Source organism: Canis lupus, chromosome 32 (genome assembly GCF_048164855.1).
Source record: "Canis lupus baileyi chromosome 32, mCanLup2.hap1, whole genome shotgun sequence".
Lineage (NCBI taxonomy): Eukaryota > Metazoa > Chordata > Mammalia > Carnivora > Canidae > Canis > Canis lupus.
Window position 1 is genome coordinate 6,720,310 of NC_132869.1, and position 144,179 is coordinate 6,864,488.

General features: G+C 37.3%; 1 long non-coding RNA gene across 1 annotated transcript; it reads right to left on the reverse strand.

Moving 5' to 3' along the window:
* Nucleotides 1-56,193: 56,193 nt before the first annotated feature.
* On the reverse strand, nt 56,194-57,920 carry LOC140622865 (uncharacterized). Its single transcript, XR_012022546.1, has 2 exons — nt 57,667-57,920; nt 56,194-56,364 (listed from the first exon to the last, which is right to left on the reverse strand). It is a non-coding gene; the product is annotated as an uncharacterized lncRNA (long non-coding RNA).
* Between the last annotated feature and the right edge of the window lie 86,259 nt (nt 57,921-144,179).

Below are 144,179 nucleotides of genomic sequence, written 5' to 3' on the forward strand. Positions count from 1 at the left end.
GGTTATTTTTCAGTTCCTCATTTCCAGTGTCTTAAGATCTTTCTGTCTAGACATCAGCTTTGAATTTTCTGAGTTCTAAAAAAACCAAAACCAAAAACAAAAGCAAAAGAATTTCCTGAGTTCTATGAGCTATAGGATATACAAACTATTAGGTAAAGTATTAGAATTTAGACATGACATAGTATTCACAGATTTTCATGGTGAGATTTTCACTCGACTTCATTTTGGATTTTAATAATTAACCTACTGCATGTAATGAACATTTGTGCTAAAGATTGCACAAAGATTGCACAGGTGTTGGTCCTCATTTTATGAAGAAAATGTGAAGAAATTAAGAGTCAATAAATTTAAGAACTTACCCAAGGTCATTTGGCCACTGAGTCATGGAACTCTTGTCCTCATGAGTCCAAATAATTGCTCTTTTAATTTTGCTATAACATTACAAGAATTAACTGTTTACTGTTTTTTCATTTTTGATTTTATTGCTTTAGAACATTTCAAATTTATTTTGTTCCCATACTGTCTCTCTTTTCCCAATGTGTTTTTGTATTTCTCCAGAACAAGAGGAATGTTTTATACTTTTTAAAGTTTTTTTTTTTTTTTTTGAAGCAATGGTACCTTGCCCCCAAGACTTTAGCAAAGATTTAAGTAGGTTATAATGTTTCTTCTAGTTCTTTCATGGCCTTCTCTCTACTTCTCTTTTCTTGGTCAGCCGGTCAGTACTTATTTGTTTGGTGATTGTCTCATTCTTTTTATCATGTCTGTTGGCTTGTTTTGTGTAAGACTATTATCTTGAAAGTGGTCCAGGGACACAAAAGATTGTCTTTATAGATGCATGTTAATTATGCAAACCTTTAATATAAATATCTATGTAGCTTTGCCAGCCAGTTCATACTTGTAGGCATGGTCCTTCTACATAGTGTAGTAGAAAACAGAAAGAGGAGGAGCAACACATGAACTTGCTATTGGTGGACTTAAAAAATCTAAAAAGAAAAATCTGAGGTTGCTAGAATCATATTTTGTCTATGTCAGCATTTTCTCTTGAGTCCAGAAGCTGATCTTTCAGGCAGCCCGATGGATTTTGCTACATTGTGAATACGAATCCCACGGTTTTCCGACCCCTAAAGTGCTGAGCAGTCAAACACAAAGTGTATGAAATCCCTCTTATCTATTTGACTAGCAGTATGCAGGTATGTGAACTATTAAGCACTATGTCTCTGTTTCCCATAATTTCATTAACATGTGCCACCTAGCTTTGCTAATGTTTGCTACTCCTTTTTTTTTTAGCAGACTGTGAAGCAGTCTTGTGAACTGTGTGAGTACTATTACTATTTTACAAATGAGACACTGAGGGAAAGAATGGCCATACTGCTAGAGCTTCTGATGCTCTTTTCTTGCTAGTTTTTATTCTTCTATTTACACATGGTATGAATTTATGTGCTTACATTTTCGTGTGTAGTTTGGTAAAACTAGAAAAAAAAGTTTTATTGAATGTATTATTATCATGGGGGGCTTGCACTTTTCATCACTACCCTTCATATTTAGGGTTTACAACTAGCTTATAAAATACTTGCCCCAGACTGAAGCTTGGAGGATGAATTCTCAGTATGTCTTGAAATGTGAATTTAGTGCAAATTTTCAAAACCTGTAGAGTACCACATTTACTATGAACAGGGCCTAAATTATAGCAAAGTATAGTACAAAATAGTTTACTTCCATGTCGAAGCAAATGGTGGGTATTTGTCATTTCTAATGGTTGAGTAATATTCCATTGTATACATAAACCACATCTTCTTTATCCATTCATCTTTCGATGGACACCGAGGCTCCTTCCACAGTTTGGCTATTGTGGACATTGCTGCTATAAACATTGGGGTGCAGGTGTCCCAGCATTTCATTGCATCTGTATTTTTGGGGTAAATCCCCAGCAGTGCAATTGCTGGGTCGTAGGGCAGGTCTATTTTTAACTCTTCAAGGAACCTCCACACAGTTTTCCAGAGTGGCTGCACCAGTTCACATTCCCACCAACAGTGCAGGAGGGTTCCCCTTTCTCCGCATCCTCTCCAACATTTGTGGTTTCCTGTCTTGTTAATTTTCCCCATTCTCACTGGTGTGAGGTGGTATCTCATTGTGGTTTTGATTTGTATTTCCCTGATGGCAAGTGATGCAGAGCATTTTCTCATGTGCTTGTTGGCCATGTCTATGTCTTCCTCTGTGAGATTTCTGTTCATGTCCTTTGCCCATTTCATGATTGGATTGTTTGTTTCTTTGCTGAGGGTATTATGCTGAGTGAAATAAGTCAATCGGAGAAGGACAAACATTATATGGTCTCATTCATTTGGGGAATATAAAAAATAGTGAAAAGGAATAAAGGGGAAAGGAGAAAAAATGACTGGGAAATATCAGAAAGGGAGACAGAACATAAAAACTCCTAACTCTGGGAAATGAACTAGGGGTGGTGGAAGGGGAGGAGGGCGGGGGGTGGGGGTGACTGGGTGATGGGTACTGAGGGGTCACTTGATGGGATGAGCACTGGGTGTTATTCTATATGTTGGCAAATTGAACACCAATAAAAAATAAATTTGTAAAAAATAATAAATAAATAAATAAATAAATAAATAAAGTCAGAGAAAGACAAAAAAAAAAAAAAAAGTAGTTTACTTTAGCCTAACAGGTTATGACAATAGCTTTACAAGTAAATTCTACTGGGTAGATGGCATCACTTCTATTAGGAGGGCATAGCAGGCTTTCTAATCATGCTGGCTTTTATTCAATTACACAGGTTTATCACCATTTTCAGCCTTATTATATGCCTGGATGGTTTAACTACGAGTAAATATATATTTACCTGAAGTGGGGGAATAAGAACAACTTCATTTTATTTTTGGGAGGACATACATTTTTAGGAATTGTGTCTCCTTTCTTGGAGTAGTGTAAGGACGCTAACCCTATATTCTGGATTGCTCTATTTACTAATTTTGCTGCATGAAATTTGATTCAGGTTAAAATAGTACTTTGCTCTAGGTTGGCAAGATATCTTTTTGAGGATCTCTGGATGCTTCAAAGCATCAGTGTCATCAAGGGAGTCATTTTTGGTCCATTTTATAGAGGAGAAAGGAGTAGAATCTAAAGATTTAGGAAGCCACTTGATCCAGAGGACTTGTTTAAATGCCAGTGTTCATATCAGGTATGGAAACACATCATCTTCTGGGTATATGTTTACAATTTGTTTTCTAGTTACAAGGATTAAAAACAAAACCTCCCTGTGAAAAGAGGTTGCAGATTGAAGATTTGGCTCGTTCCTCCTCAAAGAAGGTAAATAAATTACATGTTGCTGCAGGCTGGGGTCCTTGCTGACAGTTTTTTTCTGATGCGATATTTAGTCCCATTGGGAGAAAAGAAACAGGATGAAGGACAAAAGATAAAGAAGGGAAACTCAAAAAAAAAAAAAAAAAAAAAAAAGATGAGGAGAATGGGGGCAAGAGCATTTGGGCACTTGTTACCCCATCCCTGAAAGTTATCCCCTGGGCAGCCTGTGGCCAAAAGATGCTATGAGGCTCAATACTCAAGTACTCAGGAGCTTCATAGACCAGTGAATTAAACCTGTCTCAAAATAGAGGCCAAGGGGGATGCATCCTACCAGCATATTGTCAAGTCATTACCACAAGGGAATCAGTATTATCATTTGGGAGTTGAGTATATGCTTGCCTGGTCCCAGGAGACCTAGGATCCCTAGTGGGACATTGGATCCAGCAAAATAGAGGAAGGGCAGCTCCTGTCCTTATGCTTTATGGCCGGACTCAGGCACTTCAAAGCATCCCCATCAGGAAGTGGATATCCCTGGCACACATTTCTTAATTTAAAATATAGGAATGTTGTAAATGAAATTTCCAGTTTATTTTGTTGATCTTACATTAATGCATGCTTTTTCTTTGTCCATGTTTTATTTGGTTATGTATTAAGGTTATTATTGAAATTTATGTTCACAAAAATCATATTAATTTTGGTACTCTCCCCTTCTATTTTACAACATTAAAATCATAATTGGAAATATTAATCATTCAGTTCTCATAATCATCTCTGTCAAGTAGAATATTGACTATCATTCTCTTTTTTTTCCTTAGAAGTTATCAACCAATGGTTGTTTTATTTTTTTCTGCAAGGATGTTAAGAGGAATTTAACATCCAAAGTAATGTCTTTGTTGTCATTTACCTACTTTTGGTTGCATTCTTAATCTTTGCCATGCATTCTAAATCTGTGTTTACTAGATGTTAACACATTTAGAATTACATCAGAGTCCTGAACACTCTTGTTTCATAAACAATATCAATAGGAGAATGAAGAGGAATGTAATGGCTGCCTTTGTCACAAAGATAAAATATCACTGAAAAGTGATTTTTAATTTTTAATAATTTGGTATCTACTGGAATATCCATCTTCAAGTCAACTAGGAAGCCTGGAAGACAGCATTTCATCTTAGAACTGGAAGACACCCAAAGTCCTTTCCATTCTCCTGCTATGCTCCTTTCTCCAGTTTCCATTATCCTTAAGCCACTGCTCCTTGCACAGGCACTATCATTCTTGGACTTCTGCACAGTCTTCCTTCTCTAGTCTTTCTACCACGGTTCATATCCTCAGGCCTCCTTCAGTAACGGGGACTAACACACTGCTGATGGTATCATGTTACCTCTGATGCTCCTTCCTGTCCCACATGTCCCTGTTGCTACAGTTGGCATGGAGGGATTGTAAAGTGGGAATCAAAGAGTAAAATCCTATAGCATCATCTTTCAATTAAATGCAGCAGAAAGCCTTACTGATCCATGAGTTCTTCTGTATAGTATATTTAGGGCTTGGAATTATTTGAGAAAATTGTTTTCGGCATGTTCAGAAAACTGGTCTAAAAAAATGAAGAGCTGAATGTTCATCCTCCTTCATGAGCTGTTATTTGTATCTTATGGTGCTGCCGTCTAATCAAGCCAGGATATCTGCTAAAAAGATGTTTGTTTCTGTTAATAGATGTAGTTGTTTCTTTCCTTAAACTGGCCTTTTGAGGAGGAATACCAGACCTGAAGCAAACCCAAATGTGTTGCCAGAAAATTAGGTCTGGCTCAGGATGATTGAATGCATCCAGTTTGAATTCATGATCCTACCTCCAGATCTATCTTCCTTTAACTTCTCCTTTCCTGCCATCTCATATATAATAAATATATATATGAATGTATATATATTTTTCATATATATATGAATGGTTCTTAATTTCTTACTTTCCTTTCTCTCCAGATTCAATCCATCAGCAAGTTGAAATTATATCACAAAAATCATCCACTTTTCCTCCATCTCTAATACTGCCATTCTAGTCCAATACAAAACCATGTCTTTCAGATTTCTGAATTGGTTCCTAATTCATCTTCTTACTTCTATTATTATTTTTCTTCAGTTGTATTCTTCATACAACAATAGCCAGCATGATTTTTGCCCCCTTGGTTAGATTTCCCCAAAAGCTTCCCATTACATTTGGAATAAAAATCCCAACTCCTCACTGTGGATGGAAGGTCTATGGATGACTTGACCTCTGCATACTTCTCTAACCCTTTCTATTTAATTGAGTATCTGCTATATGCTGGGTACTAAGTGAGACACTTGGTTGGGATAGTGTCTAGGATAGACAAATAGTGTATGTTTCAGGAGATGAAGATGTGCCATAAACAGAAAGTTCAAAAGAATAAATATGATGTGTCAGAGTGACTGGGTCCCATCTTAGATTGAGCCCTGAAGGAAGGCCTCATTTTGAAGGTGCATTGAAGTGAAAATCTAAAAGACAAGATGAAATGCATCATATGGCTATCAGAAGGGAAGAAGTGCAAAGGGAAGCTATTGAAGGATTTTATGCATGTTAGTGATGTGAACTCTTTTATATTTTTAAAAGACTGCTCTGGCTCCCGTGAGGAGAATGGAATTGAAGGAGGCCAAGGAGAAGCAGGCAGCTCAGTTAGGAAGCTATGGCAGTGGTTTAAGCAAGAGATGATTATAATCTGGACTAATATGATGAATAGAAAAAGGCAGATACATTCAGGATAATGTGTCCAAACTAACAGGACTTGCTGATTGATTGGTTGTGAGGTAAGATTTTCTAGGCTTAGGCCCTTTGCATGGGATACCCTTCCCATGTATCCGCTTGATGAATCCTCATTCTTCAAGTCCCAGCTTCAGTGTACTCTATTTAGAGATATCTTCTGACCTCCTGCCTAAATTCCATTATTCTCTATTCGGTTTAATTTTTAATTATTTTGAGATTTAAGTAATTATTTGACCTTCTTACTACTGTAAAGTCTCCTTATGGGCAGAGAACCCTTTATCTGGCTCACTACTAAATTCAAATACCTCGTAGTAGAGATGGTACACACTAGGTATTCAATAGGTACTTTTTGATGATTGGATTATGTAGATTATTGTGCTAGCTTATTACTTCTGTGTAAGTACCCCAAACTTGTCTGATTTCAATTGAGTAGATTTAAAATAAATCAAATTTGATGTGTCCCCCTTGGTTTATACACTGACAGAAAGTTTTGATGAATAGATTACTGGTTTCTTCAGGAAATAGACTGTTCTTTACCTGTGAATGCCAGTGCCTACCTCAGGGTGACGTGGACCAGGTGCTTTATTTTCCTCTCTAAGTCTCAGTTCTGTAATCTGTACATCAGATAAAAAAAAAAATCATCTCTGTTTTAAAGAGTTGCTGTTAGAATTAAATGTGATAATTCATATAAAATGCATAGCATGGTTCTGAATTTCTTACAAGCAATTAATCAATGTGACCATTATTACTGTTATTATTATCGATATTCATTGCTGAAAAAACAGGAAGTTTGTGACATCTAAGGACCTTATAGAGCAGTAAGCATGCTGCTTATTATTCTTATTGTCTGTAAATAGAAGTTGTTATGTTAATATTCAAAATCTGCTTTCCAAACAATATTTTACAGTTGTATATTCTTCCAAGATAATTCTTAGAACTGGCTAAAGTGATTAACTTTATGATTCTTTCTATGATTTGAATGGATTTGATTAAAGGCCAGCTTTTTTTTCCTTAAAGATTTATTTATTTATTTATTTATTTATTTATTTATTTATTTATTTATTCATGAGAGACACAGAGAGAGAGAGAGCAAGAGACAGGCAGAGGGAGAAGCAGGCTCCATGCAGGGAGCCCGACAGGGGACTCGACCCACGTCTCCGGGATCACAGCCTGGGCTGAAGGCGGCGCTAAACCGCTGAGCCACCCAGGCTGCCCAAAGGCCAGCTTTCTTAAGCTTCATCCTTAAAAAAGGTCTTCATGGTATTAGGCTTTTAGAAATTCTAAAATATAAGACGAGAAATAAAAGAAAAAACAGTCGACTCCTTACATATGTACAAACAGTAGCAAACAATTATGTCTACTAAGTAGATTAAAAGTACCATTAAACATCAGCTAATTATCCTTTTATTTTTAATATAAAAAACGTATCCGGGGGCACCTGGGTGGCTCAGCGGGTTAAGCATCTGCCTTTGGCTCAGGTAATGATCCCAGAGTCCTACAATCCGGTGGAGCCCTAGTCGAGCTCCCTGCTCGGCGGGGAGTCTGCTTCTCCCTCTCAGTCCCTTTCCCTCTGCAGCTCCCCTACTTGTGCTCTCTCCCTCTGTGTCAAATAAATAAGTAAAATCTTAAGAAGAAAAAAAAAAAAAAAAGAAAAGAAAAACATCAGAATTCCACATAGCAAGTTACAATTAAGAATCCTTTCTTTTACTCCTAACTCTGGGAAACGAACTAGGGGTGGTGGAAGGGGAGGAGGGCGGGGGTGGGGGTGAGTGGGTGACGGGCACTGAGGGGGGCACTTGACGGGATGAGCACTGGGTGTTATTCTGTATGTTGGCAAATTGAACACCAATAAAAAATAAGTTTATTTTTAAAAAAAGAATCCTTTCTTTTTCCTTGGTAAACATCTATAGTTTTGATGATATGGTGTCATGATGAGATAAAATATCAATATGCTTAAGGACCTAGCACTGTGAAAACACAGATTTTTAATATTTAAAAGGTTTGTGCAATTGTAAATAAGACAGTGCACCCAATATCAGAGCATGCTTCATGAGAAAAAGATGCTAAATTTCCTTGACCTACTTTCATCTTCATGTTTAGGAAACAGTGTCTAAGAAGTAAACAAAGTAGTTGTGCCTCACGTAGGAGATGATTATTGTTTGAATTTATGATTCATGCCTTGAGCAAAATTTTGTTTGTGGCCTCATTTGCAACTATAATTTACAACTTTACCAGGGATATGCTGTGTATTTGGGAGGTAATATATCAGACTTGCTTTGTACTGGAACAATTTTCTAGCTCTGGGTATAGTATTTTCTGTGTTTCTGTTAGCTATAAAATTTCTAGGCATAACATTTATTGTAGCAAATATGGAAATTTTTTAAAAATTGTATTCCCCTTAGGAATGTCTTATTGTATTTATATTCTTATTATAGCTAAATCCAACTAGTGTTTAAAGGAGTTGTTAATCCTACAAATATCTGGTTGCACAAGTAGGAAGAATTAACCTTTTCAGATTCTTTGATATAAAAATTGCCTCATTTTTGCATTTTGTGTACCTCTCATCTCAGAAACTAATAAACACCATGTGACTCAGATACAGTATTTGTGTGCACCCTTAAAATCCAGACTTTTTTTTTTCTATTGCAAATAATAAGTAGGCTGTAATACTGAAAAACGATTTTTGTCTTATTCTCTTTGATCTGTGAGTTAGTGAAGAATTTCCCACAGCACTCACTGGAAGTTTTGTTGTCTGTTCTAGTTTCAGTTGTCTTAAGCAATACATCCTGAAATACTGGGGATTTTTAAAATAAATAAGCAAATAAATAAATAAATAAATAAATAATAAATAAAACTACTCCAAGTTGCCAAGATCCCCAACTGAATGTAAGGTTCTTCCTAATGTTGAATTATTTCTTTGCATATTCCTATTTTGTCACTTATATTAGCATGATCTTTTATTACGGCTAGTATTTATCCCTCCAACTAAACATTTAAAAGTTAACTTCAAACTTCCGTTGGAAAATCTGAGGTAGCTTAACAAATATAATCCCAACCTATCTTTTAAAGTACTAAAATTATAATTTTTCTATCTGTTTATATACATTTAAAGCACAGTTCCGACAAGAAAGTACTGCCCATCTTTCCTGTTTGCTGATACAATCAGTGAGAAATGAAGCTAAAAGCCTGAAGGAAATTTTAAAGTTTAAGGAAAAATGCTTGATAATGAACGTTGGTCCAATATGCTTCCTTCTACATGTGCTTGCATCATAAAACATGGATCAAACTAGAATCAGACTCTTCCACAAGTTTTTCCCTCTTCGGGTTATCAGAGTTTTTCTTGACATAAAGACAATTAGATGGGATAGTACACTGAGAAGGGAAATGGTCATTTTTATTGATGGGCACAGTAGGGAAGAGAGAAATAGGAATATGCCTTTTGCCTGGATGCTGTGACTTCAAAAACAGAATTAAAGCTGTTTAGTAGTATGTAGGCTTGAGTCATTTCAGCACTATTACATATTTCTTTTCTTCCCCCAGTAATTACTCATTCAGCTATTATAACTAACCACAGTAATTTTCTTAGAACAAAGGAGAGCATGGCAACAATAGCTTTAAAAATGACCAAGTTTAAACGCCCAAGGTCAGAGTGTAACATTTTGATTTCCGTAAGTATTTCAAATGCTACAGGCTTTATGTAATAATTTTAATGTGAAAAATATGCAGGCCACGCTTCACTGCTCTTTGCATATACTGCAAAGAGGGGGAAAAAAACCTTAAAAATTGCTTAGCTTTAATTGAGCAAAAGGATTCACATGTGATCTGAACTTGTGGCTCATAATTCCTCCAGACAGCTTCGGTTGCCGTGTGATGATCCTAATTAAATTATGTAACGGCACTGAACTAGCTAAGCCAAAGGGCCTGTTCTGTTCGTATCACCTGGCCATTTAACTCTTTGCAGGATCTTGAGTTTTGGGCTCTGGCCTTCCACCCGAGATTTTGTAAGTTTTTCATTGTTGAGGGTAGGAAAACACAATATTGACGGTATCCGCCTTGGAAGTTTCGACCTGTAGGTGGCAGCATTGTAAGGTTTTGGAAAGCTTGAGCTCTGAGGTCTCGCCCGTTCTGGCTGCCTCCCCCCAGGCCTCCGCCTCCGCCTCCGCCTCCGCCTCCGCCGCCTACTCCCCCGCCCCCACCCCCACCCCATCAGGCCCCGCTAACATCATTACACACTCATGTCAGGTAAAACTAAAATGGAGAGAAATGTCATGGCCAAAAAATTAGGCTTTGTTCACTTAGGTCTGTGTTTCATTATATCTCTGATAATATGGTACATTTGTAATTCTGACCTGAGACTCAGCTAAAGGAGGCTCCTCAGTTGGTCCCGTTAACCCGTTGCAAATCAGACACCTTCCAGATAGGTGTTTTACCAAATACAGGAAGGGAAATTATACGTTGGGTGAATAATTTAACTTAAGCCTATCTGTTTTAATCACTTGGGAACAAGTCAGAAGGCTTCATGAATACACATCGAGATCGCCTTCTGAGGTCCCACAGCAACCTCAGCATCTTCATAAAGGTTGCTTGCTCTTTACTTTCTCTCTCTCTTTCTTTTCTTTCCTTCCTTTTTTATTTTGCTTTCCTCTGTACATGGCCACCTGTTTCAGTCAAGTTACCTGATTGCTTCTCTGATTTGGGCAGAGTAGAAAAGAAACAAAAGATTTACCAAATTTGATATATCTGATTAAAAAGTCATGATTTCTATGGCTTTTGAGAATGCATTAATTTGTGCAATACTAATATTGTTTAAGATTATACAAATCAAAGCATAATAAATAATACATACATATGTACAGATACTGGCATATATTTCACGGACTGTGATATTTTCCACAAGACCCACAGAGATCTTACAGTTTCATCTTGTATATGCTTCTCATCTATGAAAGTTGTACTTGAAAAATTTCCCTAGGTGATAATGGAAACAGTGTAGTGTAAGGACATTGGTATCGGGTCTCATATGAAGTCTCTCGTTAACTGAATCCTTGGGGAAATCGTTTCTGAGGTCAAGATTGACAAAATTATTTAAGTATTATTGAAAATATAAAACAAAATTGTTTCCTCAATAAATATAATTAGCTGTATATACTGCAGTTTCAAGAACAAGCACTGATATTGGGACCAGCTCTTTAAATAAAATAGGACCTCTGTGGTCTCTGGAGGGAACATGCATAAAGCAAAGTAAATGATTTTCTGTCAACACTAAGTAGACAGGTGCTTACATTGAACAGCATTCTAATATGTCTCTGAATATTTATGTCTTCTTTTTCAAATGCATTGCCCATGAATGTCACAGCTGTCAAATGTCTGTACACAAGAAGATAAAAAATGAAATTAATAAAAGGCAGATCAACATTTCATTTGTTTGGAATACTTTTACCCCCTGTTCCTTTCTCTTTCCTTCCTTCCTTTATTTTTTCCTTTCTTCCTTCCTTTCCTCCTTCCTCCCTTCCTTTTCTCTTTTCTCTTTTTTTTAAACTCAGCCTTTTTTTAGGATTTGGGCACATCTGCATTTTCTAAAAGGCCAAGGGAAATGTGAGTTGACTTGTATTTTAGGCTGGCACCAGGGTCTGTCTCAGTATTTAAATACCAAAATAATCAATGGAATTAATTACCAAGAGCACCAGGGTCTGAGGATTTTTCTAGCCATTTCCGCTGTCCATGTGCTTGGTTTGCTTGGGTGCCACAAACGAGATTCTGACAGGTTGTCACTGCCCCAACCTGAGACTCAAGTTTGTGAGGTGAGAGGCTCTTAAATCTTTCTGCTTCTGTAGCCCAGAGTTTTAGCTCTACAGAGTTAGTGCCAAAACAAGCCATCGTGTGCCCTGAGAGTTATGAAGGAATTTGGTTTTCGGAGCAGAGATGACTAAATAGAATTGGTGGTGGATCAAAGCAATGGAAAAAGGGCCATTTAGTTGACAGATCCTGCCTCTCTGCTTCTTATGGTTACTGAAAGGGCCGTGTGTACAAAGAGCGCATATTGGGATGAACTCAGCAGTCACTTGATAAGCATCTATTTATTAAGAAGCAGCAAATTTTGAGGTGTTTGGTTATCATTGTTACTAACTAGTTCTCAGCCAGAATATCCCCCCACCTACTTCTGTATCTACTCTGAATTGTCTGAACCAACCATGGCCAAAGGAAAGAATGTAATTTAAATCCTGAACCAGGATTTAGGAACCTTACATCCCCAAGCTTAGGGACTCTGTGCCCTTGTTTGGTCCTTGAGAATTTTTCTCTGAAGAACTCTCTAAATCATCCAATAGTTGTTGTAAATGCTTCTGTTTATTAAAACTTAAAATTTGTGGTCCAGATTTTGGTGACTTAATTGGTATTTCATTGATAACCACAAATATTAACCAGGCATAATGAATATTAGTTTAGCTCAGATTTGATTTGGAGGACATGCTGATTGCCCCTATTTTGTTGTATTTATAAAAGTTAAGAAAAAGTCACCCATTATGTAAACTACGGACTTTGGGTGATTATGATGTGTCAGGGTAGGTTCAACAATTGTAACAAATGTACCACTGGTGAGAGACATTGACAATAGGGGCAGCTATGGAAATATGAGGGCAGGGGATAGATGGAAAATCTCTGTTCCTTACCCTTCATTTTGCTATGGACCTAAAGCTTCTCTAAAAAAAAATCAAGTCCATGATAATAATTTAAAAAACCCACCCACATAGATTCAATTCTAATTTGAAGATTTTCACTTGGCTCTTTTTTTTTTTTTTTTAAAGAAAATTTCAGTTGAGTTGGCAGTCTGATTAAACAAATATTTGAGTATATTTATATTTGGAGTTCTATAGTTTGCTACATGGCTTAGTTTAAGTCCCTTTGATTAGCATTGTGCTATTGATATGAATCACTTCAATATAATATAACCTATTTCAGATCATTAATTTAACCTCTTATCAGTAAAATTGTGGGTGATCCAATTGGCATGACTTGTAAGCATTTTTGAAGGTTGCTGTTGATCCTTGGCTCCAGCCTAGAATTTTGCTGCATCTCTGCCCATTGAAACCCTACTTCTTTATCAAGATCCAACAAAAACTCTAAAATTTCCATCAAGCCCTCCCTGATCCTCCATAGATAGAAGTATTTTTTTCTGTCCTTTTTTTTTTTTGTCCCTTTTTCATACCACATTGTGTGTATTTTAATTAAAGTGTCATATTTATGCTTTGGGTTATAAATGGTCATTTATGTGTTTACTTTTTCCAATATGTCATAAATTCTTTGAGAGCAGGGAATTTGTCTGTTTTAAAATTTGTACTATCACAGTTCTAGTACTCTTTTTTGCAGATTGCTTATAAACATTCTGGCTTTTGATGTTGGTTGAATCTTTGTTGTTACCTGTTTTGTTTGTCAGTTTGTCTTGGTGGGAATGGGTCACTTGGAAGGGAAAAAAACCTTATAGCTATAAAATATCATCTAAATGCTTACCATTGAAAATCTTCTAGGGCATTTCACAACACAGACACAGAATATCTAAAAAATATGCAACCATTATGAGCAGTTCACTCGTAAGTTCACATTTCAAATAGGTTGCATCTGTTTCTAATCAGGTAACTGAATGATTAGCAGGAGAAAACATATGATTAGAAAGCATGCAACCCTTGCTGATATGTATTATTTTTAAAGCTCTCCAAAGCTAAGGTCAATAAAGAAATGGTACATGCAGCAAGAAGAGCTAGATTAGAGGAAGAGTTTCAGCTGTAAACCCGTTTGTGAGCTGTTGTAAAAACAGAACTAATTTAAATGATGAGTTGAGGCATTTGGGACTGACATGCAAACTAAGGAATGTGCAAATAGATGAGAAGAATGGCGACTAGAAAAATTATGAGAGTTGTATGTGAAGAAAATAAAAATAAAAAGTTTACTGAGTAGAAAGTTAATGAACAGATGATTTCATTCCTTTTTATAGTGCCATACTTTAACTCAAAGAAAGCTAGTAAGAATAATGGGGAAAAGCCCCAAGTTTGAAAAAAAAAATAAAGAGAGGCTATTACAAACAAAAAAATGTTGGAAAGCTCTTTGTTTACTTTCATTATTAATGGGGCAAAAATAACTTTCTTGAGGTAGTTTATCATTTTAAGATCATACTTATCTCTTAGCTTAATCCATCACACTGAACTACCTCTCTTTTAAACAGTTTTTACACTGCTGATCTTGAAGTTCACAAAAGGAATGAACAAAAACTCTGTTCTCTACTCCTGATTTGAGCCAGACACAGCTCACTTCAACACTGCATGCTATCCTTCAGTTAATTACCCTCCTGAATTCTATCAGATGTCCCCCTCTCTGCAAGCTACAGTCTGCAAGGGTGGAAAGATATGGTGAAATTTGCTCTTGGTAACTTGTTTTTTTAATTGACTTGGTAATATTTTTCCAGAGTTTGTTGCAGAAACTGGCTACACTTTTCTGCAGACCATCCTTACTCAGTGTAGTTGAGACTCTCATTGGTTTAACAGAACTTAATGTCTGCGAACACTAGTGTACCTACACAGCTATCCCCCCCCCGCCCCCCCCCCCACAGCTATTCTGATAAGAAGGGAAGTTTGGTCTGATGTGAAAGTCCATTATGCATACAATGCCTTAATGCACTGGGTTTATTATCATTATTACCATTATTTTTAATTGGATTTTGAGACTCAAGTTCCAAGTTCAAATGAACTTGAAGCCATGGGAAATACTCAGAAATATTGGAAGGCGTAGACCCTCCGAAGAACATGCAGCAGGGACCTTGACCCAATTTTAGCTAAATGTAAAGGACCAAATAACTTCACCTGACACTGGATTTACTTTTTTTGGTTTTGTTTTGTTTTTTAAAGATTTTATTTATTTATTCATGAGAGACACACACAGAGAGGCAGGGACAGGCAGAGGGAGAAGCAGGCTCCCTGTGAGGAGCCTGACATGGGACTCGATCCCAGGACGAGCCAAACGCAGATACTCAACCGCTAAACCACCCAGGCATCCCTGGATTTACTTTTTGCCATTATTTTTTCTCTTCTTGGTATTTATACGCTTATAGCTTAATTACATGCTGTAGTTAACTAACATAATTTGAGCAATTGTTTTTCTGAACGCTATCCTTCTGATCAAATTCAAAGGCTTAATAGCCAAAATATACAGGAATTTTTAATATAAAATTTGAAATACAGGTCCATTTTCTTTATGAAATGCCACAACGTCATTTATAGAATCCTAGTACCTACTTTAAAAAAAAAAGCAAAGCAAAACTTTAAGAAAGGACATTTATTGATTCTTATTATTTCCATCCCAAATTATTTCTATTGTGCCGTTTACCAATTAAGCTTTGTGTTAATGTTCGAATAGAATAGTTGGTGTCTGTTTCCTGTATGGTTTTCATAGGCTTGAAGATCATTTATATTAGTCTTTAACCTTCCTAGCTCCAGTGCAAATAATTCCATATTCCTTCATCTTTTCCCAGGGATCTTATTTCCCATAAATAACCACAAAGTCTCTAGACTCATAAAATCTTATAATCTGGGATCTGTTTTGTTTTTCTTCCCCACCCCTTTCCTTTTCTTTTCTTACTAATAAGAATAAAGAGGCTAAGAAATGCTTCTTCAAAAGTTGTGGTAAGACAAAGCATTTAATATTTTTCATTTTACCATTAAAGTTGTAGATTTCTTCATAGTTTATCTTTTGCTTAATAAGACATTCAATAAAACCTCTTTTCTAAAATCCAGACTACACATTTATGCCAATCAATTTACACCCTGCAAAACAGACCAGCTCACCACTCGGATCAATCTCCAAGCACATAGGAATCTAGGCAAGCACTTGTCTTTATAGAACAACTTAGTTTAAGCAATTAACAATCAAGCCCTATACACATAAACACACTATAATTAACTGTTTAATAGTAGAAGCTTGTTTTTCACATTTCTCCCTTTGAGTGTAGTCAAGGTGAATTACTTGGTTTTTCCATCACTAAATGCTACAGCAGCTCAGTCTTTTGCAAGTCTCCAGTCTCCACATATTTTCCTATACCCACTATATTTGACAGTAAAACTGCCAAGCTCCATTATTTCCAACTGGCAGCAATTTAATACATAGTTGAGTCAGTTATTTAGCTAAATAAATTGCTTAAAGTTAACTCTATTTGTAAGACCACAAGGTGTTTCTAAAATGTGCTGCCCTTTTATATCATAAACCTGGATTAGGTTTACAACCCCATTTCCCCTCAGCAGTTTATAAATCAAACAAAGAACATAGAACAATGCATAAAAATCCCTGTGAAACCACCCTCAGAGTTTTTGTTAATGACAAAAGCATACTAGGAGCTGGATTTACTCTGTATGGTGAAGAATAAAAGTTTGGTTTAAAGTAACCAGAGTTTATAAGGGTTACCCAAGCTCCTTTAAGAGTGATCAACTTTGGAAGAAGAATTTTGTGAGGAGCTACAAGCCATCTGTTCCATGTTTTATCTCAAAGAATGTCAGGTCATGCTAAAAAGCTTTGAGCATGCCCTTCCATCTCCTTTGCTCCTACCTATTAACAAATGTGCCAAATGTTCTTAAAAGTGCATGGGAGAATAAATATTGACTTACTTATGATGTCTCACCACAGGTGCTCATTAAATATAAATGTACAAATACACATACACACAAACACACACAAACCCACAATGCCTACAGTGAGCATCACATAATCTGGCTCAGATGTAATGTTTTCCTTTTCCAGTTAATCGGGATAGGTTTCTGAGCAAGATTAAATATAGCCACTGCTTTCACCGAAAGTATATTTAAAAGCATAGAAGGAAGCTAAAGATTAGGGTATTTTTCTCTAATAGCCCCAATGACTAACTCTCTCCAAAAGTGAACATACCTCATTTTTATGACTTACTTCAAGATCTATGTTTAGATGTTTAGATAGAAACAAATCCAAAAATCTGTAATGGTTCTATCTGCAAAGAGTACAAATCCAGAGATTAGAAATCCAGGTTGTATTTAAATGTGTAACATTTCGTTTAGATTTAGAAATGGTGGTATGGTGATATTTTTAGGTAACAGTGTTATGTGCCAAGTGACATCCTTAGTGCTCCATAGAAAAAAAGCCTGGAATTTCTTGGTTAGTCATTTTCTGAAAGGATAAGGACTGCAAGGTAGGTAGCCCTATCTAGCAAAGTACTGTCAACTTCTCCTTATCTACATTAACAAGAGGGAGATAATACCTAAAGCATTTACTTTTGTCTCTGGAGGGACAATTTTATATTCATTACATTTGAATATGGACATATTGCACTACTGAGAGACTTGAAGGTTTTCATTCTGTCTCTACTCACCAGGGTATATAAAATCTACCACTTTCTCAACTTGCCTGCCTCCCACCTCACTTCCCTATCCTCTTCCACATTTTTCAAGGGGAGACTATTGTCTGGTAAACTGAGCTCCAGTTTGTAAAGATCTGCATGATTTATTTCTTAAGTTTAAATTCAGGAGCACAGACTTTGAGAAATGAAGACTGACTAGGCAAAAATAGTGGTACGAAGGCAGGATAAATTCCTCAGCAGAAAGAAGCCTGGAAGACCAGCCTCAAGCTTTGTTTCCTTGGCGGTTATAAACTCCTCTGTTCTGTTTTAGGCCACCACTGACTGTAAGTTAGGCTCTTCAGTAAGTCCAAAGACGATGAAAATTTCCCTGGAGAGGTTAAGACCAAAGTGCTACTTAGGTTGTTTGACTTTCAGCTTTTATTGGTGAGAACTGAGACGTTTGCAAAAGACAACAAAGCAGAGAAACACCCATAGCTAATCAAGGGTATACAGACCAGGAATAAAAGCAATTATTTACTAAGCCAAATTTACTTACAGAAGATAAAAAAAAAAATAAATACAATATTAATAATGAAATACACAAAATACAAAAACCTAGGGGAAATTATCTCAGTTTTTCAGTATGCCTACCAAACTGCCAATAAATAAGCCAAAGAGAGCACTCTGTGATTTATCCTCTTTTTGCCTACCTTGACTCTTCAAGGAGAGATAAAGAAAGGCAAAATTTCCAGAAATCAAGCAGAAAAGAAGGAATAAATGATCTGAAGAATCCATGAATTTATTCTAACAAAAAAGCTTGGAAGCAGTGGTTAAGATAAAAGTAGAAACAAAGCAATACGACTCCCCCAAAACTGCATAAAAATTTTGATGTTAGTTATCTTTAAGAATTATTTCATTGCCTGGAGAGAATGAACTGCAAAGGAAGGGAAATACCACACAAAGACACATTCAAGAGACAGATTTGGCTGAAAGAACTGGACACGTTATATTTGGGATCTCAGAATAGTTGGATCACCATTCTTTTAAGTTTATTAACCACGGATTGCAGAATATTTATATACAGTAGACCAATCTCCTAAGACAATATGCGTGGGAATCTTAACTAGGAGCTAGAACTGGAGGTGACTGTGTCTTGCTTCTGATCTGAGTTCTGCTACTCTTTGGTCTCCTATCTCTGGATCACTTCCTGATTCTCACCTGTTAGGCAACTCTCCATCATTGCCTATATTGTTTCATGTCATACCCACTATTGTTTTTTATTTGCCATGATGTGCCAGTTACATAGAATTCTTCACCTTTGTAATTGTTCAAAGTCCATAGTTTACAGCACAAATAACTTCAGTGTTTGCGTTTGTTTCTGTAGGTTATTTCTCGCACTTCTAATTTGTTATTATGTATTTGTTATTTATTGTTATTTGTTATTTATTTGTTATCTAATTTGTTATGTATGTATTTGTTATTATGTAACTTCTTGCACATAATTAAACTTTTAGAAGTGTTGAAATACTCTAATTTCTACAAATATGCCTACACCATTGCCTTTAAATGCTTTCCCCTCTCTCTGTGCTGTTTTAGCGGGAAGGGATGTGTTGCCTCCTGCACAAAGCAAAACAAAAACTCTCTAGAAGGGATTCCTTAGTTAAAAGTTATTTATATGGGGACACCTGGATGGCTCAGTGGTTGGACTTCTGCCTTTGGCTCAGGGCGTGATCCCAGTCTGGGGATCAGGGATCAAGTTCCGTGTTCAGCTCCCTGCAGGGAGCCTGCTTCTCCCTCCATCTATGTCTCTGCCTCTCTCTCTGGGTCTCTCATGAATAAATAAACAAAATCTTAAAAAAATAAAATAAAAGTCCTTTATATCGTATTTGCCACAAGGTAAATTTTCTTCTTTCTTCCCTGTACCATTATTTTGGTTAAAGGTGCTTGCCATTTAACTATTTTATGGACTCATGAGCATGTCACCATAATTTAATAACATTTTTTTTAGAACCATCTACACTGGTGGTTAGCCAAACCATCAACTCAGGTTTCTGACACTGAGGCCATCCACTAGACCACAAGTCTTGCTTGCCATGGATTTACACTATAGAGTATAGGATATACACCCCATTCAAAATAGAAGATAATCCTTTATGGAAGAATTTACCCATATTGTTTCAACAGATTCTAGGCATTTTAATTTTATACCCAAGATCCACCAATTTGCTGAAGTATATGCTCCAAGGAACTCATTGATGATACAGGGAAGTTAGTTTTAAAAGATGATGTTAGTTTTAAGAATGGGTTGATATTTGTTTTATTGTTTTTTTGTCTTGCCAATCACTTGTATGACATATTTTGATATAATTGTGTTAAGAATTTCTTTCTTTTTAAAAAAATCTGCCTAAGGGCACTAGGGATGGGTTCATTGAGATACACAAATTGAAAAATAATAAATTAAGAACATATTTGGTTTGTTACTGCCCTTTGGAAAATAGACAAAGGAATATCTTACTTTCTAATATCATTTACATATTAGAAATGACATTGATCTGTAGAAACAAATACTCCATACATTGAAGCTGTAATTGATAGAAGAACTAACTACCAAGAGGCGCTAATGTTCTACTATACTGAAAATACTGCATTCCTAAGATCTTAAAGGACTTTGCAAAACAACTTTGAAGATTCATCACTCAGTTACATATACATAGTCCTGAAGTTTGATGCCAACTCAAAGTCATCTCTCCCTCCTGGAAGTAGTTTGAATCTATCTAAACCATTTGCAAATTCTTGTTAGTAAACCTCTATTTCTTAAAACTTTGCATGCAAGAGATTTTATGGCACATATTCAAAGTTTGAGTTCCTACCTGGAAATGTTGGTAAGCTTTATATTAGTACTTATTATTTAAGAAAGACATTCTGGAGAGGTGAGGTATATGCTTTAATTAGAATTTACTATGTGCCTGTCACTGTGGTAGGCAGTTTACATTTATTATCCCATGTAGTCTTCACAATAACCTTTCCCTTTTAAAATGAATTTGCTATTATGTGGAATATTATAGATATTTTTGATCTTAAGAAAATATGTCCTTAGACTTAAATACTTTGGAGAGTCATAATCTTATTCATGCTATTCATTATATGAGCTTACAAAACTGTTAGACAATTAGAGGTATGCTTGTGAATGAGTCCTGCCCCTAAATGAGATTATGTTTTTAAGTTCTAACCTTGTTTTTAGTAGTGTCAAGATTTAGTTTGCTGAGCCAATGAAGTCAAGCTACTTCATTGTTCAAAATTTATAATGCATAAGCAATGATAAAATAATTCTACCTGCAACAATTTATGGGCAGAGGTTCTCAAAGTGTGGCTCAGGGACTCCCTATAGGTCCTTGAGATCTTTTCAGGATATTTTCAACGATAAAGCTATTTTCATAATAATACTAAAATGTTATTTGCCTTTTCACTCTCATTCTCTCATGAGTGCATACTAAAGCTTTCCAGATGCCACATGACTTCTGCCACTGTTATTGATTTGACAACTAATAGATTTTGGAGGGAGCTGGTGAATTCTTGTTTAGTAGAATTTTCTAAGGTAGTGGTTTGAGTGTATAAATATATGTGGGATTTTAGAAATTAACTCAGTTCTCAATTATTTCTACCTTGCTTTAACCAGTTTTTTTTGGTTATGCCTTCTGTAATATAACTCATTATTTATTACTCTCTAAATTGTTAATCTTATTTATTTTATTTTTTAAAAATATTTTATTCATGTGTGGCTTGATCCCAGAAGTTCGGGACCATGACCTGAGCCAAGGCAGACACTTATCCAACTGAGCCATCCCGGTGCTCCAACAGCGAGCTCTTTAAAAGACACATACTGTTCATTACATTTTTTTCAAACTACAAATGGAAAAAGAATCATTTTGAAGGTAAGTTAATACACTGCTTTGACACAATAGCTCGTATAGTTGATATTCTTGAATTTCTGCTGGACAGAAAACAGTATAAAAGAAAAATTATAGAGGATCCCTGGGTGGTTCAGCGGTTTAGCGCCTGCCTTGGGCTTAGGGCGTGATCCTGGAGTCCCAGGAATGAGTCCCACATCGGGCTCCTTGCATGGAGCCTGCTTCTCCCTCTTCCTGTGTCTCTGCTCTCTCTCTCTCTCTCTCTCTCTCTCTCTGTGTGTGTGTTTGTGTCTGTCATGAATAAATAAATAAAATCTTAAAGAAAAAAAAAGAAAAATCATAGAAGTGCCAACTAACTCATTGAATTAAAGATGTAGCTGTAAACTGAGGTTACAGGCTGGGTAAATACCTTGTGGGCAGAATTGCACTTTTGCCTTACAAAAGAGTGACTCTATAGTCATGGCTGGACTTGCTGTTTCACTTCTATTTTCCTGGTCTCGCACCAACAAATAAGCAATGAAGACTTTTCTGGTGAGTACTTGGCAAACAAACAAACAAGTACTGCTGAAATAGTCAAAGTACTTTGAAGTATTGAATAAGTATTCTGAATCTCCTTGTTTATACCAGACTTTTTTGTTTTGTTTTGTTTTGTTTTTCCCATTTACACTGATGGTGCAAAAACATTGCTGAGTAAAACTGCTGGTGCCTTAACAGGAATCAAGGCAGTGCCATCCAAGTGTCCTAGTAGTCACTGTATTCATCACCAACATGCACTCATAGTAAAATAAATACCAGTCTCATTCAGAATATCCTTCATGAAGCAATAGCAATTATTAATTTTATTAAATCTCATTTCTTGAGTGTTATCTTTCTTAGTAATCTGTGGGAACTATGCATAAAGCACATCTGCTGTATTCAGAAGTAGAATGGCTCTCTGAAGGAAAAGAACCTGTATAGTAGTTGTATGATTGGGGAAACTTGTATCTTCTACATTGAGCTTAATAGTTTTCCAATACTTCAGAAAACTTTTTCATAAGATTGGTGGTGATATAATTAAGTGTAATTTTTTGATATGCAATAAAATGTTTCAACATTTGGAAGATCTGTGTGATTTGATGAAACAATATTTTCTAAATGACCAGTTTATGATGTTACACAGTCATATATGGGTAAAAGCTCCATGGAAATGCAAGATATACCAGTGAATTTTAATGTAAGAGAATATGAAGAGCTTATTCAAAATTTCACATTCCATAGTGCCACTAACCTGTAATTACCAATTGTCCAATTTTGACATATTATCAACTAAGAATAATGATGATTATCTGAAAAGACTGTTAGCTATCTGAAAAGACTGTTGTTAGTCCTTCCATTTCCATCTACATGTTTATGTAAGGTTGGATTTTCTTTATGTACTATAGCAAAATGAATATATGAAAACAGTGCAGAGCAAATGCAGAAGCAAATATGACAATCTAGTCATATTTTATTAAGCCAGATATCAAAAAATAAGCAAAATGCCCCTCTTCTCACTAAAGTATTTGAGAATTGGTGCTATAATAGAAGCAAATTGATACTTTTTTTTTTTTTTGCTAGAGAGATGAACATATCCTCTTCCTCATCATATAACTCAAGGACTCTTTAGGAAATAGATGGTACTGAAGTGGGATGACAGAAGAGAGTTTAACAAATGGACCATTTCAACAAATATGGACAGAATAACGGAAACCAACAAGAGATGGTGAAGCAGATTGGGTCTACTGGAGGCAAAGTTGCCATTACTATTAAGCTTGAAGGGGCAAGAAGATGGAGTATTTCCCAGAACCTAGGGGGAGAAGAATAGCAGTAGCTGTAGACCCGTCAGCAGGAACTATAAACTTTGTTGGAGAAACGTAGTCTCTGCCAGTCTGCAGTCTATCAGGAAGAGATCCTGAGCAATAAATACTCTAATCTCTTTCTGCTTTGGATCAACTGCTGATGCCTCCCACTGTCTGAGCTAACAGGGCACTAAGCTGGTGCAGTCTGCAGAGGACAGGACATAGAGAAGGTAGAGAAGGATGGAAGGTAAATCTAGAAGAAGGACAAAGAATATCCAAGCTAATCATTGTTGGCAGAAACAGCAGCAGGCAATATTGAATATTTATTATAGAATTATGAGATATAAAACACATTCCTTGCCTTCAAAGAGCTTGCACTTTTTATATTTTGCCTATATTAGTTACTTTTTTGACTAAAACTATAGTCTATACTGTATTCAGATTTCACTAGTATTTCCACTGATGATACATAAATGAATGGGGGATGAGAGGGTATATGAAAACAACACTGAACAGTGAGAGTGAAATGCATGAATGGGTGGTGGAAAGTGAGAATTGGGGAGGCTTTTAATATTTTTGTTTTATTAAATCCTTTTATTTTATACTCCATAATTGGATGTCTTCAATCTTTAAAATAATTTTTTTCATACACAAAAGCTACAGATAATTTATGTATACAGCTTAATGAGATTCGTGGTAAGGTGTATTAGTTTCTAATTTGGGTAAATTTGCCAAGAACGATAAATGCTGGGAAGTCAGCTAAAGATGAGGAGAGATGAGAAATCAAGGTGAGTTTGTGTTATTACGAAATATTTCATGGCAAGTATAGACACAAGCAGGACTGGAACCCAAAGAGAAGAGAATCTTTCTAGGTGGCATGGACTAATCTATGAGGTGGGAATCATGTGAATAATAGACATAGGGCTGACTGTACTCAGTCAGGGTTGAGAGGATACAGAGAGAAGAAACAGATGTTTATACATTAAGGCTGGCTCAAATGCTTTGAATGATAGAAGATTATACATGATTTAAGTGGCAAGAAACAGAGCCATTGGCCAGCCAACCTGCCATGGGCCTGCCAACACAGTGTGTAATAGGATCAGATGGATGTACACAGTAGTCCCTCGCTTATCCATGCAGGATACGTTCCAAGACCCCAGTGGATGCCTGAAACCATGGAAAGTGCCAGACCCTATATAGCTTTTTCCTATGTATACATACCTATGATAAAGTTTAATTTATAGTCACTATAAGAGATTAATAGCAATAACTAAGAATAAAATAAAACAAACAGCAATATCCTGTAGTAAAAGTCATGTGAATGTGGTTTTTACCTCTCTCTCAAAATATCTTACTGTACTGTACTCACCCTTCTTATAATGATGTAGAATGATGAAATTCTTGTGTGAGAAATGAAATGAGGTGAATGATGTAGGCATCGTGAAATAGCCTTGGGCAACTCTTGACCTTCTAAGACACATCAGAAGGAATATCACCTGCCTCCAGACCATTGTTAACTGCAGATAAGTGAAACTATGCATAGAGAAACCACAGGTAAGGGGGCAACTACTATAATTACAGCAAGATATCTTTACATGGTTGTCGTGTGGACTGACCACTTTTTGTGTGAGGGCATGGCCACTCATAGAAAGGGCAGTAAACTCAATTTCTCCAGAAAAGTTTTTTACTGTGTGTTGTCTGTATTGATGACAACTTTTAAGGGGTTTCTGTGAGGAGCCTGAAAGGCATCAGTGAGTTGTGTGCATTTGTGCATCTCCTTTCATTTACCTTTCACAGTACTTACTGGCTGGCTCAGTAGTGAATCAGAGGAAAAGCAAAGTTCATCTGAGTCTTCATTGTCCTTCCTACTGGTCCTCAAGCTCAGAACTGACTTTGGGTCTACCCGGGTCCACTCAGTCATCTGGAAAGAGATGGCTTAGAAGTGTTTTCAATCCTGGTGTCTGGGAACGGGAATTCTTGAAAGTGAAATGCATTGAGAATCTCTTATAAATTGGAAACATAAAATCCCTTAATAGATTTGGCAAAACTAATCTTGTGATGCAGGAGCAGTTTGCTTATTCATCATTGACAAACAATGGGGATGTGGCATTATTTACATGAGTTGCAAATAAAAATCCAGTGTGAGTGACGCTGGATTTTACATGAGGAAAGAAGTGAAAAGCATGTGAGAATAGAAGGAATACAGGCTATGACCTTATTCTCAGTAGTGAAAACTTCTTTTCTTTTTTAACATAATATCTCTGCAACAAAGCACGGTTCTTTGTAGACTCTAAAAGAAATTGATAGCTCATTGGAAAGGGTCAATGATACTATAATTACAAGGAAGCCATGCTTTTAACTGAATAACAAAAAATGTTTATTGATGAGATATCTGCCTCCCCTTGGCCCATGAAAAGAAATGAAATGACTAATTTTGTCAAATGTTTTTATTAATGCATGTAAATAAACATAAATTGCATTTTCAATCACTTCTTTTTTTCACCTTAGAGAAGAAAGACAAAATGAAAACAATGTCATCCTTTCTTTTTTTTTTTTTTTTTTTTGTAACATTGTGGATTTTAATGTGAGGAGTTAATGATCTTCTGAAATCTCTGTCCTCTTTTCCACTGAGATAAAATATTCTTTATTAAGGAGATTTTTTTTCTTTGTTTTGGAGACCACATGTTCTGTGTTCTCAGAATCTGCACTTAAGAGAAAGCTGGCATTAATTGGGAGAGATAGATCTCCTCTGTAGGATCCTCTTCTATTTTGGGCAATACAGCATGCCTGTAGGGAGAAGCTTGGGCATGTCATTTTATAGTGATGAATAAAACTAATGGAAATTAATTACATGACATCAAAAAGGAAATGTAAGAGGAATGAACAGAAGTTAATTAGTAGGCTATGAGAATTAATGTAACATAGATATCTTCCTATGCATGAAACTAGTGATTGAAGTAGCAGACCAATGGAAGGCACAGACCCTAACTAGAGTGGCTTTGAGGCTGATAAATAACTAAATCATACAGAAATTTGTAAGAGACCTGATCTGTGCTGGGAGGAAAGATAAGACAGGTAAAATTTGCCTCTTGTTACCAAAGAAACTGCATTTGATGATACTTTGCAAACCATTTGAGGATCATAAGAAACTCTTACTGGTGTTTGAACGACACTCAGTGGGGGCTTTCTAGACAGCATTGCAGATGGTATTCCTATGTTATGCAGATTTCATAAGTCTCACAGAAGTTAGACTTTACCCAAGTGTCTAGTTTGTTAGCTCCAAACATTGCATCTCAGACCTTATAAAGATGCTTCAAATCTTTTTTTTTATGGTTACAAAGACTTTTTAAAACTCGATAAACTAACAGAACTTGTTTTGAGAGCCCTCATAGGTAATTTAAAATTTCTATTTCCATGATGCATTTCTAAAGGTGGAAGCAATTGAAGAAATGACTAGGGCAACATTCTAGATTGTAAATATTTCTCTTTCATTTGTGGCTTACTTTTCCCCAATTAGGAGAGCTAAAGGTGTTTCTGCTTGCTAACCGTTAGTTATGTAAGACAAAAAGTAACTTATAAGCATATCATTGTCTCCTTTCCAAACTTAAGAATCATGCATTTGATGTGCTAATAAACCATAAGACACAGTATCAATTAGTTAAGTAATACGTGGTGGGAAAAAAAAGTGACAATCTGAAATTATTTTGCTGATAAATTGATGCTGTTGGATATTCGCTAGTTGAAAAACTGGTCAGAGCAAGGATTATACATGTTTGAGATTACTTTAAGTAGATGTATTTTACAGAGATTTAGATCCATTAAATTGAGAAAAAGGAGGGGGACTTAATTAATTAAGGTCATAGAACTATTTTATTGTGTCTGAAAAATACTCAAACTAAAAAAAGGTAGGAGCTGTTACAATAACAATAAACATTCATTGAGTGATTCTTATGTGGCAGACACTTAGCAGACAGATTAACTCCTTTAATCTTCAGAACAACCTGTTGGGATAGGGATTATTATTATAATTCTCACTTGCAGAAGAGAAATCCTCAGCATAGAGTGTAAAGTCTCTTATCCAAAGGTCAGATAGTACGTGGCTGAGCAGAGATTTGAACTCAGGCAGGATAGCCTTGAAGCCCACTCATAGCCGCTATGCTGAGATTATTAGAAGACACATGTAACTGAGAAAAAGATATTAACATATCCCAATTGTGCTGATTTCTAGAAACCCAAACTAAGAGAGGACTAGAAGAGATAAATTGTAGAAATTTTAAACATGTGTTTGAGTGCCATTATTAGTTGTAGACATTCTTATGGCCTGGAAAAGATCAAGGTGAAGAAGAGAAAAGAAAAGCAAGTAAATGATAAAGGTGAGATGCCATAGCTAAGAAGATACTGCTGTGTATGGAAACACTGCTCTTAAATTCAGTCTTTCAATCTAATTACTTGTGAGACTTATTTCTTTTTTCTTTTTTTCCCCTTAGAAAACAATAAAAAAATGAAAGTTATATAAATTTGCTTAAGTAATTTTTACTCAATAGCCCTCTTCTGTAAGATATAAACTAAGGGTTAATTCTACATACATTAATGTACTTATTTGAATAATATGAGTATATTATAACTGGACAGAGCAATTTGAATATTTAATGTTTAAGAATAAAAGTAGACAAGATTGCTGCTGAAAAAAAATGCCTTATTATCAAAGGTAACTCTGAAGTTTAACTTCAAATAATCTTTATTGCCAGTGATACAATCCTTTCGTTTCTCACAAGGGCTATAAATAACTGGAATAATTGCATAAATTATTATTAATTATAACAATAGTGGCTAACTACTTAGGATTGTCTACCAGTCTCAGGCACTACACTAAGTGATTTACATAAATGTTCATGTACAACTTACAATAACCCCATGTGTTAGGTATATTCAAATCGTTTTACAGATGAGGAAACTAAGATTCAGTGGAACAAACTACCTTGTCCATAGCTGCATGCATCAAGCATGTATCATTTGCTTTCAATCTACTCGGGCAACATTGTTGAATTCATTGTACTTAGATATTTCACAGGCCTATAATGAAGTCATTGTAGTGATATATAGTTTTTAAATTTCAAAGCAGGATTTACAGAGATAAATTGAATAAAATGAATTATAATTATTCTAAAAGAATTACCCAGGATAAGCAGTGATGATCTGGTGAAATTACATTCTCCACCGAAGAGCTGTATTAAGTTAACTTTACTTTCATAATGGTATAGTTACTGGTACATACATATTATGCTCTGTTTTTCTTTTTTCTCTAGATTCTAGCTATAGATGGGAAAGGAGGGACTCCATCTACTGTTTTAGCTACTTGAGCTCAAAGATAAATACCTGGACAAAAATAGTAGTCCTTTCAAGGAGAAATGGGCAATGATAGGATTTAAAAAAAAAATAATTGTCCTTTATTAACAAAAACTGTTCCATAAGTGAAAGTTCTCTTCAATACCTACACACAAAGGAGACTGCTTTCAATAAGGCAGCACTGAAGCACAAACACACATACTATTTTTCTCACTGTTTTGACTCTGTCAGCAGATGATGTGACATGCTGTGGTAAAGGGCTGATGTTTTTCTTGTGGGTGGAGACCCAGCCAGCTGTGACTGGAGTGATGGGTGGGGAGCATCATGCTTGGCCTTCTGTGAATGTTGATAACTTAACACTGACAAATGATCACATTATCATTAATCGGGGTGTTTGATATGAAGACCTGCATATTCATCATGTAGACACTAGCTTTAAACTCAAAACATTCCTAAATAATCGTATATATCAGGTTTAGAGGAGGAGTAGAAATGACATGGATATATGGACAGCAAATTTAAATTACCCTTCTAACTTAAAATCATTTCATTGATTTGGAAAGAAGACCATGAACTCTATCCAGTTATTCCTGAGCTGAAGTCAAATAACGAGACTGGGAATATAGAAGTACCTCTGCCCCCTAGCGCTCCATGCCTGGCTCTGTGGCATCTACAATTAATATTCATACTTAAAAAAATTATTTATTCCAGTGCCCTTTACTGCTTATTGGACATATAAGAGATATCAGCTTATATTACATATGTGATGATGGGCTGTCTAGAAATACAAAATCAAATAATTTAATGTAGCTCTTTTAGTATTGCCCAAATATAGTTGATGGCTTCAGTGTATTCTCACAGCATAAATAAATGGTGCAGGGTGATGTTAAAAGAATGAAACAGACTGCCTGTGTTTGTGTCCTGGAACTACCATTTGCTGATGCCGAGACCTTGAGCAGGTTTCTCATCTTTAAATAATAGTAGCTACCTCAGAGGTTTAAACAAGTCAATACATGTAAACACCCTTGCTTGCATATTATAAGGGATTAGTAAAGATAGCCTGTTTTCTTTCACATATGTCTTTCATAATGGGAATAATTCTTTGACACTTCCTTTGGAGTAAGTAAATAGGATGATGTCTTATTCATGTTTGTATCCCTAATACTTAATGCCCAACCAAGTAAGGTCTACAATTATCTATATATCCATATCTACTTCTGTATCTCTCTCTTTCGTTGTCATCATCATCATCATCATCATCATCACCACCACCATCACCATCTTGAGTTCTCTATTTGCTGAAAGGCCAAATAGAATCCTGTATACTGTGTTTTTAATATTATTGTTATTATTATTTATTTTTATTTTTTTTGGAGAGAGAATGCGAGTGGGGATGAGGGGCAGAGGGAGAGGAATTATCTTAAACAGGCTCTATGCTGGGCATGGAGCTCAATACAGGGCTTGATCTCATGACCCTGAGATCTCATTACCCTGAGATCATGACCTAAGCTGAAATTGAAAGTTGGTGCTTAGCCAACTGAGTCACCCACGTGCCCCCTGTGTACTGTGTTTTTAAGGGTTTTACTAAAGGTATTTTAATAGCATGAAAAGTCCCCAAACTATTTGTTAGTTATAAGGACCTATTCTGCTTCTCATTTGAAGCCTGGTAGGTGGCTGGTATTTGGGGTGGTAAGGTGTGTTATGGATTTATTAGGTCAGGACATATTTATTGAGCACTAACTATATGCTAGGCACAGTTCTAGGACTTTAGGGATATGCAGGTGAACAAGACTCATGAAGTCTCTTCTTGTAGAGACTGAGGGTGAGAAAGGGTAGACAATAATTTTCAAAAATGAATAAATAAGAAAATGCCACAAAGTAATAATTCTCTACTATTGAGAATGAAAGAATGTCCTAAGATACAAGGTGATTGAGTGGCCATCTATATCAGGTAGACTGGGAGAACCTTTCTGAGGGGCACTTGAATTAAAAGAAAGACCCAGGCAAGTGAAGACAGAGGGCAAGGCATTTCCAGAAAAGGAAATACCTTGTGCAAACATTGTGAACAGGAGATTTAAACTGCTTGACTGGTTAGAAAGGGCTGGGAACAAAGGGGAGAGTGGACCAGGGTGGAGTTAAAGATGAATGCAGAGGCTCCATCTTAAGGAGTTTGGATTTTATTCTAAATGCAGATGACTACTAAAGTTTATTGGCATATTGACTTATAGGTGTTGGGGATGCAGCAGCAAACAAGACAGATTAAAATCCCTGTGCTCATGAGGGTTCCATTCTAGATCCAATGTTTAAAGAATGCTATTTATGGTACTAAACAGTGCTCTGTGCTATTCTAGCAGCCAGGAACACTCCAAGGAAGCAAAAGAGAAACCTTTCTGCCTTGATGGAGCTTAGAGTCCACTGTGAAATATAAAGGGACAGAGGACAAGCCCGGGGTGATCCTACTTTCTGTTTTCAGGGATGCAAATGAAGAGGAAGGAGATTGTAGAAGTTGATTTATCTCCCTGTCATTCCCAGGCCCTCATCATCACTGCAAATAATGAGGAGGAAGAGGTTTCCTGGACAGAAGCTGCCAGGGTTATGGCACCTTCCCTGTGCCTTGCTGCCAGCCTCTCTTCTGTAGGCTTTATATTCCAAATACTATGGTGGAGGAAGCCACTGTGCTGCGGTCCCATTAGTCTAAGTGTTGCATTTATTAAACCACACATTCTGGGTTTAATGCACAGGGATGTTCACTGCCACATCTGTCAATCAGTCACTTGCCAATCAGGTAACAGAGCCAGAAGCCAAGAATCTGCCCAGGGCAGAAAAAGACCTAATGGGTTTGTCTATCAAATGCTTCTTGATCCTCTTTTTTTAGTGAAATGTTTTGAGTCAACTGATAACCACAGAATGAATAACTCACTTTTTTTTCTTTCAGAAAAGAAGAAAAGAAACTGTTAGAGATAGAAATACACTCTAATTGAATAAATGGCAGGGTATCAGATTGACAGAGCTTCATATTCTAGGTATATTTATTAGACTAATTGCAGGAAGACAATTGGGCTTAAGGCTGTATTTATTGTGGTCAAGAAAACTGTGTGTTAGAGCTCTAGACTTATGCTGACTACACTTGGATGGGAACCAGAATGACCAACTAATGTTTTTATTTATTTATTTTTTAAGAGATTTTATTTTTAAGTCTCCCTACACCCAAAGTAGGACTTGACCTCACAACTGCGAGATCAAGAGCTGCTTGCTCTACGAGCTGAGCCAATCAGGGGCCCCCTGACTAATGTTTTTAAGTGTCATTTTTTTCTTGGCAAAAAAGTAAATAGAGAAATAAATGTTAATGAGGTCAAATTTGGATTTGAGTTCTGTATGGGCCAATGACTTCACCCTATTCCAATCCTATTGATCTTCGTGGAAGTTATCAATTTATTTCTCCAGTTTCAAATCTACCCACTATTGGCTGATTTCTAAAAATAGAGATGAGCCATTCAGATAGTCTCCTTTTTCCTTCCTGTATCATGTTAAGCTATATCCATAAAGGGCACTGAAAAGACACTGCAGGAGGATGGAGTTTTCCTTCCTATCTCTCAGCTGGCTCCTAAAGCACAAGGGTCTTCTCTAGTGCCCAGTTTCTACATTTAGAGCCACTTTTATGGGCATGCAACCCATGCAGTCATCCAGGGTCCGCAATTAATTTGTGTTCTACTGCCACCATCTTGAATTTTTTTTTTTTTTTTTTTTGAGAGAGAGAGTGAAAGAGTGAGAGAAAGTGCAAGTGTAGATGATAGGGAGGCAGAGGTAGAGGGGCAGAGAGAAACTTAAGTCACAGGGCTCAATCACACAACCCTGAGATCATGACCTGAGCTGAAATTAAGAGTCAGATGCTTAACTGAATGAGCCATCCAGGCACCCCATCTTGAGATTCTTAATAAGGAACAGGAAACCTCACATTTTTGTGTTGAACTGGGCCTTACAAATGATATAGCCATTTCGGGGTTGCTTCCCCAGTGCCAGTCTCCTGCAGCATGGGCAACTCTCCAGCACCCAGGTATGGGGCAGGGCCCTAATGGTCAGCAGCACCCAGTGTCTCACAACTTCTTCCAGTAACCACATAGGCAGTTTACCAGCAGATTCCTCTCTGTGAATGGCTTTCCCCAACACCCCAGATTTGAAGCATTTCTTGGTCCCATCTTTCCTGACCTTAGTTTTGCCTGAGCATACTGAGTTCTGTTTTAGCCTTGGGCTTGACAAACCAGGAGGCAGCACTCTTCCTGGGCAGCATTCCTCCGGCTTTGAGGCAGGGGGCCCTGAGGGCTGCAATGGACATCAATCAGTCCTTGAAAGGAAGGCAACATAGTAAACAGGAGAACAAGGAAAGGAAGCAGAGAGAATGCTCTAGGGATCCGGAGTGGTCAGGAATTGATAGTAGGAAAGGCTGGGGAAGCCATCCAGGCTGTGTGAGAGCCTGTTGGACACCACTTCTGATGATATCAGCTGTGCCGAGGCTTTGATATCCTAACTTTAAAGGCCAGAACAGACCCACGTGACTGTCTTAGTAGTAACACATTCATGCTCAGACACTATGAGAGACTCTTCTTACTTGTTCTGTCCTTCTCTCTGTCCTTCCTTTCTTCCTTCATGCCATGAGCAACCCCATGCTGCTTTGTTCTCCCTTCAGGGATAAATAACAGCATCAGATAAAAACTCCAGACCAACTCTGTGCTTGATATTTTTAATTGTTCTCTGTCTCCAATCCTGGAATATTTCCAAGCACCATCTTTTTAAATTTTGCTTTTCTGCCATTCCACCAATGTCTTCTGCTGGAATTGATATTAAATGTGCAGAGAAGCCTCATATATTAATTTCCTTGTCTCTTAAGTACTATTTCATATTGTTTAATCATTTTATCTGTTGGAGCTGCATTCTGGGGCAATTTCTCTGTACTTTCTTTCCATTTACCCATATTCTTTTCAATTATGTTCAGTTTAGAGTTTAATTTGTGAGATTTTAAATTTCAATTATTTTGTGTACTTTTTTCCCTCTGGAGTTTTATTTGATTTTTGTCCCATCTCACTTACTTTATTTAATTTTGTTTTCTTTTATGAGATAATTTCTTTTTAAAAAAGTGATAGTTGGGTTTTTTTTTTTTTTAATTTTCTTCTTTGAAGACTAAACATATCTATTTTTAAAAGTCATTTTCAGATTGTGGCATTATTTTCATCTTATCTGTAGTGATTTAATCTCCCAACTATAGATTTTGTTTCCTATAGACTTCTTCCCTCCCCTTTTCCTATTTTCCTTCCTCCTCCCCTTCCATCTTCATTCATGTCCTCTTTTGCTCTCCCTTCCTTCCTTCCTTCCTTCCTTCCTTCCTTCCTTCCTTCCTTCCTTCCTTCCTTCTCCCCTTATGGTACCTTTGTTATCTTTGTCTTACAGTTGTCTCCACTTTGTCTCCCAAGTCCTCCAGTTCAAATCCAGGTCTTAAACTTGCAACTCAGGGCTAATAATCCACAGTGCCGTTAGACACTCGTCTTATTTGATACCCAAGCCACTTGGTGAGTTGGGTAGATTAGGCTGCAAGACTGTTTTCTCCTTACTCCCTATAAGATGTAGCCCTTGTTTGTAGTCAATAGTGGTATGATTCTGATTCTTCTTTTGAATGGGGGTTTGGTAATATTGGAAGGGAAGGTAAGGACAGTGCCCAACTATGTATCTGTTCTTAAGTACTTATTTAAAGTACTTGTTCTTTTTTTTTCTTTCAGATTTTATTTATTTATTCATGAGAGACAGAGAGAGAGAGAGAGAGAGAAAGAGAGGCAGAGACACAGACAGAGGGAGAAGCAGGCTCCATGCAGGGAGCCTGATGTGGGACTCAATTCTGGGACACCAGAATCACGCCGTGGGCCAAAGGCAGGCACTAAACTGCTGAGCCACCCAGGGATCCCAAAGTACTTGTTCTTAATTTTAGTTCCTGTTTCTCTGTAGAAGTTCAAGTAAATCTTGTGTCTGGAGGATCTGAAGGATCTACCTTCAGGCATGGATCTGAGTGTAGTCTTGACCAGTAATCTCAAAGTCTTATATTTTTCTAGCATGGTGTGTGTATGTATCTGTGTGAGTGTGTATATATTTTTCATCCAAGGTTGGGGCTAAGTGGTATATTATGTTAATGGCTCTGAAATAGAATTTCATCCAGAAGAGGTATAATCCTCTGTTGGAGGAGGTCATCGAGAGGATGTGACCACCAATTTACCTGTAGGCTAGACCCGGAGGCTCCTCACCCCTCTCCCCTGTCCTTGGAATGCAAACTCTGTCTATTGTTTCCACAGTGGGAACTGTTCCAGTGACATAACCTTGAGAGAGTAAGGTGTTGTTGATACCTATCTGGACTGTGAATGTGATTGAACCCAGTTAGGGCCTCTATATAAACTTTTAAGATTATGGCAGGCAGGTTCAAAGGTCTGCTTATCTTGTGGTCACCCAAGACAAATCATGTAAATAAGTTCCCTTGCTTAATAAACTTGCTACCTAACAATGTGGAGTAGTGGTCTACCTCCTTCTTTGACCTCTCCTTGCCCTCTGTGAATATGGGGCCAGTTTCAGAAGCTCCCAAGGTTCTGAGCTAACATCCTATCACCCAAGGACCATTTTAGTGAACACATACTGTGAACTAAGTATAACCCTACTTCTTGTGGGAATAGGGAAGAATAAAGTAGAGGCTTCCCCTCAATGCTCTCTCAGGCTAATGGAAGAATAAGAATAGAAAAATTCCTTTGTCCCTGCCTTTGCTGCAAGTTTGACCTATGCCATTTCTGCTTAATTTTGAAATTTCAAAGATTATTATGGACAACGTGGCTCAATAAATAAACACATCGCATTGGAAATTTATGACAAATTCTCACCAGGTCTGTGATGTCTGAAGAACACGAAAGGGTAAGGAAGGCCACCTGTGCATGTCAAAGGATTGCATTGGTCAGCACACCTGAAAAAGTTCAGCTTTTTCTCATCTGCTCAAAAAAAAAAAAAAAAAATCAGCACAGCTTTTGATGTACTTACAAAAATAACTGAAACTTTGAAACTCTAGTTTTTATTTAAAGAAATCAGGCCTAACCAGGATTAGTAAGCAGTGCCCAGATTAGCTTTATTAGTAATAAATAGTGAGTCAGAAGGGAGAAGCACCATCAGGAGAACCAGCAGCTGTGCCCAACATGTGGCGTTTTTACCCATTTTTATCTTTCGTTCATGTTGTTTTTGTAAAGAGGCAAGCAAGAAGGGAAAGACAGATGAGGTAGAGCTAAAGAATTGAAGAAGGAGGATGGTCTAAGAGGGAGGAAATATTCCATAAAACAAAGAGCAGAGAGGTTTATTTGGGATAAGACAGAAAATGAGACTGGAGGTCAGGAAGAAAATAAAATCAGAACAGGGACAAATGAACTGTCCTTTCCTTTACATGCACAGAATATTTTATATGCAACATCCTTCTTTAACTCGCTAGACACCATCGTATATATTCAAGAGAAAGCTTACCACAAAGACATCCTACTTTTCAATACAAGCAGGAGGATAGCTCCTAAATAAACTCATCTCTTATTCTCCCTGTTCCCACAAGTCTTAAACGGATTCATTCTCTTAGGAATAGAAATTATGGAATCTAAGTGTAAGACAATAATCTGGAAAAAGAGAAATGAGAGAAAGGGCAAAATTTTCTTTTGTTTGCAAATCTAGTGTATTAATTGCATTCCTGGGAGACTTTCTGGACAGAGCCTCTGGTAAACAAATTAGATATAAACCGAAGGCGAGGGCACCAAGGTCACTGTGGTGAGGGAACATCAAGTGACAGGCGCTGGGACCCCCGATGCATGGCTTGCAGAGCAGATGTTCGCAAGGATGCAGTGATTATTGAACTGGTAATAAAAAAGCATCAGCTTACAGGCAGCCACGATGGATGCTGGTAATTATAAAGCATCCCCTGGGAGGAAAATGACACAAGTCAGCCACAACTCCGCAATCACCAGGGCATAATTAAAGCTCCAGTAACAGTTGTTAATAGGGTGCAAATAAAACAGGGGAAAAATTTGAACACAACCTTTTTTTTTTCTTTCTTTCTTTCTTTCTTTCTTTCTTTCTTTCTTTCTTTCTTTCTTTCTTTCTCTTCTTTCTTCTTTCTTTTTTAAGAGAACGGCAAAGGGCAATGTAATTACAGGGATAGCAGATTTTATAATTTTGCTGCACATCACAAAACAAAGGGTTGGGGCTATTAGGTGGTCATAGATATTTAAAGCATGGAAACCTATATATATATATATGTATACATATATATATATATGTATACACACATACATATATTATATATATTATATATATATTTACACACACCAAAGGGAAAAATTGTGTTTGCTCTTTGAATATGTAGTATGTGGGGGAGAACAGATTTTTAAACAGAATGTTTATATTCTAATTTTCAAAATGGTAGAAATACAAATATGTAAAGAAAACGGAATACATGTAAATATTTGGCCATTTCATCCTTTCCGGAAGATCTGTAGTGGTATAATGTGCCAAGCTATATGATACTGTTGGTTAAAATGGTTTAGATATTGTTAAATAAAGTCAGCAAATCACTTATAGTGTTGAAAGTGTCACTTTTTCACAGAACGCTGCCAGCCACTCCCTAACCTAAAACATTAAGCAAAACAAGGCTCATTTTTCCATGGGCTAAATCACGGAAGCTATTTGCCAGTACAGTTCCTAAGAAAAATCATCTCCACCCATTGCAACCCAGTTGCTTGGGCGATTGGGCAACTAACTATGCATCAGCGTATGCATTATCAATTAGGCCTATGTATAGATCTATTTTAAGAGGCACACGGGTAGTGCAATGAGAAGGAAAGGAACCTCTTGAGCTCCTATCTAACCAGTTTTCTATTCATGGATATTTGAAGGATTTAGTTTAAAGAGCTGACAAATGTAGAAAACAAACTCTATATCCTTACACTAAACTTAATGTGAGAAGTACATTGCATACCCATGTGTTTATATTTCAATAAATTGTAAGAATTAAAGGCAAAGGGAATAGCTATTTTCAGTAGAACTTAGAACTTCTTAGAACTTAGAACTTCTAAGTTTTAACATGATCATAATTAAATACCAGAAAGCATTCTATTGCTTCCTTGTGATATTTGGAGAGCTGGCCAGTTAAAACATAACTACGCATTGATGTATTTGGTATGGAATGCATGAAGAATAAATTATATTTCCAATATGAACATAGATTCATACAGCTGGAAAGGACCTGCAAGTTTATAACCATAATTACTCTTGAATACCTACTGTTTGCAAAGCACTGGTAAACATGAAATGTACTAAGAGACAATATCTGCCCCCGTAGAAGCCTCAACATAGACACAGGAAAAGTTAGCAAATGATAAAAGGTGAAGTCCTTGGCTTCTTTTGGGTCCTCAGTCTGCAGAAAAATAGTAAAAGCTTAACGAGCAACTTCTGTTATTCTAAGAAAGATTCAGAGGCACAAGATGTACTGTCCCAGGACTAAGATATAACAAATGTGGATATTTTGACTCTGGTGAGGGATAGGGCTTTCTTTAATTGGGAATTATGTCCTAAAGGAGCATAAAATATGCAACCATAGGGTCCATCCTGAAGAGTAGAACAAAGGGGAGGGGGAGAGAAGAATGATATCCTATTTTCACCTAAGGGAGAGAACAGGAAAGAGTTTTCTGCAGGTGGCTCAGGAATCTATAAGGAAAAGGGGGGTTATAATCAAATAAGTGGGAAATGCTGTTTATTGCATTTCCCTCTTGGAGATTCACAATCACATTAGCCTATTAAATGCTCTGATAAAATCCTGCAGGGAGACTATATATCAAACTGGTGAAACATACAGCTTGGCTTTGGAGCTAAAGGGTCTTAGTTTGAACCTCAGCTCTGCCAAAAACTAAGCAAGTTACTTACCCTATCAAAATAATAATTAAGATAACCCTACCCTCGGTTTCCTCTGGGTTGTGAAGATTAAATAACTCATGCCATGTAAAGTATTTAGCAAGGTTCCAAGTGAATAGGGAATACTTGAAATAGCTTAGATGTTATTAAAATTAATTTTATATTACATAATAAGCCAACCTGTGTACTTTTGTTGACATTGTTATTTTTCTAGTCTTTGAGTATGGACAAATACCTACAAAAATCTGAAGATACATTGCTAAGTGTTTTACGATAAACAGATTTAAAGCATTGGCCCTGTGAGGGAATCATATGGTCCAAGGGAGATGCTTATGATTTCTCCCTCCACCCTGAAGTTATTCAAGTTTGATATAGGAAATGGGGCTCAAGATGGGAAGAAGAGTAGCTTCGGGGATCAGGATGAATAGAAGAAGTCAAGTGGACAAAGGGGTTTAATAAGGAAGCAGTAGACCTTTTAGTATATTTCTGTTTTTGTAATTGTTGGCAATAATTGAACAACAATCATCTTATGTTTCATTTGTAAAGTTACCACTGTCTGTTTACATCTCTCTCTTAAAACTTAATTACTACATTGTCTAAAGACATTCCATTACTTATCTTTATATTCTTAATAACTTCCCAAGGCTTCAAATAGAGCTTTCAAACTAATTCCCTAGATGGGGAAGCAAAGATTTGTCTCCAATACATTTTCCTTCTGTCTCATCTTGGGCTTCAAGCACCTCCCGCTTTTACTCTTATTTCTCTGTTCTCTTATTTATTTTTCTTTCCTTTTTTCGCCTAAAGTATGGAAATATAGAAGGATGAAAAATGTGAACAGTGAAGTGTTCACAATTGGAGTGAAGGCACAAGGGTAGGTGAGGAGGTTTGCCAAGATAAGTGAAATACTATTTTCACTTATCTTCACTTCATTATCTTTCATTTCATTATGGTCTTTCATTTTCCCTGATCCCAAACCAAATTAAAATATAAAAAGTCTAATGTAACTTCTTCCAAAACTTTCTAAAAGGGTAATAGAATCTAGGAACAAACCAGAATGAATGTGCTAATGTGTAAAAGAAAATTTCCTTGGAAGATTATTGTCATTTTTAGTATGTAAATTCAGGATTTTGTGTCTCTTTTTACAAAGCAAGTTTTCTTCTAAGGACATTATAAAGTGTTTGTTAACAGTAGTTTTCAACTATTATATAAATTGTACTTAATATCTGTTTTAGATTTCACATAGTCCTACGATAAAATATATTAATTTTAGGGAAGGCTTTGGATAAATTACAACATTTATAGCTTATCCCAAATAATAGACTATTCTATAAAATTTGTTTCCACAGTGGTTCAACATAGAGCATACTATTTTGACATCAGAGAAACAAGAGCTAGACACAAAAGAAGAGGAAATACAGATCAGATTATTTAAAATTTTTTAAAGTGGTTCAAGAAGTGGTCTTATTTTCTTTTTCTCTCATTCCCTACAATTTTAACTCCTCAATGTGCTTAGGATTCTTGCCAAGAAATTTAGCCAAATTTGTTTTAGGTTTCTGATAGGACATCTTTATAGTAGACTTATTTTTAATTCTTCCTCTAGGGAATTGGTGCTTTATTTATTTTTAATTGCATATACCTCCCTGAGATATTACTAATCTCTAGGTTCCTCATATGAAAAAAAAATAACTCACAACAAAACCTTCTTGGCTTATCCTTGAACAAAGCCAAAAGAAAACTGATAACTAATTCATTCAATGAAACTTTATTTATTTTTTATTTTTTTTAAATATTTATTTATTTATGATAGACATAGAGAGAGAGAGGCAGAGACACAGGAGGAGGGAGAAGCAGGCTCCATGCAGGGAGCCCGACGTGGGACTCAATCCCGGGACTCCAGGATCGTGCCGTGGGCCAAAGGCAGGCACTAAACCGCTGAGCCACCCAGGGATCCTCTCAATGAAACTTTAAATAATATTTTAACCAATGGGGTAATAAATGTTCAGTCATTAATTTTGGTCAACAAAATTAGTGGTTGTGTTTTATATTTCAGTGGCTACAGAAAATATTGACGATCCAATGACAATTAAGACTGTCCCAGCTTCAAGAAGCTTTCAGTCTACTGGCATGTTAAAAACAAAACAAAACAATCCTGGGGCACCTGGGTGGCTCAGTCAGTTAAGTGTCTGCCTTGGGCTCAGGTCATGATCATCTCAGGGTCTTGGGATGGAGCCCCATGTCACACTCCCTGCTCAGTGGGGACTCTGCTTCTCCTTCTCCCTCTCCCCCTCCCCCCTGCTCATTTTCTCTCTCTCTCTCTCTCTCTCTCTCTCTTTCTCTCTCAAAGAAATAAATAAAATTTAAAAAAAAGAAAACCCCAAACTGTGCCTTTTGGGCTATTGCTATGGGTGCTATCACATGGTTAGAGTAGGGAGGGCCTGATGGCCGTTAAGGAGGGCATGTGATGTAATGAGCACTGGGTATTATATAAGACCTATGAATCACTGGCCTCTACTTCTGAAGCCAGTAATACATTATATGTTAATTAATTGAATTTAAATTAAGAAAAAAAGAAAAGAAAAGCTACAATTTAAATTGAATCTTAAAGGATAAACTGCAAATACAGAAGGAGTGGGTTGTGTGTGGGAATGATAAGGTTACTTCCTAGCTCTTTCCTTGGTTCTTTTTCTAGAAATTCTCACTTCCTAAGACGACATCAATTCCTTGTACGTTCATGTGATTACTACATTTGTTTCTTTAGCTCTGACTTTTCTCCTAAATTCTAGATTTATATCAAATTGCTTATTTAATATTGCACTCTAATATGTAGCATCACATTTTACATATTTAAAATAAACCTGCTTTTAACCACCTGCTCACCAATTTGTTCCCTGTCTCCTAAAATGGCACCACTTTTCACCTCATTCCTAGATCTCTCTTGTACTATATTATATCCAATCTCTCAGCAAATTCCATTGGTTTTACCTTCAAATTATATCCTGAATGTGATCACTTGCTGCTGCTGCTCTCCCCAAGTAATTTCTTCTCTGCATCACTGCAATACTCTCCCAAAGTTTCCCTTGCTTCTCTTCTCATCACATTCCTGCAGCAGGCCCATTGCTTCTTTTGACTTATAAACCAAATCATGTCACTCCCTGGCTAAAAACCTCCAATGCCTTCCTATTAAAGAATAAAACCCAAAGTTCTGAGGCTTCAGAGGCTATGTAAATTTTTTATCATATATATGTATATCATATATATATATAAATTTTTATCATTATATATGATCCATAGTTGCAGCAGCTCACCTTGTTATATTTGCTGTTCTATCCTCAACAAACAAAAGAGGACCTAGAATAGAGGAAGTGCTCAATAAATACTATTTTTTTCCAATAAATATTATTGAAGGAGTTTTGAGTTTGATATTGTCTTGGCAGGAATGAACAGTCATATACATGAGTATGAAATTAGAAAGATTTGGTTTGGAATCAGAAATACCCAACATAGAGTAAGTTATTTAATTCAGACAAAAGTTGAATGTAGGTTGTGCAGTTAAATTCCTAAAAGATGAGAAAGAAAGTAGACATAAAAGTCTACCTTCTTCATTTAATAGGTGGTGTGTGTAGAAGCAAAGCTTGCGTTAACAAAGTTGTAAATTCCTTCCTGCCTTTGTGACTGGTGAAGTTGCTCCTTCCCTCCTTCCCTGCCTCCTCCTGCTACTCCTCCCAGAATGTGCTTCATTTCAGTGTGTCTCATCTAGCATAGGAAGGATACTCTACTTCAGCAGTTTATTCAAAAATGAAAGATATGCATGTGTTATATATGTATCTACACACATATGCAAAATATAATATTAATATAAGTTAGAAGGTACTACATGACTTCATTGTAATGATCAAATACCAGGAAAATTTGCAAGATGAATCTAAGCTGGAGATTCAAGGAAGGGAAAAAGCATTCAAGAAGGCATTCGACTCCTAAATTGAAAGGCAGGCTCTATTGAGGCAGAGAAGGGACAGTTTGGACAAATGCATGGAGCTAGGAGTGTATAGAATATATTTGAGGAAACATATTCTCAGCCGGCCAAATCATAATCTAAGAGTTCTTAATTTAACAATTGAAGTTATACAGCATTCTTTCTCTTGCTTTTTTCTCACATGTCAAAGAAAATAAAATAACAGTCATTTTCATTGTACCTTATAGCATCATTATGTGTCAAAAGGCTATGGTTTTATTTAGCCCATATGTGTTTGAATGTCAGTGTTGCACTCTACTTTGAAGGAGATAAACCAGCGGTAGTTTATTAATAATGTTGCCAATCTCACCCAGACTCAAGGCACACCCAAGACATCGACTTCTGGTATGGTTTGAAAAGTCTCCTTTCAGGAAATAACCTTCCCCCACCTTTGTTTTTTTTTTTTGTTTTTTTTTTTTCAATTCCAGTCCAGTCTTTTGAATTCTTTATGCTTTCTTTAACAATGATTCCTCACATCACTGCCATAACAATAACCTGGGAAATGGCTTAATTAATATTCAGCACTTCTGATTTAATAATGGGCCCAGAAATATGAATGTTTAGCATGGTATGTGATCCAAGAATCGGACTTTGAGAAACACTGCTTTAGAGGGCAAACAACCTGTGAGGCTAGCGATTCATACCTTAGTGTGATTTCCTTTAGCTAAGCTGTTTTAATTTTAGTAACAGTTTAGTGTCAACTAGTATGTATGTATATATGTATGTATGTATGTATGTATTTATTTATTTATTTACTTTTAAAGGTTTAATTTATTTATTCATGAGAGACACACAGAGAGAAAGAGAGAAGGCAGAGACAGAGGCAGAGGGAGAGGCAGGCCCCATGCAGGGAACCCAATGTGGGACTGGATCCCAGGACCCCGGGATCACCATCTAAGCCAAAGGCAGACACTCAACCGCTGAGCCATCCAGGCGTCCCTCAACTAGCATTTAATAACTAAGGATAAGAAATGAGAAATAGAGCTTCATCCTTTGTAGGTGTTCACTGAGTGAGAGCACTGGCCACCTGCAAACAAAAGTATGCATGGGCTATTTTTATTGTGGAGCAGGAGAGAGATGCCCACAAGTGAAATAAACATTGAGAGATTCTCTGGTTACTTTATGGCTACATTTTTTTTCTAATTTCTGCCAATATTATACTTTGAACTGTTTCATATGACTTCCATCTTCTTTCCACTGGGCATTTCTTCTATATAGTTTAAACCATTAGGGAATCTACTGAAGAAACATTTGTTTGAAAATTGAACGACAGAATTTTGGTATGAGAAAACTATAATGTGTAAATATTTCTGTTCAGTTTACTAAGAGCCAAGTGGATTTGGAAAAGAAAACTGTTTCCACACAATATTTTTTTTCTGGTCAGTTCTCTATAATTGTCAAAAATTTCTTTAAAAACAGGTCATATTCTATTCTTTATTTTTTATGATACTGCTATTTCTCTCTGCTTGGGGCTTATCAACTATATGAACACATGCATGCCTCTTAAGACCAAATTGCTACTCTTTGGCAGCCCCACTTGTCAAAAAGACTTATTCACTAGTCTCCATCAGTTTAAGCATTAAGAATAATGTCTTTGGCTTGACCAGCAAGCTATTTTATTGTCTAACTAAATGTTTAATCTTGGCAGAAGCTCTTCATAACTCCTACTTCATAGCGGCACCAGTGACACTTCTTATTTTAACAGTGTCAAATTATGCCCAATTTATTTTGTTTGATTTCCTTGTTGTGAACTGTTATGTGTTCTCCAAACCTTCTTTCTGGAAGTTAACCCACAGCAGGGAGACACTTGTCACAAGGTGACTTTACTAGCAGTACTTTCTCCTTCGTGATAGAATTGGTTCACCTGCCAGCTTCAAATGGCTTCCCCCAAACACAGAATGGCTGCCTCCCACTGAGATCTGAGGCAACCTCCTACATCTTGGAATCCGGCCAAAGTGACACCGCTGAGATACACAACTAGGAACTTTGTTATGTTTTCTGATGTGGAAATGGGACAACGGAACAGTGAACAAATCTCTTTAATTTGAGACTCTCCTTGGTGGATACGTGTTATAATCTTAAATTTTAAATAGGAAAAAAAGTTCTATGTTTTGAGGTTTAAAAGTAGGGATATAATCTTGTGAAGGGAGATTTGAACAAATGAGCAGTCCTTAAAATATAGGATACATAGTGTTACCACCTAGAAGCTTATAGCTATTTTTGTAGCATTGGAATTTTTGTTCAGTTGTGTTATGAAATATTCAGCTATTTCTGTATTACACTTGAAAAAAGGTAATTTATTATCTTCAGAAAGATACCAAGCCCTAAAATATAGTATCTTTAAGTATCGTATTTTGACTTATTATAGTTTACTGTGTTGGAATCACTACAGATTAATTCTCCAGGAGTGGAATTTCTTGTGACAAGAGATTCTAGAATCTGAGGTTTAAGGAGTCAGTTGTTCTCTTTGTTTGGTTACTTTGGTTCTCATCTCAATAGTGATGATTTTCAGTTTGTTTGAGGCCAAATTATAGAGATATGCATGCATAGTTCCCATTAGTGTCAATAGGAATTACGCACAGTGACGGAAGAATAGACCCCATATGTTTATGAGAAATGAATGATTTGAAGCATCTGTGAAACATTCTTAAAGGCATCTCTATCACTGCATGCAATCACAGCAAGGTTTTTTTAAAAAACAAAACAAAACAAAACAAAAAGATTTCCCTCATTACGTAGGCTTTGAGGAACTCATCGCTATGACTAAAGTATGCATAAAAAACTATAGCTTTAAAAAACACAGTACCTAGAACACTTCTATAGGTATCAAAGTAACTTTAAAACATAAACATTCTTTTAAACAAGGAATGTTTCTTTTGTGCTATTTCGTGTGTGTGTGTGCATGCATGTGCGTGTGTGTTTGATACCATTTTTATTATAAAACTCTACTCAGATTATAGAATCATGCTTGGCACATAGATTTTAAAACTTTTTGTTTTGGAATAAGTTTAGATTTACAGAAAAGTTGCAAAGATAGTACAGAGAATATATGCTCTGTATATGCCGTATATGTTCCTGTATATGCTCCATCCGTTATCCCCTACTGCTAACTTTTTATATAATCATGATGCATTTGTCAAAAGTAAGAAAGGTACATAGGTTTGGTATAATTAGTACCAAACTAATTTTGGTACAATCAGGATTTGCCATTCCTTTTTCTATTCTAGCATCAAATCTAGGGTATCATGGTGCATTTAATCCTCATGTCTCTTCATTTGATCCTCATAGTAGTTTCTCAAATCTTATTTTTCATGACATTGACAGATTGGGGAAGTACTGGTCTGATATTTTGTAAAATATCCCTCAATTTGAATTTGTCAATTTTTTTTTAATGATTAGACTGGAGTTATGATTCTTTTAGAAGAATATCACAGAGGTGAAGTGCTCCTCTCATCACAACAGGGAGTACATGCTATCAACATGACTTACCAAGGGTGATATTAGCCTTGATCACCTGGTTAAGGTAATGCCTGGTAAGGTTTCTCTGCTGTAAAACTATAGTTGATCCTTGAACAACATGGGTGTGAACTGCATGGGTCTACTTATACATGGATTTTTTTCAATGAATATGATACAGTACTGTAAATTACTTTTGTAAATGTATCTACTTTTCCTTTTGATTTTCTTAATAACATTTTCTTTTCTGTAGCTTTATTGTAAGAATACAGTATATAATACATATAACAATCAAACATGTTAATTGACTATGTTATGAGTAAGACTTCTGGTCAACAGTAGGCTATTAGTAGTTATGTTTTATGGGAGTTGAAAGTTACATCCATATTATTGACTATGTGGTACTAACCCCTGTGTTGTTTAAGGGTAAACTGTACTATTTTTTTCTTTTCTATACTCAAATAATTGGCAGTGATGGGTGCAACTTACTCTTAAGAGGAGAGAAACTATGCTCCATCTCCTGGAGGGAAGACTATCTCCATATGTTATTTAACTTTCTTCTATAAAGATGTCACTTTTAATTTATCTATCTATTTATTCATTCAATCATGTATTTATATCAGTCTTGATTCAAGGGTATTCATTTATTTTTTGGTTATAACTCAACACTATGGTTATTAATTTTGATGCTCAAACAATAGCTTTGACCAATGGAAGTTCTTTTAGTTTGGCTCCTACATCCTTTTTTTGTCTTTTTAAAGATTTTATTTATTTATTTATTTATTTATTTATTTATTTATTTATTTATTTACTTCCTTATTTATTTATTTATTTATTTATTTAAGAGAGGGAGAGAGGTAGAGAGAAAGAGGAGAGAGAATCTCAAGCAGACTGTGTGGAGACCAGAGCCCAACAAAGGCTCGATTCTACCACCCTGAGATCATGACCTGAGCTGAAATTACTTCCTTATTTATTTATTTATTTATTTATTTATTTATTTATTTATTTATTTATTTAAGAGAGGGAGAGAGGTAGAGAGAAAGAGGAGAGAGAATCTCAAGCAGACTGTGTGGAGACCAGAGCCCAACAAAGGCTCGATTCTACCACCCTGAGATCATGACCTGAGCTGAAATTAACTGACCAATTCACCCAGGCACCCCAGTTCTTACATCCTTTTGATATGCTTCCATCCTTTTTTATTTTTTAATTTTTGAGTGCTTCCTTATTTGGCAGTATAAGATACTACACAGGTCCATCTTGTATTTTCTCTGTCCCAGTTCTGGAATCAGCCTTCCTTGAAGGGGAAATGAATCCTCTGATTGGAAAGTGATATTTAGAAAACAAGATCTGGGTGTTGGGTGTTCTCATTGCTGTTGGGATGTCAGTGCATATATACCCCCTCAGTAGGCAATGTTAGAAAATATTTCATGTAAATTTACATACATTCAAATATATCTATCTATCATCTATCATCTATGTATCTCTAGCCATCATCCACCCATCCATCAGTATCTTAAAATAAATATTTTATACTGACATCTGACTATAATCCATAGTAGCATAATAGAGTTCATTCAAATTTGCTCCCTCCACCTCTTTAACTGTATTCTCTTTCTCTTACAACAAGAACTCTATCTCCCATTGTCATTGATTTATTTACTTATTTGTTCAGATCTGGTACATGTATAGCTTCAGAATTGCTAACTCATTGCCTTGTGAGAAAATAAATGGACCATTTAAAGTACAGTGTTTATGTGCAGTTCTTTTTGTTTTTCCAATGCCAAGTAGAATTAGCATTTCTAAAGTTATTTAGATTAGCTCATTCTTGCCCCATCACTCCCTTCAGTGAGTTTATATCATAGACATTTGTAATACAGTTAGATTCACTTGTTACCATCTGTATTCCATCTTGAGTCCTTCAAAATCCTAGTTGATTTTTTAAAACATTTAAATATAAGTATGCAATTTTACATCCTCCTTTCTTTTATCTTCTGTAGGATTAGCTTGCTGTTCTTTTTCTAGTTTCTTAAATTGGAAGATTATTCATTTTAGATCTTAATTCTTTTCTAATATGAGAATTTAATGCTATAAATTTCCCTCAAAACATTGTTGGCTGTTCACAATATTTTAATTTTCCTTTAGTTTGTTTTATCCAAAATTTATATAGTTACTCCAGCTTTCTCTTGGTTAGTGTTTACATGCTATACTTTTCTCTATCCTTTTACTTGGACCAATCTGTGTCTCTCTACTTAAAGTGGGTTGCTTTGAGAAAGCTTATAGTTGGGTCTTACCTTTTCATCCATCTAACAATATTTTAAAGGGTGTGTTTAGTTTAGATCATTCAAATATAAAGTGATTATCAATATGGTTGAATTAAACTCTACCACTTTGTTAGCCTTTTACGATTTTATTTTATTAGTTCTTTCTTTTCTCCTTATTTTCTGTATTCCAGGATTTATGTGAACATTTTTTTTTATAATTCCATCTTCTCTCCTTTATTTATTTACTATTTAGACACCTTTTACAAATTTTAATGGTTTCAATAGGATTTGTAATATGAATTATAAATTATATAAGCCTATCTTTAAATAATTTTATACTGTCTCATGTTTACTTCTAGATCCTCGGAATATTTTCCCAATTCCCCCTTCCTGTTCTTTGTGCCATTTTTTGTTACTCATTTTATTTTTACATGTGATATAGACACAAAACATTTTACATATGATATAGACACAAAATCATTAGTATTGATTTTAATAGTCATTTAACTTCTATAGAAATTAAAAATAAGAATGAAGAAAACCAATATTTTACCTTTACTTATTCTGTTTCCACAGCCTACATTTATTTGTGTAGATCTAACTTTCTGTCCTTTATCATATTCCTTCTGCCTGAACAACTTCTTTAAACATTTCCTTTAAACATCAGAGAAGGTCTGATGACAATGAATTCCCTCAGTGTTCTTTTTTCTGAGAAATTTCTTTAGTTACCATTAACTGTTGGAGGATAGTTTCCTGCGCATAGAATTTTAGGATGAGAGTTTTTTCTATCTTAAGCACTTCAAATGCAAAACTCCATTGTCTCCTTCTTGTGTGTGTCTTTCTCTCTTCTTTTTTCCCTAATAAGAGGTTTGCTCTAATTCTTATCCTAGTTACTTTAAAGGTAATGTTGTTTCTCTCTCTCTCTCTCTCATTGCCTTCAAGATTTTCTTTTTCTTTTGGTTTTTAGCAGCTTGAGTACCATATGCTTACGTGTGTTTTTATTTTAAATTTTTTATTCTCTTTGGTGTTCTTTGAGCTTCTTAGATCTGTGGTTTGATGTCATTACTAATTTTGGAAAATTCTTGTGCATTATATCTTCATATTTTTCCTTTGTCCTATTTACTGTCTTGCTTCTTCCTTCTGGGATTTTAATTACACATATGTTACACCATTTGAAATTATTCCACAGACCTTGGATTCTTAGTTTTGTATTCTTTCCTCCACCTTTTGTTTTTAATTTGTATTTCTGTTTGGGTAATTTCTACTGACGTATCTTTAAGTTCACCGATTTTTTTTTTCCGTTGACTATATCAAGTTTAGTTTTGAGACCATCAAAGAAATTCTTTATTTCTGTTACTATGCATTTGATTATCAGCATTTTTACTGATTATCTCTTATAGTTTCCACCTCTTTGCTGAAATTACCTATCCAAATGCATGTTGTTTGTCTTTTCCTTTAGAGTTTTAACATTTTACTCATAAATATTTTATATTCCTTATCTAACATCTGGTCATATCTGAGTCTGGTTCTTAGTATTTTATTCTCTTTTGTTTTTCACGGTCTTTTTTCTTTATGCTTCATAATTTCTTTTTGAAAGACAAATGTTTTGTATAGGACCATTAATATTGATGTACATTTTTTTTATGCTTAGAGGTGAGCATGGCTTTCCTTTCGCTAGGCCTTTAGTGTGGGTGTTTGTGTTAAACCAGTTAGGGTTTAGAGTGGGTTTGGAGTTTCTTATTGCTATGTTTACCCTCAACTGTACCAATTTTTCTATGTGATTCCTGTACTTGTTCTGCCTTTGGCTTTGGGTGTCCCTTTGTGCCACATCAGAGGACACTCTGTCTCCGGCTGCCCCCACAGCAATATTCGAGCTGAACACTTAGCGTGATGGTTGTGGTTGAGGAAAGGAGACATTCTTATGTTTCGATTAAACCTTAGTATTAGAGAGGCCCAGATGTAATGCTGTGTGGGTCTAGCAAATCTTCATACATATTCCCCAAGGAGAGAGCTTATCTCTGCTCCTTGTCTTATCTCATTTGCAGTGGGCTTCTACCAGTGTCTTTGCGTTATAGTTCTGATGTCTTCCCTATGCAAATTGAAGTTTTTTTTTAAGGAAGATGCCTTTGGGATGAGTTTCACAGTGGCTTCTGTTCTTTCCCCTGGTCATCTCCGTGAGACAAAATTACTTAGGATTCTTTTTTATTTTCTTTTTGGGCTTCTTGGAGTGAAAACCCGCAAGAAGGTGCAAAGCCCCTATATCCATGGCCTCCCCAGGGTTTTTTACTTTCACATCAGTCCACACTAAGCTTTTAGCACTTGTTAGACATTTCTTTTGAAGATTTTATTTTTAAGTAATCTCGACGCCCAATGCGGAGCTTGAAATTACAACTCCAAGATCAAGAGTTGCATCCTCTACTCAATGAGCCAACCAATTGCTCCTCCTTAGACAATTTCTAGCTTACTCTTCTTAATAGCTTATTTGGTGTTTGGGAATGTTTTTCCCAGGTAATCAAAAGCTCTGTTTCTGTTTCTTCCTGCAAGTGCTTGTCTTCCTCTAGGTTTGATGTTAGTTGTCTGTCCTGCAAACTTAGTGCTCTGATGAGTTCAAGAAAAGACATTTATACAGTTTGTTCATCTTTCTCTTAATGTAAAGGTGAAAACAACTCTTTTTAGCTTTCCACATTCCTGTTTGAACCTGGAAGGCTTGTTTTTTTTAAAGCTCTATTCACATGTGATTTTGAATGATCAAAACAAGTCAAACTGTTTGATGGGTTAGACTATTTCTTTGACTGATTTAATAATTCATGTCCAATTAGTCAAACAATATTGTGCATGTAGTTAAAACTGGAGTATAGGACAAAAATATAATACATGTATAGAGCATTTTACCCCTAGAGTCAATTAGTTTTGTGCTGTGTGTGCTCTTTTTAACTGGCTACTTCTTTTAACTTTACTTCCATGTTTTAAAGACAGTGAAATCAAGCTCTCTCTCCTCTTTCAATTTCTCCTTCATTTTATTTTACACAATGCTGAGAATAAAAAATACAGAGAGGAATGTCATGAGGGTTAATAAAAAATATAGAGAGGAACAGAATCGGGCTGGGCTACTACAGATTCCAAGACAAAGTGGCTTTATGTGGGCTGGGGAAGGGGACAGGGGCCATGTGCTATCCTGGCCTTAATCTCTTTTGCACTATCTTTTGCTAAGGAAATATGATATCTAATGTTGATGTATTTATTAGAAATGTGGACACAAGGCTAAGAGCATTAAACATCTTTCTTTATATATTCCCTTCCTTTCTTCCCTGCTTCTACTCTCTCTCCTTTCTTCCTTTCTTCCTGTTTTCCTCTTCCTCTTTTCTTCTTTCCGTCTCTCTCTCTTTCTCTCCCTTTCTTTTTCTCTCCCTTCCTTTCTTCCTCTTCTCCTTTTCTTTCTTTCTTTCTTTCTTTCTTTCTTTCTTTCTTTCTTTCTTTCTTTCTTTCTTTCTTTCTTTTTTTTCTCTTCTGTCTTAACTAATTGTGCAGATAGTCACCAGAGCCTTGAGCTATATTATAGATAGAATTGGACCTAAATGCATCATAGAGACAGTTCTTTTAGTTCGTAAGTCATTTTTGGGGCTTGCTCGTGGTGACTGTCCTCAAGTGTGCTGTTGAATATGGATGTTCTACGTATTGTTTATAGTAGAATTCCTCTTACTGGTTTATTTGTTCATGGATATTATACTTGTTACTTCTATTTTCACCTCCAGTTGACTACCTCCAGGGATTATTTTGTACTATTTGCCTTAGATTTCATGTTTTCCTTGATAGAAGATTCCATGTCCTCTGTGGCAGAGATTGCTAGCTACTTGCTAAAATCTATGCTTTTTCTTCTTTCCAATCACTCAACTATAGTACATTTTCCATCCCTCTTTCAGTTAGGTGAAGCCATTTGATTGAGTCCTAGTGAGTAAAAAGTGAAAAGTGATCTATGCCATTTCTAAGACAAGGCTTTTAAGAAGCAGATATACGTCCTCCTTGTTCTCCTCCCTTTTCTGCTTTTAGATGCAAATGACCAAGAAGACTAAAAGTAGAAGGAGAGAGTCTTGGCCCTGAATCATCACATGGCAGGAAGTCACCTGTCTTAAATTCATGTGATTAAGAAATAAACACTTATTTTATATGAGCTTTTTTTTTTTTTTATTTGTGGTTTTTTTCTCCTTCTATTTTAGTCTACCTTAATATATATTTTTAAGGTTCTTGATGCCTGGTTGGTCATACTCTTGTGCTCCTCCAAGCCAAAATTCTTAGAAACGCCACTCTGAGATTATTCTTTACCATTCCAAGCACTGGAAAAAAAAGACAGACTAAAATATTTCAATTTTTTGTTGGTGGCATGTATTATGGGGATTTGGCTTTCTCTGTCTTTGGCACTAAGATATTAACTAATTACTTCCACTTTTATGAATGGATATGCCCATATTGATTTTTAAATTGTGTTTTGCTGTCATCCATTCCCGTATTTCCCTTCAGCACCATCCCAGGTGAGTTAAAAGTTTTCTATGGCAAGAAAAAAAAGAAAAGAAAAAAAAAAGAAAATCAAATATGGAATACTTAAACACTTTATATAGTTTTTTTTTAAAGATTTTATTTATTCATGAGAGAGACAGAGGGAGAAGCAGGCTCCTTGCAGGGAGCCCTATGTAGGACCCGATCCTGGGTCTCCAGGATCACACCCTGGGCTGAAGGCGGCACTAAACCGCTGAGCCACCCGGGCTGCCCTTTATATAGTTTTCTTAGTTATTTTCATCAATCCTTAAAGGGACAGCAAAATTTAAAAATCAAAAGTGATCTCATTCCCTTACAAAGATCTGGGGGATTGTTGGAAACAATGTGGCCACAGCCACTGATATTGCAGTTTTATACTTAGGAAACTGCATGCAGGAATCCTTCCCACGCCCCTACCCCTGCCCCTTCATGTGCCAACAAATCTGCAGATCACTAGTCTTTGCTCCAAGAGTAACCAAATAAGTTTTGGAAGTGCTGAATATAATACCCCCCACCCCTTGGAATGTCATCAGGTACTTTAGCATACTCTGGGTTCTAAGAGAGACATCCTAAAGATAAAAACTTCTTAGCTTTATTTAGTCCATTTCCATATTAATATGAATGAAACTAAAGCATGTTATACTATTAAAGTTATTAAACTCCAACATCTCTCATAATAATATTGCCATTACTACTTATTTTTATTTTTTTGGTTTGCATTTGCTTTATATCTCTTTTCAATTTTTCTTTTTCAGTTTATTACTTATAAACTACATAAAGCTAGATTTTCTTTATAGACCTAATTTGACAGTTTTTATCTTTAATGGGAGATTTAGTCTATTTAGTGTAAAGACCAATTCACTGATTTTATGCCTTTCATCTTACTATATATATATATATATATATATATATATATATTTTTTTTTTTTTTTTTTTTTTTTTTTAGATTTTATTTATTCATTCATGAGAGACACAGAAAAAGAGAGAGGCAGAGACACAGGCAGAGGGAGAAGCAGGCTCCATGCAGGGAGCCTATGTGGAATGCGATCCTGGGACTCCAGGATCACACCCGGGGCTGAAGGCAGGCCCTAAACCGATGAGCCACCCAGGGATCCCCACTTTATATATTTTTTTAATCTGCTTTTCTTCTCTCTTTTCTTTTCCTTGTTTTTGTTGGTTTGATTAAGTTGCTATTTATTTTATTTTCCCTATGGTTAATTTGAAAATTCTTCTCTGATTTTCCTCTCTAATTCATGGTTACATCCTCTTCTCATCTCATTTTCAGACATATTTTTTCTGCTTTATTTAGAAACAAGATATCATGACATTAAAACAAGATACTTTATTTCCTTTGATTTCTTACTCTTCAATAAAAGTGAAACTGTTGAGATAATTTTACTTTTCCCATTCTTCCCTTGCCCCACTCCACTCAAGTTTTAAAACATTATTTCTTCCTCTCTTTATCACTACCCAAATTTCTAAGTTTCAATTAGGTGGTTCATATTTTTTATTCTAGACTGGAATTATAATTTTATTTATTTATTTATCACTGTATGTTTCTTCAGTTCCAAAAGACATTTAAAAACTAGTACAACAGGGATGCCTGGGTGGCTCCACGGATCGAGTCCACATTTGTCTCTGCTTCTCTCTGTGTGTCTCTCATGAATAAACAAAATCTTAAAAAAAAACAAACCCTCATACAACATATTCCTGTTACTCTACAGCATCTGTCTCTACTAATCTATCTCTGTCTATCCATCTTTTCAAATTCATTGTTCAACATAGTTCCTTCTCTTTATCTTTCCTCCTTATGAAGTCTGATTTTTGACTCATTTGTTATTTGGTCATATTTGTTTATTTATTATTGATATAGGCTGAGCAATGACTCTCTGATATATTGTATGTCTAAAATTATCTTCCATGTGGATATGTGACTAATTTCTCTGCATCAGTAATCTCTAGTTGGCATTCCACCATTTTATAGCCTCAAAGTCACAAATGAAAAGTCTGATGACCATTTAATTTTTATTTATTGGTAGTTTCTTTTCTGTCTTGATGTTGATTTCTGTATTTAAACTTAGATTTTAGCTTTTTTAGTCCCAGAATGTGCCATATTTCATTTTTCAAAAGAGCAAAAATATGGTAAAATACCTGGCATTAATCAAAACCATAATCATGCAAGATCTATATAAAGGAAACAACATGCTAGTAATGTAAACATGAGAATGCTCTCACTGGAAAGTAATTTTTCATTATCACATAGACACACAATCTGTTATAGGTGTCAATTGTTTCTAAAATAATTTACACATTTCATGGCATCCAAAAAGTTTCTTGGCAACTAGACAAACTGAATTAAAAGATATTTTGAAAGAATAAACATGCACAAATAGGTTAATTCATAACCTATTTGAGGAGATTTATACTCTGTTAGATTTCAGAACATATTATAATGCTACAGTAATTAAAACTATTAGGCATTCAAATGTATATGCACAAAAAAACAGAACAAATATTCAGAAATGACTCAAAATATAGTAGATATATAGTAAGTGTGACACTATCTATCAATGGGGAAAAGATTGCTTATTCAACGAGAAGTGTTGGGACACTGAGTTAAACATTTAAAAAAATTGTTCACTCCTTATCTTCTTTCTTTCAACAAAATGCATTTCAAATAGATCAAAGATTTAAACAATAAGTTGAAAGCATTATGTTATTAAAAGAAAATGGATTTAAAAAATCTCAGAAAGGAAAGCCTTTTTAAATGTAACCCCAAATTTAGAAATTTAAATGAGTTGATAAATTTGCATTTAAATGTGCATGGGAAAAACATCATAAACACATTCAAAAAACAAATAGTAAGTTGGGAAAAATAATTTGTAAATACATATTATAGAACAAAAGCTAATATTCTTAATATGTAATTTATCAAATTACTAGTAAAGTTACCAAAACCCAATGGAACAATGGTAAAAGAAAATTAACAGTTTACTGAAAAGATAATCTAAAGAGCACCTGGGTGGTTCAGTGGTTGAGTATCTGCCTTTGGCTCAGGTCATGATCCTGGAATCCAGAAATCGAATCCCATATCAGGCTCCACAGGGAGCCTGCTTCTCCCTCTGCCTCTGTCCCTACCTCTTTCTCTGTGTCTCTCATGAATAAATAAAATCTTAAAAAAAATATTTTTTAAAGCTTAATTTCATTAATAATAATAGAAGTCATAATAATAGATATACTTTAACATATAATGGACAACCACTATATAAAGTTTTATACATCTTAATGCTGGTGAGGATATGGGAAAATACACACTTTCATACATTGTTTTAGTATGAGTCTAAATTGGTATAATTTCTACAGTGGGCATTTGATAATTAGTTATAAATTTAAAATACACATATCTTTTGGTCCTGAAATTCCACTTCTAAAAATGTGTTCTACAAATATATTTACACACAAATGAAACTATATGTACAAGATTTGTTGTAATATTTATTTATTTTTTTAAAGATTTTATTTTAAAATAAATAACTAGCCTGCTGCTATGTGAAGACATAGCAAGAGGGCAGCTGTCCCCTAGTCGGGAAGCAGGCTCTTACCACACAATGGATCTGCTGGTGCTTTGATTGTAGACTTTCCAGCCTCCAGAACTGTGAGAAATAAATGTTTGTTGTTGAAGCCATCTAGCTTATGGTATCTTTATTATAGCAGACTGAATGGATTAACTGACTGAGATAATGACCCTATAATAAAAGATATCAAGCTGAAATTTTAACTTCCTATTGGCCCAGTAGAAGGGGGTTGAATACAGTTTGGTGTGACAGTTAATTTGACTATTAAAATATTAAAATAAACACAGATATAGATGAGGGTCGGTTTAGGAGAAAATGTACTTGAATTCATGAAAAAGATTATTCTATAAAGTATTTACCATATGACTCCTTTAAATAGCTTTCAGTAGGATTCATTTTGCAGATGTTTTCAGAAGTACTTCATTGTGTAAAGAGAATTACACCTGAACATTTTTATTAATACCAGTTTAATACTGCCAAAGTAATATAACAAGATTTTCATGTAGAACAATTTTCATTCTTTGACATTCTATTCTCCTTTGAGTTACGTAGGTTATGTATCTATTTAACAGTGAATTCACACTTACATTCGAATAGAATTTAAAATGGAATGAACAGAAATACTCTTAATGCAGTAGCCATAAAAAGGCAGTTGTATGTATTACTCACAGATATTGCATAGTTACCATGATAATCTAACGACTATATGCTTCCTCTGAGGTTTTAAAGAACAGCATGAACAGTCATCTTTCTGGTTAAGTATAGTCATGTACTGTAGGCAAGGGGATATTTGGGTGGTTCTTCAGATCCCATTCTGCCATGTGATTAGTAGCAACAGTTGTAACAAGAATATGAAAGCTACACCTTCTTTAAAACTTGATATGTAATTTGGAATTTTTATAAAGACGGGTACCAAATATGTTTCGTCGATTAAAATAATTTTTTTACGAGGTAGATATTGGACAACACTAAACGTTAGTGAAAGCAATGTGCCATCGGAAGCAGATCCATTAATTGCTGATTTTTCATGCTAGTTTTTTTTTTTAATCTAGACTTCTGCACTACTGTCTCAAGAAATTACAGACATGTTTATGTTTTTTAGAACTATATTGTATCAAGCCATGAACTATCTAGTATCTATAACTAAAAATTCAGTTAATGGGAGAACTAATTTGTAAATGATCTTAGTTGTGTGATATTTAAGGTAGCTACCTGTAGAAACATTCAGTTGAACTAAATCAAAGAGCCATTTTTCTTAGGGATGGGGTAACTCATCCTCAAGGAAACTATAGTTTTTGAGTGATGACAGTCTCACAGAGATTTATTTTTACAAACACATAAATACATGGCCCATCTCTCCTCCAACTCCATGACTCTTACCTCACACTTGACAAGTACATTTGTTTATACCATAGCAGAAGGCTGGATTAAGTGTTTTGACAGTAGACATAAATTTGCACTTAATGCTGCAAGTTAGCAAAGGCTGCCAGAGTTCTAGACTTGAGAAAATATTAAGTCTAAGTAATCTTACAAGGTATATATTTACTCTAACTTGGACTCTCTAATGACAGATTTCTTCTTTTTGGGAGAATTAGACAACCTTTCCCAAAGAAATGGAATCCTAGTAAATGTCAAGAGCCTAGCTAGAATGATAAATTTAAGTTTCATTGAATGACATCACCATCAGCACATTATGACAGTGGAGGCATCTTATTACATTACTGCCACACCCAAGCCATGCATTAGATGTGTCTACTTTGGGACACAGTCCATCATGTTAGAATAGATCACATTTCTGGTGTCCTGTACATGAAAATGATTTATAGGGTCAAGCACTTCAAAAGGATGTGCCTGATCATTGGTGCAACATAGATGAGGCCCAAACTAACATGTTCAAGTACAGCAAATGCTCTTGTTGCTGTGCTGTAATTTCTGATGTGTCCCCTCAGTTATAAAAAAATAGAGGAGCAATATTTTTGAGACAGTATGTGTCATAAATTAGGTGGTGACCGTTTGTTCCCACAAAAGTAATATTTTTCCATCTGCTGGCTAATACTTATGAATACAAACAGCAGGTTTCCCAAATGCCTACTTAAAAGTTTCAGTACGGTATTTGTTGTATCATTTTACTTCACCTATAGAGATTGCTATTTGAATCTGCCTGTTGTAGCAAAAAAAAAAAAAAAAAAAGGCAAATCTGGAATTATCCTATCAGTTTGTCTGGTGTGTGTGTGTGTGTAAGAGAGAGAGAGATAGAAAGATTCTTTCTTCTTCTTTTTATTGTCCTTTTATTTTTTCCTTTGGCGTTGTTTCTTGACCTAGAAGACATGACTGTGCCCTTGTTCTCTGGTCCAGCTTAGGCATCCAGTTTTTAGCCATGTACATGTCTTCTGCTGGCTATTGGTCTTATACTGGGGTTTGTGTATGTTCCCTTTTCTCCTACCAGCACACCATGTGGACCTCCTTGATTCCCCAAGCATGGTGGGTTCTGTCTCTAGGGTAAAACATATACTCACAGAAGTCACTGTAATTCACCCCTGGCTGGCAAAAAGTAGCACTTACTTACCTTTATATACATAGACTTTTGAGGGCTAAATGCAATTTACATTTAGAAAATTCATCATCATACTTTTTGCAAAAGTAGGAAATAATCTTCTCAGGCATCCCCATGATTGAGGGAATGGTCTTGGGAGGAGACTAAAGACTTGCTCTCTTGACAGCCTTTCTGCTTTTTGGCAAACTTTTTCTTATGAGAACTGGAGGATGAAGGCTGAAGGGCGGGGATGGACAAGCCCTTAAGTGATGTGAATTGACTGACTTCTTACTTTTTTAGGCATTTTCTTACCCTCACCCAATAAGGGATGCAATAAGATGCATGTTTGACCTCATTTTTACTAATAAGGAAACTGAGGCTCATAGAAGTTTATGTGCCACTTTAAAGTCGTGGTTATTAAGTGACAGCTCAGGAGGTCTAATCTGGGTCTGAGTTTGTATCCACATAGCCTTGCTATTACATTAAAGCTGGCTTTGAGGATACAGAATGAGAACAAAAATAAAACACGCAATGGTAACAACAAATCTTATTGAAGGATACTAAAAAGAACCCTGGATATGAACAACTTAGCAGAATTATGAAGAAATATACTTTTTTTGAGACTCCCCCAAGGGTGCACCTGTCCAAAGGATTATTTGATATTACACTTAATTCACTGTCTGAAAAAGCCCATTTTGAAATTTTCCTTCAAATTTATAGTTTTAAAGAAGCTTTCAAGATAACAGGCTATTCTTCAAATAATTCTTTCTTGCATTGAGTTTTTGGCAAGGAGCTCCATTTGGTCAAAGGACTAGCTAGCAGTTTTAGCAGAGTTTCTGAACATCTTGACTATTTTGTTAAACCTGGCCTCACACCTATCTGGGGAGGTTATTCTGGCAAACTCTTACAATAGCCCTATTCCATTAGACACTCTCTGAGCTCAGCATGTAAAGAAACACTCTGGGGTTGAACTGTCTGATTTTGGTTCATGTGAGACTCAATAAAGTTGATTTTCCTACTCATAACAAGATTGTATTTTCAGAAAAAAAAATGCTCAGAGCTAGGCTAATTTGGTAGCTTTATTTCTAAAATATTTTAAGAAGATAGTAAAGCTGAGCCTTTCCCTCTCCCCTTTGTACCATCAGCTGTATTTGAAGTAGATTTTAATGTTGTTTTTACCAAGAGTCCACCTTCAGACAGCAGCTTTCATCACCAGGCTGGAGCCCTCGTTCAGCATTTTTAGAGCAGTCAGGGGTGAGGCCTTCCCACTCCCAGAGCCCCATTAATAAATGGAGAGCTGGCTCTGCAGCCACTGGCCACAGCTCCCAGCACAGCCACCCATCACAGCACAGTAGTAAATCAGCCCTGCGTGTTTTCCTAATTTTAGGTTTGGTCTGACTTAATCCATCTAATAGGAAAAACATCTGGTCTAGTTTTACTTTTAATCTGTTCTTTACATCAGGAACCTTATCGCCCAGGGACCAGGTAGTAACAAGAGGTCGGTTCTTGTACCTGGGCATGGCTCTGCATGGTCCGTGCCTAATAAGGGCCTGCTTTCCATTTATGCTTTCCAGTCCTTTATAGGCCTTCATTAACAATAAAGCATTGACATCACAATCAGTTTGGGATTGTAAATTCCCCGATTAGTGAAAAGCCTGTGTTGTGACACATTTTGGGTCAAGGGGAGCTGGGTATATAAACTGGGCTGGGGTTGCTGGTTAAAGTAATTTTTAAGTGATAAATTTGCAAAGATCTGAGTATTTAACAGCCTTTCCACTGAAGATAAATATTCTAAAATATTGCATTTGAGTTGAATTTTATTTTTATATCGTTGTATTAAGGCATACAAAATATTATTTTTAAAAATGTATGGAAGTGTCTTTGAGGAAGCAATAAAATACTGTCATATGGAGTCAAGTTTAGTTTCTGTTTATATTAGGCATGCAAGATAGCAGAGTGTATTTAACTCTTTTGAAAGAACCGTAAAATGACTCCATTTTAATGTTTTTGACTAGAGTTAGAAGTGGTTCTGGGTTTTAGAAATCATTTAAATGAAAAGGGACCAGGGGTCATTTGGTTTCCCAAAGAGCATTTTCCACTTTACTTCAGAAATGGTATTCATTTCTGATTCTTCTTCTAGTTTCAGCTCTCCTTCCTGAGGCCCTACCTTCCAGAGCTCTCTCTCCCTCTCTTGTTTTTGAGAGAACTTTCCATATAGTATGAAGATGGATTTTTCTGATTGAGCTGAGATCAATCGTTGCAAAGATGCCTAGCTCTCTACTTGGCTTTCTACTCCTCAGAATTGGTTTTAGAAAATCACGGACAACATGAGGTAACAGCAGACTCTCTAGGAATTAACTTCAAATAGCCCCAGGCCTAAAAGCTCTTCCCAAATCTACAGTATGTTAGGGGACTTTCACTCCCCAAAGTAATGTAGCTGTTTATGCACTCCTGCCTCTGAGTTCCTTTTAACTGGGGCCTGAGGAGGAGTGCATAAGCAACATTACTTCAGCAAGCAGGAATTAATTATTGAAATCAATTATTGCGTCTTTCCGATGGCTGCAGTCAAGTCCTCAGTGAGTTGACATAAAAAATACTTGTCTCAATGGCTGTCTCTGTGAAAAGAGATTGAAATAAATCAACAAGAAAAGGGAATGACTTTCGACTTGGTTTTGTTCCATCTCTTAGGATTTCTCAAAAACTTTACTAGTTGGGAGTTCAAAACAGAAAAGATTTTAACTCTTTTTTCCCCCTACAAATGGAGAGTTCTGTTTTCTGCATAGTAAAAGGATTTCTCTCATGATGAACAGAGTTGTTTTGCATTTCTTCTTCTTCTTTTTTAAAGATTTAATTTATTTATTTGAGAGAGAGAAAACACAAGCAGGGGAGGGGCAGAAGGAGACCAAGAAGCAGACTCCCTGAGGAGCAGGGAGCCTGGGCTCAATCCCAGGACCCTGAGATTATGATCTGAGCCAACGGACCCAGGTGCCTCTGGTTTACATTTCTGACAGGGGTAACTATTGAAACTGATTCGAAAGTGGTACCAGCCTTGTCAGTGTTGGTGTTGTCTGAAGGTTAAACCAGTATCTCTTACTGCTTGTGTTATTTGCCCCCTAATCTTTACCAGGAATGTTCTCTCCTATTTCTTTTTGTTTCTTTTGGAAACATTGAGAATTTACTTGGCAGGCGCTCTGTAATGTGCAAGATAGTTTACCATTAACAGACTTTTAATATATAGGAATAATATGGGTGAACATTTAAAGGGAATATTTCACAATGCTCTCAGGAAACAGAGGGTCACCTTATGTTAAGAAAAGTTCATTATAAACACAGTTCTATGAATTTCCAGTTGGGCCATTAACTTTTTTTTTTTTTTTAAATCATGGAGTTAACTTGTCATCTATAAGAAAGTGATTGACTTGCAATAGCTTTTCTAATTGGAGATGTATGATCCTTAGCAAATAAATGAAGAATGAGTCCAGGATTGGAATATACCTGTATTCCCTAGTACAAATTTACCACTAAATAGGAGGCAAAACTTGAATTCGCCAACAAGCGTGAAGCCTACTGAATTTGAAACTACAAAAAAAGGGAGTGCTTTGAGGCAAACATTAAGAGAAAGTGAGAGATTTCCCCTTAGAATAGAAAGCATCCCCTGGACCAGGAAGAGGAGGAGAGATACAGAACAGTAACGAGAGTAGAGAGGCCCGGAAACTCCTGTGAAAGGGGTTCAGCAGACTGGACAGTTAGTACGACTTCAGGAAGGGGGATCGTTGAAATAAGCACCTCAGTAGCCTCACAGAGATGCCCAGGCAGTGCCCTGCAGGAAGACCCACTGGTCCAGGTAGCCTTATGGACAGGATCCGGGATAGGCCAAGTGCAAACTGTGTGACTGCCAGCCATCACCTTCCCTACATCCCTACTCACATGTCTTCAAAATACCCTGGCCCTATGTAAATTTCCTGGGACTTAACCAACTTTGTATAAGAGGACTGGGCACCCCCTATCTCAATAGTGAAATTAAATTTTGGGGATCCCTGGGTGGTTCAGCGGTTTAGCACCTGTTCTTGGCCCAGGGCGTGATCCTGGAGTCCTGGGATGGAGTCCCACATCGGGCTCCCTGAATGGAGCCTGCTTCTCCCTCTGCCTGTGCCTTTGCCAATCTCTCTCTCTTTCTCTCTCTCTCTCTCTCTTTCTTCATGAATGAATAAATAAATAAAATCTTTAAAAAAAAGAAATTAAATTTTCTGCTAACTCAACAGAATCAAGGGATAGGGCTCGAAAGAGAGAGGAGGTTGGCTTATAGAAATATGAGATAAAATATATTCCTTGCACCATGGATTTCTGGACTATGATTTCTACATATTTTAAATTCTATCCTTAATTCATATCCATTCAAATTGTCTCCAAATCTCTAGCTCTCGACTGCCCTGTGGCTTGTCTCTTTCCTGCTGTCCTTTTTGGAGCTCACTAGCAGAGGCTATGGCACCTGAAAATTATTGCTATGTAATCTGGATTCTTAATAGAAATTCCAGGAAGCCCAGGTCTGGGCAGCATATGTGAATTGAAGGGAAATAAATATTCTCTTTTTGGGGTCAAGAAAAGTCATGAGTAATTTAATGTTGGTATCCTCCCTTGTCTCTTGTCCTCTTTGGAACCAGTGACAGTTATTAGGGATGGGTCTCCATCCTTGCCTTAGTACCTCTATGAAAATGTGCAATTTTCTATTTTCTTTTCTCTAGCTGTACAGTTATTGAATGGACAGCTCTTTTCCTGATTTCCCTCTTAGACCTTAATTGATCCATATAGCCAAAATAATAGATTGAACAAATATTTAGTGATTCCAGTGTGTAAGGTACTGCTCATAGCCTTGCCCTAGAAGTGATGGATAAAATCACACAAATATTGAATAGGGGGGAATGGGGCTGAATAAGGAGGGAAGGTGAATGATCTGTATGGTCTGAGTTCAGAAATAACTCTCATCAAAGCCACCACTAGAAAATTTGGGGGTGTCAAGAGGCTAGGTATCAACTCTGTGTGGGTAAGAGCCCACACAGAGTTAAATTTTCTAAAGCTGAAAATTTGGATTCTGATTGATGTATGAAATTATTCAATCACTTGCCATGGTTTCACTTTATTACACCAATCTTCCCCCAGAACTGCCTATTAGAAACAATACAAAACAAAATAAAATTGCTAAGATTTTCTTTATTAAGGAAGGGCCTACATTTGGGAATCCAGTACTTAACTTTGTATTTTGCTTGGGTTCTGTAGAAGCAGAGCCTGAGACAGGAATTTGGGTGGACATTGTTTTTTTGTTTTGTTTTGTTTTGTTTTAAGGGTTTTGTTTATTTATTCATGAGAGATAGAGAGAGGCAGAGACACAGGCAGAGGGAGAAGCAGGCTCCATGCAGGGAGCCCTACGTGGGACTCGATCCCACGTCTCCAGGATCACGCCCTGGGCTGAAGGCGGTGCTAGGCCACTGAGCCACCTGGGCCTCCCTGGGTGGACATTGTTTATCGAGAGAATGCTCTTAGGAGAAAGGAAGAGAGGAAGTAGAATATGATGAGGAAAGGATCTCAGTAAGGATGTGGTTCTCGGCGTGATCCCACAGGGAGTTCTGAACCATGTATTGTGTCATAGATTTGGTCTCTCACAGTGAGGTAAGAAGCTGATCTTTTGTACTTCCAGGAGAATCAGTCATCAGGTAGAGGCTGCTCATTCCATCTCCTATGAGTGTATGTGTGTGTGATTTCCTAGGCATAGTGGCTCTCTTTAAGTCAAAGGCTATTTTCCAACCCTCATGGCAGCTCACACCCACCCAATGAAGGGGGTTTGGGCAGACTCTGAACAGCATTCATGGATTTGGGATTCTCCATTTTAATATCTTTAATAATTAAAAAAAACCCTTTCTAAATATAAAATGTTTAATTTAACATTAAACAAATATCATTTCAACATGTTTAATAATTTTAACATCTTTCCTACTTAATATATGAAATATGAATTTCATATTCTGATGCTTTCTTAGAGTTAACTTGTTTTCTTAGAGTTAACTTTTCAATGAATTTCTGTTGATAAGTGATTGGATTCTATAGTGTTCTTAAGCAATATAAATATTAGGTAATCCTAATGTTGAGTTACTTTATAGCAAGGGATGAGAGAAATAACTTACATGTCTACATTTGAGGGATTCCTTCTCCATCCCTATTCACCCAGAAAATATTAATAGAATACGTGCTTTCAAAGAGTGAAATTGGTTTTGTTTTACCCAAACTTTTCCAGGTAATGAAGTGATAATCTTAATAAACAAAGTGATATGAAGAATAAATAAGGAAAAGTAGAGAGCAGTGGCAGTATTTTAAGTCCATTAAGGGGCTGCCTTTCTCATTTGGAGGTCAGTAATAAGATTTATAAATGGCTTGGTAGCCTCAAATTGCTTACAAAGGTCATCACAGAGTATTAGCCAATAAGTGTAAAGAATATGCATCTTGGTGAAATGAGTAGTTGTTTTTTTATTTCTTATAAGACCACCCAAATGGATTTCAATCTTCAGCATTAAGAAAGACGAGGAAAATGTCCTGATTATAAGAGATCACAAATCACTATGAATTCCTGACTTGGTTCTTCTCTATTCACTTTAATGAGCCATTCAGACTTACACAGGAAAGCACAAAACTCTTCGGTTTGAAATGTATTATTTTCCCCTACCAACAATGACCAGGTAAGAGTCTTTGTACATCAGATGCTGTTACTAAGGATTTGAACAATTAGCAGATTTGAAGAAGGATACATTCTATGCTGTGAGGGTTAATGCTTCCTCACTGGCTGACTAGGAACAATTTGAAGAGTTTGAAACTTGTTATTTTCACATTGGTACTGTACATATGTCTCCAGAGTGTGGGAGCTTCATAAACAACACATTTTGATCTGAGCAGATGTACTGTATCTCTAGAGGTTAGGAAGTTCATTATTACAGACAGCCCACCTATCATCCATTTGGTTAGACTCCATTAGGTATATTAAAATACAATGTGAAATGTCTGAATGAAAAGTTTATTTGGTGATCAACAGAGTATTCACATCTCTTCCAGACAAGGAAAACTTTAGTCTCAATAGCAGTATCCACATTCAAGTGATATATATTTGTAATATTGACTACAGTGTGGGTACTACTGACAGCTTGTACTGTTCCTAAAATAAATGTCTTCTTGCAACACTTAATAGACATGATCTTAGCCATTTTTATATTCCAGGGAGGGACTAATGTTATTGTTCTTATAGGGTAGAAAGGAAATATGGAAGCAGACAAGGGGGATACATGATATTCTTATGTGCTTTTGATTCGTGTTTCACCTTTGTGGTCAGTCTGCTCTAGCAGAAGTGATTCTGTTCTTCCAGGAAAAAAAAAAGTCTGCTTTAGGATTAGCCAAACAGCAAATGGCATCCCTTAAAGCAAAGGGCTTAAAGAGGAAATTATGAAATATATTACATTTCTTTCAAATGAAATATATCTCCTAAGATGGCGATCAATTTTTAGTTGAGAGGTAGTGAATGGAGGTTAAATCATGAATTCACACTTTCCCTTGTGATCATCAAATCAGCGCTCTTAAATTATCTACTTTAAAGGCTCAAAGTCACTTGTTGTTTTATGCTTCTCCCATGTCCCTGGTGCTAGCATATTAATGGTCTTTGCCATTTGTAGAGTAGCAAGCTGCCAAATCAATAAGCGTGCTTAGCTGCTTGCCATTAAAATTGATCTGTACTATCCTTCCGATTGACGTCATATCCAGCTGTAAATATCATCAAGTAAGCTGTCAACTCATTTTCATTATGAATGTTTTTCATTTCAAAAGATGGACTTCAGTTGGACAGCATGTTAGGATTTTTCTTCATTATTTCTGACATTTCCCCAATAGCATCAAGTGCATCTTTAAAGGGATATCAGGATTGGCCAAGAACTTTTAAAAAGGAGGAGGAACTAACAACAGCAACAACCACCACAACCAAACAAAAAAGACAACTACAGGCAAACATCTTTGCAATCTAGAATGTCAGAAATCTCTGAGATCAAAAGTAGCAATGCTTGGATATTCTTTATCACATGTGAACAAGGCCCAGAAGGCCTTTATGAGCATCTGGGTTTGAGTAAAGAAAATTACAGTGTTATATTCTTGGAAAGACACATCTTGAACAGAGCTTACCATTGGAATTTCAAAGGTATATTTGTTTATGTTGACCAAAAACTCTTCCTGAGAAAAATTCTGGTTATTGTCTGTAAACCATCTTGAGAATTAGTGTCATATGGTGGTGAAGGTAACCACCTGAAAAAAAAAAAAAAAAAAGAAAAGGTACCCACCTGGATGTCCATCAGTGGAACATCCTGGAAAGGTCACAATTTTTCTAAAAGAATGTTAAACTTGCCATGTGAGTTTGGCTTCTAAAGAATATTCTTCTGTCCTCATCTAGCAATATGGAATACAGGTCCTTAAGTTTCGTCTCCCATCCAGTTCCCACTAAAAGTATGAGAACAGAAGTGATGTTTCTTGTAGATCCTTTAAAGCTCATCTAGTCCTGTAAAAATTCTAAATTGGTATAAATATAGCAAAATATATATGTGTATACACATATACATAGCTTATAAATAAACAAACATGCACATAAATGTATTAGGGGTGATAAGATGCACACGGAAAATTAGAGAGCATTTTTGGATTATCAAATAGTCTGATATTACCATATTTGGACTACATTTTCACAGAATTATTACTCAATTCTTTTTTTACATCAGGACTCAATTTTTTAGTTAAGAGTTGTTAAGAAACATTTAGTTAAGAGTTGTTAAGAAACATTTCTATAAAATTGATAACTACATTTGTTACAAAAATAACTACAGTTACAATCTGTATCACTCCATATATCCTATATGAGGACTGGACTAAGAAATATCTTTTAGAGTTTAATGCTAAGCAAACTTTATTTCTTTAATGAGAATCTAGAATCTTCTTCTTTGTTGATAATGAGATTGTTCAACTGTTATTTCCCTTTAGTGTTGGCTGCCAGGAAGCTCAGAATTAAATTTGAAGTCCACCATAAAAATTTATTAAACAGATATGAAAGCATATATAGGTTCTATATAAATGCATTCTTGATTTTATGCTTCTATCATTGTTATAACTTTACATAATCTCCTTCTAAGCTATCTCAAATTCTTTGTGAAATGAGACAGGATGAAGTAAATTTTAACAAATGGAAGATTATTTATCAGGGTGTCAGTTTATGCTGTCTTAAAAATGTGTCAACTTCCAGTAAAAGTGAAAAACATGAATTATTTACTTTAAGAAAGTCTACATTTTTTTGACAGAATGAACAGAATTTATAGTACTAATAAGACCTAGACTGTGAATGCCTACTTGGTAATAGATGCAAGAATATCTACTGGATCGGCTAATCTTTCTAACCACCTTGCAAATAGAGACAATGTGTCTCCATTTTTCTGAGGGTCATTGAGTTTGAGTGACTTATTTATATTAAGGTCACCTACCTGATAGGTGATAGATACACTACTCAAATTCCTCACATGAAATAGGAGAATAAATTCTGTAGAGTACCGGTTGCAGAATCTAGTCTATTTTAAATTACAGGAATGATAAGTTCCATGTTTTGTCAATGTTTGTTTTCTTAGGTGCCTGCCTGGCAAAGAGTAAATGCTAAAGGGTATTTGATGCATAACTAAAAGATCAAATGAGTAAATAAATTATGAGTAATATAACCAATAGCAGAGATCATATGATATATAATATAATGAATAATATAATTTTATAATGTATATATGTCAATTATATAATATTTAAGTTCATATTAACATTTGTATTATGCATTTTAAATGATAAGCACTCATTACTTCACAGTCATTTCATAGGTGATTTTACACAAATTGTTTCACTGAATTTCACAGAAGGTCTGTGAGGCAGTTATCTAGGAAACCAGCCTCAGAAATCATGAAGCAACTAGCTGAGGATAGTGAGTGATGAATTTGGGATTTGAATTCTTGCCTAACTCTAGAGCTCATGATCATGTGAAACTTTGCTGATAAGTGAGCTTTATTTAATTGATATTTTATTTAATTCTAATGAGTGAGAATTATAATTAAAATTCTAATTTTAGAATCTTATGAATCTATTCCATTCACTCACAACTACATATCAACTTATTTGATCATTCCTTCCTGGAGACACTTTCTGCATTTGGCTTCCAGGACCCCACACTCTGTCAGGTTTCTCCCTACCTCATTTGTCAATCTATCAATCTTTTTTGTCTATTCCTCCTCTTTTCTTCAAGGACTAGAATGCTGGTGTGATCCAGTGTTTAGTCCTTGGTCCCCTTCAATTCTCTGTCAATACTCATTCTCTTAGTGATATCCAGTATCATGTGATTAAATACTACTTTTATGCCCAGCCTCCCAAGTTTGTACATCTAGTCCAGGCCTCTTTCCTTCATATTCCTAAATTCAACTGTTTACTTTACATTTTTTCTTGGATATCTACTATTCATCTCAAATTCAACACGCCCAAATCTGAACATCATAAACTTAATCCCCATCTCGGTTAAAGGCAACACTATTCTTGCAAATGCTTAGGCCATACACCATAGTGTCATCCTGGACATACCCCCTTCTCATTTCATATCCCACATCTATCACATTAGCAAATCCTATTGGTGTTACTGTTTTAATATATTTAGAATTTGATTATTGTCTTTAGAGCCACCACTCTGATTTGACCCTTCATCATTTTTCTTCTGGATTATCACAATCTCTGTTTAACTCGTCTGTCTGCTTCTTCCCTTGTCTCCTGACCATCATGAGAGCAAGCACAGTGATAATCACATCAGTTCTAGCCTTTCTCCCAGTCTTCCATACCCTGATCTACCTTTTCTTTTTCACCAACTTATTTCTAATATAAAACATTACTTATTATGCTTCTTTTGTTTTGTTTTGCTTTCTGTGTCAATCTGCCAGGATATAAACTTCTCAAGGACAGAAGTATTTATTTATCAATATATCCTAGTCTCCTAAACAGTGCACGAGTTATAGCATATGCACAGTAGTTATTAAATTAACAAACTAATTCTTTTTTTTAAAGATTTTATTTATTTATTCATGAGAGAGAGAGAGTGAGAGAGAGAGAGAGTAGAGAGAGAGGCAGAGACACAAGCAGAGGGAGAAGCAGGCTCCATGCACCGGGAGCCTGGCGTGGGACTCGATCCCAGGACTCCAGGATCACACCCTGGGCTGAAGGCAGCGCCAAACCGCTGAGCCACCAGGGCTGCCCAACAAACTAATTCTTATTTGAGAAATTACAGTACCCTTTCACAGTTTCTACAGGTTCACTGTCAACTATTCTAGGACAAAATACAGCTGACTCTTGTGATTACAGGCAGTTATTGTAGGCAGATCCATATCTTACCATACCTTTAAGGTTCAGTCAGACAAGTCTATGGTGTAATGCAGTCTGTTCATTTGACTAAAGTAGCCTCTAAACCTGTTAAAGGCATATAGGCGTTTCCTTTCCTTACCACTTGCCCTTTGCCACTCTGCTCATTGCTTATATAACAAAGATCTAGTAAAGCGTAGCACTGCTTATTACAGTTGGTTTCTGCTTATATTTTAGCAGAGATAACATCCTATTTGCAGGCAGGTACAGCCATGGTGAACAGGATTTCTCGTACTGGCATTCATTTTTAATTCCCTGTCACTGGAAAGGCATAGTTTAAAAGTGAAAACTACTAAACTACTTAGAAGAGGGTTTTTGTTTTGTTTTGTTTTGTTTTAATCCAAGTTCCATACACATCTGACTTTAATTTTCATTTTGGCGTATTTTATCTCAATTCTAACTAATAGGTTAGAATTGACACACAATCCTTCATTGGTCATTAGGAAACCTTCTGATTTGTGAGTGTGCATGTGTGTATGTGCAGGCACAGAAATATTAAACACATTTTTAAATAAAACTATGACCCTATATTGCAAATATTTTCATTTTAATATATTATTCTTAGCTTTTTCCCACCTATATGTATATTTTGTATAGTTGAATTTGTAAAGTTTACTTACGTTTAATGTTTCTTCTCCAAATACCAACCTCACTTATTAGTCATCCATCTATGTTGATCAGTTCTGAAGCACCGAGTTTCATAAACACTGGAATCTAGTAACTAGAGGTAAACTCATAAAAAAGGGGTATGACTCTCTCCTTATAATAGGCTTTGCCTTCAATTTAGTGTATTCATTTCCTTTTAAGCATTTGAGTGAGTTTCCTCTTTAGCTATGAACCGAAAATGAAGTGATTAAATCTGTGATGAGTGTTATTAAGTACCCCATACTGCAAATCATTTCTCTGGGTCTATAACAGAGAATGAAAAAAAATCTTAGTAAGTTTAGAATTTCATATATCATTTTTAAGGAAAATGTTTGAACTTAATTTATTGCTTTATTGTCATTGTTTTGCTTTCTTAAAAACAACAGATCCTCTCTTTTAATGAGTTGCTTAATTTTTTTCAGTCTTGATAAACAATTTAAACTGTCTTGGGTTTTCAATCTGTTTTGAGTTTAACTCCCCTCCCCAAGTTCTGTATTCATTTTTCTAGTTTGATTTGATTTGCTCTCAATTAATTAATTTACAATTAATTAATTAATCCTCCCTCGATGACTGCCTTAGTGGCATCACAACTCATATTAATGGTGGCATGCCTGTTCTAATTAAAATCAATATATAGTTCCTAATGACATAGTCTTATCTACTAGAAATACTGAAACACTAGATGGAATAGATTCTGTTTTTAGACCAGAATCCATATGACCTAATAGCATTTTGATAGTATAATTGCAATAAAAAAACTTACTTTGTATCTTAAAATACAATATGACTAAGATCATTTGTATGTTGGTCACTATATGCCCTAGTAATTAACACATTGTCTAGAAATTAGAATGACATTGCCTTTTCAATCAGATAAATCATTCCTCCTCCATACATATTATCCACTTAGGATTTTAGGGATATGTAATGCATTCATTTAAATGTCACCTAATTTGCTAAGCTTTGCCATGGTATAAATTCTAAATTTATTGCAATTATTGCTAAAGTTGTAGAGTAAGGGTTTCATCTTAAAAGACTTTTTAGTTTCAATTGTGAATCTGACACTGATCTAAAATAACATATTAGGAGGAGACAACATTACTTCTGTATCCGCCCTTACTGGAGCAGCACTGATAAAATTTTATAGTGGGCTGGCATAGGGATTAAGTTATAGCCCCCTCCCAATTAAAGAACAGCCAGTTTATTATACTATGTATGGCAGAGAAAGCAGAGAGAGCTCATTTGATATTAGTTTAAATTTGGCATAGAATTTTATATAGTGTGGGCTTTGTCTAATGATCATGGATATAATTTTAAAAGATGTTTCAGATCATATGAGTTAAACTGAAGGGAAGCTCTGCCTTCTTGAGATGACCACAAAGTCTAAAATGGGCTCACAATAGCCCAACTTTCTAAAAACATTTTACTCTGTGCTTGTTTCTCTGACCTATTTTCCTTGGTCAGCCTTATGAGTTTTCCTTTTTGTCTTTGATTATTTATGTATCATGTAAAAAATCAGCATCTTTAGACACTGTGATAGTCTATAGAAGGCCATGCAATCAAAATTAAAACTGCTTAATCTATACAAAGCTCTATGTAGAAATCTAAAGAACTTCCTGCTCTCAGGGATCTAATACATTCATTTTCTGCTCAATGTCTGCTTATTCCTCCCTTCTTACTAGTCAGAAATGGTCAATTTTAATCTTTTTAAAAATACTATCTCATTTCTCTCTCTCTCTCTCTCTCTCTCTCTCTCTCTCTGTCAGACATTTAGATTTAGATGTCTGACAGAGAGATTTCATTTTAATTTAGATTTCATTTTGATGATTCTTAGTTCATCCATATTAACTCTTGCCACAAAATCTTGCTCTCCAATTTCATAAAGTTTCTTTTTGTATTTAATCCTTTAGTTTATTCTCTTTAATGAACCATTGAGCAACATAACCCCAGTATCAAATGTAATTAAATCATATCTTATATGAAAAAGTGAAAGCTTACTCCAGTACAAATGCAAAACAAACAGACACTATTTCTGTAGTGCATCTATACACAATTCAAATTATTTATCCCTTGAGAATCACTGGTCATATAATATAGAGAAAAGCACCTTTCAAGGGAATAACCTAGCACAGTGTTTCTCCTTATCAATGCCAGTATTAATCTTTGTTGAAACCTAGATGGAAGGTAATTCTGCTAGTAAATCTGGCGACCGAGGTAGTTTGTGCATTCAGTGACATGTACTAAAATAGCAAATCAACTTTTTAGGTTTAGAAGACTCTTGGGCTTTCTGTTTTTAATCAGGCTATTGATTCTTGCCCAATTGCTACTACCAAACACAGACACACAACTCTGGCATATACTATTCATTAACAAAACCAGCCACTAACATTGGCTTTTCACTTGTATACTTTGAAACATACTGTCTTGAGGTGGTAAGAATGATCACTGAGATCACTGATCTGATACTATTCTTCATTATAAAAACAATATCTATAAAACAATGTGACCATTCCTTTCTCCTTTCCACTGATTTTACCTAGTCCCATAGATGATTACATTTTACATTTTAAAGACTTAAAAAATAGAAGGACAGAATAAATAATTTTAGAAATACAAAATTGTTTTATTGTACTGAGTTGTAAATGAGGTGTCTTTTCATCCTGTTTCAGTTCCTCCCCCCAAAGGCAAGTGAATGTGGCTCTTGGTTTCTTATGTGGCCTTCCATGTGCATTACATAGTCTTATACACCTCTATCTCTACTTATTGATCTATCTAGTGTTCTTTTAAACATACAAATAGCGATAGATTATATACATTATTACTGAGTGAATTTTATACACAGAAACAGTATCCATTGAACGATTCCCACTAATTTATGGAGATACTCCCCCTTGAGGAGGTGGAACATAATTCTTTACTTCTTAAATGTTAAGGTGCTCATATGGACTCTGTTCTACAAAGTAAAGTATAGAAAAGGAGGAAAAGAATAATTTACAGTGGAAAAAAACAACAAACATAGCTTTAGCAAGGTGGCCAAGGTTAAGCATAAGCCGTGTTGATAAGTCATCAGTAATCAGTGGTCACTTTGATAGCATATATCCTTGATATCATGTGATGAGAATGGCAACTTACCTCTGTGGAATTTCTTCCTAAATCCCCTAATTCTTGTGTGGCCATGAGAAGGAAATCAGACAAACCTAAATTAAAGGATATTGTACAAGGATACTTGGCCCATACCCTCAAACCTGTCATGGTCATCAGAAATAAGAGAAGTCTGAGAAACTTTCATAGTCTAGAGGAGCCTAAGAAGATTTTATAACTAAATATAAGGTAGTATCCTGGATAGGATTCTAGAACCAAAAGAAGACATTAGGCAAAAACTAAGGAAATATAAATAAAGTATGAATCCCAGTTATTACTGAAGTATCACTATTGGTATTAGTTGTGATGAATGTATCGTAGAAATTGGGTATGAGGTATATGGGAACTCTCTAACATTCTTGAAATCTTCTGTAGTTCTAAAATTATTCTGAAAGGTTCATTAAATATTTTAAGATGAATCCTTTGTGCATATCTGGATTTATATTGTTTACCATCATAACCTACCAGGTATAATAATTTACATATTTCAGATAATGCTTAGTTTTCAGAAATAAACTATAGTTTTGAAGAGAATGTATGGAATGTTTAGAATTACTCTGTAGACTTATTCTCTTAATCATCTTCAATTAGATGTGGTATATGATTAAAGACATGCGAGTAAGACTGCTTCACTTACAACACAAGTATTAGCAAATAAAATGTGAACAATTTTCACAGCCAAGGCTATCCTATATTCTTATTGGTGTTTAACATCTTCATTAGTGATGAATTAAATGTCATGCAGCTCTTTTATGGTGTATATAACTCACTTTGGTGGTTAAGCCTAAGGTTAAAGTCACAAAGGAAAAAATAACATACGTATTTGGAAGAGATTGGCTGGATTTAAGCATAGCTATAGAATTAACTGTATGTTACTGAACATATAAGTTCCCCCCAAATCAACAATACACAGTAGTTTACAATGCAAGTCTGGGATGTGTCACTGTTGGAATAAGGCCACCTAACAGATGTCCAGGATAAAGCTAAGCAGAGTCCTGAATGGAAGCACAGAGCTTATCAGGCTGATCAGACAGGGACAGAGATAACCCTGGAAACCAGACCTGCTCAGAAAACCAGCTGCAGAAATGGGAGGATTATAGAGGCAGGTGGAAAATGGCATCCACAGAGAGAAAAAGGATCAGAGTTGGGAAGGTTCAACAAGAAATAACTTGGGAATTAAGTGATCAGAAGAGGCCGTACAACCAATAGGAATGACATCTGGTTCATTTGTCACAGGCACCTATTTTGATATCTTTATGCCTTTATAAATGCTGTTCCTCTCCCTGGAATACTCTTCTTTTCCCTTTTCATTACCACCCTTTCCTTCTTTACAATACAGTTTCCATATTATCTTTCTGGTGGTGAGGGAAGGTCCCTAAGTCTCCAGGTCAAGTTAGGTGTCCCTCCCATGTATCACTCCATGGTCCTCTGAACTTTATATTAGAGACAGATCTGTTGCTCTGAAGTTTGTCTATGTATCTCCTGCAGTCATTGGTGAATTCTGTCCTGGCATGGACTCTACCTTTATTTTTGTTGTTTGAATCTCTGTACACTCCATGCCTAGTGCAATGTGCAATCATAGTAAATACTCTCTGTGCCTGCAGAATAGAAGGGTTGGCAAAAATGAGGCCGGGCACCCATACTGAGGCCCCTCAGGTATTTGACAGGTTATCAACAGCAAAGAACCTAGACTCTCATATTTTGTGATTCAGTGCAGCATCATGATCCATGAGGCAGTCCTCAATTAATGCCTTGCATTATTCAGATCCTAACACGTGACTGACAAGAAATCTACAAACACACAACCAGAAGGAGATCTTAGGAAACTGAAAGGAGCTAGTGACACAAAGATGAGAAGAATTTGTAGGGAAATAAAACTTCAGACGAAAGGATAAAGGAATTGGTACTTTGTTGTCTTTAAGGGCTCAGAAGAGAAGTCAATTTAATAAAAATCTTCAAGGCTAGACAAGGAATTTCCATGTGAACTGAAGATAGAAGAAAAGAAAATGAACTAAAACTTGAGTACAAGGAGAAATTACCCATCAGTTACAACTGTTTATCATTAAGATACATTTAGGGAAGTAGTCACACAGCTATATTCTGGATAGATTTTTATCTATGGGAGTTAGTTTATGCTTAATCCTGTATAAAGTTGAGTCTGGGGGCTAAATGACTGTAAATGCTTTCTCTAGTCCTAAGATTCAGTGATTCCAGTCGTAAGAGTACATTTCTACTTATAACATTCATCCTGGAGATATGTGATTCTCTAAGTAAACTTTACGATAAAGCATTACAGTTTGGATCTTCCCAAATGATCTCTAAGTTGTTCTACACACTTGAGCCTCTGATGGTCATGAATCACTGCTAATCTCTTAGAAACATATTTCTCCAGATAACATCAGTTTCTCTCAGAATACAGAGAAGAAAGAAGGACTGCATTTCTTTTATGCTTCTGCTGAGAATAATTGTAGACCTTTACTTGAGACAGAAGAAGTTAAAATCACTTGGGGTTGGTATCTGGTTCATAAACAGGCAGGCAGTTCTTTGTATATAAACCCAGCTGTCCCAAAGCAGCATCTGGCCTGTTCCTTGTGGTAATTGTGTGCTCAGACAAAACTCTCCTTATGTTTTTTCCGTAGTCGCATTTGCCAGTCACACCAAATCGAAGAAAATCTACCTTCTTTGTCAGCTTGGTAACTCATTATTTGGTGATAGCCTACAACAATCTCTGAAAATGTGATACATAATAGTGTTAATACTATGAGAATATTTATTCCAGGTGATGTTTAACTAGTTATGAAGACACTTGGAGTTTTCCAACAGTGGGATAAATTCTGTTGTTATGCCATTTCAAGGACTGTGAAATCTGTACTAAGCAACTGCAGAAGTGACAGTTCCCTTCTCTCATCCCTTTTATTTTTCTGTATTTAGATCTCTGAAAGAACAACCAATCCCGATGACCTAGAAACAAAGGGCTAGGTGAGCACATTCCACTTTTCTTTTGACCTTGTAGCTCTGATATGCAAGTAGCAAAATTTTACTTGAAAAATAAACCTTCACCACGATGACCACTCCACCCCCTGCCGCCTTCCTAAGGGGTAGAAGCCCAAGGCAAATATAATCAACTATTCCAGGAAAATTTAAAATATGTATGCAGCCATAGGGAATTCTAGTATTTGAGTGGAAATACACAGTTCCAACTGCAAGCTGCTGTTAGGGTTACAGTGCTATGACCACTTAGGCTGAAAGTGAAAGAGGCATTAATTAAGTAATAACGATCAAGGTATGGGGCATTTCCTGGGGATTAATGACCAGCTGGGGGAGTTGAGAGCCCACAGTGCAGCCAAGGGCCATTAACCCCAGCTGGTCATCAATTCCTGGGCCCTGTGTTATAGTCATTATTGCTATCATAAGCCAAAAATGAAAAGCAAATGGGTCTATGGATTACTTTTATGGATGATGCAGTTTCAATTGGTATCTACAGGGCATTCCTGGAGAATGAATACTCTGTCCACGAGCCAATCAGGTGCTTCAACATTCCATTCTACTTAGGATGCTGCCTGGGAGGAAAGCAGGGTGAATGAGATAGGCAGCCAACGGTTGAAAAGTTTCAGGTCTCTCTTGACACTTGAGAGCTATTGAAACCATAAAGACCACATGGAGGAAGATGCGGTGAAAGAAAAGTGCTATATAGGTAGTTGTGTGTTTTCTTGTGGGTGTCCCAGTTTAGTGCCTTTATTGTGAAGTGGAGAAAAATCATCGAATGGTAATGAGACTCCTAGAAGACAGAAAATGCCAATTTGCAGACAGAGAACAGAGAGATAAAAGGACTATATACTCTATTGGAAAAAAACCCTCACATACGTTAAAAATAAAGAATACGAGAGACTGTCAGCCTACAGTGATCAGGTTGGACAGATAGAAATTAGTTATATTTGGTTTAAGAAGCTGCTGCTGCAGCCTTGGTCAATTTTAAAAAGCACATTAGAAGATATCTCAAACTGACTTTCCAATTACCATGGATGGCAGCAAAGTGCGTTGAAACAAAACTCATTTTAAATGGGCAAATGCATTTGATGCTGACTGACAATATTTTTAAAATGTATACATTTAGTCAATGGTCAAGCTATTTTGAAGGTGATTCTGAGCAGGGTTGACCTCTGCTAAAGGAGAACAATATTAATGAAAGCCCTTCACCATCAGATTAATAATCTCAAATAAGAGGATGCAGTGGGACAGTGTGTGCCCACACATGTGTGCGTGTCTGTTGGGGGATGCTGAGGAACAGAAATGTTGAGTGGAAAAACAATTTTGTACCAGAATTTTAATTTAATTGTAAAGTCATTTTCCAAAAACCAATACCAAATCCACCTTTTCCTAGTAGTTGAGAGTGATTGGAGAGATGAGTTTTCTAAGTGAGACATGTAAGAAATGAAGAAATGGGGTTTCCAGCAATTATTTTCTACTATGAGCAAATCCTTAAAAATCATACCTTTTCCATGGAGAATGCTTGTGAAACAAAGTAAAGTATATCCTGTATTCATATAACATACTTACCCTCCTCCTACTCGGTCAGAAGCAAGCATTGAAGGTAGGCTGAAGGAAGATTAATGAAAGCTCAATGACAAACTAATAAATAGAATCTGACTGTTTCTATGGCTTCGTGGTAAATAATAAAAGCCTACATTATTAGATATAAATAAAATACAAGTGGCATCCCTGTATTTTTAGGTTGTGTTCTTATCATTGCCATTTTCTATCTGTGAGGGCATTTTAAGGAAGAAAATTCATTTTTCAGATGAACATCATTTTAAACTCAGAGCATAGAGGAAAGCCTGGGTTCAGTCAGGTTTCTTTGACTCACAACTATGTGGAGAAGACTCAGTCTAATAATGACAATCCTTGAATGTTTGACATTTTCTTCAACTCATCTAATAATCTTCTCCACATGTTCCTGGATCATTAAAGATGGATAAGAGAAATTCATAAACCGGTTCGTATCATCTACCTACTCATAATAGATGTGAGCAAAATAAATCATGTTAATTGTTTTTAACCTTTCAACTCTGCTCCCCTGCAAAATGGTATCTGCCTTCAGGGATTCAGATATCCATACAAGGGGATGACCTCCCAATCTAGGTGTTCAGCAATGATCTCTCACCCAAGTTTCAGTTGTGAATTTACGACAGGCTTCGAGCCTTTGTATCCTATGGTCCTACTGACTCCTGATATTCAGTAGGTATCAATCCAGAATCAGTGCATTTCCCCTAACCTCTCTCTCTTTCCAAAATCTCGCTAATTCTGGAACTACAATTTTCCCATTCACCCAGGCTAAAGACTTGAAGTTATCATTGATCCTGACTGTCCATCCTCCTGCATCACCAGGATATTGTCACTAAATCCTAGCATTCTTTCATGTGCAAACTATGGCACACTTGTCCTTAGATTCCTTCCTTTCCTCCATTGTCAGGTGAATGGATGGTATAAACATGAAGGCACCTTTCTCCTAGCTGGGCTGTCCTGTTTAACATTTTAATCAAAGACTTGGACAAAATACATAAGTCACTATCAAATAGGCAGAAGGCAAGAATCTGATAGGAATAGTGAATATTATGATTGGTGAATCAGAATGGACAAGATAGAGTGTCACTCCTTTCCTTTAAAAGTTCTTGAAGGTTTCCCATTGCCTTCAGCAGGGAGCCCATGTTTCTCAGCCTTGACTGTCAGCCTTTAGTTCTTCCCATTACTTTCCATGTACCCTATGCTCTAGCCTGCCCAGTCCTTCATGTGTCCTGCCTTTTCACACCTTGATAAATTTTTTCAAGGGCCTCATAAACCAAAAATAATCTTGTACTGCAGATCTTCCTGCTCCTGAAAAAGCTACTTATTCCTTTTTTCTTTTCACTAAAAGTTCAAAGTTTCAATCCAAATTTGGACAAGTGCTGGGAAAAGCCACTCCTATTTATACAATCCAATAATACAATCCAATAATCGTTCTCCTTGGTATTTACCCAAACGAGTTGGAAACTTATGTCTACACAAAAACCTACACTTGGATGTTTATAGCATCTTTTATAATTGCCAAAACTTGGAAGTGGCCAAGATGTTCTTCCATTGGGGAATGGGTTACTAAATTCTGATATATCCAGACAAAGGAATATTATTTAGTGCTAAGTATATGAGCTATCAAGCCATGACAAAAGATGCAGGAATCTTAAATGCATATTACCAAGTGAAAGAGCCAATCCAACTAAGCTACATACTGTGTGATTCCAACTTTGATTCTGGAAAAGGCAATACTACAAGGTCAGGAAAAATATTGGAGGATTCCAGGGTTCAGGAGGGGTGGGCAGGTGGAAGGGGTGAAGAGACAGAGCATAGAGGGTTTTTCTAGGACAATAAAAATACTCTGTGTGATACCCAAATGATGGATACATGTCATTATGCAATTTTCTAATTCTGTGGAATGTACAACACCAAGAATGAATGGTAAACTATCAACTTTGGATAATTATGATGTATCAATGTATCAATTGTAACAAATGTGCCCCTCTGGTGTGGGATATTGATAACAGGGGTAGAAAATTAGGAGGTATAGGGGAAATATCTGTATCTCCCCCTCAACTTTGCCGTGAACCTTAAACTGTGCTAAAAAATATAAACTCTTCATAAAATAAAATAAGCAAAAATCTCCTACCCATCTTTCAAGGCCTAGCTAAATGTCATATTGTCTCTATAGTTTTTCTTAATGCACATAACCCTCCTAATAAGATTAAACGCTTCCTTATCTTTATTACCATGGCATTTTCCATAAGTATGCGATTTTAGTGTTTATAATTTTGTGGTATCTTTATATTTACTACTTAGTGTACTGGCAGCCTGTGAACTCTTTGATGGCAGGGAACTTTATCTTATTTATTTCTAATTCTTAGCACCCAAAGAAACAAAAGGCACACAATGGGTACTCAAATGTTTGTTGCATTTTGTTCAATATAGTAAGGGGCCAGCCCTAACTAGGTGAAAATGAACTTGAAAAATATCCTGTATTGTGCTGTTCAAGTATAAGGACTTACCAGCAACATGAATAAAGATTATCTAGAGGTGTAGTCAGTATTAACCCCATTTTGAAGCAATATGATTTTAGGTGGCATCAGTAGGAATAAATAAAGTATGCAGAAAACTGGGAGTTATAATTCCATATTCTATTACACTGGTATGAAATCAACCATAATACCTATATTACCTAAAATACCTATAATATTGTATACTATAAAATGTTGGGAACCATACTTTAAAAAGAACCCAGATGGAACCAAATGTTTTTTCAAAGGAGAACAGCAAGGATGGTGAAAGGAATAAAAAGCATGTTCTAAGAGGACACTCAGAAGGAGACAAAAAAACACTGATTTCTGACATTCCAGTGAATGTCTACGGTATGAGTGGAACTGGCTAGACTGTAGGACCTTAGGGATGAAATTATCAAGGGCCAGGTGTGAGCTTCCAGGAGGAAGATTTGTTTCTGTGAAAGAATAGTTTCTGATCATCAAAGCAGAACCTGACAGCATGGCTCACCTCTGGAAGTGGTATCACTTGGCATAGGTTGGACACCTACTTTTTAGGAATAATATAAAAAGGGACAATTAGATATTCTCATCGATGCATTTTTTTTGTTCAATTAGCCTGTTCATTACCATAAAAAATTAGAGAAAGTTTACATATGTTTAGATGGAGCATGAACTCATTTGATCATTAGTTGCCACAGACTTAATCTATTTTATTATCATAATTATTTGCTGCACATATTTATGTTTTTACCTCCCTAGCTCTTGGAAGACATTAAGTTTTCAATCTCTGATTTGGAAAGTTTATTCTAGAGGTAAGATTTTAGGCTTCTCTTCCTCAACACAAATTTTCTTGTCTGTCTGCTCGTCCAGTGTCTTAATTGGTCTGTTGAAGTATTCCTTATTGTAACAGCCTCTTTTCCTCTACATCTATGCTTTTAAAGTGATATCATAGGCCTGCATTTTGCATTTTCTAAGAACTCACCCTTGTTTTGAGTCCCAAGAGTTTCAGAGATTATTGTCCAAGTCGACACCAATAAACAGAACTTTTATTTCACAATATAGAAGTAAATGACTTAAAAAATAAAACAAAAGAGAAAGACTGCATTGAGGGGCTTAGCATAGCCTGAGAGTAGATTAGTCTTTGTAACTAAAGTTCCATAGTGGGCATGGAGATGCACGGGGCAACTTGAATTCTGTTCAGTAAGGATTGCTCACAAGAGGAAGGACAGAGCAAAATTATGCATACCCAGTGATCCTATCCAAGTTAAACTGTAAGATAAGGAACTCTACCTGTGCAAGATCAGAGTGAAGCCCAGAAGTACACTTTTTCATCCCTTTGATGGGAAGGAAACATCAAGAATGGGAAAATGTCTGTCCCATTGACATCATTTTTTCTAATTATTTGGTATGTGTAGGTCTAATCTCCTCCAAAGATAAGATGTTTGAGAGCAGACACTTACCGTACTCTTTAACTCAAACTGCCAGCACTGAGAAAGACTGTAGTATAAATGCTAAATACCATCACACAATGTAAAACACAGAGAATTCTAGAGACTTGAGTTATAGTTCTAGCTCTGACACTGTGAGCTCTTAATGCCTCCAGGCCTCAGTTTCTCATCTGTGAGATGGGGGGATGGGAAGAAAATATGATTCAGGAGGGAGTCATAGGCCAAAGACCCATAAATATGGTTTAAATAGATTCCATGATTTGGTTAGAAGAATCTGTTCAGAAGTCAAAATGGAATAAAATATAGTTTTTCACTGATCTTGCAGAACTGAATTGCCATAATTGAATTTAATACGAGTGAAAGAGCTTGAATATCTACATCAGCATCTGAGAATAGCATAAATGTCTTTTCTGCACAGTTAGTTTGCATTTGCAGGTACCCAGAGCAGCCTCCCCGGCTTCCTCTTCCTGGACAGGATTGCATACACCATAATTATCTTTTTCCATTTTATTTTGCCTTTAAAATATTAATGTTCTGATCTTGGCAAGGCATTCTTGAGGAGAAGGGTCTGGTAACCTAATTCACCCAAAGGTAAGAGGTTCATATCATGTGTTCTTTCATAACAGAATTTTAGGAAAGTGTTACACGCTAGGTGAGGAGCTATTTTTGGACATGGTGTCTTTTTCCAGCATCCCTCATACCATATTACATAGGCATCTGTTCAGTCTATGCACACCCCTTAAGCCAATTCAGCCTGTGTTTGAGAGAGATGATGATTGTGCACGTGCATGTGGTTGTGTGTCATGTACCATAAAGGCAGGCTGACAGGGAGGTCCATAGCTGGCTCTTGCACTTACAAGTGGATTATCCTGTGAAGTATCTTGAAGTGTATAAATCTGCTTGGATTCTCAAGAGATGGACTAGATAACTTAGTAGGGTTTTTTTTTTTTTTTGTCTGTTTCTATTTCCTGAGATCTTTTCTACCAAAAAAAAAAAAAAAAAAGAATTTTTTTTGGGGGGGTCTCACATGTTGGAACAATTATCCAAGAATATTTCATCCCTGAGAAAAATATAACCCCTGAGTTGCTGCCAAAGTCAGTGAGATCTATGGCAGCTTGCCTTCTGCACACAGACCTTGCACATTAACACTTTAAGGACTCAAGCAGAGAGCACGTTTCGCTGTCTTCTGCAGCTCACTTGTGAATGAAGGAGTCTGACTAGGACCTCAAGGAAGGTGCCCTATGGCACCTGAAGAAATTTTTATTACAAAATATGTGCTAAATGGGCTCATTCTATTTTTAGAGTTGCCAGTCATATGCTATAAACATCATTTCTTTTCGCATAACTGACAACTTGAATAAAATATTTAAAAGGCATCCTTCAAAGTTGAAGAATACGGTGACACAGATCACCACCTGATTTCCTCTACTTCCTGAACCCAAAGCTCAACTCCATTTCCCAGCCCTCCTTTGCAGTTAGGTGAGGCATGAACTGAGTTTCAGTCAACGGAACGTGATCTGAAATGACATACCCCACTTCTGGGCCTGGCCTGTAAAAGCTTCCCATTCATGACCCTTCATCTTCTTTTCCCTTTCTAGTTAGCTGGAATGGAGTCAGCCCCTAGAGTGACATCGGGAGCTACACGTTGAAAATGGCAGAGCCTGAGTCTCTGATACATCTCTTCAAGGAGATGTACCCAATGAGGAACTCCCACGAGGGCTCTTATGAGAGTGAGAAATAAGCTTTTTTTTCCTGTTAAGCCACTGAGATTTGTAGGTTTATCTGTTACAGTGGTTAACATTGCCTTGACCAATACAATTATGTTCACATTAATCTTCCTGAAGGTCATTTATATTGGACGGTTTTTGTAGAGAAACATGTTTTTTGTTGCTGTTGTTGTTTGATTGGGTGGGTGGGTGGTTTTTTGTTATGTTAAAATTATGTCTTACAGGAAACTACACTCTAACATTGTGATTTTTCCTTCTTCCATAACCGGCACATACTATCGCAACATTTTCTATTTCTGCCTAATATCATCTAAGTTTATACTGATGCCCATTTGCCTTCTTGTTTTATTCTTTCCTCCTTTGTTTCTTCTTTTTCTTTTTCAATGCTTTTGGCTCCCTTTTCTCATTTGGCACATTCATTCATTCAGCTCATATTTACTGTGTGCCTATTATGCGTCGGACATTTGCCAGGTACTGAGTTGACAGTGGTAAATGGAACGGATTTCGCTCTTCTCCCCTCATACAGAGTGTTTGGGACGACATGGGAGATTGTCTATGGATGGACAATAATTGTGGAGGGATGCAGAGAACTCTGCTTAGAGAGAGTTATCACAAAAAGTTCTGAGGGAATGGCATTTCAGCTGTGAGCAGAGGAAAGGGGAAAAGAGAACCATGGAAGGAGTAGGGGAGGAGTGTTATGACTTGTGCAAAGGCATTGAGGCAGAAACTATTTTGCACGCTCAAAGAATTGGAAGGAGGCCACTGTGACAGTGGCTCTGTGGATGATGGAGAGAATTGTGCAGAAAAGCTAAAATTAGAGGGGACAGGGACTTGCCCGTGGTTTCAAATGCAATGGAAAAGAGTCTAGCTTTCAGTGGAAGTGCACTGAGGAATTACTTAAGCATTTTAAGAGGGAAAGTCATACAATTAGCATTTTAAACATACTCCAGCTTTTGTTTAGAAAATAGATGATAGGGAACTCAGGGCTGGAAGAATAATAATCGAGGAGAGTTCCACGGTTGTCCAGGTGAAACATGATGTACTTTGGACTGCACAGGAGGCAGTGGATTAAGAGATACCAGTGTCTTTGCGGCACAATTTTAAATGCCCGTCTGATGACCAAGTTGAGATGCTGAACAGGCATTTAGATACGAGTCTGGAGATCAGAGGAAGGTTCCGTGGTTTAAACATAACTTTGGGTGTTGTGTTAGTGTACAGTATTGTAGTCACAAAGAATAAAGGACCCAAGTCCTCTACTTACAGTGTGCTTTTTGGATTGGAAAGTCCTTATGTGGGGGGAACAGGATACTAGGGTGCCAATCAAACATGGTGTTTATGAGAGCAACTTGCTCATCACCCCACAGCAACAGGAAATACATTTCCAGGTGGTTCTCAGAAAAGGTGATGGGCTGCCTCAAGCCATCTGCATTCCCCTTTCAATTACCAGCATCAATAAAGGTGCAACATTTACAAAAGAAAAGAAAAGTTAACTTCAGGGTTTATAATTTTTTGTGCTAATAGATTTCCTGAAGAGGAAAGGGATTGAATTTGGAAGGAAATCTGCAGGAAGCAGGAAGTTGTCTGGTGGACATTGAGGAAACTTGGCCTGAGCTGAGCTTTGTAGATCTCATTCTATGATGCGGGTTGAATAAGCTCCACCCTGGTGACACCCAAGAATGGTTTTGGGGTGAGAGCTCTTGCCGTGGGATGTTTTGTTTTAGTGCCAGGACTCAGGTGGGTCGATCCACACATGGTGGCCACCTGAGACTCACCATAGAAAGTGCTCTGATATAAAGGCCCCCAGCAAGAAGTCCGCTTGGCTAAAATGTGAACCAAGCCCTCTCTCTCTCCTTTCTTAGGCAATTAAAGAGCCTCGTTGCACACTTGGAGACACTGTTCACGCAGGCGATTCTTCTGCTATTAGAGAAGCAGATTGACTCCATTTTGATCATCCTGCCCTTGTCTGCTTGGCAAGCGCAGTGTGATGTCCATATGCTCTATTGTTCCCGTCAGCAGGGCGCTAACGTTTCTTTTGCTGCTGCTCTCACTTCTGTGGGGGATGTTTTTTTAGCCCCCTTTTCAATGTTGCCAACACATACATATATATTTTTAAAACATAGCACTTATTCTGGAGCTGCAGAAGGTGTGAGAGCTGTGTCCTCTAGCCATGGTACTGCATTTTCATTCAAACTCTGCTTCCTGCCTTTAAATGCAGCGTAGATTAGTTTTCCAAAGAGGTACAGATCACCAGTAAGTGGCAGTAGCCTGGCTTAAAGACAGGCTGCACTTACACTTCAGAGGCGACTGCCTGGAACTGGGAAAGGGTTGCAGCCAAACGGAATTTATTAGCGGGATCTATAGAATGTGTTTGAAGAGCTACGGTGGTGTGAGCCGGCAGGCACACAGGTTGGCCCACCATCACACAAAGTCAAACAGGCCAACTGCTCAGGGGATTCAGACTGGCATGCCTTGTCAGCATTTCTTTATTTCTTCCTGCAGAGAGACACAAATGGAACAAATTTTCAAGTCCCAGTGACTTATGCTTCTTGTGCATTTTCCCCTCTTCCTTAGAGCTTCCTCCCATGTTCTCAGCCTCCACTCCAGTCTTTCTTCCCCAGATGGTGTTAAGGAAGCAATTGTTTCTTTAGTGGTTCCAGCTGATTCCCTCTCTGCCAGTACCTGGATTTCCTGTTGGGCTGGATCTGTAGCTGGGGAAAATTTTCTCAGTTCCTCAAGTAAGCATTTTAAGCTCCATATTCAATGAGAAAGCTGCGGAATTTGGCTTCTTTACAAGAACTAATCAATGTAAAGTGTGGGCTACATCGCACCTGATCCTGAGAGACCCCCACAGGAGTGGAAAAGATCATTTATTCTTTGGGGGATATGCAGCATTCAAAACCCATTTCAGAAAATGTTGATTTAGTCCTTCCAGATGATTCTTTGGAGAATGCTGGTCCTGATAGGGACCACCTGAACTCTGCTGGAGACAGCAAGGTATGCCAGGAAGAGAATGCCCTTTGTAGTGGAGCTCATGCACGGTCAGATGTCAGATCCATCTTTACTGACCGGGTGACCTTGGAAATGCCAGTCCCAGTTCCCCTCCTTCAAAGGCTGGGGCGGGGCGGCAAGGGGGTAGGGGGAAGGAAGGGAGGTATAGCCATGTGACAGAGAGTTTCGGGACTGGGGTAGGACAACAATCCAACATTGTAGTGATGAGTCTTCCTACAGGATGATGTTCATAGATTTTCCTCATTTTACATTTATGTCATGAAAGAAATCTTGTGATTTTGACAATTCCTGAACAAGTAGACATAACCTTTCCCCCCCCCCCCCCACACACACAATGGCTAATTTTACCCTAATGCATTTCACGATCTATTCCATTTTTGATGGAAGTCTGAATTCTCTATCCTAGGGCCTTGGATTGGGATGCTGGGCGAGACATGTCCTAACCTGCATATGTTTTGTTAAGGTAAGAGGATTTTCCCTCCAACTCTCCCCTTCCTTCCCACCAGCCCTCAGCATTAGGATGAAGCAAGGTGATGTTTGTAAAACAGCTGGGAATCAATTTGAACTGCTTGATGTTTAAGTGACTGATCTGACTTATTATTATCTCAATTTACATCTTCATTAAGTTTTATTTTTCAATACCAAACTCTCAAAGGCAGCCTAAACCTTCTCATTTCTACAACAAGGAGATTGCAATTATCTGTAGTTATTCTGAAACTGCTACTGCTAGCGTTGTTGATGGAACATCCCTATAATTGTGATGGGAGTTTTGGTTTTTTCCTCTCCTCTTTTTATAGTTTGGGTGAATTTTGTCTGCATGTGAAGAAGCTCACAGCAGTCGTTGAAAAAGGGAAGCACAGTGATATCTGGTCATTCCCACCAGACTCCACTCCATTCCTACCAGACGGATCTCGGCCACATGAATATTCAGGGAGCCCCGAACAGTCCATTAAAAACAAAGTTGAACTCTACCTGTTTATAGATTACTTCTCTTTGTAATTACACTATGTTTCAGCAACTAATGGGAATGAGACTTCTTAACAAAAACAACTGACTTTCCATAACATGAATTAAAGGAGAAATTAAGGTCAATTCTGTTTCAAATAACTGTCTCATAAGGAAAAAAAAAATCTCTTCATTAATCAAAAGTATCCAGGTCTACTTCCCCCTATTAATCCAGGTATATAGAAGCTCCTAACGCTTGTAACCAATCTCTGTCTGCTCTAATGGATATTTGGAACCTTTATTGATTTGGGTAAATTTGCTTCTTCTAAGGTCAATAATGATAAATGAGTCATGTTCTGCATGAAGTGACTTGGTACTTTGAATTAAATGATTGTAATTATCTGTAGTTATTCTGTAACTGCTACTGTTACTGCTGTTGACAGAACATCCATGTAATTGTGATGGGAATTTTTCTCCTCAGCTCTTTAATAATCTGGGTGAATTTTATCTGAGTGTGGAAACCCTCACCACGGTGGTTTAACGGGCGATGGGACCACACAGGGCACGCTCACCTGTGCTGCTGTCCTTCTCTGCCACTCTCCACTGTTCCCGCCCTGGGTTGGCACTGATCCCCGCCGCCGCTCCGGCCTGACCCCTGGGGACTTTCAGGAAGGGGCCGAGGCACACGTGGTCGCCCAGTGCCCTTCCAGTGGTGAACAAAACCAGGCCCAGGACCCAGGGATGAAAGGCTAATCAGCCACTGTGTTCCCCAGGCCATCCCAACGGGGTGTCTGCTTGGACGTGCTCAACCACCCTTGGTGTGAGACCCTCACCGGCGATGAGAAAGCCCTGCCTGCCCCAGCCCTTGCTGTGTTTCCATCTGTAGCCACAGCTTGAAGGGAATCGTCTCCGTACAGAACCCTAAATTCTGCTGATGCAGACGCAGGACTCCCCGAACGACTGTGTGCAAGTAAAATCTGTGCTCTCCGATGACCTCCGACCCCTCCGATGACCTTGCCCACCTGCACTTGAGCCTCCAGGTGAGGACAATCCAGAGGCAATTCAGGGCAGATTTAAAAAGAAGAGAGACCCGTTTCCCACCCCCCAGCCATATGCTTCTCCTCTAAACCAAGGGACTAGAGATTTATATTTTAACACACACAAGCCAATTTTAAGTTTTTAAAAATGTTTTAAGAGAAAGACATTAAGCTGGGCGAAGCATTTCTTCTTCCCGTGCTCAGTTCCCGTCCTTGCAAAATGAAGCTGAAAGAAATGAGTGCCTTTGAGGATCTCTGGTTGCTCTAACCCAGGTTTCTTGGGACAACGGGGCTTTTAGAGAGGAGGCAGAGATACCACCTTTGAATGCGAAGATGTAGGAGAAGCATCCTTCTTGAGGACCCTGTGGGCACGATCAAGGGACCACGGGGTGGGTCGGTCAAGTGCCCCTCTTTTAGCTCCGTGCATGGGTTTCAAAACTCAGAAGGGAGAGAGGGATGGGTGGAATCCGGCGGCAATGAGGAAGCCATTGATTTGCCTGAAGGGAAACAGGAGAGGCGAGAACTGCGGGGGTAGGCCCCGGGGTGCCAGGGAGTGATCCCAAACAAGAAACGCTTTTAAAACCCAGCAGTTTAGAGCTGACCTTTAGAGAACAGGACATGATTCGTGCTTCCAGAGGACAGAAGGGCGTAGATGGCAAGAGGTTGCTTGAGTTTAAGTGGCAGGGGGGAAAGGAAGAGCTGGATGAGAGCAGAACGCAGCGGAGGATCCGTGGAAGAGGCTGTTTCCTGCGGAGGGTCTCGGTAGGGAGGAGGCCCCGACGCTGGCGCGGCCGGACCCGGGCAGGCCAGGCAGTGGGTGCTGTGGGCCGAGCTGGGGCTTGGCTCCCCGGGGAGGCGCGGCTGCCGGTGGGGCAGGGGCGCTGGGACTGGGTCCTCCCGCCGGAGTCCTTCGTGCCCAAGGGCGGCAGCGCAGGGCGGGCCTGCCCGCCTCCGGGCCTTCTCCCCGTCTCCCCCCGTGTCCCCCCATGTCCCCCCATGTCACAGCTGAGGCCCATCCCTGCTGGCGCGCGCTGTTTCAGGAGCGACCCTTGGGCCCTTTCCCGTTCCCCGTAAGTCTGAGACCTGCCCCAAATGTGGGGGTTTCCTTCCGGGGGGGCCAGGGGAGCGGGCCTTCTCCGTCACCAGCTCAGTTACACGCACCCATGGGGAAGGACGTTCTAGAAGTGATCCTAGTAATTCAGGGTCACCTTCGCGCGCTCCTGGCTCCCTGGGACGAGGGAGGTGTTCGTGGCCACCGGCGGGCGTCGCTAATGAGGTGGAAGCCAGACAGGGCAGCCGTGCTCGGTCGCCGCGTGGCTGTGACGGCCGCAGAATGGGAAAAGCCCGCGCGGCGACGGGCCGCCGCCCCCTCCCCCGCCCCCGCCCCCCTCCGCCGCCCCCGCCCCCCTCCGCCGCCCCCTCCGCCGCCCGCTCCCCCGCCCCCTCCGCCGCCCCCTCCGCCGCCCCCTCCGCCTGGCCGCGCGAACTCGGATGCGCGGGCGCGAGGCCGGGACCAGCAGCGGGGGGCGCCCTTGGGCTGCGACCCCTCGGGCCGGGGCACGCAGCCAGGCGGCAAGGGGGGATGGGAGCCGGCCTGTTTCAAGTCTGGAACCGAGGGGTTGGCCTTTAGCCCCCTCGGAAACGGGAGAGCATCGAGAGAAGAGACTGGGTGGACTTGGCTTTCCAGATGGAGCAAGTGGGGGGCCTGGTTCAAGAGTGAGGCTGCTAAGAAAGGCGAGGCTCGGCCCTGGGGACCCTGGTTTCTCTTTCTGCAGGGGACCCGAGGCAGCCCAGCCCGGGCCCCCCGGCTGTCCGCGGGGTCCAGCCGGGGGGGGTGCACCTGCAGGCTGCCCAGGGAGCCTGGGGGGCGGCGGCCGACAGGGCTTCCTCGTCGAGGGCCCATTCCTCGCTGAAGACACACGGGCTTTCGACGGCGCGACGGCGGCCTGGGCGTCTGGGGAAGCCGGCTCAGCCCCTGGCCAGCTGGCCTCCTTCCTCGGCTCTTGCTCCCTCAGAAATCCCGGCCGGCCGTGGGCCGCTCGGGGCCCCGGCTGCCCCCAGATGCCCCCAGATGCCCCCGGCTGCCCCCAGATGCCCCCAGATGCCCCCGGCTGCCCCCAGATGCCCCCAGATGCCCCCGGCTGCCCCCAGATGCCCCCAGATGCCCCCGGCTGCCCCCGGCTGCCCCCAGATGCCCCCGGCTGTCCCCGGCTGCCCCCAGATGCCCCCGGCTGCCCCCAGATGCCCCCGGCTGCCCCCAGATGCCCCCAGATGCCCCCGGCTGCCCCCAGATGCCCCCAGATGCCCCCGGCTGCCCCCGGCTGCCCCCAGATGCCCCCGGCTGTCCCCGGCTGCCCACCCGCCCCACGCCTGGGTCTCCGCGGCTCCCGGCGCGGCTGCGGCCCACGGGCTCACGGGCTCACGGGCTCACGGGCCCACGGGCTCGCTGGCTCCTCTGGCTTCTCCTTTCCTCCCACCAAGTCATGGTGCGGGGCGGGGGAGAGTCTCCTCTGCCCCTCCTTTTCCTTCTCTCTTCCGCTCTTCCCGACCCAGGAGTGGAAAATACGTTCGCGGACGGGAGAGGGGGGGCGCCGGGGGCTGGGTCTCGCCCGGAGACGACGAAGCATGTGGCCCGATGTCCCCCCACAGCCGCCAGCCACACCCCGAGAAACCTCGGTTGGCCCGTGCGCCCATCCTGCTCGGGGGAGTCTTTTCGTGAAATGGTAAGTGATGACACACTTCCTCCCTCGGGGACTTCTTTCTTGACTTTTGTGCAGCTCAGGGACGGGGGCGCAGGAAAGAGGGATGGGCGTCCTGTAGCAGCTGCGTCGACACCAGCACCGGGGTGGGACGGGGCTGGGAGCCCAGGGACGGGGTCACCCGCGGCCAGTGCAACCCTCACACGACCAGAAGCCCCCTCACCGCTACGGGCAAGTGAGAAAGGAGACGGCAAACAGGCTTGGCGAGTGAAGTCGCGGCTACAAACACTCGGAGCCCTCAACCATGCCGTGGAAATATCTAACTTCTGTACCTTTTGTGTGGCTTATGATCTTCCATCTCAAAAACAAAGCCCTGGAACCAGTGTACAGCTGTGCACGGGCTGTGATCCCGCAGCCTTTTTTGTCACCCTACAGAGTTCCAGTCTACCCCGGAGCAGTCGTTTTTGACAAGGTCCTCAAATGCTCTAGGTATACCAATGAAGCAAAAGGAAATGCAAACACTAGTGGATCATCTCTACAGCAAATATTCAAGCAAGCTAACCCTGGGAAAGTGTGGGATCCTACACTTCCCATCTTCTATAAACTGAAATTCCCCTTTAAAGAACTGGCACACAGACTACACTTATCACTGGAAAAAATGGTCGATGGCAATTTCAATCAGTTTCCTCAGTGATCAATTTCGATCACTTTCCTCAGAAATAATCCACCTCTGTTTTTTGAGGGGGAAAAGAAAGAAAGAAAGAAAGAAAGAAAAGAAAAGAAAGAAAGAAAGAGAGAGAGAGGGATCCCTGGGTGGCGCAGCGGTTTGGTGCCTGCCTTTGGCCCAGGGCGCGATCCTGGAGACCCGGGATCGAATCCCACGTCAGGCTCCCGGTGCATGGAGCCTGCTTCTCCCTCTGCCTGTGTCTCTGCCTCTCTCTCTCTCTCTGTGACTATCATAAATAAATAAAAATTAAAAAAAAAAAAAAGAAAGAAAGAAAAAGAAAGAAAGAACCAACCCTAGGAACTGCAGCCTCTACCCCTCCTTTTTCTGAATGCTGAAGGGGAGAGGACTGTTTAAGAAAAGATATCCTCGGAAAATTATCAGGTGCTGAATTATAAAGTTGGAGAAATTGGACACAGCTCTAGCTCTAGGACTATTTCCCCTTCCCACACCCAAATGGAATCTTAAATGAAAAATTGCAGCATCTCCACCCTGTAATGAAATGTGCAGAAGAAATGAAAAATGCATTACTTTACCCCATGTGTATGCACTACATCATTATACCACTGAGAATGCCTCACTAATGATACAGAACATATGGGGGTCTTCCATAATGAACTTGAATGAGGTACATTAAAAATATAGATGAGTTTAATTTGATATATTTATTTAATTGATCAGAAAAACCCCTTTTTCTCAGGCAGTTTCATAAGACTTTTCTAGATGGCGATTATTCCTGTTGGTGGAATCCAGGCTCTGTGTTCTTCTGAAGTTTACACCAACATCAGTGGAACGTGGTCTCATTAACCAAAATGAAGGATACAGTAAGGTCCAAACTCTTGCTTTCCTAATAGTTTGGGTTATGAACTTATTTTGTGCTCATCTTCTTTTTCTGAGTGTTGCCTCTAACTCTAGGCAAAGTTCTCTGGGTCAGCCTAGTATGTTCACATTCGTGATAAACATTTCCATTTCTCTGTAGGTGGAAGAGAGGTTTCCTCTCCCTTCCCTCCAAAAAAAAAAAATAAATAAAAAAATAAAAATAAAAAAAAGAAAAAAGAAATGTGGAGCCTTTTTCCAAAAATTGCCATTCTGGTGCCAGAGGGATATAAAAATGTAATTTGATAGAGAATGTTAATGCTTTCTAATACGGCATGTAATTAGATCTTTCACCTTTCAGGAAGTAGGAAGTAGTTTGGCTTGTAGTTGGTATTGGATGGTCAGTGAGTTGAATTTGGAGGACTCCGATTTTCATTGGATTTACATCAAACTGCTCGTTCAGCCTCATTTGTGCAGTATAACCTAAGTCTTTAGTACTTTCAGAGAATGAAACTTTACCTCGAGATTTCAAAGAGGAAGAAAAGAGCTTTCTTAATTTTATTTCATTTTATTTTGGACAGTTTCAAGTTGTTCATGACAGTATCCACATTCAGCAATGGGTTATTCAGAAACCTCATCTTAGCTTAAAACTTGGACTCAAACTCAATTTTCTGTTACGATAATTTTATATAACCCCTGTTCCATCTCAATTTATGGAAATAATTAGAGCAAATTAGATCACAGGAAAGTTTGATTATCCAGGCAGAGTTTTGAATTAAAGTTCATTTTCTGTGAAAATTAGAAAAGCCTGAGTACTTGGTTCCTCGTTCTACGATGATTTAGCATCATACATCATTGGCATCCTGGGCAAGGAGCATGGTTGGTGTGCTCGCTGACCCAGAACTGGAGACCGGTGCTGGGAAAGCTGCATGGTTAGAAAACACCACTGCGAACCGTAGACCAACCATTTCTGGTACGTTAAACTCCAGGCTAAAATTTCTTGCTCTTGGTTATGCATTTGTGATCTTCACAAGCTCAAGAAGCCATTGTGTGATTTCTTTCTTTCTTTCCTTCTTTCTTTTTCTTTCTTCTTTCTTTCTTTCTTTCTTTCTTTCTTTCTTTCTTTCTTTCTTTCTTTCTTTTTCTTTCTTTCTTTCTTTCTCTTTTCTTTTCTTTCTTTTCTTTTCTTTTTTTTCTTTTTTTCTCTTCTCTTCTCTTTTCTTTTTTTTCTTTCTTCTCTTTTCTTTTCTTTGCCCCTTATTCCCATATCCTACATTTGCTGGAAGCCATAGGATAGGGTCCGTTTCTCACTATTCAGGTATGGGGATATTTTTTTATGTGTGGGATAGCTTTTCTCGTTTTTACATTCAGGATTGTGCTTTAATTTTTCTAATACTCAAATTATGGGATTTTCAAAAAAAAACAATATACGCCAGCATGTGGCTTCATATTTACTTTTGTATCCACTTTGGAGAATTGGCAAATCTGATGATGAAGATCTTTGATGAAAATGTAGTTAGTCCTGTGATTTAATGTGGATTAAGGTAGGTAATTAAAGCCTACCTTGAAAGCTGGGCTCCACTTCTCCACTCTTTCAAGAAGCCTCCCTGAATCTTCAGTCTGTCCCCTTGGCTCTCTTATAGTGCTCCTCACAGTCTGCTTTGTATTAGGTTATTTATGCATACCTCCCGCTATGCCACAAGCCAGGGACTTTCTATCTTCCATCTTTGCATATGCTACAGCACTTGCCACAGCATTTTGGCCACAGTATGTGCTCAATAAATATTTACTTTACTGATCACCAGTGTGAGGAGCTGTTTACCACCCTGACCACATGGTTTGGAAACACATCTCTTTGTAGTGACGCCTTTGAATTTCTTCTTTCAGTGTGGTGGCAAGGAGAGCAGTGATCAGCGTGGGAATTCCTATTGAGGTGGCCATCAGCTCAGAGGCCCCATGTTCAACTGCTACCCATTTCCCCTGATATATCTCTCCATGTCACCTCAGACCCATGATTCCAGTGTGAAAAGCAGAGTGCTAGCTACTGAGCACTAGCCAAAGATTATATTAAATCAATATTTTGTATCCTAAGTGGATACAAACAGACTTAAGTGGACTATGCAGATCAACCATGAAACTAAATTTGACTTCCCTGAATATGGTGGATGTATCAGAACCTTCTAGCATGAGGGGAGTTCAAATAAGTGTAGAAATGAAGTACCACAGAAATAAATGGAAACATTTGTTTATAAATTACTAATGGAGAATATGAATTTCTTTTTACCTTGATTGTAATTTGACTAAGCAAAATTTTTTTTAAGATTGTATTTATTCATGAATACAAGACAGAGAGGCAGAGACACAGGCAGAGGGAGAAACAGGTTCCCTATGGGGAGCCCTATGTGGGACTCGATCCCAGGATCCTGGAATCATGCCCTGAGCCACCCAGGTGCCCCGAATTTTTTTTCTATCCCTTTCTGTTATCTCAGCATAAAATTCCAACCCTGGCCACTAGTTCCTAGCAAAACACATCCTTTTTTTTTGAAATCTTTTTTTTTTAATACTTTTTTGGTCATTATTGTTGACCTATTTTGCCAATTTTACCCATCCTTCACCCCCTGCCTCTGGTAAACACTATCTGTTGTCTGTAACTATGAGCTCAGTGGTTTTGTTTGTTTTTTAGATTCTATATATAAGAGAGATCATATGGTATTTTGGTATTTGTTTTCCTCTATCTGACTTATTGCAGTTAGCATGATGCCCTCGAGGTCCATCTCTCTTGTTGCCAATGACAATACTTCATGCTTTTTTATGGATGATTAGTGTTTCACTGTATATATACCATAATTTCTTTATCCATTCATTAATGGACAGTTCAGTTGTTTATCTTAGCTATTGTAAATAATGCTGCAATGAACATAGGGTGCATATATCTTTTTGAGTTACTGTTTTCATTTTCTTTGAATAAATACCCAGAAGTAGAATACCTGGATTACATGGTGGTTCTATTTAAAAAAAAAATTTTTTTTTTTTGATGAACCTCCATACTCTTTTCCATAGTGGCTATACTAATTTACTAACATTGCACAAGTATTTCCTTTTCTCCACATACTTGCCAACATTTATTTCCTTCTTTTTTGATAATAGCTATTCCAAAGAGTATGAGGTAACATATTATTGTGGTCTTGATTTGCATTTCCCTGGTGTTTAAAGACATTGAGTGTCTTTTCATGTGCCCATTGTATATCTTCTCATATGTCTTGTTTGGGAAAATAGTCATTTAGATCTGCTGCCATTTTTAAATTGAACTGTTTGGATTTTTTACTAATGAGTTGAATGAGTTCTTTATTAATTTTAGATATTAGCTGTTTTTCAGTTATGATTTACAAATATTTTCTCCCATTCAGTACATTCCCTTTTCATTTCATGGGTGGTTTCCTTTGCTGTGCAGAAGTTTTTATTTTGATATAGTACTGCTTGTTTATTTTTACCTTTGTTGCTTTGGTTTTTGGGGTCAGATTTAAAAAGTCATCACCAAGATTTATGTCAAGGAGCTTACCACCTAGGTTTTTCTAGGAGTTTTATGATTTTAGGTCTTATGTTCAAATCTTCAATCCATTTGAGTTAATTTCTGTGTATGACATAAGATAGTAGTTGAGCTTCATTCTTTTGCTTGTCCAGTTTCCCCCGTACCATTTATTGAGGAGGTTGTCTTTTCCCCACCATATACTTGGCTCCTTTCTTGTAAATTAATTGACCATATACACATGGGTTTATTTGGGGCTCTTTATTCCATATCATTGATCTATGTATCTGTTTGTATGCCAGTGTCATACTGTTTTAATTACTATAACTTAAGTGTATAGAAATGCAACCGATTTTTGCATGTTGAGTTTGTATCCTTCAGCTTTACTGAATTCATTTATTAGTTTGAGCAGTTTTTGGTGGAGTTTTTAGGGTTGTCTCTATATAATATCACATCATCTGCAAATGGTGACAGTTTTACTTCTTCCTAATATGGATGCCTTTTTTTTTTTTCGTGCCCAGTTGTTCTGGCTATGACTTCTAGTACTATGCTGAATATAAGTGGTAGGAGTGGACATCTTGTCTTGTTCCTGGTCTTGGAGGAAAAGCTTTCAGGTTTTCACTGTTGAATATGGTGTTAGCTAAGAGCTTGTTATGTAGGACCTTTATTATGTTGCAGTGTGTTTTCTCTATACCCACTTTGTTGAGAGCTTTTAAATTAGGTGTTAAATTTTGTTAGATGATTTTATGCATTTATTGAGGTGATCATATGATTTTTATCCTTCATTTTGTTAGCGTGGCATATTACATTGACTGACTGTGGATATTGAACCATCCTTGGATCCCTGAAATAAATCCCACTTGATCATGGTTTTGTGATCATTTTAATGTATTCTTGAATTCAGTTTGCTGATATTTTATTGAGGACATTTATATTTATGTTCATCAGGGATATTGGCTTGTCAACTATTTTCTTATTGGCATCCTTGCCTGGTTTGGTATCAGGGTAACGTTGGCTCTTAAAATGAGTTTGAGAGTGTTTACTCCACTTCTATTTTGGGGAATAGATTGGGAAGGATTGGCATTAATTTTTCTTTGGATACTTGGTAGAATTTACCAGTGAAACCATCTGGTCTGGGACTTGTATTTATTGGAAAGTTTTGGAGTACTGAGTCAAACTCCTACGAGTAACCCATTTATTCAGATTTTCTATTTCATCATGATTCAGTTTGGATAGATTCTGTATTTCTAAGAATTTATACATTTCTTTTTGTTGTCTGATTTGTTGGAAAGTATTTATTCACAATGGCCTCTTATGATTTTTTGTATTTAGGTAGTGTCAGTTGTAACATCTCCTCTCATTTCTAATTTTATTTATCTGAGACCTCTCTCTCTCTTTTTGGTGAGTCTAGGTAAAGGCATTTCAATTTTGATTTTGGTTCAAAGAACCAGCTCTTAGTTTCATCTTCTCTTTTGCCTTTTTAGTTTCTATTTCATTCACTTCTGCTCTAATCTTTTGTTATTTCCTTCCTTCTATTAACTTTGGGCTTTGTTTGTTCTTTATTTCTTTGAGGGGTAAAGTTAGGTTGTTTGAGACTTTTGTTTCTTCAGATAGGCATTTATCACTATGAACTTCCCTCTTAAAACTGTCTTTACTGCATCCCACAAATTTTGAAATGTTAAATTTCCATGTTCATTTGTTTCAAGGTTGTTTTTTTAAATATTTTTTTCAGTTATTTGTTGACTCATTTGTTATTCAGTAGCATGTCATTTAATCTACACATATTTTTTCTTTAACCATACATAGTGGCATAAAATATCAACGATGGCCACTGGTTCCCATCAAAACACATACATTTATGTTATCTGAGGACTAAGATTTAATTTTAGAGAGTTAATATTAGTTCATATGACTTTAAAAATTTTTTATTGAAGTATGATTAACACACAATTTTATATTAGTTTCAGGTGTGCAATATATGGTGATTCAACAATTCTATACATTACTCAGTGCTCATATAAAAATAAGTATACTCTAATTCCCCTATATTTCACCCATATCCCATCCACCTTGCTCTGGCAACCACCTATTTGTTCTCTGTGTTCAAGAGTCTGTTTTTTTTTCCTTCACCTCTTTTTTCTTTGTTCATTTATTTTGTTTCTTAAATTCTACTTATGAATGAAATAATATGGTATTTATCTTTGTTTGTCTGACTTATTTCACTTAATGTATTTGCCCCCCCCCGCCCAAATGCTCATTTGTCTCTGAAATGTTTTTAGACTTATATTTGAGTCTTATGTCTGGTATCATAGGAATTTGAAATTCACCAAGTAAAATAAAAGCACACTGAGAAAAGATGACTAGAGTGATCTTCTCATTCTACCAACAGCTTTACTGAACTTGACTTGCTATCTCTTTAATAAGAGGAACTTATGGTCAAAATAACCCCTCTCAATTTACCCAATTTGAGGAAGTGATTAAGAATTTTGATTACAAGTATCATTAAATTGTACACTCTAACTGGGGAATATGAACTAATAGTATGTAAATTATATTTCAATAAAGGTGTGAAAAATAAGTACTTTTCCTGGATTACTGCAAGTGAGTAAACATAAATGATTTGGAGAGTCACCCAGATTTACCTACTTAGAATAAGTGTCATTTTAGACCAAGATATGAGAGCTGGAAGAGAATTTATAACTATTCCAGTCACAAAAACTGAAGGCCCAGAGAGACTGAATAATCTGGTTAAGGTCTCACAGTGAGTTTTTGAGGCAAAGGCAAGTTTTGAAGTCCATTCTCTCAAGCAGATGAGAGCAAAACTTGTCACTTGAAGTTCTTGTGAGTTTACGTTGCTGACCCATTTTCAGGGTTTATAGTTCTTTTAAAATTAGTGATCACTCAGGCATAGTGTAGTCTTATGCTTAAAACACTACGAAGCTGCATCCCTTAGTACTGAACTCAGAACCAATATCTAAATGAAATAAGACTGAGCCTAAATAAATATTTTCATCAGGAAAGAAACAAATGTTTCCGTCTCCTTTCTTTGGTTCTTAATGAATTAACCTTATCCACATCCTATGTTTTAGGATACTTCAATTCATTTTTGGAAAGAGTACAAAAAGTATGAAATTTCAAAAATCAAAAATGTCAGTCATAACCTCAGTGTTACATCATTTACCCTGTTGAAGATCTCTGAAATCAAAGGTTTCAGATCTTTGATATTAAGATTGCATTAAGAACTGATAAAAACTGCAAATCTGCTAGAAGCCATTTTTGAATTATAACTTTTTGATACTTTTACCAATAAATGAAAATAGATCACTATACTTGGAGAAATATTCATTTCATTGCATCATCATATGTGATTAAATCCTCTATAAAAAGAAACAACCTATTTTTAACCTTTACTTATTTTCAGCTCTAGGTCTCATATCACTTTAGGAAATATGTGCTTCATATTTGCAGCCAAATGAACTTCATATTCGCAATAAGAAAGATGTGCTTCATTATCTGAAACAATAACCCATGTTTTACTGAAAGACATAAAAGAAGACTAAAATTAATGGAAAGATACACCATGTTCCAAAGTAGAAGGAAAAATTTTCAAAACTAACTTCTTCCTAATTTTATTCTATTTCTAATTCCTAGCAGATTCCTATCAGGATTTTTCTTCTTTAATTTGGCTTTTATTTTTGGGTTGACTTGAAAAAATGAATGAGTGAGACTAGACAGGAAAATAAAAGGAGAAAGCAGAAATCAGAGGTGAAATTTTATACAATTTTTAAAGTGTGATAAAAGCTATAATAATAAAAAATGTGGTATTGGTATATGGACCAATGAAAATAAAAATGGAAACCAGGGGAAAAAAAGATCCTGGTAAGTATATACTAGAATTTTGGTGAAATGGAAAGATAAAAAGAGCTCATACTCTGGAATTTGCTTTAAATGGCAAGAGAATGAATATTCTCTCTTTGAGATCCTGCCCAACATCTTCTCCTTTTCTGCTTAAGAAGTGTTGGTGGGAAATTAATTCAACGCAAAGATTTAATCCAAAAACTTTAAGCCATTATAAAAGCAAACCGATTCCAAAGCTCTGTCTATTCTTTGCAAAGGGAAATTCATAGAACCAGGTTAGATTGCCCTTTTCGCTATGAATGCTCTCTTAGGCAGTGGACTCTGAGATCAATTTTTGAGTGCAACTAGTTGATTTGGGAGGTAATCCTAGGAAATATTGGCAGGGAAGAAATAAGGAGGAAAGGCAGCCAAGAAAGTTTTTGTTCTCAAGCACCTTACCCTTGTGAGCAAACAGAGCCTGACCTTGCTGAGGAAACTGGGGAGCCAGGATAAACCTACGCATAGACTCATCCACTCCAACCCACCAAGGGTTAGAGAACTTGGGTATTTACACAGCAAATTCTTTCAGTTATGGTATAAGGGGTACTGGGTTGGGAGAGGGGAAGGCATTAATCTCTGGGCACTTCCAACCTGTTGCTCCCAAGGACCAAACAAACTTTGGTGACCAGTAATGCCTCAAGCAATAATTGCAGGAGTTGGCAGTTGGCAGTCAGGCCAGAGAGATCCAAAGTAGTAAGGGCAAGGGGATGTAGATGAGGCAAAAAACTAGCAGTGTCTGATACAAAAGCCAGTACCTGGGTGTTTGCTTTGTATAGCGAAGAAATAAGACTTTTTAGTTTTCCTGTGATAACTTGAATTGGGAAAAGAAAAAAAAGAAGATGGGAAAGAAAGGCTGAGAATTGCTGAGCTCAGGAAACACACATGACAGGTGAGAGAACTCAGTAAGCAGAAAATAGCTTGGCATCTGGCCAATATAAGGAGAAACCATTGTGACCGTGATTGGAGGGGGCTGCTATGGGATTTCAGACACAATGATGTTTTAAAGTGAATCCTAGGACATTTCCCCTTCTATGTTATACTGTACCCCAATTATCTTCAAACTTTGAGTAAAAATCTGTTATGCATAACAGCCTCCTGTTAGCAATGCCTTGGGAAATAAAGACGAAAAGACTATGTCCATGTGAAGAATGAAGCTGTGCAGAGCAGTGATGAAATGGTTAGAAGTGTTTGGCAATTGAGCAAGAGTTTGGTATGAGAGGTGAGCACTCAGAGAGTGTAAGTCTCCACAGAAATCCCTGGAAATATTGGAGACACAGCCAGTAATCATTTACTTCATTGAGATTTTATTTTAAAGAATATTCTCAGGAAGCTGTAGTACTTGGTTCTGTCTTTACTTAAAACTTTGATACACTGCTCATTATGAAATTTTGCATTCATTTTGATTTTTAAAAATACTGTATCACAATACCATTTATCTTGATTATTGAGAATTTTTTGGTGCCCCCTTAAATTTTGCTCAAGAGATGAATCCCTTACTCCTCTCACCCAAATCCTCATCTTGACATGGGGGCTAACAATAGTATCATAAATTACTGAGAAGAGAAAACAGTGGTTATTTTGAAAAACGGAATTCTAAGTTTATTCTTTGTAGCAAAGTTTTAGTTTGATTGAAGTATTAAATAAATTAGAATAGAATGTTATTAGTTAGATCCCAGGATGTGGAAATCCTAAGTATAAAACAAAGAAAAACAATATAAAGAAAAAATATATGCATAGATTTAACTACATGAAAATTTAAACTTGTATTTGAAAGGTAGACAAGGAATTTTGCAACAAATATTTTGAAAGGATTAAATCATTAACACATTAACATCACTTTTGAAAAGTAATTCTGAAGTTTGAATAAAGACCTTAAAATCATCTGTAGTCCTTAATACATGTACACCACTGCTAAGAATCTATGGCTCAGTTAAGCATCTGACTTTTGATCTCAGCTCAGGTCTTGATCTCAGGTCATGAGTTCAAGCCCCTCACTGGATGTGTAAAATAAAATAGAGATGTGGCCAAAGATTTGTACATACAAATACAATATATACAATATATACAATATGCTTGTATATATTGTATTACAAAGGGTTATCAGTAATAAAAATTCTTGAAAGAATCCAAATGTCAATACAAGAATGGTTGAAGAAATCATGGCACACGGGTGCCTGGGTGGCTCAGTTGGTTAAACATCTGCCTTTGGCTCAGGTCATGATCCCAGAGTCCTGGAATCGAGCCCTGCATTGGACTCCCTGCTCAGTGGGGTGCCTGCTTTTCTCTCTCCTGGTGCTGCTCTCCCTGATTGTGTTGTGTCTCTCTCTGTCAAATAAATAAATAAAATCTTTAAGAAAAACATGACACAGTGATAGGATGGAACGTTATACAAATATAAAAATTATGCTTTGAAAAAATATTTAGCCTCATCTTAAGCTATAGCAGGGCATCCACATGGCAAGGGTAGCGTTATAGAGGAGCCAACAGGAGCAAACCTTTTAGCTGACTGTGATCATGGCAATGGAGACTACAAATGACTGAAGGATAGAGGTCCCTCTTCTAAAATTTGCTGGGTTGTGTAAACCCTAGTTTCTGTTTAAGATCCTAAGGGAAGAGAAATAAAAGGTGAACTATGCTGGATTTATATCACACCCTAGAGGCTTGGTTTTATGTCAAATGTGATTTGATTTAGAAAAATAAATATATATCACATAAGATGTGTCTTCTCTTAGTGATAGGATTATAGGTGATTTTCATTTTCCTGTTTACACTTTTCAGCATTATATTTAAGAACGCATTCTTGGAGCAAAGGATTTTTGTGTCTCAGCTCATTGCTTTGGTGTATCTTCCAGATGTTTAAGTAAACCTTCTTCCAAATAATATTATAATTTTGAACTGTAGGGAAAGAGGCCTAGGGAAATGGAATTAGTTTTCCTGATCATTTTCCTAGTTTAATAATAGAACACAATATATCTGTAAAAGGGAAAGACATGCAACAGAAGTATATTCTATGCTAGAGCAAACAAATGTCAAGACAGATGCTCTTTGGAATAAACTTAAAGACAATTTTTATAAGAAGTCCTTGTTGATTAAAGACCTTTTCATTTCTAATATGTTCAGTATTCACTCGTTTCTGTAGGAAGCCACAGGTAGTAACATGAGGAACACTGAACTGGGTATTAGGAGGCTAAGGTTCTAGTGCCCCTTGGATCACTACTCACCCAGGGAGGCTTGACCACCATACGTCATCTTTGTTGACTCTAAGAAGAAGGATTTTCTGTTAAATATTGATTTTTGGGTTGTATCTCTTTGACATATTTGTAAATATGAATATTGATATAGTAAAATTTTAGATAGGCTTCATCTTTGGATCTGCTCACTTGAAGCTTACAAAATACATGCTAACCAGTGATTGTATTTAATTCAATCCGTGGTATCTTCAAGCTGAGGACATAAATGGTAATAAGAGGCCCAACCTTAATATCTGAAAAAGCAACATTTTTTAGTCTGGGCAAATGGTGAAGAAATCTCCCATTAGAAGATATATAGTTATATACAGATATGTGTATATAATATGTGTATATAGCTATATATGTACACACATATATTTGACTAAAATTTTCATATGAAGTTTATTGATGGTATTGTTTTCAATTGATGGTATTTATTTATTTATTTTAAAGATTTTGTTTATTTATTCATGAGAGACACAGAGAAGAGGCAGAGACATAGGCAGAGGAAGAAGCAGGCATCGGGGAGCTCAATGTGCGACTCCATCCCAGGACCCTGAGATCACGACCTGAGCCGAAGACAGTCTTTTAACTGCTGAGCCACCCAGGTGTCCCAGTTGATGGTATTTAAATAAGCACTTTGATGTTAGGCATGCTGCAGGCATTAAAAACTGACAGCAAATGTATCTTATGAATAATAGTGAATCTAATGAGCACTGTACCATTGTGTCATTTGCTCAATGAAAATATCCAATGCTGGGGGCACCTGGGTGGCTCAGTCAGTGAGGCATCTGACTCAGTTTTGGCTCAGGTTTTGATCCCATGGTTGTGGGATAGAGCCCTGTGTTGGGCTCTGTACTCAGTGTGGAGTCTGCTTTGAATTTCTTCCTCCCTCTCCCTCTGCCTCTCCCCACTCCTTCTCTCTCTCTCTCTCTCTCTCTCTTTTTCTCTCTCTCTCTCAATGAATAAATGAAAAGAAAATATCTAATGCTCTATCACAAATGCTATATCTTTCTTCTTTATAGAGGGTAGCATCATGCAGGGAATTCAAATCCAAAATTAAATGATTTTTTTTTCATTGCAAAGGCAACATTCCCTCCCTGCTTTTTCTCCATGGCTCACTTTTTGCTTGGCTCCCTGATTCAATGAACTCAGTGAATAGTGGGTACATTTTGCTATTTGACTCAAAAGGTATATTTGCTATTTGACTCATTTATTTTCCTGCTATTGACCAAAAAAAGAAGAAGAAGAAGAAGAAAGAAAGAAGAAAGAAAGAAATCTTTTTAAAACTCATTGAAAAATCATAATCTTGTATGAGCAAAAAGTTAATCTTTGATGAACTGAGAGCTAATGAGCTAAGGAAAAGGGGAGTGGTCTTTGGATATTGTTCTTTGGATAGGATGCCACCTTTCAGGTGACTTTCATTTTCATCCCTGGGAGATGGGCATCTTAAAAAAAATAAACCCTTGGCTATTGTATATAAAGTTCAGAGAATTGAGTATTGTCTACTAAAGCAACAAGATTTACGAGAAATGTCTGGCTCAATTGCATTAGGGAAAAAAATGATTTCAAAAAAATCACTTCCCTGCCTTTTAAAATGAAAACCATCTGCAATGAAAAATTTAAAATGATAAATCTTCTCCTTTCACACTGCTACTGATAAATGGTTAGTTTTCTTCCTCTTTTAGGAGGGGGCAGAAAGAGTATGTGATATTTACACAGACCTTTATTAAATACGTAGTCTTCTGGAGTTTCTAATAAGTTTCTAAGTTGATTATTATGATTATTAGACCCATTGTATGGAAACTCCAAATTGTAACTTTTTAGAGTTGAAGTTCAATAACATTTGACCTTCCTTAACTATGAAAACAAACAAACAAACAAACAAACCCTTCTTCTGTTTCAATAGTATAATGATTTCAAGCCATTGGGTATATTTAAGTCAAGATCTGTTCAATGGAATGACACTTCAGTCAATTTATACAAGTTTATACTTGATTTTAAACATTCCATGGTGGATGCTTTTTTACAGCAAAATATACTTTTCGTTTTGATAAAATTCTACAGATGCTAGCATTTACCTATTCAAGGTATAAAAGAAAGAAAGAATTCTATAATCATTGTTTGCTTTTTCCTCTGGGCCATGTGCTTGCACACACGTGGACATTCACAAACACGCACACAAGGAAGGCAGTGACTGAAGTAATAAAGCTACATGTAAGGTTTTTTTTGGTTTTGTTTGTTTTTTGTTTTTGTTTTTTGTTTTTTGTTGTTGTTGTTGTTCTTTACTATAAAAGCACTTAGGCAACTGTGTCCATTGTTTTCATTTTACCCAGATCCTAACTAACAAAGGACAAGGACGTCATAAATGAATCCTATAAAACCATTCTCTACAGTCTGTGGTTCTCAGTTTATTAATCTAAAGGGCACGATTCCCACATGGCTTATTCTTGATCAGGAATAAATAGAACTGCCCCTAATGGTGGTGCATCTTCCTTTCCTCAAATATCGGGGCACTCAGGCTTCTTTGGAAACATGGAAGTTTAATTGGAAATTCTGGCGCCCACTTTACTAGTCATAAACTGGGTAATTGTTTCCTAATGCAACCTGGCAGTGCCATTGAGGGCAGATTATACAGAGCTGCCATCCTGAGGTGTTCTAAACAAGTGACAAATCATTAACAGCAAGTCTCTGGATCTCTGTGAGTGAGCTCTGCGGCTGCCACTGGAGGCAAACAAGACCAGAGACGAGTGAGGGGGATCTGAGGAGGCAGGCGCTGCCGCGTTAATGACTGGCATTGCCAGCGCTAGTGCTGGGATGACTTCAGCATCTTCACTTCCACCTTCTTCTCAGAGGTGTTGCTATGGGTACCATCTCAGAGGTGTCAGAGAAAACCAGAGCAGGAGGGAGACTGGCGAACAACATAGGAAGTAAAGGGTATGCAATGGCATAACAATATGAAGACATCCTTCCCTTACAGACGTGTGTATCGCATACTCCAATAGGGACCCATTAAATTTGGAGGGTGGCAGACAGGAGAGTCTGTTGAATTGTCAACAAATGACAGATAAAAGGTGCTTCAGAACTATTTTATGGCCCCAATTATCCATAAAGATAATCGTAGTGCTGGACCTTTATCACTCAGGGTGTAACCATTTGTCACTAAATTAATTTATAAGCCCCTGGGAATTGTATACATGTGTGGTGTGTGGGTGTTTTACGGGTATAGCGAGACTGGGGAAAGCTGTTCATTATTTTAAAGGCTATGTTTTTCTGCACTCTTTTCAAACTCCTGCTCCCTTCCATGATCAGAGATTGTGTGAAGGTGCCAGCTCCCTAGCACTTGGACTTTGAAATTAAACATGGTGGTAACCTTCCCTCCCCCAAGGTGTTAATCATCATTAAGCCCAATTCTCTCTCTCTCTTTCTCTCTCCCTCTGTGTCATACTTTAGCTTTTGAATAAAAATCAGAAAAAATTAGTAGGAGCATTTTAACAAATTGCAGCATTTCAACGATCATGTCGTGGTTGTCAGATTTCTTCCTGGCAGAGTTGGAAAAGTGACATTTTCTTAGTCTCCCAAGTTTGTTCAACTTATTAAAATAGCATAAACAATGGTGAGGTGGAAAACAGGTTTTGCTACAGACCTTTATTACTGTGTTATAATCATAGAATCCAAGCATGTATATATTTATGGGGGACGTTATTAGAAATACTCCAATGGAAATGCAGAACAACCTTCCCTCAGTTTGATTGAAAACTATGAATTCATATTTTATGGGTCATGTGGCATTCAGCCTTTCCAAACTGGCTTAAGTAGTTTTAAGTAGTTTCTGTAAAAAAAATAAAATAAAAAATAAAATACATATATATATATATATATATATATATATGTTTTTGGGGGGATTGTTTTTGTTTTCTTCCTTTCCCTCTTATTTATTTATTTATTTATTCATTCATTCATTCATTCATTTATTTATTTATTTTTACTTTTGCTATACCATCTTAAAATCATAGTAGTTGCTGGGCATGTCAACCAAAATAACATTCATAATCTGAAACCACTGCCCGTTATTTTCACACATATATCATATAACTGTCATTGGAAACCAAATTCTGGGGTTATTTGACCAAACTCTTGGAAGGCTGTTGCAGATACTTTGCTATAAAAAATATGTTTTTACTAAAATCCTCCAAAAAGACCCTTGGCCCTGACCCTACTGCATATTTATTTTTTACAGGCATCAATTTACTCTGGCAAAGAAATGAGGGAAGTTCTTAGAGATGAGGTCCTGACTTTCAGACCCTCCTCTTTTTCTGGCTCTATCTTAAGGAATAGATTGTCCTTAGAACTAGAAGTAGGTATTTATGGGAAAATTAAATTGAATTTGACTAAAGCAGTAAGAACAAAGACAGATTAGCACATGTAGAGTAGACCTGGGCTTTATTCACTGATTTTTTTCATTAATCCACCTTTTTATGGAACAGCTCTCATGCACAAGGTTCTGTATGTGGCATAGAGAAACAAAGATAAATAAGGTGCAAGATTCCTCCCAAGGACCTTGCATCTAGAGGACATGGTCTTTAAATAGCTTATTGTATAATATTGTTAGTAGCGTGTGTGTATACTAGTGTGATCTGAGATGTCTACAAGTGAATGAAGTACTGAAGAGTGTAATTCACTAAAGGGCTTCCAGAATATCAAATAAAAGGAATTCATTAGTTTTCAAAGGCTCTGTAGGTATAAAAAACCACCTCAAGTACTAAACACAAGAAAGGGTGCGTTGAAGGTGATATTACAAACTTGTTGCTAGACAGAGACCAGGCTTAGATGAAAACTACTGTGAGGAGTGTGGTTGGGAGAACCCTGGAATTGACATTAGTATTTGGGACTTCATTACTTACATGTTGTATCTACCTTGAAAACGGAATATTCCTTGTGGGAAGTCATTAATCCTTCCTTTGAAGTGCCATTATGGCAAGTAAGTTTTAAGAGGTTTCTATAGTGCCTCCTAGGTTTGAACTATATGATCTGGACATTTTTGGTAACAGTTTCTGGAAATCACTTCTTTTATTACAGGATTAAAAATAATTTTCCTTCCAACTGTGATGTCAAGTTATAGGCAGTCCAGCAAAATAGTATTTGGGAAGAATTTGCTTGTTTTGGAAAATTCAATCATTATTTAATTAGTTTAAATTCTATCCCTAAATTTGGCCTTTTGGTTTGAATTTCTCTCACTTCCCCAGATTTGAAAGTTTTCTGAAGATACTAGAAACATTCGGGGTAATGTGTGCAATTTATAAAGTTGCTAGCTCAGCACTGGTACTTACTGAACAATTAATAATGCCACCTGTCATTATTAGTGATATAATAAAAGTAGCACATATTAAATCTTGCAAGATAGCTAGAGGCCATCAACTCATCTTTGCAATACTACAAATTTTAGTAAATTTTAGAAAATTATCCATTCGATTTAAAAGTTGAATTTAACATATTTATAACCCCCAAATATATTACAACGTGATTATAAATTGCTTTGGGATTTTTTTCATACTCAAAAAAAGGTCAGCTTTTAGTACAATGTAAAATTTAGAGCCTTTATTGAAATATGTCTTTAAGAAGGCTGCTAAGAATTTTTATGAAACCATTAAATACACAAACACTTGTAAAGGACAGTGTATCTCTATATACATACATATGTGTATATATATGTATGTGTATGTATTTATACATATTTATATAAAGCATGCGTGAATATACATTCTCATATTTATCTGTACATATGTCTGCCCCTGCATCTGGAAGAATATATTTGTGTTTGCAGAGAGTTGGTCCAGTGTTCATATCCAAATGCAAATTTTGACTCTCTGAAGCACATTTTCATATTTGCATCTCTTTCTTTCTCAGTAGTTTTGCCAGTTGGTGTATTTCTTTGCTTATTTCCACTTTTTTCTTCCTCTGCAGTATCCCCCATGAAGTGGCGCTGAAAGATCACGTTAGCACAGTTCTATGATGTGAAATACCACAAGTCTGCAATTTTTCGGGCTTGAGAGCATCGCTGGGCTGAGAGGATGGAAATCTTTCAGTAATTATACCAGTTTGTATTCGTCTCACATTTGGGACCAAATACAAAACCGATCCACTCTTTCTCCCTGTGAATATTCATAAAAAACAAAGTGCCAATTCTGGGCTAATCATGTATGGAACCAAACACGTTGATGAGTCCTAAGTATATACTGTCTGTATGTATACATATGAATATATATATTTATACACATTAATTTTGCTTGTGTCCTCCTCTGTGTAATTTGTTTGTTTAGTATAGGGGTTGCTGTTATAAGTGTTAATAAGCTGCTGAAAGCTTGGCACCTATTCCTTGAAATGACAGCTATGTTAGAAGCCTATTAACACTCAGAGCAGCAGCTCTGCAGCTACTAGAAATGAATTTCAAAGAAGGTAAATGAACAAAAGCGATTCATATCTCTAAGAAAAGCAAATACCATGCCCAGAACCATATATACTTTGGAAATGTACAGTATATAAAATGAAAAAAAAATCCTCTTCCAGTTAAAGAAACAGCGGAAGAGAACATTTGGAGAAAGGGAAACTGCCTAAAAGATTTCCAAACAACCTTGAAGACATAAATGTAAAGGATACCAAGCATAACTTCCTCTCTTTGTTTCTATTGTATTTAAACTAGGATCATGTCAAACTCAGTTATAGGAACAGAACAGTACAGGTAAAGGAAATTCACTTTTTTCTCCATGAGAAAAATTTAAATCATCTGGATTTAGCTCAAACTTTTTCTTAGTCTCTGAACTTGGAAGGACACCATTTGCTATTGTTATCTGAGGCAAGGGTTTTTATGAATCAGTTCACCCTGCCTTTGAACTATTTTACTTTTGACTGTCACTGAAATTTTACAAGTTGGCTAAAAGTTCTGGGTATACTTTAGCCATGATGATAAAAATGTGGCAAGTTAGGCTGGAAGTTGCTATTTCCCTAAAGACGGTATGTGCATGCGTGTGTGTGTGTGTGTGTGTGTGTGTGTGTGTGTGGGTTGGGAAGTTTATGTGTTGGTGTTGAACCGGGGATAGCTGTACAATTTTAGGCTAAATTAAGATTAAAGTGCCTTCATTTTTTAAGGCCCTTGTTTTTGAAACCAAGTGGGAAGAAAACATAAAAAGACTTTAACATTTCAACGTATGTACAGAGATTAGAAATCTTAGCTTTCAGAGTTGGTATAAAACTAGCAGCCAAAGGTGATAATAGGCAGTTTCATCCCTAGAGCAATTTACATTACCTTTATCTCCTTAATGTGAAAACTGTAATGTCTTGGACACCTAATAGCACTATCTTTGAATTTATAGCACCATAATATCTATCATATAATATATTGTATATACTACACTATTCATTCTCTTTCTGTGTATGGCTCCCTTGCCCTCTAAACAGAAATATTGAGAAGTCTTTGGAAGAGATAGAAAACATGTATAGAACTCTAAAATTCTGTAAGTGTAAACCCCAAACCATTCTCTCTGTGTGTGTATGGGCACTTGGGCGCACATGTGTTCATACACTAATAAGGTTTCACAAATTAGTTTGGGACAGATTATTGTAATGTCAGAGGAAAGAGGCAAGAAGAAAGGCAGTTCTTTTCTCAGAGACTCAATGCAAAATTTACTTTGAATTCTGTCTAAATGAAATTTTCCAGGTAAGGAGACACTACAATTGTTCTCCAATACACTAACTAGGAATGTTCTTACCTCAGATCCTACCAACAAAAACTTGTGTTTACCTGGCCCTTCTGTATGTCAACAGTAAAGTGACAATTGATACTTATTATCCTAAAGAGACTCAAATGAGGTAAATTTTGCTTTCTTGATTACTAATATTTGAATATGCCTACTATTATTCATATAAAGTAGTTTTTAAAAAAATAGATGCTAACACCTTAAATATGTAATTAATGTATGATATAGAGAGTAGCTCTACTCTTCAAAACATTTGACAAACCAAACAGCCTACTCTGTGCCCAGCAGAAAACAGGGCAAACTTAAATTAAACTGCATTTATTGGAATTTTCTGAAGACTTGTATTCAGAAATGCCAATTACCAGTTGTTTGTGAGTTGCTCAATATTATAATCACCTGAAATTAACTATGAAATGGGATCTTCTCATTCAAATGACAACAGCAAAGGCTATATATCACTACCATTTCCAGTAGTAAAAATTAATTTTATCCTTTCACTTTTTAAAATAATTATGTTAGGCCTTTTATTGAAAACATTAGATACATATAGAAAAAATTCATGAAGCAAAAATGTGAGGTTCCATGATTTACCATGAGGGCAACCCCCAGGTGGCCACCACACAGGTGAAGAAGTATTAATTGCAGCATCCTAGAATCCAGTCACTGTCTTCTCCCTCCCATCCACAGTAACCACCATCCTTACTTTTGTGCTTTTCTTTAGTTTTACCACCGAAAGTCAAAGTTTGGTTTCAGTTTTCAGTTTGGAATTATTTGAAATATTGCTGCCATAGACAATGCTTCACATGTCCCCTGGTACACATGGGCATGCCATTTCATTGGGTGGATATCTATGAAAAGAACTTTTGAGATACAGGGTATATGTATTGCTCAACTTCAGAAGAGAATACTCACCCATTTTTCAAGGTGAATGAAAGAAGAAGACAAAAAGATACGGAAAACATTTCTTATGACTTCATGGATTGGAAGAAGAAATATTGTTAAAATGTCTATTCTACCCAAAGCAATCTATACATTTAATGCAATCCCTATCAAAACTCCACCAGCATTTTTCATAGAGCTAGAACAATCCTAAAATTTGAATGAAACCATAAAAAAACCTGAATAGCCAGAGCAATCCTAAAAAAGAAAAAACTGGAGGTATCGTGATTCTGGACTTCAAGCTACATTACAAAGTTGTAGTCATCAAGACAGGATGGTACTGGCATAAAAACAGACACACAGATCAATGGAACAGAATAGAAAACCCAGAAATGGACCTAAAACTATATGGTCAACTTTGACAAAGCAGGAAAGAATATACAGTGGAAAAAAGTTTCTTTAACAAATGATGTTAGGAAAATGGACAGCAACACGCAGAAGAATGATACTGGACCACTTTCTTACACCATACATAAAAGTACATTCAAAATGGATGAAAGACCTCAATGTGAGACAAGAAAAAATCCAAATCCTAGGGGAGAACACAGGCAACAACCTCTTTGACCTCCCCCTAGCAACTTCTTACTAGACACATTGCCAGAGGCAAGGGAAACAAAAAGCAAAAATGAACTTTTGGGACTTCATCAAGATAAAAAGGTTCTGCACAGTGAAGGAAATAATCAACAAAACTAAAAGACAACCTACAGAATGGGAGAAGATATTTGCAAATAACACGTTGGATAAACGGTTAGTATCCAAAATCTATAAAGACCTTATCAAACTCAACACCCAGAAAAATAAATAATCCTGTTAAGAAATGGGTGAAAGACATGAATAGACCTTTTTCCAGAGAAGACATCCAGATGGCTGACAGGCACATAAAAAGATGCTCAATTTCACTCATCATCAGGGAAATATAAATCAAAACCATGATGTGATATCACCTCACACCTGTTAGAACGGCTAAAATTAACAAGTCAGGAAATGACAGATATTCATGAGGATGCGGAGAAAGGGGAACCCTCTTGCACTGTTAGTGGGAATACAAACTGGTGCAGCCACTCTGGAGAACATTATGGAGATTCCTCAAAGAGTTAAAAATAGAACTACCCTACAATCCAGCAACTGCACTACTAGGTATTTACCCAAAGGATAAAAAAAATACAGATGCAAAGGGGATACATGCACTTGATGTTTATCCAACATTATTAACAATAGCCAAATTAGGGAAACAGCCCAAAGGTCCATCAACTGATAACTGGATTAAGGTGTGAAATATGTGTGTGTGTGTATACATATATACATATATATATGTATATGTATATATATATATGAAATACACACACATATTAGAATGCTACTTGGCCATCAAAAAGAATGAGATCTTGCCATTTGCAATGATGTGGATGGAGCTAGAGAATATCATGCTAAGTGAAAAAAGTTAGAAAAGACAAATGCCATATGATTTAACTGATGTGGAATTTAGGAAACAAATGGATGAATGTGTGGCGGGGGGGGGGTGGAGAAAGAGAGAGGGGGGGAGGCAAACCATAGGAGACTCTTAAAGATAGAGAAGGAACTGAGGGTTGTTGGGGGGGGGCATGGGCTAAATGGGTGATGGGTATTAAGGAGGGCACCTGTTGTAGTAAGCACTGGGTGTTATATATAAGGAGGAACCACTAAATTCTCCTGAATCTATTATTACAGTATATGTTAACTAACTAGAATTTAAAAAATTTGAAAACAAAAACAAAAAACAAAGTGACTGTACTAATTTATACTTCTGTTAGTAGTAGAGAGTCTTCATTTCCCTACTTCCTCACCATCATTAGTTACCTTTATTCTTTTAAAGTATCATTCTTGTGGTATCTTACTGTGGCTATCTTTTCCCCATATTTCTAATGTAATTGAATATCCTTTCATATATTTATTGATCTGTCTTTGTGAGTGACTATCTTTTGTTGCTTTGTCAGCTTTAATTTTTTTAAAATATTACGTAAAGGAGTCTTTTATTAGTTATGTGTTCTGAATACTCCACAGAGTGCTTTGGGTTTTTTTATTTTTTTATTCTGTAGTTAATGTATTGTGAATAACAGGCAATCTATTCAAATTTAAATATTTTGGTCAGCTTTAAGTTAATTTTTCTAGATATCCTTTATTTAACCTAAATCTTCAAAGTTATTGACATAATATCGTTAATATCTATAGCATCTGTAGAGATGTCACTATTAGTATTGATATTGGTTATTTTTGCCTACCACTTAAAATTTTTATTAGTTTTATCAGGGATTGCCAAATTAGTCTTTAAAAAACAAATTTGATTTTACTGATATTTTCTGTTATATGTTTATTTAATTTACAATTTCTCCTTTTTTAAATGTACTTCCATCTATTTCCTTTAGGTCAAATTTCTTTTTTTTTTTTCTGATTTTAAAAGATAATTACTTCATTGAGTTTTAGTTTCTCTTTTTTCTAATATATGTATTTAAAGCATTAAATGCCATTTATAAATGGCTTTAGCGGCATCCTCATATGTTTTGATAGGTCATAATCTCATAATCAATTGGTAAAAATATCTTCAAATGTCTCTTTTCATTTTATTTTGATCCATGAGTTGTTTAAACGTATATTGCTGAATTTTCAATAGCATGAGGATTTTCTAGTTTATTATTTATTTATTTATTTATTCTGATTTCTAGCTTATTTGCATTGAAATCAGAGCACATATTCTATATGATTTCACTCTTTTTTTGAAATTGTTTTTTGACCCAATAAATGGTCAGTTTGAGGAAAATTTTATATATACTTGATAAGAATATGTGTATTTTGAAAGCCACAATTTTTTTATGTATTTCAATTACATTTCTTTATGAACCCATTGTTAAATACTTCCATGCAATTTCTAATTTTTGTGTGATTATCAATTACTGACAAAAATCAGGGGTTATTTGTCTATTTCCTCGGTTCTGTCCACTTTTAATTTATATATCTGAGGCTATGTAAGGGCATATTCACCTAGAATTGTTACATCTTTCCAATAAATTATACTTCTTATCATTATAGTATCCCTCTTTACATATAGTACTGCTTTTTACTTTTTTTTTATTTTTTTATTTTTTTATTTATGATAGTCACAGAGAGAGAGAGAGAGAGGCAAAGACATAGGCAGAGGGAGAAGCAGGCTCCATGCACCGGGAGCCCGACGTGGGATTCGATCTCGGGTCTCGAGGATCACGCCCTGGGCCAAAGGCAGGCGCTAAACTGCTGCACCACCCAGGGATCCCTGCTTTTTGCTTTTGAATCTACTTTTTCTAATATTTATGTGGCTATACTAGCTTTCATTTCTTCTTTTATTTTTAACAGTCTGTATCCTAAGGCTTTAGAAATATATGTCAAAAATGGTACTTACTTGGCTTTCATTATTTGTAATCATCTGAAAGTCTTTGTCTTGAATTATTTAGTACATTTATGTTTAACACTATTTATTGACATATTTGACTTAAATCTATGTTTTCAAGTGATTTTTATTTGTGCCATTGGCTCTATGTTTTGTTTTTCTCCTTGCTGTTTTCTTTTGGAGTGATTATTTTTTATAATTTTACTTTGATTCTGTTACCATGGAAGTTATACTTTTTTAATGATTATACTGCTTTTTAAATGATTATACTAGAGATAACTGCATGCATTCCCTACTTATAAATGTCTAATATTGATTGGTGCTTTTACCTTCTTTCTGAATAATTTTGTTTCATTTATTCTCTTTTGTGTGAATGTATATATGTCAACAAAATTATTTTTATGCAGTCAAGATTTATTAATATTTCCTCTAATATTATATTCTAAGATTGACTTTTAATCTTTCCTTAGTTTCCAGTCTTCCATCTGAGATTATTTTCTTTCATCTGAAGAAAATCCTCTAGATTTTTTATTTTCTTTATTAATTATAGTTCTGTTGGTGACAAATTTTCTTAGTTTGTTTGAACAGGCTTTATGTAGCTCTTATTCTAGGAGAATAATTTTTATTCTAGAAAAATCTAGAAAACTAGGATGTAGATTGATAGTAACTTTTTTTCCTATACCTTAAAGATTCTGTTGCATTATATTCTGGCTTCCAAGTCTACTGATGAGAAATTGACTGTAATCTGAATCTTTTTAGTGGTTTTGCTATTATATCTCTTGGGATGACTTTCTTTGTATTTGTTTTGTGTATGATTCACAGAGCTTCTGGAATCTATGGTTTAATATCTTTCATCATTTTTAGAATGTTTCCATTGTACCTTTAAATGTTGCTCCTGCTTCACTCCCTATTCCTGGTTTTTAGACTTTCAACTGTATATTTTAAATGTTAGGTCTTTTAACTATGTCATCTATAGCTAAAGAGATCTGCAGGAGCTATACTAAGCCTTTGTGAATCTGTTTCTATTTTGTGTTTTTACTATTTTTTAAATTGCCACTTTTTTGTCTATGTCCCTATTTTATCTTTTTAAATTTTTTGTACACTGGATGTAATATGTGAAAAATTGTTTACAGAAATAATATGAAAACTAGGGTAATGTCTTCTAGATAAGCTTTTATTTCCTTTTTCCTCCAGAAAATACTGTGGAGGAATTTGCATTCAGGGATGTTAACGCAGTGTCTGGCATTGAGATTCTTTAACCCTGGCCTCCAGTCATTCTAAGGTCTTATCTAAGTCTAGTTTATCCTTGCTTAGAATACAGTTCTTCTAGATCCTAATCAAAGTCAAGGAGTTCATAGAGCCCTTTTTCTTAGAGACCTCTAAGGACTCCTGTGCTTAGGGTATATACTGGTCCCCTGTGCTTAAGAGGAGTCCCCTTCTTGAAAAAACAGGTGCCTTCAGAGACCCCAAATGCACTCATTTCCCCGGATCTCTGTTTTTCCCCAGATCCAGGTCTGTTAATTTTTGCTACTTTATAATATTATTAGCTCTTCTTAAACATATTTTTTTTAATCCCCTGTGTGTCTGTTCAGCTTTCTGGACTTCCTCAGGAGGTGATTTAGTCAGAATTACCTAGCCTAGAAAATGAACATGCTACTATAATCGCTGATCATCTAGTATAGTATAAAGGGTATAATAATGACCTATTTCACTAGTCAAAAATATGATTCATCTAGTATAGTATTAAGGGTATAATAATGACCTTTCTCACTAGTCAAAAATATGATGATGATTAATTCCAGAAGATTGCATCTGTCCAGAGATTTGGCTAAAATCATATAAAGTCATCATTACTCATGTGAGGTGTATCCCTTATAATAATTACATGTAAAAATTTTCTACATTATTCTCCTATACTTCCATTCTGTAGTCACTATAGAAGAATTGAAGTGGGATCAATGATAGTGACTTTAAACATTTATTGTCTGAAATCCTGATATTTTACAGCACACTCCATGACTTCAAATATTTAAGTAGAAAAAGAAAAATAGACTCATCTTGAAAACTAGCTTTGACATATAATCAAATACTTTTTTTAATCAAATACTTTTAGTAAATTTTTATATTGCAGTTTGAAAGACAAAAAAATTCTATATTTAATTGGTTCTATTACATTCCTGATATTAAATATTCCTGCCCAACTATGGAAAGTAGTCTTTTTCTGTACAGTGATTAGTTCTAGCTTGATGATCTTTCCAATTCTGTGGACAGATTCTCAGAAAACTTGAAAAGTTCTGTGAAGACTCATCTCAACTGATTCACCTGTCACCTCAAGTTCATGTTTACTTGGGGTTAATGTGTACCTTCTTAGAAAGACTGTTCAATCATTTCCTGAATTTAGTACCTAAGTCTCAATGTCATTTCTAGCAGGCTCTCATTTCTTCCTGGCTTTGCATATTCTTCTTTGGGCCAGGAGCTCCCTTGTAAATCAAAGGCAGCTCTTCGTAGAGAAGGGAGACATGCAGAGGCAGAGGAGCCCAGAAACTGACCCTGTGTTACTGCCTCTGCTTGAGAAAGCAGAGAAGTTAAAAACACTCACTAAATAATTCCTTTAAATCAGAAGAGAAATGATTTTTTACAGTTAACAGTTAGATGCATGATGATTAATGTTTTCAACCTTGAGGGCAAACTCTGCCTGTTTAGTATGAATTTTTTATTTCTGTGTTTCAAGTGAAAAATATCCTGAGGTCCTTTTGAATTTCAAACAATTAGTCCAAAATCAAAATGTATTAGGTTAATTGTATATTTTTAGTATAATTTTAATATTCTTTGACTCTGAAACTGATAAGCAAGCATTTATTTGCTCTTGAAACCTTTCAAAGTTTATAACAATCTTTATCTCTTTTAGGTGGTTTAATGCTTAATGATAAAAGCCTGGCCTAAGGAAGAGATAACATTTAAGTATTGTATGAACCCATGGGGGCCAGGAAGTAAACCATCCATCTGGTCTACTCCCTTTCCATGAGTATGGATTATATGTTATGGAATTCAGTGTAGGGCTTCCTCCTCTGGGGGACAATTGACTCAGATATAAGTAATGGATGAGGGAGATGTGAGCACTGTCATTAGCCATACCACTGGATTTCATGGAAAGGCAAAGGCACCAATTTATATAGTCTTTGTATGAGGGAATCAAAGGTAACTGCCTATTTTTTCTTAATAGGAATATAGGAGACAGACCTGAGTTAGGATCCCTGCTCATTTGTGTTATTCTGTGCAAGTATAAATTTCCTCCACTGTTAAATGTAGAAACCAAAACGTACTTTAATATGCACTTAAAAAAAAGTCAAGAAGGTATACAACAAAAGGTTAATGGTACTTACCTTAGGGAAGTGATTGTCTTTTACCTTAGATTATTTTTTTTTTATAGCAAGAAAAAATAGAGCAATCTTGTAAGACTTTTTATTTTATTTTTTTAATTATTATTATTATTATTCATGAGAGACATTGAGAGAGAGAGAGGCAGAGACATAGGCAGAGGGAGAAGCAGACTCCCTGTGGGGAGCCTGACATGGGACTTGATCCCAGGACCTCAGGATCACAACCTGAGCCAAAGGCAGTCGCTCAACTACTGAGCCATCCAGGTTCTCCTTTTGTAAGACTTTTTGAAGGTTATGTTGCTTACCCCCACTACAAAAAAAAAAAAAAAAAAAAAAGTTTTTATCAACACAGCCTCTATTTTACATGAAACTTCAGTACATTAGATAGATGTAAGTGGAGCTGCCCTGCTGAAGTAGAAATAAGAATGCAAAGCCCCAGGTGCTGGGCCTTGTCTTCCTTCTTCATGTGGCCCCTCAGGCATCTCCATGAGGCCCTGGGCTTCAGGGACTAATGTTTAAATCCCATTTTGATATGGGCTAATGAAAACCACAAAGGAAAGTGCCTCAAACAATGCCAGCCATGTAGAAGTTACTCAAGTAACATTAACTGTTAATATTGTTATTGTCACCAATTATTTTTAGAATTCACTCTGGAAGAAAGTAGTATAAATTATGAGAGGGGAAATGAGAGAACATATCTTTTGCTGAAAGAACATTTACCAGTTCACAATCTCTATCATGGAAATGCTTCATTGGTGAGATTCTGTTGCTGGGCCATACTGTTGTGTTAGGCCTGAACTGACTGGTCAACCATTGTTGCCCACTCAGGGTTCCATAGTTTCACTTTCTTCTGATCCAAGCCAAGCAGAAAAAACAGTACTGGGAAGGGTGGCTGTAGTATAGTCAGCCCAGCTTGTGTCCATCAGGATTGCTTACTTTTATTTTCACTAGGGCCACCTGATTGCCCTACTTGAAAGCTCAACCTTGCTCAGTCTCTCAGGATCAAACCTGACCTTTGCAAGCAGAATGAAGATGGTCAAGCTTATCATTTTGGGATTCAGCATCAATATTCTGACTCTTTATCAGTTTTTAATCTTTTCCCTCATTGAAAATCAGGCTTCTGTCGTGTGCTAGAACTAACTTGCACTGGCTCACAAGAGCCACTTGTTAATGTTTTAGGAATTTTGCAATCTAGTGGGATGTCACGTAGGTAGTTTGAAATCAGCATATTTAGATATTTATACTATGGAAATTGGTCAATTCTAAATCTCAGGGTTTTCCCCTGAAGATCCAGTTAAGCATCTACTACTGGTTTAGGAACTAGCTAACACCTCATGCTCTAGTTCTTATAAATCAATCTTCATTCCTCCTTAGACCCAAGTTCCTAACTTGGCATTGTAAGAAGAGTTGAAACCTTCATTCTTGCCAGATTCCCCTACAATGGCAAGAGTTTGATCATATATCCCAGCTCTAAGCTGGGACCTTGCTTTCTATACCCACTCACAGATCATCTGCTCCCCATACCTGCTCACAGATCTCTCCCAAGGCTTATCTAGCTAGATTATGAATAAATCACCATTACCTAAATTTTCTTATCTTGCTGGTTATGGGTCTGGAGTCATCATCCTGTAGTCCATAATATGTGATATTAGATCCCTTAATGTTTGTCCTAATCCCCATTGATTGACTTCCCCTTTAAATGATGTGTTCTATCTCATTCCTCCCCATTATTTCTATTCTGTCTCAATTAACTGAAATAACTATATTCTCTCTGTAGATTTTTTTAAAGTTTTGAACATACTCTTCCTAGAAATCTTTTTTTTTTCATATTATTAGGCTCTAAATTATTTAAGTGTGTTAGTAGTTTTAATTTTAAAACCTAATTTAGCATTTTAATAAATAATAACATTTAATATCCATGATGAGGATTACCCATATATAAAGTAATTTCTTAACACAGCACCTATATCTTCTCATAAAATAACTGACATTAATTGTTGTTCTCCATGTCCCAGACACTGTTCCGAGTGCTTTGCATGTATTAATTCACTTAATCCTACAGAATTCCTGTGGGACATGTACTATTATCTTCCTCATTCTACAAAGGAGGAAATTGAGATAAAGGGAGATCTTGTAGCTAATAAATGGCAGAGTGATGGCTTGAACTGGAACTGTCTGTCTCCAGAGCCATGCTCTTAACCCTTCTGCTGTTCGGTCTCTCTCTAAAATGAAGCACAGAGCTATGACTTATGAAAAACTCCATATTCTCTTATTGTTAATTGTTGATGGCTCACACTGTTATATGGGGGAATGAAGAAGGTGTGGCTAATAAGAGATCTTTAAGCTGTGAGAGTTCCCTCTCAGATTCAGGGAGAGATGAGGAAGTGGCTCAATGGGGGGACTACTGAATTATATAGGATCACAAGCTAAGAAATAATTATACTACCTTACTCTCTGTTCCTTCACTTTAGTTTTTCTCCAGTTATAACAATATTCAGTAAGGCTGGCTATAGCAGATGCAGAAAATTGGGCAAGGCATTATATGCTGACTTAAGCAAAGAAGCTAACAAAATCCATTCCTTTTTGTTATTTGAGGAAATATAAAAATGCATGTAAATAAACATGTTAATAATTTAATTTATTTGAGCATAAAATTAAATATATAATATATAGATCTGTCTTTTATTATAATGTTTATACTATCTAGTAAAACTGAGGTTCCAGAGTAATGTTAAGGCTAGGATAACTGAAAAATTTTCTACAATGCTATTTTGCCATTTACTCTCAGAAAAATAATACCAAATTATATCTATCTGGTCAAGATATTTGGCATATTGAGCAGAAAATGATGATATTAAATTGCAGCAAGATAAAATGAAGAGGTAATAGTTCTGAATCCTAGGGCATTTTCTGGAAAGTTCATAAGAGAAAATAAAACCTTGTAGGTTGAAAGGCCTCAGGAACCCTCTGCATTTAAAAACCATTTTTTCCAGGTGATTCTTATGAGCCTTATAGTTTAAGAACTACTCTATAGCAGGTCAAGCAAAGTTTGGAGTGATTCACTGAACAATCCTAATTTCAATCCTTAGTCTCACCCTCTGCGATGGAACCTCAAAAAACAGAAAAGATGGAAAGTAAAGATCTTTTGCAAATTTTGGTCCCTGCTGCCTGGGGTTGAACCTTCCTTGGGGCTTTCATCACAGCTGCCCATCAATGGATTTGTGGAAAAAAACATGTGAATACCATGGAAACATATAAGACAGGCAACTGGAGTCTCTAAAATAGGATTTTCATTTTGGAATCTAAGCAGGAGATAGACCCAGCAGTGAGCCTGGATTGGTTTGTCATGGGTGTCATTTTTTGTTAACCCATTTTCTTACATCTTATTGCAAGAATAGTGAGAGGGGAGTCTGTTGCTTTCCTGCATGTTTTCAGTTTAAGAAATGGTTGGATCCCTTAGGTACATACTTAGATTTGCTCTGTTCTACCCAACAGATCCTATTATCATCAATTTCCAGAAGAAGAAACTGAGACTCCGAAAATGTAAAGAATGTGAATATGTGACTAATAAATGGTGGATTTTGAGCTACAGACCAGGTATGTGGTTCCTAGTGCTTCAATAGCCCTTTCAGGCCAGGTTTTCACATTTTTGTGAATAGAAAATATGTAACTATGATGCTCATAATTAATTTCTGTTGAATGAGAATGCGGGAAAGATTCTGGCAAGCATTTGTGGCAGAGGCAAATCTTTTGTACTTCTTTTCTGCTCCCAGTTGGCACTTTCTCTCCTTTTATTGCTCTCAGACCTGGTACCTGGGACTGCTACCAGTTTCCTAGATGCTTTGGTCTTCTACGGGCTCTGCTCACTACTCACCACAACCCCTTCTCCATCTGTGCTTTAATGTCCCTTCTCTTTACATGGCAATGTACTCTTCCTCTGTCCTGAATCCTCCAGACACAAAATTTTGCCATGTGATGGTCAGATAAACCAACCCTTTCTGTTATCTATCTATCTATCTTCTATCTATCTATCACCTATCAATCATCTATCCATCTATCTTTTCCTCCATCAGATATTTAGCAATACCTCATCCAAGTTGAATTAAGCATTTCCTTAAGGAAGTACTTCTAGGGCTAGAGAAATACCTGATAGGAGTTCCACATTTAGTCAGGGATGCTTTGGTGTGTTTAAACCAAATATGCAGAGACTTGATCCACTTATACATAAGGCTGGCCCTGAACATTGGCATTTACTTAAATACCCTCCAAGGATATTCAGGTCTTCAATGCTACACACACCGATTGAACCCAAATATACACACTGACATTTCCTCCCACCTATTTCCCTAGAGCTCATAATATTTAAAGCTGAGCTCATGTCAGGGACCCCCCCCCCCCCACCAACCCCCCCAGAAGGGAGCTGCTCCTCTGGGAGTTTGCCTAATGGAGCAACTGCCATTTCTTAGTCCACCAGAGGAGTGCTGAGCATGCAGCCTTTGCAAAGTCCCTAGGGTCTATCAATTAGCATGGAGCCCAATAGAACAGTCTGTTCAGACCAAATCCAAAACACCTAAGAAATAAGTATATAGGATTCTGGATTATCTTCTTTCTGTCCCACCTCTCAGCTGCAAATTGCTACCTGCTTTGCAAGGAGCATAAAACAATGAAAAATAACTGCTATTGCTAATATCAAAACATTTTCATATGCTTTCCCTCGTTTGATGCTCTCAAGTATTACTTTTCTACTTTTTTTAGATCTGGGATTATGGTGAGAATTTTTCAAGTCTTCCTAGCTAGCTGCAGGAATAACAGTGTAATTTACTAAGATTTTAAGTTGTGTTTTGTTCTATTTTTCCAACCCCACTTTGAGATACTACACCCGCCTTTCTTAAAGGAGTAGGGAGGGGTGGGAGGTGAAAAGGGCAGGCAATCCTGGTTTACAGGAAATCTGTCAGAAAGAATATGGCCTGCTTTGAAATGTTTACATTTCAACATCTCTTTCTATGTGGCTTATTATTTGAATGTTCTTGGACCATGTGTGATCAGACTGGTATTTGAATAAAATAAGATAATGTATCAAAAAAAATGATTGCATGATCTACCTAAGAGGGCTATACAGTAGGTATACCGTAGGTATCAAGGTTCTCAGGCTCCACAAACATATCCTGCCTAAGAAGAGTAAGACATTACAGAGGTGATCAGAGACTACAGAGGCCACTATAAATATTTGTTTTACATAAAATTCCAGAACATTGGTGTCATCCTGGAGAGACAGAGAGAACCTGTAGTGACTGATTAGATTGTATGGAATAGGATTTCTGACAGTTTAATGGTTTAAAGACCTGAGTTTGTTAGGTAAAACTTAAGCCTATTAAATTAGAGAATCCTGCACTGCAAATTTAATTGTCTTTCTACAGTACTTTGCACAAAATTTACATTTAGATAGATCTCAATGGGGAAAATACAGCAAAGCCTTTGTTATGTATACTTGTTGCAAAAGAGAAATCCAGCCCCCCCCCCACCCCCAGTCCCCTTTGGAATTTTTCAGCATTTAATTCTATGACCATGAGCCACATTGTGTTTCTGGATGGCTTGATCACTAAGCTAATATCAGGCCTAGGATGCCCATATGGGCAAGGCTAAAGGCCCAAATGGATCTCATGAAATACAAAGTTGATAGCTTTCTGCGATGGGAATAATGACTTATAAAACACACTGGAGGAGACTGCAGGGATTGTTTAAAAATCAAATTGCTTATTAGATTTTCCAACTCCTTGAACAACTTCTAATATTTTCTATACAGAGCCATCTACATAATACCCTCTGTCTTTTGATGATGAAACATAACAATTTTATTGTTATGTTGCTTCATAGCAGAAAAATTTTCATGATCTGTGTTTCAGTAAAATCTTTGATCCCCATTTTAAATTAAGCTGAAGCTAAGAACTAGCCTATCCATTTATATATGGTGTTTGGTCATTACACCAAAAACAAAACAAAACAAAACAAAACAAAAAACCAAAAACAAAAGGAGGGAACTAAACAGAAAAATCCCTCTCATTAATCTCTCGTCTCCTCCTTCGCTTCCTCCTTGTCTTCTCTCTTCAATATACAGACCTCAGAGAAACACTGCAGAACCACAAATTACTGTGGGGTGCAACTCCTACTTAATAATGACATCCGTAAGTTAGCAAAAATCTGCCAACATCTGCAAGCTCCTCTACAGAGTTGTGAGCCAAAGTTAAAAATCATGTGTGACAGTGCTGTGGAAAATACAATTGATTCCAGTCTGATTGTGTCAGTTCCAAACAGAGACAATATTGATGATGCTGAACAGTAATCTTATTGGGCTTGGACCCAACTGAACATTGGTCTTTGTCAACTCATTATTCCTCTATCAGAGGGATCTCCGAAGATTGATCTTGCCAGCACCTCTTGATGTGTCTCACAAATCACTGTTCTCCTGTTGGCAGGCAGATTTGAGTATTGCACAGTAATTGCTGGGCTTTTTTCCCTCTCTCCCCTCCTTATTCCCTGCCAGGAGACAGTGACTACACATTGCAAGTCATTGTCATATGAAAGACCAAAAAGTTCCTAACAAGATAGAGCAGGTAGGTGTGCAGACCCAGTGATGCAAGAGCTATGGCCAGACCACTGATGTTTTGGGATTGGCAAAATAAAGTATTAAATCCTCTCTTTTCCCTTTAGACAGTTAATTAGAGAGAACCCTGAACTTTTCAGAAGTCTGCAGCATTGCCTGTAGGAAAGTTCAGCTCTACAGTTGAAGGGTCTAGTTTGGATGATTAACATTGTCTCTGCTTTTTTTTGCAAATTGGAAAAATGTATTGTCTCCTAAGTAACAGTGGGTGAGAAGAACAAGGCAATGGGTGTAACATTTTGGACTAATAACATTGTCTTCTGTGATTTGATCTGCCCTTCCTCACGGCAATTCGACATCCCCCTCTAGACATAAAGGCCTCCAGAAATCAGTTAATTTATATCATCAATAAGATACCAAAATCTAAATGGATTTCTGGTGTTCCCAGCTAAACTGGTGAGGATCAAGGCAGGCCTTTGCAATGGTGTGACAGTTACTTTTTTTCCTGGGTAAGAGCCTCTGACAGGCAATGTCTATCCATTTATTTTTTGCATTATTTGGCTAATTGGAGGGGAATAGGATGGTCCAGGATCACGTAGTTTCAGCATTTGACATCACAGGTACCCTCAATCATAAGGATTACTGTGACGTTCTGTGAATTTATGATACATTAAATCAGTGATAGAAACTGAAGTTCCCAACTTCTAAGCAATCATTACAGAAAGAGCCCATAACCCAGTGTCTTCTGTAGTTTAAAAAGCAGAAGCTTCTTGTGTGTTGTTTACTCACATGGGAGATGCACACTAAGGCTGCTGGCTGAGACTGCTTCTTTCATTTTGACTCCTTTTAGTTTTATATTCTCCCCCTGGTCCCCTGCATCTCATGAAGAGTGAAAACAAGTGAAATAAGGAATCTCCAGCGCAAGATTTTCTACAAGCTTAGTTAAGTGAAAATCAGATAGTTTTCACTTAGTGTCTTGGAGGTTCCTGATAGTGATGCTTGTGGAATTAGCACAATCCTAAATATTGTGACTTCTTTCTTGCTGTCCATCATTTCTGAAGTCAGCCTTGTTCTTTTGGTAGGAGTCATGTCTGTACAATGAACTCCATCATGCAGCTGTGAGGTGATGCCCTGCAGTTGATCAGAGAAGCTGAAAGTTCTACTCCACTCTACTCCTTACACTCGTGGTCGTTCCCTGCTCCCTACTCTGTGCCATCTTTCTGACTGAAAGTTCATGTGATGAATCAGCTTGAATAAAACTTGATTTGTCTCCTTGAGTTGACTCTATTTAGTTGGAGAAAGTACCTGAAGGTGGGGTTTTGAAGTCCTCCTGCTGGTGTGGCAGGCTGCATCAGGATGTAAAAATAAACAAAAGATAGTTAATGGTGTCTACATATCAAGCGTAATTATTCCAGTAAAACATCAAAGCAAGATTCACACCAGAGGATTGACAGTGCAGATAATGGAGAGTTGACTGTTTAGAATTCATTTAATACCCAGTCAGAGGGTCACTGGAGCTGAGGGTGAGGGCAAGGTCATGCTGTTTCCTCCTCCTCCTTCATGGGTGAAAACAGCACAGCTTGGTCACCATGGTCAGTCTTGAAGATATATATACTGAGTAATAGTAGGAAGGTGAGAAGAATATCTCATCTCTTATTTATCTGAGTTTTACATTGTGAACATTGGTGTCCTGAGCAGATTGGATAGATGAAGGGGCATCTGTTTGTGAAACTGTGTCTTATATTTATACACACACACACACACACACACACACACACAAAACCCAAAAAACAAAATAACTTTCTCTCTTACTTCAAAAGTTGGCAGAGTTTTATCACAACAAGAAAACTTGATCACTGTAAGTAGCAATCACTATAATTATTGAATATATTCTGTAGTGGTGGGAAGTGGTTCGGATGCTCAGGAAATCATCCTTTAGCATCACTAAAAGAAAATCAGAAAACAAGTGGAGGTTCAGCAAAAAGCCTATACCTGAAGTACCATTTTCTTTTTGCCTATGCTGTCATTTTATTTATCTTTTTGAGTGATTGGACTGTATTGTTTCTGGTAATTTCTCATTCCTTCTGTGAGACACATATCTGAAATGGATAATAGATGTTTATATAAAATTACTGAAGATGAGAAAACCCAAGATCAGAGTGAATCAGAGGAGGAGTCTTAGCATGAGTCTCCTGGCATGGCGTTGATGCTGCCATGATCACATGTGCAGTGGAGGCTGTTGGGTGACTTAGCAGCTGCTTGTGGCCTTCAAATTTCTAGTAAGACATAAAGACGTCTAATGGTTAGCAGCTTTAAGGCTGGATTTTACCTTTTTCCCAAGATGGCCATTTCAAATCGGAAATTAAAAGACAGCACAAAGACTCTGTAGTTCTCAAAACACCCAATCCATAAAGCCCTAATAAATATATTTCTTGAACCGACCTGTCTAAGTGAGCCCCCAGTTCCCTCCTTCCAGATAGGAAATATCCTATGAGCAGTTTGGCTTGAGTATCAAAAAGGTGACATTAAATTCATGTATTGAAGACTACTATACTTCTTATATTAGGAATCCAAACTAACTTCATAGGTCTGTGATGTACCTGTTCAGTCAGATGGGGCCCATGCTTGCTTAATGATCTCCTATTTCCATCTGGAGATTCTTAACAATTTTTGAAAAAAAAAAAAAAAAAGCCCCAGATCTAACTTTTTCCCTAAGCCCTGCTCATTATGTAGTCAGTAGCATTAGGAACTTCCGATTTGCTATCTTTCCCCTTCCATCCCTTATAAGGGATGGTAGAGAGCTGTAGGCACAGATACACATAGAGAGTTGTCTGGGCTGTAGGCAAGTCTCGTGTCCAGCATGCAGAGAGACCCAGCATCATGTTCCAGGTCACACAGAGCCATCCTATGACTCAGCAAAGTACCTTCCCAATAATCTGGGTAACATTCTTCCAGTGGAAACAGTCAACTGTTCTATCCTCCTTTCATGTAATGACAGTTACATTTCATTTTAAATTAGAATTCCCATTAACGTTAACATTGACTTAAAAAAAAAACAGTACCCCTCTCCTTGAAAAACTATAAAGCAAAATAAACCTGAAGCCCCATAATAATATTCCTTAGATAAAGATAGGAAGAACATGGAAGGAGCAAATAGCCACCTTCCACAAGAAATGTCAGTTCTAATTTCTAAATCTTGTTTTACCACTGTAGCATTTGCAGATGTGTAATAAAACCTATTTTATCTCTGATAATGTTTGGCAATATGATTGTTAAAACTTAGTTTCTGAGGGAGCATATCCAGGATGTTTTTGATAGTACTGTCAGTCTGTAGATGGGCTTCTGTCCTGGCTTTGTTCAAATGGGTTGTCCTTTGGCCTCCTCTACCAGCATTATCTGTGGTATTGGGTGGCATCTCACAGCAGAGGCTCCCAACAATTACTGTTCCTACTTTGCAAATATTTGCATGATTAATTTTTCCTGATGTGTGTATTTCCAACCATGAGTACAAACAGCTTTTCATTTCAAACAAGTGAGGAGGCACCCTGAGGGGCAAGATCATACATTTTTATGAAGTTGCTGCTGTGGAAATTTATATTTTTTGCAGAAAATTTCACTTTTTTTCTGGGGCAAAATGAAAATTTAATACCTGTGAACACTACTTTTCATTTTAATAAAATAAAGTGACAGCAAGAATAAAACATATTTAGATTCTTATAATTTTTAGGGGGTGGGGGCAGTACTCCATCCTCTGAGTTCCTACTACAAGTGCAGTAGGCACTTGTAACTTTCAGACTTGCATGTGCCTCTATTCCCACAAGAAAGAACTCTTTAGCCACTTATCAGTTCCCAACATTATATACCAAGGAAATAAAACCTTGGTTATTAAGCATTTGAGAAAATTTTCCTGATGCAGGGAATCAATCCCAGATTTTTCTGTGATGAAGTCAACAAACAGAGCATTTCCTTTTTCACTAATGGAGGAAAAGAGAACTTTTCTTTTGCAAGGTTTTAGTAAAATTGTCAGTTATTTCGAGTTTCTATTTTGGGTCACCAAGAACATTGAAGAGTCTGTGACCTTTTAATCCAAGGGTCCTTGACCATTTGATTCATGTTAGGGTTTTTAACTTGAGTGACTAATCTAAATGTTTGTATAAAGGCAAAACAGGATTTTCTAAAGTGTGGTTCTCACAGACCACCCCCTGGAAACACAGGAGATGATGTTAGGTGCCATGAAGATGAACATTTTTTCTTTTAAACATGTACATATTTGGGGGGTGCCTGGGTGCCTCAGTCAATTAAGTGTTTGCCTTCAGCTCAGCTCATGATCCCAAAGTCCTGGGACCCAGTCCCACATCAGGCTCCCTGCTCAGTGGGGAGCCTGCTTTTCCCCCCCTCTGCCCCTCTGCTTGTGCTCTCCCATGCACTCTCTCAAATAAATAAATAAAATCTTAAAATAAATATGTACATGTTTTAATGAATGATTGATTATATATATAATACATAATATATATTATATATTATATATATAATAATATATATAATATATATATAGTGTGTGTGTGTGTGTTGATATATCAACTAGCATTCCAAACCTGAAGTTTTAGTAAATCCTGTTAGTAGTATCTTAGAAATATCCAGTACCCCATCTCACTGTGTTCACTATACTCATGACCCATCTACCATGATGTCACTGCTAGGTTAAGATCCCAGTCTCCTGACTGGCCTCCCTGCTCTACCCTTGCCTCTCTGCCATTGCTCCCTATGGGACTCAGAAAGAAGCTTTAAGAACCTAAGTTAGATCCTATCATCAGATCCTATCAGCTCCTATCATTCAAAGATACTGGAGAAGGGGTGCAAGATGACGGAGGAGTAGGGTCCTCACCCCACCCGGCCCCACCAACTTACCTGGATAACTGTCAAACCATCCTGAACACCTACAAATTCGACCTGAGATTTAAAGAGAGAACAGCCTGAACGCTAGAAAGAGAAGGGTTTTTGCTTCTAACAAGGTAGGAAGGGACAGGAGAGCCCTGCCCTGGAGACGCAGGAACTTTAAAAATCCACACTGGATTCTTCCCGGGTGGAAGGGGCTCAGCAGGGAAAGCGGGCAGAACCGCAGGAGGGGCCGCGGAGCCTCCAGGAGAGCCTCGGGGAGAAGCTGGTCGGTCAGGCGGGGCTCCGGGTGGAGAGGGCTGCACCTTGCTGCCTTCGGAGCTGCGGCCCCAGAGCACAATTCTAGCAGTACAGGCCCTGGATCCCAGGGCGCCAGGTGGGCACAGCCGGGGATCCTGCAGGACAGGTGGAGGTGGGGAGGGCAAGGACGGGGAGGATCTCCTGCTGTGGGGCCCCCAGGGGAAGCGGGGAGGGCACAGGACAGCGAGGACTCTCCTGCCACCCGGTGCCCCCAAGCTGTGCAAAGCAGTGCCCCCACCGCCCCAGGAGCACCTAGGCCAGTGTGGACTGGGAGCTGCGGGGAGGTCCCCACAGGGAGCTGACCTCAGAGCTGGAGATCTGGCCACCGCCAGTGTGGTTTTTCCTCCTGGTTTCCCGTGTGCCTAGGAGAGGCGGGCTGCGGGGTGGGAGGGTGGGGGGTGAGGGGTGGGGTAGGAGGCCTCAGGGGTCAACAGCGCACCTGAATCTGGCACCCGGCAGGGGATGGGGCAGCTCCCCAGGTGCACACACCTGAGAGTCAGCATATCAGCCCCTCCCCCAGAAGACCAGCTGGAAGAACAGGGAAAGAGCAAGTTCTTGACCAAGCAGTGCTGGAAAGCTCCAAAGGAAGTCATGGGATTTACGGTACATAGAACCAGAGGGTACCCCTCCGATTCTTTTTCTTCTTCCTTTTTCCAGCACAACTTGTTTTTATATCAGACTGTAAATTTCCATTTTTTTCTCTTTTCCCACCTTAACTACAATATTTTACCACCTCTTCATTTTAAAGTTTCTTCTTTTTTTCCTCTTCATTTTTAAGTTTCTTCCTTTTTTCTACAATTACAGGTCCTAGATATATTTTCCACTTCTAGATTCCCTTAACATACTCAATTTTGGGAGATAAAAAAGATATGGTGTGTGTGTGTGTGTGTGTGTGTGTGTTTTCTTATCTCTGCCTCATTTTGTTCTACAATGGTGGAAGTTACTACCTTCTAAAACATGACCAGCAAGCACCCAGAACCAAGTGGTATACCGTGCTGGTTCATTCTGTGAGATTATATTCTCTCTTCATTCCCATTCTGCCTCTCTTTTATCTTGTTTATGTTTTGGTGGTCAATGTTGGGGCCTTCTACAAGTATTGCTGGTTTATATAAATTTGGGATTGAGCATCTTCTAACATACAGAACAAAATACACTCAGAACCAAGAGGATCACCCTCTAGGACCCCTCAGGTAGACTACATTCTCCCTCCACTACAATTTCGTCACCACCACCATCTCCAAGCCCACCACTTTTTTTTTATTCTTTTTTTCCCTCTTTACTTTTGCTTTTTTCTCTTTTTTTCTTCTTCTTTGGGATCTTGGCCTTTTATTTTTTACTACTCTGTTTTAAAACATGTTTTTCACTTTAGTGGTCCTTTTGTTTTATTTCTTTCTGATCTTTGTTTTCAATTTCTGGTCTCTGACCTCATCAGAATCATCTAGGGTGAAATTTACTTAGGTCATGGTTGATATTCTTCACTCAACCCACTCATACAGCCACTTTGCACTGAGCAAAATGACCAGAATGAAGAACTCACCACAAAAGAGAGAATCAGGAACAGTACTCTCTGTCACAGAGTTACAAATTTCTGACAATTTGATATCAGAAAGCCAATTCAGAACCACAATTATAAAGCTACTGTGGCTCTGGAAAAAAGCATAAAGGAATCAAGAGACTTCATGACTGCAGAATTTAGATCTAATCAGGCCGAAATTAAAAATCAGTTAAATGAGATGCAATCCAAACTAGAGGTTCTAACGATGAGGGTGAATGAGATACTTAGATAATAATACACTAATAGTAGGAGACTTCAACACAGCACTTTCTACAAATGACAGATTTTATAAGCACAACATCACCAAAGAAACAAGAGCTTTAAATGATACACTGGACAAGATGAATTTCACAGATATTTACAGAACTTTGTTTCTGAACGCAACTGAATACACATTCTTCTCAAGTGCACATGGAACTTTCTCCAGAATAGACCACATACTGGGTCACAAATCAGGTCTCAACCGATACCAAAAGATTGGGATTGTCCCCTGAATGTTTTCAGACCACAATGCTTTGAAACTAGAACTCAATCACAAGAAGAAATTTAGAAGAAACTCAAACATGTGGAGGTTAAAGAGCATCCTGCTAAAAGATGAATAGGTCAACCAGGAAATTAGAGAAGAATTGAAAGGATTCATAGAAACTAATGAAAATGAAGATACAACCATTCAAAATCTTTGGGATACAACAAAAACCATCCTGAGGGGGAAATCCATTGCAATACAAGCCTCCCTCAAAAAATTGGAAAAAAACTCAAAGACACAAGCTAACCTTGCACCTAAAGGAAATGGAGAAAGAACAGCAAATAAAACCTACACCAAGCAGAAAAATAGAGTTAATAAAGATTTGAGTAGAACTCAATGAAATAGAGACCAGAAGAACTTTGAACATATCAACAAAACCAGAAGTTGGTTCTTTGAAAGAATTAATAAGATAAAAAAACCATTAGCCAGCCTTATTAAAAAGAAAAAAGACTCAAATTAATAAAATCATGAGTGAAAGAGGAGATATCACAACCAATACCAAGGAAATACAAACGATTTTAAAAACATAAGCAGCTATATGCCAATAAATTAGGCAATCTAGAAGAAATGGACGCATTTCTGGAAAACCACAAACTACCAAAACTGGAACAGGAAGAAATAAAAAACCTGAACAGGCCAATAACCAGGGAAGAAATTGAAGCAGTCATCTAAAACCTTCTAAGACACAAAAGTCCAGGGCCAGATGGCTTCCCAGGGGAATTCTATCAAACTTTTAAAGAAGAAACCATACCTATTCTACTAAAGCCGTTCTGACAGATAGAAAGGGATGGAATACTTCCAAATTCGTTTTATGAGGCCAACATCACCTTAATTCCAAAACCAGAGAAAGACCACACAGAAAAGGAGAATTATACACCAATACCCCTGATGAACACAGATGGAAAAATTCTCAACAATATACTCGCCAATAGGATCCAATAGTACATTAAGAAGATTATTCACCATGACCAAGTGGGATTTATCCCCAGGATGCAAGGTTGGTTCAACACTCATAAAATAATCAACGTGATAGATCATATCAACGAGAGAAAAAACAAGAACCATATGATCCTCTCAATAGATGCAGAGAAAGCATTTGACAAAATACAGCACCCGTTCCTGATAAAAACTCTTCAGAGTGTAGGGATAGAGGGAACATTCTTCAGCATCTTAAAAGCCATCTACGAGAAGCCCACAGCAAATATCATTCTCAATGGGGAAGCACTGGGAGCCTTTCCCCTAAGATCAGGAACCAGACAGGGATGTCCACTCTCACCACTGCTATTCAACATAGTACTGGAAGTCCTAGCCTCAGCAATCAGATAACAAAAATAAAAGGCATTCAAATTGGCAAAGAAGTCAAACTCTCTCTCTTCACAGATGACATGATACTGTACATAGAAAACCCAAAAGATTCCACCCCAAGATTGCTAGAACTCATACAGCAATTTGGCAATGTGGCAGGATTCAAAATCAATGTCCAGAAATCAGTGGCATTTCTATACACTAATAATGACAACAAATAAAGAGAAATTAAGGAGTCAGTCCCATTTACAATTGCACCCAAAAGCATAAGATACCTAGGAATAAACCTAACCAAAGAGGTAAAGGATCTATATGCTAAAAACTATAGAACACTTCTGAAAGAAATGGAGGAAGACACAAAGAGATGGAAAAATATTCCATGCTCATGGATTGGAAGAATTAATATTGTGAAAATGTCAATGCTAGCCAGGGTAATTTACACATTTAATGCAATCCCTATCAAAATGCCATGGACTTTCTTCAGAGAGTTGGAACAAATCATCTTAAGATATGTGTAGAATCAGAAAAGACCCCAAATAGCCAGAGGAATATGAAAAAGAAAACCAGAGCCAGGAGCATTACAATGCCGGGTTTCAGGTTGTACTACAAAGCTGTGGTCATCAAGACAGTGTGGTACTGGCACAAAAACAGACACGTAGATCAATGGAACAGAATAGAGAACACAGAAAAGGCTCCTCAACTCTATGGTCAACTAACATTCAACAAAACAGGAAAGACTATCCACTGGAAAAAGGACAGTCTCTTCAATAAATGGTGCTGGGAAAATTGGACAGTCATGTGCAGAAGAATGAAACTACACCATTCTCTTACATCATATGCAAAGATAAAATGGATGAAAGATCTAAATGTGAGACAAGATTCCATCAAAATCCTAGAGGAAAACACAGGCAACACCCTTTCTGAACTTGGCCACAGCAACTGCTTGCAAGATACATCTATGAAGGCAAGGGAAACGAAAGCAAAAATGAACTATTGGGACTTAAGATAAAAAGCTTCTGCACAGCAAAAGAAATGTTCAACAAAACTAAAAGACAACCTACAGAATGGGAGAAGATATTTGCAAGTGACATATCAGATAAAGGACGAGTATCCAAGATCTATAAAGAATTTATTAAACTGAACAGCAAAGAAACAAACAATCCAATCATGAAATGGGCAAAAGACATGAAGAGAAATCTCACAGAGGAAGACATCGGCATGGCCAACACACATATGAGAAAATGCTCTGCATCACTTGCCATCAGGGAAATACAAATCAAAACCACAATGAGATGCCACCTCACCCCAGTGAGAATGGGAAAAATGAACAAGACAGGAAACAACAAATGTTGGAGAGGATGTGGAGAAAGGGGAACCCTCTTCACTGTTGGTGGGAATGTGAGCTTGTACAGCCACTCTGGAAAACTGTGTGGAGGTTCCTCAAAGAGTTAAAAATAGAGCTACCCTATGACCCAGCAATTGCACTACTGGGGATTTACCCCAAAGATACAGATGCAGTGAAATGCTGGGACCTCTGCACCCCAATGTTCATAGCAGCAATGTCCACAATAACCAAACTGTGGAAGGAGCGATGATGTCCTTCGGCAGATGAATGGATAAAGAAGATGTGGTCTATGTATAAAGTGGAATATTACTCAGCCATTAGAAATGAAGAATACCCACCATTAGCTTCAACGTGATGGAACTGGTGGGTATTATGCTGAGTGAAGTAAGTCAATCAGAGAAGGACAAACATATGGTTTCATTCATTCAGGGAATGAATGGTGAAAGGGGAAATGAGAGGAAATGAGTGGGAAATGTCAGAGAGGGTGACAAATTCAGTGGAGACTAGAAGAGCTGAACAGCCAAGCCCTAAATAAAGGACCCACAGACTCATGAAGGAAGTAAATGCATATTATTATCTTTTTAATGTGTATTATTTTAAAGACACTCATTATTAGAGTGTTTCGTTATGCTAAACTATTATGGCAAAATCTAGTTCACATATCCCTTAATGACATATTACATTTTTAAAATGTATCCATTCTAGAATAGAAGTTCCCAAGAAGAAATGCTGTGAGTTATAATTACTTTTAGTGGATGATATTTGGCACATAGGAAATATTTATTTAATAAAAGTTTGTTGAATTCAGTGCATTTTATGGAAAATAGTGCTTAGGATAAGTATAATGTAGGCAGTGCCATGGTAATCCATCCAGGCCATATGAGTTACAATTGCAATTGTAAGATGCCCTGGAGCTTAGGGATTGGGCACTCATGGTGTTGGCCCACTAATGATTAAAGCTGGTAAACACTGTCTTAAGGCCTTAAGGTACTGGGTTGTAGGGGTGCCTGTATGGCTCAGTGGGTTAAGTGTCCAACTCTTGGTTTTGGCTCAGGTCATGGTGTCAGAGTAGTGAGCCTGAGTTCTGTCTGCTGTATGCTCAGTGAGGAGTCTACTTGTCCCTCTCCCTCCTCCTCTGTCCCTCCTCCCTTCACACACACACACACACACACACACACACTCTCTCTCTCTCTCTCTCTCTCAAATAAATAAATGAATAAAATATTTAAAAAAATGGAACTGCAATGTTATCTAATATATTTTAAGCCTTTCTAAATAGTCAAGCAAAGGTAGGGATTTGCAGATGGTTATTATGGAACTTCCACAGATGTTTCCTATAATCCTAAAGTATATCAGATAAGCAACTTGGATATAGGGTCTCCTGAGGTTGTAATTAACCCAGGAAGATGCTTGTGATGACATTTTCAGGACTGCACAATCACAAAGCACTGTTATCTCTGCTATCTAATATTAAGAGATGGGTAGTCTGAAGCACCTCTTTGATTAATATTCATTGTTAAATATAACTATTTACCTAGCACCTGGTATATATGTAGCCTTGATCTGGGCACTGGGAATACAAAATCAAAACAAACATGGTTTGTTTATTAATACATCAAAAGAATCACACTTTTTGAAAAACTACTCAAAACAAGTAATGACAAGTAATATGCTGAGGGTCAGGGGATGCAAAAAAAAAAAAAAAAAAAAAAAAGGCCAAGGATCTCTCACTAGCTAGTTAAATACTAGGTAACCAACCAAGAGCTGAGTCTCTGTCTCACTCATTGAAGTATTATGCCCCATGGCCCACAATCACTTAAAATTGAACATTCATCTAATAATTTGTAATTTGGTTAAAAGCTTGTGCATAGTTGTCAACTATGAAGTATCTGGTCTCCAGAAATCAAAAGGATAATTGAAAGTATCTCTATAGCACACTCACTCACAACAGCAGAGCTTAAACACAAGGCTTACCTCACATAATTTATAAGGCAAGAGAAGTGACTTCTTGATTTTTTACCACTATGATCAAGACTTTTCTGTACCTGTTTTGCAGAACATTAAGTTTATATGATGTTGCATATGGCCTCACATAAACTTGTACTAGATGGTGAATTTGATACTTCATTGTTATTACCAAAATTAGCCCATCTTGGCATACCTAGCTAATTTGGATAAGATGGGCTGATAGTTGTAAATATATGTATTGTACACATATATGTGTAGTACATGAGAGCTGCCATATTCTTTAGTATTGACATATTCTTGACTATTTTGAAATTTACTCAAAACTTCATTTTAGGCATAGGATGGAATGCTTTAAGGCCAAAAACGACTGACTTCCTGATCCCAATGATTTATGTGTTCTTTGAATGCCATAGAGTGACCACATTACCCACAAAATATGTACCAATCAAATAATTATATGCAAATCAGATTGCTATTTTATGAAATGCCTCCCTTTACTATTTTATTTGTGCCAAAGCTAGTGTATATTTTTAAAAATCAGGGGTCTTAGCTGCATTATAATTTTTTTTCCACTCTGAAACTAGAAGAACTATCATTAACAAGCATGATGAATATCTAAAAAGGGAGTGTGAGTATGTATGTTCCCTCAGTATATTTTAATTCACAATTCTCAATATATTTCAGTCGTCTCTCTGTCTCAATAGTACATCTAACTGAATTACCATCATACAGAATATGCTTTGGGAAATTCTATTTAATGGATACATGTCTGGATCTTAGCTTCATTTCTAAATCAATAATAGTGTTTCACCATTTAGATAACTGACAAACATTTAGCAAGCACCTACTGTGTTTCTCACTCTCTTCTGGATTTAGGAAGCTATAAAGATGATCTTCATAATTTATTTTGTTATATAGTTGTAGTATATACACTAGTTCTGGGTGGTACCAACCAAAGGCAATAATAAAACAAAGATATGCATTTCAATTTATAAACCAACTAGTTGGAATTAGGCACTGAATACTGTAACAAATGGGGGTACAAGGGTAGCTCAGTTGGTTAAACATCTGCCTTGGGCTCAGGTCATGATTCCAGCATCCTGGGATCTGCCATATATCAGGCTGCCTGCTCAGTAGGGAGTCTGCTTCTCCTCCTTCTGCAGCCCCCCCCCCCCCCACTTGGGTTCTCTCTCTCACTCTCTCTCAAATGAATGAATAAATAAAATATTTTTAAAAATGCCATAACACATGAGAAGGGAGAGGCTAGTTGTGTTCCATTACTTCTCATCATTCTTCTTATATTTCTCCTTCTGCCATTATCTTTCCCTTTACAATGCGGACTCTTTCTGCCTCAATTTATTGTCCAAATGCATATATGTATATCTCTTCACTGTCTCTTAAGTTAATACTTCATTAAATATTGTAAGAAGTTAACTTGGTCATAGTTACCTGTCATTTTGACATTTTGGCTGAGCTTCCTGAAGGCAGGGATTGTAGACATCACCCCTTTGCAACCTTTGGAGTATCTTATCTTCTATGAACTCATTGTTCAAGAGTTATTTAGTAATTTGATTTAATTGAGTTGTCACTTCTGTCTACCAGTAGTGCTCATGACAGTAAGCATTGCTAATCCCATTGGTGGACCTCAGGGACAAAGGAGGCAAATGTTGCTGCACTTATACGGACAGGAGAGGGTAGGATACAGTTCCTTTATGGAGGATATTTTAAGTGTGTTTTGAAATTGGCAACCTGGCTAGAGAGAAGTTATTCTTTGAGCTTGGGCTGAGATGATATATTTGAACATATATGTTCCTCTTTATTTCTCAGGCATCTGTATCAAAGATTTCACCATGATTTAAATCTGATTCAGGTGGTGAGACATCTGGAAATCATGATGGTATTTACTGAACATCATAAAATGTTGACATATCAAGCTAAAATTGTGTAATGTACTATTTTGTGCTAAATCAGATGCCATCTTATGCTAGATTCTCCTATAAATGAAGAATGGCAGGTGCCAAATACATAAGAAAAAACTACGAGAGAAACAGTTTAAAAGAATTCTGTTTTTCAAATTAATGAGTTAGGAAAAGTCTGTAGTATTCAATTTTGGTCATGAAGCCTCTAAATACACCTATAAGACCATTGTTTAAACAGCCTAAATGTGTATCAACTGAAATTTGACTTTTAGTTCAGAGTAACTCTACAATATTATATTTCATAGGCTGAAAGATGGAAGTACTAGTCTGGATAAAATTATTCCCCTTTTTTAAACTAAAAAAAAAGTAAAATTGGTTACAGCCCTGTTTCTGCAATTAGAGAATTAGAAGAATTTGGGTTAGTTTGACTCTTTTGTTTTGCACATTTCTAATCCATCTTGGTATTTTGGAAAAAAAAAAGGAAAGAGTTATAAGGAGAACATCTGTTGCTATTCATGTCATTTTCCATCTACATCATGTTCCAGAGGAGTTTAAGAGGGCCTCTCTCTCTCTTTTAAAAAGTGTAGTCAAAAAAAAAAAAAAAAAAAAGGGTAAGGATTTAAGGATTTTGCATTGTCATTTCAGTAAAATTATTAAAACAAACTGATATTGTTCCCCTTACCTTTCCCTACCTCCCATTCCTCCAGGTAAGGGCTTCCCCGGCTCCTCTTCCTCTCTCCCCTTCCTCTTACTCCTCTCCACAGTCCCTCTAAAAGTGCTGTGCATTTTCTCCTTTCCAGTTTATTGAGGTTTGTATTTTCATGCTTACTTCCTCTTTTTACCTCATCCCTCATTCCCATCTAAAAAAAAATTTTTTTTTTTTTTGTCTCTCTGCTTTCAAATGTGGCAACTTTGGAATTAAATAAGTAAATACTTAGTGGAAAAAAACTTTTTCCCTTTCATTCACAAATATCTATTAAGCATCTATGAGTGTCAGGCATTATCATACATATAGGGAGCAGATGTGAGAACAAGACAAGTGAGATTCCTGCTTGGAGGCGCATATATTCTTGCATGTGGGTAGGGGAGGATAGATAGCACAAAAAAAAAAAAAAAAAAATCAGGTAAATTTAAGTGGTATGTAAAATTGTCAGATTTAGCAACTAAAAGTACCAGCTGTCCAGATAAATTTAAATATCAGATAAATCACATTTTTTTAACCTGAGTATATCCCATGCAATATTTGGGGTTAAATTAAAATAAGGATCAGATTGGGATAATTTACAACTCTCTGTTCCCCAAAAACCTATATGTCAAACTTGCACCCATGTGCCTGTATTCACTTTATTTCCTGCACTCCAATCTCAGCTCATCTAGATTTTGCTCATTCTCAGATTCCACCTTCCTTAAACATTTTCTTCAATAATGCCAATGCACATCATGCTCTTCTTTCATAAATCACCTTTATAGTCATTATCCACGTGATACCTTTAACATAAGAATACATGGTTCCAGTCCATTGTTTATATCCTAGAATTGATTTTGAGAGCTCTGTGGCCATATTTGTGAACTCACACATAAATTTCAATTTGTAATGTAGGAAACGAGCACAGGCTCTAGAGTCAAATGATCTGGGGTTCAGATCCTGATTCTGCTGTTACCAGTTATGAGACCTCACACAGCTGTGCCTCAGTTTCCACATTTGTAAAAAGGGGAAAATAATAGTATTCCTCTCAGTTTTCATGAATGCTACACATGTTTTTATTTAGATTACAGTAAGTGGGGAATAAAAATAAAAGAAACATATTTAAAAGCACTACCTTCCAAAAACCCCCACGAAACTGTAATATGTGAATTAAATGTTATGTATACCTATTGCCTCGCATCCCTTTGAAAAGTAAATTTCCAGAGGGCAGTATCAGTTTCTTTTGTTAAGAGGCCATTCTCTTAAACTCACAAGCAGGAGCTTTGGGTCACAAGGAAAAGTATTTAAGGACAATTGTGGTGATGGCCCCCTAATGATCTGTTCAAAATGATTAAATTCTGTAGCAGGTTTCCATACCTGCCACTCAGCAGGAAATTACTCCTTTTATATTACGCTTTTGTAACTGATATTTTTGGTATTATATTATTTGTTGGAGTTATATCTGTTGCCAAGTTTGTAAATTGAATTCTCCAACATACCTTTTAATGTTACGAGAAAAAAAATCTTTTGAGTTGAAACTGTATGTTTGGTCTTGCTAAATGAATATAGGGGAAGCTTAGAATAAAATAATAAGTCCAGGGATCCCTGGGTGGCGCAGCGGTTTAGCGCCTGCCTTTGGCCCAGGGCGTGATCCTGGAGACTCGAGATCGAATCCCACGTCGGGCTTCCGGTGCATGGAGCCTGCTTCTCCCTCTGCCTGTGTCTCTGCCTCTCTCTCTCTCTCTCTGTGTGCCTATCATAAATAAAAAAAAAAAAAAAAGAAAAAAAAAAAGAAAATAATAAGTCCATCTGCATGACGGATTAGTGAAACTGTAAAAATCATTACTATTACAAATATATAATATCCTTACAATTCTAAGCTATGGTACACGTTTTGGATATGACAATCCTGAAAGAAATACCTCACAAACAGCCCCCTAAACTATAGTGTAGCTTAGAATGAAAACCATATTAGAAGAAAAGCCAAAAATTATTCTAGGCATGGTACTCTCTGTTGGAAAAAATAAATATTTGGGATAAAGAATAGCATGTTAGATTTAAAATGACTATCAGATCATTAATAGAAAAGGAGATCATGACAAGCTTTTCTTCATCCTCCACCCTCAAAATAGGACTTTAAAAAGTTTCCTCCTTTTCTTAGATTATGTGAACACTTTAATTGCATCCAGAAGTAAAATGTCTTCTAGAGAGGCCTGCCTGTTAAGAGTGGCTTCTCTCTTTCTCCACACACACCCAGATTTTGAGCTTAAATGGCCATAAAAAATATGATTTTTTTTACAAAACAAAAATCAATAAAACTTGAATTTCCATTATTCTCATACCCATGTAGGGATTTAATTACTACATATGGCTAAATCTAACCTTTTAATGTATACAATTATATCTTTCTATTGCCTTGCCTATTCAAAATGACTTACCACTTTCTTTAAGTCCCAAATTATAATGAGATTTAGGGACAAAATATACTGGTCAGCAATGTTTTACACAGTGTGATGGTTGAGTTTATTCCATTTTTAGGTAATTTCTCCAATTCTATTTTGATTGATAGGGATCTATGTTGAGTGATATGAAAAGAAGGGTAAGGCCTCCCCGTTTCCAAATACCTCTCCTAAATGCCTAAATGTGACATCATTTACTCCTCCTCCCCTGGGGGAAATTATGTTAAAATAATTTGAGGGATAAACAAAGGCCTCAGGAACATTGACATTCCCTGGGAAAAACTGATATGGATGGTCCTCAGGGCAGAATGTGTGTGTGGTGGGGGGAGAAAGGGAGGATTTAGGTAGAGAAGTTTCTGGAAAATCCCACTCGATCTCCATGAGGACCCACTACTTTTTCCATACAAACTAACCATTGGCCAACAAATCAGATCTGACCTGATGGCTTTAGGCTTCAGGAAGCTTTCCAATGAGGAGGACACAGAAAGAGGCGCAGAATATTGGCTAAGGAAATAGAGCAGGTGTGAAGGATGAAAAAGATAAAGAACGGATTCCGATTTCCTTTGTCCTTTCTGTGAGAAAGGGAAAACTGAAAAACAATTGGCAAAGATGTTGCAAACTGGTAACCGGCGGGCTGATATATTTGAACCTGGCTTCCCCAACCCCAGGCAGTATCTTCCTATAGTTCCCAAACCAGACCTGGAATAATCTGCACACCTGCTGCTAGAAAAAGGATGTCCTTACAAGTTAATTTACAACATATTTTAAATTCCTCCTGCCCAACCACCTTGGAGTGGGAAACATCATCCTTTGGCCGAGGGAGCACCCGCTCAGCAGCCAGGCCAGGCTTTTCCCTGAGTCCCCAGCCGCAGGCGGTGACCTGCCCTTGAAGTGCTGGTTGCACAACCTTTACCCCAGCGCTCTCTGGCT